Genomic DNA, 142,093 nt, shown 5'->3' with positions numbered 1-142,093 from the left:
GGGTGAAGGAGCCTCTAGAAGAGCCCGGCCACCAGCCATCGTGTCTTCCCATCTTCTCGGCCGAGGCACTGTGGACAGTGGCTTCTGTGGTCATCCCAGTGTGCCCTGACCAAGCTCCAAGCCCCATAACCTGCGAGCATAATGCAATGGTTATTTTATGCCACTGTGTCTTGGGGTCCCTTGTTGCATAGCAATTGTAACTGGAACAACTAGGGTGGACATGGGGTGCAGACAGGAGGGAGGAGGCTGGCACATGAGCAGCTCTGATGGGACTTGGAAGGAGTCAGTGGGGAGGGGCAGAGGGAGAGAGAGAGAAGCGAGGAAGCCGCAATGTCCCCCATGCTGGCTGGGGTGCCTGCGTGGAGAGAGGTGGCAGTGAGTGACTGGGGCGGGGACGGAGCCACCCAGGATTTGGAGCAAAGTCACAGGTCTTTCCTGGCCATCTTCTTCCTCCTGTCTTTCTCCCAGCCCTGAGCAGTCTGCCTCCAGAACATCACTGACATGTTCTCTTTCTTTTCTACATGCGCTGTCATTCTTAGACCAAAGATGCGCTCATGTCACAAATGTTAGGGGATGTTCAGAACCAGGACGTTGGAGCAGGTGCTGGAAACATAACAGTGGATCAAATAAATTCAGAGTCCGCCCTCCAGAAGCAACTAGTTTGAGGACCAATTTAATGATCAGTCACATAGGTAGCACGTGCTACGTGCCAGCTGCTGTCATTAAGAGCGTCAGTGTATGAACTCATTTAGTCCTCTAACAATACTATGAGATAGGTGTTAGTCTTCTAGCTAATACAATGATTGTCAGAATTATCATCATTTTACAGTATGGGAAAAATGAATCATGGAGGGATTGAATATACTCCCAAACTCCCATAGCCAGTACATGGCACACCTGGGATTTGAACCTAGAGAGTTTCCAGCTTTAGCGTCTGCTCTTAGCCCCTCAATTACGCCGCCCACCTCCTGGAGAAGAGAGACTTAGGCCATTGCAATAGAAACGGTATCGGGCCTCAAGATGGGGGACACACAGAGAACTGTGGGAACACAGAGAAGGGGGCTCCAAATCCAGCATGGGGCATCAGGGAAGGCTTCCTGGAGGAGGTATACCTAAACTGGGATCTGGAAGAAATGTGTTGGTGTGAACCAGGTAGAGTTTTTGGAGCCAGGGGAAGCAGGCCTGGAGAATGGAGGAACGGAGTGGGGGCGGGTTGCAGAGATGAGGCCCAAGAGAGGGTCTGGGGATACATTCAGAGCGTATTCATAAGTTTGGGCCTTCTCAGAAAGGGTCGCAGGCGGGTGATGGCATCTGATTTGTGTTTCGGAAGGCTCACGGTAACTGTTATGGGACCAGTAGAAGGGGGCAGAAGAGAGGCAGAAGGTCTTAGTTATCCAAGGAGAAAAGGTCCAGCCTGGACAAGAGTCAAGGAGAGAAGTGGGTGGACCGGAGGTGGTGTGAAGGCAGGGTAGACAGGGTGAGGAAGCCCCAGGACAGGACCAGTGTGGCTGATGAGGACAACCCAGGAGAAGCTGGTCTGAGGCCCATGAACTTGGTTTTGGAGGTGCCGAGTTGGGTGTGTCTGTGGGTCACAGAAGGGACAGGGGGACGTGTGTGCCGGGCACGCAGGACGGAGGGTGCCCGGGGTCTCCACAGCTAGAAGTGGGCAGTCGTCAAGCTGAGGCGGGGATGGAGTGCTGTGCGGGAGCCACAGGGGCTGAGCGTGGTGTAAAGAGCAAGCTGGGAGCCGGAGCTTCAGGAACCGGTTGGGAGCCCCTGAGAGAAGCAGGGGAGGAGCAAGGAGCTTGCAGGGTCAGAACCTGCAGGGGAGGCAAGGACTGAGAAGGGGCCACACTCAGCTCCCTGGCGTTCAAAGATCCCCTCTTCAGCGGCTTTCCCTTTCAGCCACCCCTAGCGGGCCTGGGGCGGGGCTTGGGGCTGGGGGCTTTGGTGCCCCCTGCTGGACGCACAGAGTGGCTGCTTGGATCCCAAGACTGGCATTAGCAGGTGTTAACACACTGGGTCGGCTGCTTGCCAGACACTGCTCTAAGTGTGGGCTGTAAGCTGGGTCCACGTTTATCTCTGTGACCTTGGGAGAGCTCCTTACATGTCTCCTTGCCTCGTCTGTAAACTGTGGGTAACAGATTCTACCTCCCGAGGGTGGTTGTGAGGTTTGAGAAGCTAAGGTAAAGTGCTTAGAAGGCTGCCTGGAGCACGGTGAGGGCCGTGGATGCATTTGGGACATTCAGTTAATGGGGAGGCCACAGCCACCTCTTGGTGACACCACCGATCAGGAAAGGACATCATGTTTAAGGCAGTCTCTGCCTTCATTTGGGCCTATAGGAAAAGGTCAGCAACCCAAATCAGAGGGGAGGCTTGCATGGCTGCAGTATTTGGAGCAGCTGGGAGCAGGGGGAAGTGCGTGGAGATTCCCGAGAGCCAGGCCCCCAGCGACCTGCTGCCTGGGGCAGCCTGTCGTGAAAGTGCGGGCCTTTCCAGCGTGAAGGAGCACAGGGCTGTGGGGTGTGGGGCAGAGCTCTCGTGTGGGAGCCAAGAGAGTGACATTCTCCTTTGTCACTCCTTTGTTCTGCATGGCTTCAAGGGAGTCGCTACATGTCACCTCCTCAGAGCCACCTGCCCAGGCCACTCAACCTCAAGTGGCCTCCTCACCAGCCTCCTTCTATCCCTTTGCCCGTCCGGCTCCTTCACAACGCTCGCTGCTGCAGGGGCCCTGCCTTCCATTCTGGGCCTCTTTTGTTTCTTCCTCATCCATGTCACCTGTACGTGAGCAGGGAGGGCAGTGACAGTCCCATGTGGGTTTTCCAAGCAAGCGAGCCTCCATTAGTTTGTGGCTGCCCGGCACCTGGCCCCCTTGGGACTGACACAGCAGTCTCCGCTGGGGGAGCCCCCGCTGTGGGTCAGACCGGTGGGTGTGGTGCAGCCCCTCCCATGGAAGCTCTTCCTCCCTCTTCTCCTGTCTCAGGGCTGTGGATTCCCCCCCAGGTCCTCTCTCCCAGGACGGGAGCACATGGGACGAGAAGGGGGCCTGCAGGCCACACTCCCAGGGCTGGGAGCGGCAGCAACAGAGATGGGCCATCTGGTACAAAAAGGAGCCGCCCCTCCCTCAGAGCTAGGCCAGCACGGTTTACTGAGCCTCCGCTATGTGCCAGGCCCTCCCAGTGGACGCTTTCTGTGTCTTTGCCCCCTGGAAGCACTCTTCTCCCAGATAGTTTATCAGTGGTCACTCCATCCAGCTAGTCCCCAAGCATCCATCCTGCCCCTCACGGCACTTTCTAGACACCTCTTATCCTGGCTTTGTTTCTCTTCCTAGCATTCATTGTCACCACCCCCAACTTTACATGGTATGTTTATCTGTTGACTTATTTGTGTCTGTTTTCCCCTGCACTACTGGCCCTGTGAGGTAGGCATATTTGTCACTTCACTGCTGCATTTTCCAGAACGATGGCTGGCACGTGGTCAGACCTCAGTGGAGGATCACTGGAAAATTAGTAATTGAGAGGGTCTCATTTACTCCTTATAACACCCTCATTTTCCAGAAGAGAAAACTGAGCTGCTGAGTGGCTAAGTCCCTTGCCCAGCACCTAGCTGGGTGCCCGGCACACAGTCAGTGCTTAATAGCTAACTGTCAATTCCCTTTCTGTCTCCCCCTCCCCATCTCCCCACCCCTACCAGAAATGGGGGCCTCCACGCTGTTTTCATCCACATCCCAGCCCTCCCACTCTCCGGTGAGTGATTCAGTGCTGAACACAGGGGGCCAGGACGGTAGGGCAGAAGCATCCTGACCAGGAGGAGTTGGAACGTGGGCATCAGGCCTGGAAAAGCAGCGCCTCACTCCTGCTGCCAAAGTCCTGTTGACTGCCCACCTAGGCAGAAAACCCAAAAGGCCTGTTTGCAGATTTGGGACAGAGATCGTGGAGCACAAAGGATGCAAGAGACTGTCCATTCCATACTTGAGGAGACTGAATACTGAAGCCGCTACAGGAGGCTCCGAAGACACACGGCCAGCTTGAGGCAGGGTCAGATGTGAAACGCTGCTGAGGGCGTTGGGGCAGCAGGTCCAGCCTTGAGTCCTGGCTCAGCCACTTGCTGTGTGACCTTAGCAAAGTGATTAACCTCCCTCAGCCTCGGCTTCCTCCTCCGTAAACTGGGATGATTATAATAAGGCTACCTGATGAATTCCATGCTGTCGTATGTGTGAAGCATTTAGCAGAGTGTCTGTTATATACCATGCATGAGACATATGATAGCTACTTGATGATGATGATGGTGATAACAGTGCGGGTGAAGAAGGTGATGAGGATTTTGGTGGTAACATGTATATTGGAATCCAGCCCTAAGGACCTTCAGGAATCTTAAAGGTCATCTAAGTCAGTATTTCTCAAGCTTCCGTGGCAACAGGATAAATTAGTTACAAAAATAAAAAGATGCCCAGGTCCCCCTCCTGGACTTCCTAAAGGAGGTTGTCACCTCTCTGGTTATAACCAGCTCCCCAGGTGCCGGCCACGTCGGGGGAGCTAGGCCTTCGGGGAACCCTGCTGCGCCCAGTCCTAACGCAGCGCCCATCCTCCCTCAGTGCCATCCCTGCTGAGTGGTGGCCACTGTGCGCAGACCTCTCGCAGGGAGCGCAGCTTACTTTACTTCAGGTGAGGCCCTGGCATTCGAGGACAGCAGCGGCAGGTTCACAGTTCTTCGTCAAACCAACGGGAAAGCAGCTGATGGGGGTCAGAGGGATCAGAGAAGGGAAGAGTGGGTCCCCACCTTCTCTGGGCCTTGATTTCTCCAGCTCAGACATGGGGCCAGGCGTGGCTGCCCTAAGTCTGCATCTCCCCAAAAGGGACTTCTGCAGACCCTTAGTTTTCCAGAGGCAGGCTCAAGGCTCCAAGAGTGAGAATTTTTAAATTGTCGTTTCAATTCAATGGGAATCTAACATCCACGTACCTTGGACTATCGGGATGACAGCTTTCTGACTGAGGGCCACCCTCCGCTGAGTTCCCTGCTTGAGTTTGTCTCTGTGTTGATTGTAGTTGTCTATATTTAATCTGGAACTTGCTGATTTTAGAAGAGCCTGTACTTAGTTTTATGATAGTGTATATTAAACAATGGAATACAGGTAGACTTCTGAGTTACTGTGGGTTCGGTTCCAGACCACTGAAAATCCAGACAGTAACGCAAATATCACAGTAAAGCGAGTCACAAGAATTTTTTTGTTTCCCAGCGCATATAAAAGCTACGTTTACACTATACTATAGTCTGTTAAGTGTGCAATAGCATTAGGTCTAAAAAAAGTACACACCTTAATTTAAAAATACTTTGCTGCCGAAAAATGCTAACCATTAACCGACACTTCAGTGAGTCATGATCTTTTTGCAACCATAACACCGATGATCACGCACCGCAGATTACCTTAACAAATATAATAATAAAGTTGAAATATTTCGAGAATTACCAAAATGTAGCACAGAGACACAAAGTGAGCAAATGTTGTTGGAAAATTGGCACTGACAGATTTGCTCAATGCATGGTTGCCACAGACCTTCAATTTGTAAAATCAAAACAAAAACAATATCTGCAAAGCATAATAAAACGAGGTATGCCTGTAATAAAAATTGGTCAAACCACCATTTGGTGCAGGGGAGGAGCACACAGACAGCTTTCTCAAATTCGAGAAACACTGTCCCTGTTGGTTTCCAAGGACCGTCATGGTTTATGAGCTCGTAGATGAGCCACCACATGGGATTTTCCACTGAACTTTGGGCTTAGAGTCATTACGAGCCATTTTACACTAACTATAGTGTGGGTGGGGGAATGGGGAGCTTGGAGTTCAGTGGCATCAAAATCCCCTTTGCCCCCTCTGGACTCCACCCTTCCCATTTGGACATCAAGGGGTTTGGACAAGTCTAGTGCCTCTTCTAGAAGCAAGCATAAGACTCGAGGCCTGGTTTGCCATGAGGAGTCGAGAGCCTGTGGTTTTATTTGTGAGACTTCACATCCAGGCTGGGAGCGGCGGGAACAGGAGGGCAGGAGCTCCCTGCTTTGGGAGGAGCTGGCGGCAACAGATAGGCAGACTCCCACTTCAGATCCCACCTCTGCCCGTGTGACCTTGAACGAGTGACTTATCCCCAAGTCTCTGTTTTTTTTTTCCCTCATCTCGAACGTGGAGGTGTTCATCCTCATGACGTAAGGTCACCAAAAAGCCTCTTCTGGAAAGCACCTGGAACTATTCTTAGACACAGCTGAGTGCTCGAGCCACACGTGGCCTCACTGATCACTGACGTGGGCTCTGGTCACCTTGGGAGGAGGGTGCTTATCACAATTCCACCCCCAAGGTCTTCCTCAGGATAATCTGTCCCTGGTGATTCATCTCGTGGGCTGGGCCCTTCCTCTCAGGCCTGAAATATCTCCCTCCCTCCACCGTTCCTGGGTCAGGCCTGTGACCCCCACCACGTGACTTCCTCCGGGGACTGGCCCTGGGCCCCTGCCCGCCTGCCAGCCCTCCAGTCCCTCGCTAGGGACCCGTTCTGGGCCTGACATATCAGGCAGGGCTCAGCTGGGGAGGAGGAAACCCACAGCTTGTTGTGCTGGGGAAAAAGTCCATCCCCACGTCCTGCCCCGACCTGGGCCCAACCACACCTCTGCCTTCAGCGGGCTGGGCTTCCGCTGCACATCCTGGCCTGGCCCGGCCCTTTATCACCCGGCTGCCACGTGGTGCCCTGCCCCTCGGGCACACACATTCCCAGGGAGGTTTCTGGGCTGGCTGGGGCAGAGGGGTTGGCCAGTGTACCCCCCAACTTTATGGAAGCGATCTTCTTCTGGAGCAAAGGACAGCTCTTTGGAGAAGGTAAAGAGATGTGGACACACATCCCAGTTCCACTGTGAACTTGCTGTGTGACTTTGGGCAAGTGAGTCTACCTCTCTGGATCTTAGTTTCCCCAATTTTAAACAGAGAGAAAAATACCATCTCCAGTTGCTGTGAGGGCTAAATAAGGTAATACAAGTACACAGATGCCCAGGCTCTACCCCTCCAACCAATTAAGTCAGCATTTCTGAGGGGCAGGTCCCAGGCACTGGGCACAGCAAGGAGTGGAAAAATTGTAAAGAGTCGAAGTTTTAAAGTAAACCAACATGGGTTTGATTTCTGACTCTCTTATATAAGCCTTGAATAGATCGTTAGCTTCTCAGAGACTCCGTTTACTTGTCCATAAGATGGGGAAAATAGTGCTTACTTCCCAGTGCTGTTGGGAGAATTAAAGGGAGGAATCACTATCAGGTGCTCGGCACATAGCCCCCAAGTGACCCGTGTGAGGACAGACCCTTGTCTAGTCACCACTATATACCCAACAGCTGGCTCTGTGCCTGACCCACGGCTGGTACTTCAAACAAACATCTGTGAGTGAATAAATGCAGCTGTTGTCGTCACTGTATATTAAAAAGTGATGATGAAATATCAGTTACCATGAAGATAAAGCTTCTGTCTTTTGACCTAAAAACGTACATTTCCCAGCATCCTCTGCAGGCCTCTGCTCTGGCCAATGAGACTCAGGTGCAAGTCTCGGGGCTCCTAGTCCCTGGGGTTCCCCCTTCCTCCCCGACCTCTGGCCACCATCTTGAGAAGGAGGCCAGAATGAGAAACAAGGAGGATCTGGGGACATGGCCGAGCTGCCACAGCAGCCCAGACTGCCCACCTCTGGGCTTTATTTCCCCCCCCCCAAGTGAAAGAAACTTGTCATTGTTTAGACCCCTGGTTGGGAATTTTTGTTTCTAGTAGAAGGAAAACAGATGCTTTGAACTTCCTCATTGTCCTACTTTCTGTCCACAGTCCTCAGCCTCCAGATAAATATAGGACGAGAAGATCAGCAGCCGGTGTCACTAATTCCCTCCTCAGACCCCTGGGGCTGGGTTAGGAAACCTGCCCTGCCTCAAATCTGACCTCTTGGGCAGAGTTAGCCCTGTGTCCTGTCCAGACTCCTCCGGCCTCCCAGAAGGTTCAGGAAGAGAGAGTGACTGTCTCATTCCCCAGAGGCCAACCTCATACCAAAAGCTCCCATCTCCTGAGCAGTCTCTGGAGTCAGGAAAATCTAGCTCAGACTCTTGAATCCTGCACTGGATTGACTCCTGCACTGATCTGCATGGGCAAAGTGTCTTTGAACAAATCGCGATGTTCACATTTGTCAACTGAGGCTATGGCCACCAAGAGATAAATCTAAACACGGAACTCAGAGAGGGAAAAGCCAAGGTAACAGGGATAGAGGTGAGTAATGCTTCCAAAGAAACCCAGAACTAGGACTAAACATCCCAGGGAAGGGAGGTGGCAGAGTAAATGTAGATATTGAAGACCTTGGCATTATGAAAACAATAGCCCGACGGCAGAATGTTGGGCGTGGGCACGGAAGAGAGTGTGAGGGACTTACTTTTCTCATCCTCCACAGTAGGGAAAAATCGAGCCAAGAGTGAAACATGTAATTTAAGAAAATAAATGACCCCCAACCTCTTAATGTTCTTCATAATCTTGGGGGAGTCTTGTAGGAAATAACATGTCATGGTAACAATAAGTAAAATTAGCAACTGCTTTTAGTTCATTTAAATTTTTTTATTTTGTTAAATTCAAGTATAAATAAGCTCCATGTATTTTAAAATTTAGCAAATAGAGTGTGATCCCACTTTATAGAATTCTTTCTTTTCCTTGCTTCCTTTTACCCTCCCTCCCTTCCTTCCACACAACCTTCCTCCTTTCTTCTCTCCTCCTTGCCTCCTGTCATATACATGCCTAGAAAGATGTCTGGAATGATGCTGCTAATATTAATACTGGATATTTGGGGCACTAATATTCACAGTGATTCTCCACCCCCCATTTTTGCAGTATTTTCCTGTAAAGCTTGAAAGCATTTAGCAATTTTATAGAGAAAATAAAATCATTTCCCCCAAAATTAATAGCATCTATTTTTGTGGGGTTTTGTGAGCACTGAACAAGAGGGCCAGGAAAGCATCTGGCGTAGTGTGGCAAGCAGAATTCTGCGATGGCCCCAAGATCCCTGCCCTCTCATGGACATGCCCTGGACCTGCTTCTCCTACCTGGAACGCCTTCCCTCTCCCTTTGGCAAATTTCTATTATCCTTCAAAAGCTACTCCAGTGTGAAGAATTTCCTGACACCACATTAATCAGATCCTCTCTCTGGACACATAGTCTGAGCAGTGGCAGCCCAGTGTCCAGGGGTGACTGTTCAGAGGTTTTGGGTACTGAGACCACCTGGGGCAGCCCAGCTGCTGCCTTGTTGACTCTTGTCTTCAGGCCTCCCTTAATTCCTTATCTCTTGACTATCCGTTCAACAATTGTTTTCATGTAAATTCCTAAGGTCAGCTTCTGCAGCTTGCAATTCAAGTACCCAACTGTGGCCCTGTCTCCCCAATATTGAGTTCCAGGCTATTAAAGGTTTGTGGGTGAACCTCAGTCACAATGAAGTCATTGTAAGAGGCTGTCCTTCCCTCAACCCAACCTTCTGAAGGATGACGAATGGGATTGACACCTGTGCAGCCTCATTCTGCGATGTCTGGGGCTGGAGGCAGGGCGCGCACAGATAGTTTTTACTTGCCCAGGAGTTAGGCCTTTACTGAGAAGAAACTGGGCTCGGTGCGTCTGAGCAACGTGCTCGAAGCCACACAGCTATGGACAGGCAGAGAGGGCCAGGTGTCCGTGCGCCTCTCCGCATTCAGGGCCAGGCCTCTCGCTCTCTTGTCCCAGGCTCTCCCCTGCGTCCACCCTCGGCCTGGTGCACCGACAGCGCGCAACACGCATTCACTGCTCCCCAGCCCCGCCACGAGCCCCGCCACGAGCCCCGCCACGAGCCCCGCCACGAGCCCCAGGAGAGCGGGGTTATCAGCAGCTTCAGTTTGCATAAGGAGAGACGGAGATTCAGAGGCCCCAGGGTCATCCAGTTGCCATGTGGGTCGAGTCCGCGATGCTCCAGAACCCAGGGCCACCCCTCAGCCCGCGCGGCCTCAGCGACGATGGAAACCCGGGGGAACCCTGCGGGTCGTGTGCGACAGGCTCCCCCAGAGCGGCCGGGTCGGTGACTGGTGGGAAGGTGCCGGGGGTCTTCTCAGGTGACTGGAGAAGGGGGCGAGGCTGCGGGTGGAAGCGGCTGTGCAGGACACAACCCGAGGGGGGCCGAAGAGAGCCGAGCCGGACCCAGCCACGACCGTAAGGCCCAACGCGGCAAGCGTGCCATTCGAATTTGTTCTACAGTTGGAGAGCAGCAGAGCACGTGGGCCGAGCACGTGGGCCGAGCACGGCCGAGCACGTGGACGGAGCCTGTCGGGCGGAGCCGAGCAGGGCCGAGTGGAGCCGAGCGGAGGCGAGCGGGGCCGAGCGGGGCCGAGTCCCGCGGAGCAGCGCTGGTGACCTCCAGGAGGCTGAGAGAGTCCCGCCTAGCGGAGGCGGTGGGAGTTGGTAGAGGTGAGGCAGCTCTGGAAGTCCTGTGATCCTTCGCATTTAGACCCCGTCTTTTCAGGCTAAACAGGGAAAGCAGGGCACTTCGTTCACCAAGCCCGCGAGGTAACGTCAGAGGAGTCTTTTCCTGTGGAGGCCCTTGTTTCCCCGTTTGCACACCTGAGGCCGTGGAGGGGGGCGGAAGCCGCTGGAGGCTCAGCCTGACTCCGACTCAGGGGATGTCGTAGACCTTTCGCATTTTCTGGTCGGACTGGCTGTCACCTCGGTGGGGTCCCTCGGGTCCAGTTAACCTGGGAAGGGTTCTGGGGGATGTCGCTTAAAAGACTCTGCTTCTCTGGGGCAGAAATTCTCCGTCACGTTGTTCGGAGAGCGTGTCCTCGCCTCGTCGTGCGGTGGGTACTGTCCCCGGTCCGGAGCGGGGAGTGGGACACAGCCGACACCAGCTGAGCCTGGGCTGCGCCCAAAGGCCGGCGTTTTGACGTGAAGCAGGAGGCGCTCCCTGGGATCTGGGCGGTGAAAGAGTCCCAGGTGTGGGCAACCGCCCCGAGCCTCAGTTTTCGCCTGCAAGGTGGGGAGACACCCCTGCCTCTCAGGCTGGTGTGCAGCCCGGAGCTAACTTCGGAATTTTCAGAAAGCAGATTTGGGGATGGTTGGGGTAGGGGATCAGGATTTTGACAGTATTATCCTGTGGTCTTTTATATAGTAAAATACCACCCCTTTTGATTTTTAATAAAAACTCATATGTACCAGGCACTGTTCTAAGCAGTGAGGACACAGACGCGAACAAACAAGTCAGTAATCCCTGCTTGTATCCTGGTAGGAGGCAACTATTCCTGTGGTCTGGCCCCCAAATTCAGGCGGAAGCATAGTCTTGGATACGCTGTCCCCGTAGGCATCTGATCCCTTCTCGCAGTCCCAGCCTGTATTCCTACAGCTGAATTGTTCTGAAACACACATCTGATCATGTCACTTAGGTACTAAGAGCCCTTCAGTGCTATGAGATAAAGGCCTCCCTCAGGGCTCCCCCAGCCTACCTCTCCGGTGGCACCTCCTTTCTCTCCCCGAAATTTCAGGAACGCTTCGCTACATCCCTTTGCTCTGGGTTGGTTGGTTGGTTGTTTTTTCTTGTTTAGAAGTGCTGAGCTCAATACTGACACGAGATGGCGCCAGAACTGTACTCAAGGCTTTCTCTAGTGGCCGTTGAGCGTGGGCTTCCTGGAAACTGGCTTGGTTGTTGGACCTTTTAGGAAGCCACTTAAAACTTGTTTTATTAGCAGCTTATATATTTTTAGCACAGCTGTCAATGAATTTTATGTATCTAATTAATTTTCCAGAGGTAAACAGAGATGGGAGTATTATACAGCTTACCTGCCCGCACTGTTTCAGTACCATCACAAAGCCCTCGGAGAGCGAGCCATGTAATTGTACTCAGAACCTGGCCCAAAGTCCGAACTCACAGCCTCTTCCCGCAACTTCCGTCGCCAGGATGATTTAGGGAACTTGGGCCAAGGTTGGGGACGTTCCCTTCTCTTTGTCCGGCTCTGTTTTTCATAAGCCAGGAAACAGTTCAATCAGAAGGATTCCCCTCCATCCCCCGATCGCATTTACCTTCCACCCACGCTAGGATTAGGTCAAAAGCAGATATTACTTGCGCTGCTTTCTCACCAAAATTTCTTTCATTTCAAATGTGTGAACATGCAGGCCCCTCCCTATCTTAGGAGGGACCACAAAATGGAATTTCATCCGAAATTCAGAAGTGGTCCTGACCTAGCCTCTGCTGCCAGCTCATGAGGAAACATGCCATCCTTTTTTAGGTGGTTTTTCTCCAAAGAGAAATTGTCCTGTGGAAGGAAGATTGAGGGGGACATTTTAGGGGCCAGGCTGGAGGCAGTTGACGCCACTTCCTTCCCCAGATTCCAGCAGCCTGAGCTCAGTCCTATGGTCTAAAGTAATAGCAAGAGAGACTGGGAATGAAATCTGGGCGGAGGGGGGGATTTGTGAGCATCCAGCAGATCTCGCCAGAAGAGTCCCGGGTATCAATAGAATACATATTGTATTCTGTGACGGCATGACTAGCTGAGAGAAGAATGAGAGTGGTTGGATCTGGGATACAGATTATTTTGGCTCTAGATTAGGCAGGGTTTGCTGAGAGATGGATGTGACCAATAAGGGATAAGAGAAACTAAAGTTGATTCCTGAGTTTTTGGTTTGGGCAACACAGGTGGTTCATGCCACCTGATACTGGACAGAGAGGGGAGGAGACTTGGGGCAGGAAAAGTATTATTGGTTTTTCCTGGGGTTGGAGAGTTCTGTGTTTGCACTGTTAAGTTTGAGATACTATTAGATATCCATGCGGCGAGGACTGCAGGTCAGCGGGGTGGCAGGAAGTCACGGGCATCGGATAGTATTTACAGTTGACCCTTGAACAACACAGGTTTGAACCGTATGGGTCCACTTCTACTTGGATTGTTTTCATGGTAAATTCTGCAGTACTGCATGATCCCTGGTTGGTTGAATCCCCAGAGGCTGAATGTCGAATAGGGAGGAACCACTTATAGGGAGGGCCGACTATTAAATTACATGTGGATTTTCGACTATGTGGATGGTCGGTACCCCTAACTCCCTGCATTGTTCAAGGGTCAAGACAGGGTGACCAATTAGAGAAGCTTGGGGAGCCTCGCCCTGAGTCCTGGGGCACAGGACACTTAGAGACAGAGAAGTCTCTGAAAGAGACAGAGAACAGACGTTCGGTCAGTAGATGGCACACCAGGTAAGCGTAATGACATGGATTTCAGAGGAGATGATTTCAGGAATACAGGTGGGGCCACCTCAAGCCAAGCACCACTGGGAGCGAGCAGAGGGAGATCGAGAGGAGACCAATAGATTTGGCACCAACGAGGTTACGGATGCTCTCGATGGAACCAGTGTCCTTCAGGTGTTGGGAGCAGAAGCCAGTTGGGTGAGTTGATGGCAGAATGTGGGTAGAGGACATGAAGGCAACACGTGATATTTTTCTGATTAAGGAGAATGAGATAAAAGGATACCTTCCCAGGCTGTTAACATTGTTGATCTTGGAGCTGTGGAATTCGTGTAATTTTGTAAAATCTGCATTTTTTTTCTCATTTGTGGCCACTGAAATCTCTGCTGTGTTAGCATATTGGTCAGCTCATAACCGGAGAGAGATTTGCTTAAAAACACGGAGCTAATACGTCTTGTAGTTTAGACGCACTCTGTGTGTTGGGACATGCCTTCAACGTGGTGAGGCAGTTTATAACTTGTAGTCTTTGCTTCCTGCTTGTGCAAAATGCCTTTTCTAGCATACCTACAGCCCTGAGTACGCTCACTACCGTATGTGTGCTTGTGGGCTTTTATATCCCCCAGGAATTCAAAGCCCCCTAGGGACACCTCATTCTCCAGATTTTACTTTTTAAAGGTTTTTGGTTAGCTTGTTTTTTACCCTGTTATCATCATCTCAGCTAGCTCAATTGCTGCTGATTTTTTTTGACAGATGCACCTGGAGAAAATGCTTTTCACAGTGGGTGATTCTGAGTAAGGTAAAATAAGAGAAGGCCCTTGAGTGGGGTTATCTCGGGAACTTCCAGACAGGTGAAATAATAACAGTTCTCTTGGAACGGGGCTTTGAATGTGTTCCAGCCCAGTCCTTCCCCTTCAGTGGCTGCTGGACTGTAGATTTTCACCCTGATTGCTGGCTCTTGATTTTCAAAGATACCCACAGGTGGAGTAAAGGGAGTATAAATAGAGCTATTTATTTATTTATTTGTTTTTATTTTTGGCTGTGTTGGGTCTTCGTTGCTGTGTGCGGGCTTTCTCTAGTTGCGGCGAGTGGGGGCTACTCTGTTGCGGTGCACGGGCTTCTCATTGCGGTGGCTTCTCTTGTTGCAAAGCACAGGCTCTAGGCGTGTGGGCTTCAGTAGTTGTGGCACACAAGCTCAGTAGTTGTGGCTCGCGGGCTCTGGAGCGCAGGCTCAGTAGTTGTGGCTCACGGGCTTAGTTGCTCCGTGACGTGTGGGATCTTCCCAGACCAGGGCTCGAACCCATGTCTCCTGCATTGGCAGGTGTATTCTTAACCACTGCGCCATCAGGGAAGCCCTAGAGCAATTTAAATGCCACAGAGCTGGCTGTTCTTACCTTCCTTGAATAAATGCTCTCCTGATTGTTACAAGCCTTGTTAATGTCAAGAGTTCTGAAAGAGTTGATTTTGACTATTTTTGCTGGTGTTGTCATCACTTTTATGAAGCAGGGTATGTTGGGGGCACTTACTATGTCATCCCCCTGATGTCTTCCTAGCTCCTTAGTTTCTAGTAACTCTCCAATCTGTGCATTTTCTCTTTTGCTCTTTTCGGCTTACTTCTTGTGTGTACTTTATGGGTTTTCTGCATAATATAAGTTCATATGTGAAGTAATTCATATGTTCTCCTCCCCAAATTGTCCAAAAATTTTTTGTACCGATTGTCTTTTGTCAGGTATTTTTTCAGATAGGGAAGGGAGTATTTACACTTGAGCTTTCTTTGGTTCTGGAAAAGTAGACATGAAACCAGACTGTCATACACACAACAGGACACTTCTGACCAAGGATACATCTAGGTAGATTATAAGAATATTCACAAAGAATAGTTATTTGTGTTATTTATTTAAAAAGGAGATGTCAACCAGTTACATTCATTTTCAGTAAAGCATTGACTGTGGTGGAGGAAGGAAACGAATGTAGTAAAATTGGAAGCCAATTTCATGTAAGCTCAGAGTTTATTCCTCTAAGAAAAATATCCCATAGTTGTTTGAGGGCATTTCTAATGTAGTTTAGGCAAAGTTGAGAGAAACTGTGCTAGCGTGAACTCCCATGGACATAATGAGTGAGGGAAAGTATTCTACAATAGCTGAACCTGTGCAGCAGGAAAACTTTTGGGATGTAATCAGTGTGGGGAAACCTTCAGTCATAACAAACCTCGTAAGACCTCAAGAGATTAATAGTGGAAAGAATCCTATAAGTGTAATAAATGTAGGGAGGCCTTCACCCATTTTTGCCCGCCCCCTTGCTTCAGGTAATCACCAATCTGTTCTCTGTATCTGTAAGCTGAGGTCTTGGTTTCTGTTTGTTTGTTTTGTTGTTCTTTTTTTTTTAGATTCCACATACAAGTGAGATCATATAGAAATTTTTTAAATTAATTAATTTTTTATTTTTGGCTGCATTGGGTCTTCATTGCTGCGCACGGGCTTTCTCTAGTTGCAGCGAGCGGAGGCTACTCTTCGTTGCAGTGTGCAGGCTTCTCATTGCCGTGGCTTCTCTTGTTGCGGAGCATGGGCTCTAGGCGCGCAAGCTTCAGTAGTTGTGGGATGCGGGCTCAGTAGTTGTGGCTCGCGAGCTCTAGAGCGCAGGCTCAGTAGTTGTAGTGTGTGGGCTTAGTTGCTCCACGGCATGTGGGATCTTCCTGGACCAGGGCTCGAACCCGTGTCCCCTGCATTGGCAGGAGGATTCTCAACCACTGCGCCACCAGGGAAGCCCAAGATCATATAGTATTTTTATAGTCCTTCTCTGTCTTATTTCACTTAGCGTAATGCTGTTAAGGTCCATCCATGTCACAAATTACAAGACTTCGTTCCTTTTTATGGCTGAATAATATTTCATTATATATATATTTCATATATATATATATATCACATTTTAAAAATCCATTCATCCATCGATGAATACAGGTTTTTTCCATATCTTGGCTATTATAAATAATGCTGCAGTTGACATAGGGGTACAGATGTCTTTTCAAATTAGTGTTTTTGTTTTCTTTGGATGAATACCCAGAAGTGGAATTGCTGGATCATCTGGTAGTTCTATTTTTAATTTTTTGAGGAACCTCCATACTGTTTTCCATAGTGGCTGCACCAATTTACACTGCTCTTACTAATGTAATAAATTCATCAGAATGTGTGAAAGTTCCTGAGTTCCTTACCATGCAAGAACTCATACATGGGAATAAAAAATACGTGAGACATATGTAGGTGGAAAACCAATCTGGGAAGATCATCTGGAAATGAAACCTCTTTGTACATCACTAAATTTTTCTTGAAAGCAAACCCAATTGTTTTATTAATTTGGAAAATGTGAAACTCATATAAACATATTCAAAAATTGATATTATTTGATACCAAACTAAAGATAAAAACTTATAAGACCATAAGTCTTCAGTATAAGTTTGTAATTTTTTCCGTGTTAAATAATTCAGGTAGCAGAGTAAAAATTCCATACATTCGAATGGAATAGGAATATAATAGGATATAACTAACAGTTACTATTTTCTTAATATCTCACTTTTCTTTTAAACAACAAATTAAGAAAGACATTTTTATGAGGGTCATGCACCACATATTATCAAATCAGAATTGCTACAAATTATAAAATGTAACACTATTTTATGTACCACTAAGACTTTTAAAAAAAATTCCCAATTAAACTATGTCATTTCAATGATTATAAAATGTATCATGATACAGAGATGTTGAGATATGGGTCATAAGTGCATTGTAGAGTCTCCCACCTACATGGTAATTCAGTAATATTTCATTAGGTATAGAGAGAAAGAGCATTGAATTTGAGCCCTAATTCAACAAAATGAAGTCTTTCTCCCTCTACCAAAAATCTTGTGCTAAGATCGTGAATTGGACTTCTTTCTGTGATTTTGTGCTTTTCATTAAATCCATTTTTGAAGTCTGACCTGATAACAAATGTCTAATATTTTCAACATCTGCATGGTATAGGTTTGGTATCTGTTGATGATGTTTATCCCTTAAAATTGGTCACATTTTCCTGATTCTTTATATATTGAGTTATTCTTAATTATATTTAAACTTTTTGAATGTTATGTTCTCAGTCCTGTTCCCTACCTCTTGAGGTTTTGTTTTGCTGTAGAAGGCAATCAGCCTGGTTTGGTTCAGCCTGTGTGTCTAGTTCAGCTTCTGTGTGTTGGATCAAACAGCTCTGTTGCTTCGGGTGTGAGCCATATGTGTTCAGAGATTAGGCTGAGACACCTGCAGGGACATAGATGGATTAGGACCCCTTTGCAGGTTTTCCCCTCTGGAATTCCCTCCCACACTCTCTGGCCCTCAAAGGCACCTCTTCTGTATCCTCCGGCCAGGCGGATATGGTTTCTGTTACTACTGCCAGGCCAATTCATGGGTGAAAAAAATCCATGAGAGAAAAGAAATGGAAACCTTGTCCTCATACATATATATCTGGTTTATTATTAAAGTCTTTAGATCTTTGCTTATGTTTTAATTCCCATATTTATTTCTTTAATGTTTTTCACGCTTATCTTACATATGTGGTAATTACAGGATCTGGACTTTTGGAGTTCTTTCCTCTTTAATTTCAATGGAAATTTGATTTTTCAATGTATTGAAAGTTTAGATTTTTCACTCATATATAGCTGACTTTACTCCAGAGAATATTTTACGAATGGATTGTTATTTGCTTCTTTCTTGCTCTTGAGGACTAACAACTAGAGAACATATATTCTTTATCACACACATTTGTTAATTTGAAGTCCAAACTAACAAGAAGGAAAACTTTCCTCACTATCAGATCCATATGAAAATTCTAGAAGTAAAATGAAAAATTAAAAAATTGAAATGAAAATACAATGGAAAAGTTTCAATTCTGCTATGGTAAAACCCATTGCTCTTGCCAATTACACATAAAATCTTTGGGCAAAATATAAAAGACAGCTATCTGAGGGCTCTGAAAAGTAAACAAAAGCAGGCCAGCTGTGGAGGGAGCCCATTGGAGATGCATCCTGCATGAGGGTGGGTTTCCCGTTTCTTTTCTCTCGTGAAGTAATAACAGAAACCATGTTGTTCTGGCAAAGAGGGAAAAAGAGAAGGGGCCTCTGAGAGTCAGAAGGGAATTCTGAATCATGAGGATAAGCCTTGAGGACAGTGTGCTCAGTGAAATCAGCCAGTCACAAAATGACAAATACTGAATGATTCCTCTTATATGAGGTCCTAATGTAGTGAGATTCATAGAGACAGAAGGTAGGTGGTGGTTGCCAGGGGCTGGAGGAGAGGATTGGGGAGCTGTGTTTAACGGGGACAGAGCTTCAGTTATTTAAAGTGCAAAGAGTTCTGGAGCTGCATGGTGCTTATGGTTGCACAACAGTGTGAATGTACTTAATGCCTCTATACTGTACATTTTAAAATGGTGAAGATGCTAAATTATTTTTATGTATTGTATCCCAGTCTTTAAAAAGTAAATGCTTTGACTCTATGTCTATATTACCTGACATTAAAAAGAGACTTCTTGTGCTCATTCTTTACATGGCATCTCTCTCACTTTGTATGTAAAGTGTTGTGGGACTTCCCTAGCAGTCCAGTGGTTGGGACGTCCCCTTCCAGTGTAGGGGGTGCAGGTTCGATCTCTGGTCGGGACGCTGAGATCCCACATGCCTCACGGCAAAAAAAACAAGACATAAAACATAAGCAATATTGTAACAAATTCAATAAAGACTTTAAAATTTGTCCACATAAAAAAAAACCCTTTAAATAAAATAATAAAATAAACTTCCTATTTTAGCATACATATAATATGGACTTTCAAAAATCATTCTCCACCTTTGCATGAATTTGGATTCTTTAGATTATTAACATTTTATATACTTATGGATACAGTTGGATTGAGATCTATCATTTTCTTATGTGTTTTCTATTTGTCTCCTCTGTTTTTTGTTTGTTTGTTTTTGTTTTGTTTTGTTTGCGGTACGCAGGCCCCTCACTGTTGTGGCCTCTCCCGTTGCGGAGCACAGGCTTCGGACGCGCAGGCCCAGCGGCCATGGCTCACGGGCCCGGCTCACGGGCCCAGCCGCCCCGCGGCATGTGGGATCCTACCAGACCGGGGCATGAACCCGCGTCCCCTGCATCGGCAGGCGGACTCTCAACCACTGCGCCACCAGGGAAGCCCCATGCATTCACTTCTTAAAGGACATTTGTGTTGTTTCAATTGTTGTCTACCCATGAATGCACAAGTCTTTTTTGTGGTTGTGTTTCCATTTTTCTGGGGTAGATACATATGTGGAATTGCTGAGCAAAAGGGTAGCTGTATGTTTGACTCAATAAGAAACTGCCACAACCTTCCAAAGTCATTGCATCATTTTACACTCCCACCAGCGATATGTAAGACTTCTAGCTGATTAACATCCTTGCCACATTTTTGTTGTTTGCTCTGTAATTTTCTATATTCTACTGGATGTATAATAGGGTATTATTATCTTACCTTGTTTCTGATCTTAGGAGGAAGACATCTACTTTCTCACCTTTAAGTATGATGTTAGAGGTGCATGTTTTGTAGCTCTTCTTTACCACGGTGAGGAAGTCCCCCTGTAGTGTTAGTTTGTTTTTTGTTTTTATGATGAATGGGTGTTGAGTTTTGTCAAATGATTTTTCTGCATCTATTGATATAATTATATGATGTTTTCTTTTTCCCTGTTGATATGATGGGTTATGTTCATTGATTTTCAAATGTTGAGCCACCTTTACACACCTGGAACGAATCCCACTTGGTCCTGCTGTTTATATCTTTTTATGCATTGTTGGATTTGATTTGCTAATATTTTGTTGAGGATTTTTGCATCTATATTCATAAGAGATATTGTTCTGTAGTTTTCCTTTCTTGTAATGTCTTCATCTGGTTTTGATAATAGGGTAATTCTGCCTCTTAGAATGAGTTAGAAAGTTTTCCCTCTGCTTTTATTTTCTGGAAGATATTGTAAAGAATTGGTATAATTTCTTTCTTAAATGTTTAGTAGAATTCACCAGTGAAACCATCTGGGCTTGTTGCTTCTTTTTTGTGAAACATTTTAATTATTGATTTAATGTCTTTAATAGATGTAGGCCCATTCAGATTATCTGTTTCTCTTTGTGTGAGTATTGATAGTTTGTGTCTTTTAAGGAATTAGTCCATTTTATGTACGTTATCAAATTTATGGATTTAGGGTTATTCATAATCTTCTTTTATTATGCTTTGCATGTCCGTAGGATCAGTAGTGTTTACTTCTCTTTCATTTCTGGTAAGAGTTTTATCAATTCGAAGAACCAGACTTCGGTTTTATTAATTTTCTCTATTGATTTTGTGTTTCATTGATTTAAGTTTTTATTTTTATTATTTTTTTATTTCTGCTTACTTTAGATTTAATTTGATCTTTGTTTTCTAATTTCCTAAAGTGGAAGCTTAGATTATCTATTTTAGATATTTCTTCTTTTTCAATATATGCACTGAATGTTGTAAATTTCCCTGTAGGCCCTGATTTCAGTACATACCACAATTTTTGACAAGTTGTATTTTCATTTTTAGTTAGTTCTAAATAGTTATAATTTCCCTGAGATTTATGTTTGACCCATGTGTTATTTAGGGGTATATTGTTAATCTCCAAGTATTTGGGAATTTTCTAACTTTTTGCTGTTGGAAAAAGTTTAATTCCATTGGCGCTCTGGAGCATATATTGTATGATTTCTCTTGTTGAAAATTCGTTGAGATGTGTTACTTGGCCCAGGATGTGGTCTATTTTGGTAAATGTTCCATGTGAACTTGAGAAGAATATAATTCTGCCCTTGTTGGATAAAGTAGTCTATAGATATCAATTAGATCTAGATGAATGGCTGGTGAGTTCAGCTATGTTCTGACTCATTTTCTACCTGCTGGATTTGCACATTAGTGATTGAGGGGGATTGAAGTCTCCAATTATAATGGTGGATGGATCAGTTTCTCCTTGCAGTTCCGTCAGTTTTGGATCATGTATGTTGATGCTCCGTTACTAGGCACATATATATTAAAGATCTTTATGTCTTCTTGGAATGTTTTATAACTCTCAGTCAAGTCAAGGTGATTAATGTGTCTTTCAAAACTTTGCTCTCTTTACTGTTTTTTGCTTGTTTGTTTGCTCATTCTATCATTTGGGGACTTTTAAAATCTATGATTGTGGATTTGTCAATTTCTTCCCTTTATATTGTCATTTTCTTCCCTTTGAATTGTCATTTTTTCTATATGTGTTCTAAAGTTCTGTAAGTAGTTGTACACACAGTTAGTATTACTATGTCCTCTTGAATAATTTTAACCCTTTTGTTATTATGAAATACCCCCATTTTATCTGTTATCAGAATAGACATCCCAGATGTATTATGCTTACTATTTGTAAAGTGTTTCTTTTCTATCTTGCAACTAATTTTTAAAGGACTACCACTCATTGCATTTTGATGCAGTTTCAAAAGCAATGTACACTATAATGAAAAGGCTGTGAAAATACTCCTCCATTTCCCAATTACATATCCATGTGAGATCAGATTTTCTCCATATGCTTTAGCCATGATACTATTTCACAAATATTGCATAGAGTAATATATATAGGAATCCAGCTCTTTTCTCTTAAGTCAGACATTAAAGAGCATTTTAAAAATGTGAAGCATTAAAATAAAGACTATTAGAAGAGACAAAGAAGGACACTACATAATGATCAAGGGATCAATCCAAGAAGAAGATATAACAATTGTAAATATTTCTGCACCCAACATAGGAGCACCTCAATACATAAGGCAAATACTAACAGCCATAAAAGGGGAAATCGACAGTAACACATTCATAGTAGGGGACTTTAACACCCCACTTTCACCAATGGACAGATCATCCAAAATGAAAATAAATAAGGAAACACAAGCTTTAAATGATACATTAAACAAGAAGGACTTAATTGATATTTATAGGCCATTCCATCCAAAAACAACAGAATACACATTTTTCTCAAGTGCTTATGGAACATTCTCTGGGATAGATCATATCTTGGGTCACAAATCAAGCCTTGGTAAATTTCAGAAAATTGAAATTATATCAAGTATCTTTTCCAAGCACAGCGCTATGAGACTAGATATCAGTTACAGGAAAAGATTTGTAAAAAATACAAATACATGGAGGCTAAACAATACACTACTTAATAACGAAGTGATCACTGAAGAAATCAAAGAGGAAAACAAAAAATACCTAGAAACAAATGACAGTGGAGACACGATGACCCAAAACCTATGGGATGCAGCAAAAGCAGTTCTAAGAGGGAAGTTTATAGCAATACAATCCTACCTTAAGAACAGGAAACATCTCCAATAAACAACCTAACCTTGCACCTAAAGCAATTAGAGAAAGAAGAACAAAAAAACCCTAAAGTTAGCAGAAGGAAAGAAATCATAAAGATCAGATCAGAAATAAATGAAAAAGAAATGAAGGAAACGACAGCAAAGATCAATAAAACTAAAAGCTGGTTCTTTGAGAAGGTAAACAAAATTGATAAACCATTAGCCAGACTCATCAAGAAAAAAAGGGAGAAGACTCAAATCAATAGAATTAGAAATGAAAAAGGAGAAGTAACAACTGACACTGGAGAAATACAAAAGATCATGAGAGATTACTATAAGCAACTCTATACCAATAAAATGGACAACCTGGAAGAAATGGACAAATTCTTAGAAATGTACAACCTGCCAAGACTGAATCAGGAAGAAAGAGAAAATATGAACAGACCAATCACAAGTAATGAAATTGAAACTGTGATTAAAAACCTTCCAACAAACAAAAGCTCAGTACCAGATGGCTTCACAGGCGAATTCTATCAAACATTTAGAGAAGAGCTAACACCTATCCTTCTCAAACTCTTCCAAAATATACCAGAGGGAGGAACACTCCCAAACTCATTCTACGAGGCCACCATCACCCTGATACCAAAACCACACAAGGATATCACAAAGAAAGAAAACTACAGGTCAATATCACTGATGAACATAGATGCAAAAATCCTCAACAAAATACTGGCAAACAGAATCCAACAGCACATTAAAAGGATCATACACCATGATCAAGTGGGATTTATTCCAGGAATGCAAGGATTCTTCAGTATACGCAAATCAATCAATGTGATACACCATATTAACAAACTGAAAAAGAAAAACCATACGATCATATCTCAATAGATGCAGAGAAAGCTTTCGACAAAATTCAACACCCATTTATGATAAAAACCCTGCAGAAAGTAGGCATAGAGGGAACTTTCCTCAACATAATAAAGGCCATATATGACAAACCCACAGCCAACATCGTCCTCAATGGTGAAAAACTGAAAGCATTTCCACTAAGATCAGGAACAAGACAAGGTTGCCCACTCTCACCACTCCTATTCAACATAGTTTTGGAAGTTTTAGCCACAGCAGTCAGAGAAGAAAAGGAAATAAAAGGAATCCAAATTGGGAAAGAAGAAGTAAAGCTGTCACTGTTTGCAGATGACATGATACTCTACATAGAGAATCCTAAAGAGGCTACCAGAAAACTACTAGAGCTAATCAATGAATTTGGTAAAGTAGCAGGATACAAAATTAATGCACAGAAATCTCTGGCATTCCTATACACTAATGATGAAAAATCTGAAAGTGAAATCAAGAAAGCATTTCCATTTACCATTGCAACAAAAAGAATAAAATATCTAGGAATAAACCTACCGAAGGAGACAAAAGACCTGTATGCAGAAAATTATAAGACACTGATGAAAGAAATTAAAGATGATACAAATAGATGGAGAGATATACCATGTTCTTGGATTGGAAGAATCAACATTGTGAAAATGACTCTACTACCCAAAGCAATCTACAGATTCAATGCAATCCCTATCAAACTACCACTGGCATTTTTCACAGAACTAGAACAAAAAATTTCACAATTTGTATGGAAACACAAAAGACCCCGAATAGCCAAAGCAATCTTGAGAATGAAAAACGGAGCTGGAGGAATCAGGCTCCCTGACTTCAGACTATACTACAAAGCTACAGTAATCAAGACAGTATGGTACTGGCACAAAAACAGAAATATAGATCAATGGAACAGGATAGAAAGCCCAGAGATAAACCCACACACATATGGTCACCTTATCTTTGATAAAGGAGGCAGGAATGTACAGTGGAGAAAGGACAGCCTCTTCAATAAGTGGTGCTGGGAAAACTGGACAGCTACATGTAAAAGTATGAGATTAGATCACTCCCTAACACCATACACAAAAATACGCTCAAAATGGATTAAAGACCTAAATGTAAGGCCAGAAACTATCAAACTCTTAGAAGAAAACATAGGCAGAACCCTCTATGACATAAATCACAGCAAGATCCTTTTTGACCCACCTCCTAGAGAAATGGAAATAAAAACAAACAAATGGGACCTAATGAAACTTAAAAGCTTTTGCACAGCAAAGGAAACCGTAAACAAGACCAAAAGACAACCCTCAGGGGATTCCCTGGTGGCACAGTGGTTGAGAGTCCGCCTGCCGATGCAGGGGACACAGGTTTGTGCCCCGGTCCGGGCAGATCCCACATGCCGCGGAGCGGCTAGGTCCGTGAGCCATGGCCACTGAGCCTGCGCATCCGGAGCCTGTGCTCTGCAACGGGAGAGGCCACAACAGTGAGAGGCCCGCATACCGCAAAAAAAAAAAAAAAAAAAAAGACAACCCTCAGAATGGGAGAAAATATTTGCAAATGAAGCAACTGACAGAGGATTAATCTCCAAAATTTACAAGCAGCTCATGCAGCTCAATAACAAAAAAACAAACAACCCAATCCAAAAATGGGCAGAAGACCTAAATAGACATTTCTCCAAAGAAGATATACAGAGTGCCAACAAACACATGAAAGAATGCTCAACATCATTAATCATTAGAGAAATGCAAATCAAAACTACAATGAGATATCATCTCACACCAGTCAGAATGGCCATCATCAAGAAATCTAGAAACAATAAATGCTGGAGAGGGTGTGGAGAAAAGGGAACCCTCTTACACTGTTGGTGGGAATGTAAATTGATACAGCCACTGTGGAGAACAGTATGGAGGTTCCTTAAAAAACTACAAATAGAACTACGATATGACCCAGCAATCCCACTACTGGGCATATACCCTGAGAAAACCATAATTCAAAAAGAGTCATGTACCAAAATGTTCATTGCAGCTCTATTTACAATAGCCAGGAGATGGAAACAACCTAAGTGTCCATCATCGGATGAATGGATAAAGAAGATGTGGCACATATATATAATGGAATATTACTCAGCCATAAAAAGAAACGAAATTGAGCTATTTGTAATGAGGTGGATGGACCTAGAGTCTGTCATACAGAGTGAAGTAAGTCAGAAAGAGAAAGACAAATACCGTATGCTAACACATATATATGGAATCTAAGAAAAAAAGTGTCATGAAGAACCTAGGGGTAAGACAGGAATAAAGACACAGACCTAGTAGAGAATGGACTTGAGGATATGGGGAGGGGGAAGGGTAAGCTGTGACAAAGCGAGGGAGTGGCATGGACATATGTACACTACCAAACGGAAAATAGATAGCTAGTGGGAAGCAGCCGCATAGCACAGGGAGATCAGCTCGGTGCTTTGTGACCACCTAGAGGGGTGGGATAGGGAGGGTGGGAGGGAGGGAGATGCAAGAGGGAAGAGATATAGGAACATATGTATATGTATAACCGATTCACTTTGTTATAAAGCAGAAACTAACACACCATTGAAAAGCAATTATACTCCAATAAAGATGTAAGAAAAAAAAATTACTCAGGAAAGACAGAACCAGGAAAATGTGACCAATACTAAGGTATAATAAATACATAGAAGCCAAACCTAGACTCAAAGAAGCTGTTATAAGTTATAAATATAACATATGTTATATATTTATTTGTTAATATTTATATATTTCTAATATAGAATATAAATGTGATCCATAAGTCAAGAAAAATACTCTAGAAATGAATGAAAAGATAGGATATCTCAGTAGAGAAATAGAAATTATAGAAAAAAACCCAATGGAAAATTTAGAACTGAAATATTTTACAACCAAATTGAAATCTTCCTTGATAGTCTCAATAGTGAATGGAGATGACAGAGAAAATCATCAACAAACTTGATGAAAGACCAATAGAGAATAAGAGAAAATGGACTGAAAGAAGTGGACAGAGCTTCGAGGTCCTAGCAGACAATATCTAAAGGTCTAAGGTGTATGTAATTGGTGTTATGATAATAGAGAAGGAAAAGGGAAAAATATTTGAAAAAAAAGAATAGCCAGAAAACTACCCAAATGTGACACGTGACATAGATTTATCAACCTGGAAGCTCAGCAAACCCCAAACAGGGTAAATTCAAAGAAAACCAAGCCTAGATCGATCGTAATAAAACTGCTAACACCCAAAGATGTAAATATCTTGGAAGCAGCCAGAGGTAGAGGATACATTGAAAGTGGGAAAACAATGATTGGAATGACCATGGGTTTTTCATCAGTAACAATGGATGTCAGAATGCAGTGAAAATATCTTTAAAGTGCTATAAGGAAACAAAACAAAACAAAAAAACCTGTTAACCCAGAACATTATATGCAGCAAAAGTATCCTCAACTGAAGTAGAACTTAAAGAAGTATTTACAAGCATATCTGCTCTACAAGATATGCTAAATAAAGTACTTCATTCTGAAGGACGAGGGAAACTTGGATCTTTAGGACTTAAAGGATAGCACAGAAATGGTAAATGTATGGGTAACAAGAAAACACTACTTTTATTCCTTCTTAGATTTTCTTTAAAATACACATGACTGTTTAAAGCAAAATTTCTAACACTTGGACTGGGGATTTTCTGTGTGCAAATGTACTACCTATAAACAATGATGGTGGTGTAAATGAACCTATATGATACTAAAAATTTGGTGGTTTATATGCATTGGTACTATTATTAATTCTAGGTAGATCATGAAAAGTTAGATATATACATTAATTTTCCTAGGGTAATAATGAAGTAAATAATTCAAAGATATACCACAAAAATTCCAATTGATAAATTAGAATACTGATATTATTCAAATAATTCAAAAGCAAGCAGGAAGAGGAGGAGAAGAAGAACTGCAGCAGAAGCAGCAAAAACACGCATAGGGGACAAACAGAAACGAAGAAAAATGATAGATCTCAGTCCACCCATGCTAATAATTACATAAAATGTTGATAATCTAAACTGTCAGATTAAAAGGCAAAGATGGACACGGTGGATAAAAAACAAGTCCCTATTATATGTTTTCTAAAATAGGAATATTAAATATGGAGTAAAAGAGATGCACCATTTAAAGAGTAAGCATAAGAAATCTCAAGTTGCTTTTTTTTTTTTTTTTTTTTTTTTTGCGGTACGCAGGCCTCTCGCTGTTGTGGCCTCTCCCGTTGCGGAGCACAGGCCCCGGACGCACAGGCTCGGTGGCCATAGCTCACGAGCCCAGCCGCTCCGCAGCATGTGGGACCCTCCAGGACCGGGGCACAAACCCGTGTCCCCTGCATGAGCAGGCGGACTCCCAACCACTGCACCACCAGGGAAGCCCTCAAGTTGCTATTTTAATACTAGATAAAGTAAACATAAAGATGAAGCATTTACGATAACAAGAGAGATATTTCCCAGTGATAAAGGCAAAACTTTATCAGGAAGGCATAACAAATGTAAACATGTCTTCACCTATGCATATGACCTCAGATACATGATGCAAAAATTGATAGAAATCAAGAGAGAGAAATATAGTCATGGTGGGAGATTTTAACACCCCTCTGTCAGAAATTAATAGTAGAAAAATTCAGAAAAGACATAGTAGTTTGAACAACACTATCAATGACCTTGCTCTAATTATCGAATACGGAGACCTACATCCCAAAACTATAGAATATTTTTTTCATGCTCATGGTACACCAAGATAAGTCATATGCTGGGATATAAAACAAGCCTCAGTAAATTTAAGAGAAACAAAACTATACAGAGTTGTTTTCTCTTACCACAAGCAACTTGACTAGAAATCCATAAAAACAATATACCTAGGAAGGAAAGAAAAATAATCTGACAATTATAGAAAAAATTAATGAACCTAAAAGCTGTTTTCCAAGATCAGAAATTACAAATTCTTAGCTACGTTGATCCAACAAAAAAGAAAAAACAAATCACCGGTATTAGGATTTTAAAAAGGTTTAACAAAATGAATGGATAAACAAGATGTGGTATATATACAGAATGGAATACCACTCAGCCATTAAAAAAACACTGAAAATTTTGCCATTTGCAACAACATGGATGGACTTGGAGAGTATTATGATAATTGAAATAAATCAGAGAAAGAGAAATACTGTATGATATCACTTATATGTGGAACCTAAAAACATACGACAAACTAGTGAATGTAACAAAAAAGAAGCAGACTAACAGATATTGAGAACAAACTAGTGGTTACCAGTGGGGAGAGGGAAGGGGGTAGAAGCCATATAGGGGTAGGGGACTTAGAGGTACAAACTTATGTATAAAATAAGCTACAAGGATATATTGTACAACACAGGTAATATAGCCAATATGTTACAGTAACTATAAATGGTGTATAACCTTTAAAAATTGTGAATCACTATATTGTACACCTGAAACATATAATATTGTACATCAACTATACTTCTTTTAAAACAAATGGGTTAACGCGACTTCCAGTTTCTGGTTCTGCATGTAAGGAGCTTGGAAGTCGCCGCTCCATTCTAACAAATAAATGGCTCAACAGATTGAAAAACCATTAACTCATCTTGGATCCAATTGAGAAGGGAAGACATAGGGTAAACCACAGCCCCCAAGGTTGGAGAGACAGGCAAATACAGGAAGACGTGGATTAATAAAACAGAGGCTCACAAGTGGAAATTGCTGCAAGAACCAGTGCCAGGGTAGGAAGACCTGAACTGTAATTAAAGGATTGCTGGAGATTCAGTGTGGACAACTCAGAGAGTTAAAAACTCCAGGGGGACTCAGTCCTTGGTGGTGGTGGTGGAGAGACACTATATTGGGAGATTTACCTTCAGGAGCTCCACTGTATTCCCACAGTTAATATCAAAGAAAAATCCCCTCTGGCTTCCTGGAGGGGGAGAGGGAAAGGAACCATTTAAAAATAAACTAGAGCCCTCTGTTCTTCTTTACAAACCCTGCCCTCAGAGGAACCTGGTTAACCGGTGGCTAAACTGGGGTATTATCAGAGCCTAACTGACCCAGGTAAGGGGAATACCCAACTGCAGCTCTCTCTAGCCATTCTGTCCCACCTTAACGGGCAGAAAAAAACTGAGAAACAGTTGTGAAGTTCACAGCCCAGAGGCATGGGCTCGCTGAAAGATTGCGGCCTAATCATAGAAATAGAGAATGCTTCCCCTCCTCTCATACCTCGCAACCACATTTCTAGTGGAGTCACACATTTGATGACTATAATACAATATTGTTGTCTATATTCACTGTACTGCGCATTAGATCACTAGAGTTTATTTACTACTCATTCTAACTTTGTACCCTTAAACATCTGTCCTGTCCACCCACCCCCATCTCCTGTTAACCATCATTTTACTGTTTTTATGAGTCTGGCTTTCTTAGATTTCATATATAAGTGATATCATTCAGTACTCTACTTTCTGACTTATCTCGCTTAGCATAATGTGCTTAACACATTATGCTAAGCGAGATAAGTCAGACAGAAACAAATTATAAACAAATTTATATAAATAAAAATAAAATAAATTTTTAAAGAATATTGGAAAGATCTATCTTATTTGTGTTCAAGGAAATAGAAGGGAATTTGGAAATCTTACTCTGAGAAATATTTGGTACAGAGTGCTTGATTACAAGATCAGGGAAAGGAAATGTAACAATAGATGGAAACTGACAATAGAAATTCTTTATTAGGAAGGAAAAGAAAGTGAAATGAACACCTTGAACAAAAAAGCAGGTGAAATGAAAACGAGGAAACAATAAAGTAAAGCAAGTAATAAACATGAAGGAAATGAAAAAATTAAACAAATACGTTGTCACAAATGGCAGGATGTCCTCCTTTCTCATGTCTGAATAAAAAATGCTGCAAGAACATGGGGGTGCCTATAGCTCTTTGAAATCCTGTTTTCATTTCCTTTGGGTATTTAGAAGTGGAATTGCTAGATCATGTAGTAGCTCTATTTTGAACTTTCTGAGGAAACTCTATATTGTTTTCCATAGTGGTTGAACCAATTTGCATTCCTACCAACTTTGTACAATCTTCCACATCCTTGTCAGCACTTGTTATCTCTTTTCTCCTTGATGATAGCCATTCTAACAGCTGTAAGGTGATATCTCATTGTGATTTTAATTTGCATTTCCCTGATTAGTGATGTTGAGCGTCTTTTCAAGTACTTGTTGGCTGTTTGGATGTCTTTAGAAAAAAAGTCTATTTATTTAGTTCTGTGCATTTTTCAATTGGATTTGTCGTTGTTGTTGTTATGCATTCTTTATATATTTTAAATATTCACTCCTTATCTGATATAGTCTTCCCTCAGTATCAATGAAAGATTGGTTCCAGGACCCCCCCATGGATACCAAAATCCACAGATGTTCAAGTCCCTTATATAAAATGGTGTAGTATTGGGCTTCCCTGGTGGCGCAGTGGTTGAGAGTCCGCCTGCCAATGCAGGGGACACGGGTTCGTGCCCCGGTCCAGGAAGATCCCACATGCCGTGGAGCAGCTGGGCCCTTGAGCCATGGCCGCTGAGCCTGCGTGTCCAGAGCCTGTGCTCCGCAATGGGAGAGGCCGCAACAGTGAGAGGCCCACGTACTGCAAAAAAAAAAAAAAAAAAAAAAGGTGTAGTATTTGTGTATAACCTACACACATATTCCCATATACTTTAAATCATCTCTAGATTACTTATAATACATCATACAATGTAAATGCCATGTAAGTAGTTGCCAGCATGTGACAAATTCAAGTTTTGTTTTTTGGAACTCTCTGGAATTTTTTCCAAAGATTTTTGATCTGAGGTTGGTTGAATCTGAAGATGCAGAACACACAGATATGGAGGACTGTGTATGGTGTGCAAACATTTTCTCCCATTCTGTAGGCTGCCTTTTCATTTTATTAATTTCATTAATTTTTTTTCTTTCCCTGTGAGGAAGCTTTTAAGTTGAACATAATCCCATTTTTAAAATTTTGCTTCTATTGTTTGTGCTTTTGGTGTCATTTCCAAAAAATTGCCAAGACCAATATCGAGGAGTTTCTTCCCTATGTTTTCTTCTAGACGTTTTACAGTATCAGTCTTATATTTCAGTCTCTGTCCATTTCAAGATAATTTTTGTGAGTGCTGTAAAATAAGGGTCCAATTTCATTGTTCTGCATGTGTTTATCCAGTTTTCCCAAAATCATTTTTTGGAGAGACTATCCTTTCCCCATTGAATGTTCTTGGTTCCCTTGTTGAATATTAGTTGACTGTATTAGCAGGAATTTAATTTAGTTCTGGGCTCTCTATTCTAGGCAATTGATCTGTGTCTTTTTTCCCCAGTACCGAACAATTTTAATTACTATAGCTTTGAAGTATAGCTTGAAATCAGGAGTGTGTGTGATACCTCTGGCTTTGTTTTTTTTCCCCTCAGGATTGCTTTGGATATTTGAGGTCTTTTGTAGTTCAGTACAAATTTTAGGATTGTTTTTTCTGTGAAGAATGCCATTAAAATTTTGATGGAAATTGCATTGAATCTACGGATGCTTTTCAATGTTATGGTCATTTCAACAATATTAATTCTTCTGACCCATGAACACAGGATGTCTTTCCATTTGTATCTTCTATTTCTTTCAACAAAGTAGTGAAAAAAAATGTAGTTTTCAATGTACAGACATTTCACTCCCTTGGTTAAATTCATTCATAAGTATTTTATTGTTTTTCATGCTATTGTGAATGGGATAATTTTCTTTACTTCTTTTTCAGATATTTCATAATTAGTGTACAGAAATGCAGCTCATTTCTATATGTTAATTTTATATCCTGCAACTTTATTGAAATCATTGATTAGTTCCAACAGTTTTTGGTGGAGTCTTGGGATTTTCCATATACAAAATTATATTATCTGCAAATAGCAACAATTTTACTTCTTCCCTTCAGCTTTTGATGCCTTTTATTTCTTTGTCTTGCCTAATTGCTCTAGCTAGGACTTCTAGTAGGACATTGAATAAGAGTGGTGAGAGTGGGTATCCTTGTCTTGTTCCTAATTTTAGAGGGAAAGCTTTCAATTTTTCTCCTTTGAGTATAGTTAGTTGTGAGTTTGTCATAAATGGTCTTTATTATGTTGAGGTATGTTCCTTCTGTATCCAATCTTTGAGGGTTTTTTAAAATTTATTTATTTATTTAAGGCTGAGTTGGGTCTTTGTTGCTGTGCGCAGGCTTTCTCTAGTTGCGGCGAGCGGGGGCTACTCTTCATTGCAGTGTGCGGGCTTCTCATTGTGGTGGCTTCTCTTGTTGCAGAGCGTGGGCTCTAGGTGTGCAGGCTTCAGTAGTAGTGGCTCTTGGGCTCTAGAGCGCAGGCTCAGTAGTTGTGGCACACAGGCTTAGTTGCTCCGCAGCATGTGGGATCTTCCCAGACCAGGGCTCGAACCCATGTCCCCTGCATTGGTAGGCAGATTCTTAACCACTGTGCCACCAGGGAAGCCCTCTTTGAGGGTTTTTAATCATGAAAGAAGTTGTATTTTGTCAGGTGCCTTATCTGCATCTATCAAGATGATTATGTGATTTTTATCTTTCATGTTATTAATGTGATATACTACATTTATTAATTTTCATATGTTGAAACATTCTTGCATCCCAGGGCTAAATTCCATTTGGTCATGGTGTGTAACACTTTCAATGTAGTCTTCAATTCAGTTTGCTAATATTTTCTGAGAATTTTCGCATCTATATTCATCAGGGATATTGGTTTATAGTTTTTTATCTTTTGTGTTATTATCTGGCTTTGATATCAGGATATTGCTGGTCTTGTAGAATGAGTTTGAAATTGTTCCCTCCCCCTCAATTTTTCAGAAGTTTTTGAAAAGAATTGGTGTTAATTCCTCTTTAAATGTTTTGTAGAATTAGCCAGTGAAGCCATCTGGTCCTGGGGTTCTTTGTGGGGAGGTTTTTGATTACTGAGTCAATGTCTTTACTCATTATAGATCTGTTCAGATTTTCTATTTCTTCCTGATTCAGACTTGGTAGGTTGTGTGTTTCTAGAAATTTATCCATTTCCTCTAGGTTATCTAATTTATTGGCATATAATTGTTCATAGTAGTCTCTTATGACCCTATGTATTTCTACAGTATCAGTTGTAATGTCTCCTCTTTCATTTTTGATTTTATTTATTTGAGTCTTCTTTTTTACTTGGTGAGTCTAACTAAAGGTTTTCCAATTTTGTTTATCTTTTCAAAAAACCCACTCTTAGTTTCATTGGTCTTGTCTTTTTTTCCTGGTCTCTATTTCATTTATTTCCTTTATGATCTTTATTATTTCCTTCCTTCTGCTAACTTTGGGCTTAATTTGTTCTTCTTTTTCTATTGTTATAAGATGTGACGTTAAGTTGTTTATTTGAGGTCTTTCGAATATATCAGTATATGCATTTATCTCTATAAACTTTCATCTCTAAACTGCTTTTGCTGCATCTTGTAAGTTTTGATATGTTGTGTTTCCATTTTCATTTGTTTCAAGATATTTTATTTTTCTTTTGATTTCTTTATTGACCCATTATTTGTTCAGAAGCGTGTTATTCATTTCCACATATTTGTAGATTTTCCAGCTTTTCTCTTATTGTTGATTTCTAGTTTCATACCCATTGTGGTCAGAAAAGATAGTTGGTATGATTTCAGTCTTAAGTTTGCTAAGATTTATTTTGTGTCCTATCATATGCTCTATCCTGGAGAATGTTTCATGTGTACTTGAAAGGAATGTGTATGCTGCTGCTGTTGAATGGAATACTCTATATAGATATCTGTGAAGTCCAGTTGGTCTAAAACATGGTTCAATTCCAAGGTTTCCTTGTTGATTTTTTGTATGGATGATTCATCCATTGCTGACAGTAGGATATTGAAGTCCTCTACTGTTATTGTATTGTTGTTTATTTCTCCATCAAATCTGTTAGTATTTGCTTAATATATCTTGGTACTCTAATGTTGGGTGCATATATATTTATGGTTGATATATGTTCTTGACCCTTTTATCATTATGTAATGACCTTCTTTGTCTCTTGTTACTACTATCAGTTTGAAGTCTATTTTGTCTGATATTACTATGGCTGTCCCCACTTTCTTTTGGTTCCCACTGGCTAGGATGTCTTCTTTCATTCTCTCACTTTGAGCCTATGTACGTCTTGACAGCTGTAATGAGTCTCCCGTAGACATCATATGGTGGGTTCTTATTTTTCTTATTCATTCAGCCACTCCATGGCTTTTGATTGGTAAATTCAATCCATTTACACTTAAAGTGATTATTGGTATGTAAGGACTGACTTTTGCCATCTTATCATTTGACTTCTGGTTGTTTTGTGTCTCCACCATTTCTTTTCTCCTCTGTTTCTGCCTACCTTTGTAATTGGTGGTGTTTTGTGGTGATAGGCTCAGTCTCCCCTTTTTCTATGTTTTGTGAATCCACTCTAGATTTTTGCTTTGTGGTTACCATGAGGCTTACATTAAACTTTCCATTGATAAAACAGTCCCTTTTTTACTGATAGCAGCTTATCTTCATTCACCTATAAAGACTCCACCTTTTTACTCCTCTCCTTTTATTTTCGATGTCACAATTTACCGCTTTTTATGCTGTGAATTTTTAAAATTATCATAACTGTAATTATTTTCAGTGTTCTTTCTCTTTAAACTTTATACTATAATTAAGTGGTTAACACAGTATTCTAATAGAGTTACTTTTTCTAATACTAAGTGTCTATTTTTCACCGTAACCAGCATGTTGTTTACGTTCATATGTTTTGTGTCACTAGTTAACGTCTTTTCACATTGTTTTGAAGAGCTCCTTTTAGCATTTCTTGCAAGGCAGGTGTAGAGGTGGTGAACTCCCACAGCTTTTGTTTGTCTGCAAACCCTTTACTTATCCTTCATATCTGAAGGATAACTTTGTGAGATGAAGAATTACTGATGGCAATTTTTATCTTTCGACATTTTGAATTTGTCATTGCATTCTCTCGTGAACTGCAGAGCTTCTGCTGGGAAATTTGCTGATAGCCTCATGAGGGTTCCCTTGTAGGTTACTTTCTTTTTTCCCCTGGCTGCCTTTAAGATTCTTTAGTTACCATTGATTTTTGACAGTTATGCTATGTTATATTATGTCTTGGAGAAGATCTTTCTACATTGAAGTAATAGGGTGTTCTGTTGGTTTTGTGGACTTGTATGTACCAGGTTGGGAAGTTCTCAGCTATCATTTCTTATATAAATATAAATATATATATTTATTTATTTTTAAAATTTTCTTTAGGTAAACTCTCTGCCTCCTTCTCCCTGTCTTCTCCTTTGGTACACCAATTATTCTTATGTTTTCTTTTCTGATAAAAACTGATAGTGCTCATAAAATTTCTTCACTTTTTAAAAATCTTAGTTCTCTCTCCTCTTCCAACCAAATCATTTCTAAATTCCTATAAGTCACTTATTTTTTCTTCCATCTGTTCTGCATTACCTATGGTCTCTAATGTATGCATCGTCTCGATCACTGAATTCTTCAGCTCCAGAATTTCTGCTTGGTTCCTTTTTTAAAATTTCAATCTCTTTAGTAGAGAACTCCTCTGCTCATTGATTTTATTCCTGAGTTTATTGAATTCCTTTCTGAGTTTGCTTGTAGCTCAGTGAATTTCTTCATAATAGCTATTTTGAATTCTTTATCAGTTTCATTGCAGTACTCCTTGCCTTTGAATTCAATGGTTGGAGAATTATCATTTTCTTTTCGATGACATATTACCCTGATTCTTCATAGTGTTTGAGGATATGCACCTCTGCTTTCACATTCGAAGTAGCAAACACTCTCCTTAGGCAAGGATTTGGGCTTTTTAGCTGTTACAGTTCAACAGGCTGGCAATTAGAAACCTTTCTTTTGTATTTCAGAAGGTGGCACTATAGCTCAAGTTTTTGGTTTCTCTTACTGGCTCTGGCTTTCAGAGCAGTCCTACTGACCATGCAAGAAGAGGTGGCAGCAGAGTGAAAGGAGGTGTGGCCTTAGCACCTGGGGCTGTGGGTGCCCTGGCTCTGTTGGGGGATCGAATGGGAGACTCTAGAGGTTCATAGGCAGACCTCCTGCTGAAATCCTGGAGCAGGCAGCAGGAAATGCATTCCTTCAATGCGCTTTGATATTCTTGTCTGCCTCCTTCCCTCTCCTCTCACTCCCCAACCCCTATCCCCGTCACAGAAGTCTCTCCTCAGCAATCCAGGTGCTGCTGTAGAGAAACGGGTCCCTTCAGCTGCAGTGTGTTCAGTCGGGCAGTGAGTCACTCACCGCTTTTGCATCCCACTCCTCTGCCAGGGAGGTCACGGCTGTCCCCGTTACCAGCAAAAAGCGCAGTACCTCACAGTGGCACCCTGGGGAGGGGGACCTGCTTGGTGAGTTCCTCTGTCTTCTCTTCCTCCAGACTCATCTCTATCCTGCTCTGATGGCACACCACTTTCTCCCATCGGGTTGGATGGACCTCCACAGATTCTCTGTCTCCCATGAATGGCGCCCTGTGTTACACTCTCCACGTTTCCCTTTTCCTGGTGTGAAAAGTGGGTGTGGGGCAGGCTCACCAACTCCCGTGGACCCACAGCTCCACTGAAGGCCTGTCTGCCGTGCTGGATGCACAGGTGGTAGAAACTCCTGGATGTTCTGGCGTAATGTGCAGAGGCACTTTGGTTTGGTTATGGACATCCAGTTAGTTGTAAATCGGGGGGGAGAGAAAAAAAGGAAAAACTCACACTGCCAAAGATGCTGTTTTTCCTCCACAGCAGTTCCTTTTACCAGGTGCATCTAGTTCAGCTATCAGAGAAAAATTACATGGCATATCAAAACATAATTTGAAGGGACAAATCAAGCATCAGAAGCATACATGGCAGAGATGTTGGAATTAGATTGGGAATTTAAAACAACTACGACTAATATGCTAAGGGCTCTAGTGGATAAAATAGACAATATGTAAGAACAGATGGGCAATGGAAGCAATAGATGTCAATTATATCCTGTTGATTGAATATTGATGGGTTTAACTGTGTCCTAACTGATTTTCTGCCTTCTGGATCTGTCTACTTCTGATAAGGGGGTGTTGAAGTCTCCAACTATTATGCAGGATTCATCTGTTTCTCCTTGCAGCCCTACCAGTTTTTGCTGCATGTAACTTGATGCTCCATTTTTAGGTATATGGCATTAAGAATTGTTGAGACTTCTTGGAGAAATGATCCCTTTATCATCATGTAATGCCTTCTTTATCCCTGATAACTTTCCTTGCTTTGAAGTCTGCTCTATCTGAAATTAATATAGCTACTCCTGCTTTCTTTTGATTAGTGTTAGCATGGTATGTTTTTCTCCATCCATTTACTTTTTTTTTTAATAAGTTTATTTATTTATTTATTTTCGGCTGTGTTGGGTCTTTGTTGCTGTGCGTGGGCCTTCTCTAGTTGCGGTGAGCAGAGGCTACTCTTCATTGCGGTGTGCGGGCGTCTCATGGTGGCTTCTCTTGTGGAGCACGGGCTCTAGGCGCACGGGCTTAGTTGCTCCGCGGCATGTGGGATTTTCCCGGACCAGGGCTCGAACCCATGTCCCCTGCATTGGCAGGAGGATTCTCAACCACTGCGCCACCAGGGAAGTCCCCATCCATTTACTTTTTTTTTTTTTTTTTTTGCGTTACGCGGGCCTCTCACTGTTGTGGCCTCTCCTGTTGTGGAGCACAGCCTCCAGACGCGCAGGCCCAGCGGCCATGGCTCATGAGCCCAGCCGCTCTGCGGCATGTGGGATCTTCCTGGACCGGGCGGGGCACGAACCTGTGTCCCCTGCATCGGCAGGCGGACTCTCAACCACTGCGCCACCAGGGAAGCCCCCATTTACTTTTAATCTATATGTGTCTCTGTAATTATAGTAGGTTTCTTGTCAACAACATGTAATTAATTGGGTTTTGTTTTTTGATCCAATCACTATCGTTTAACTGGTGTATTCAGACTATTAACATTCAAAGTGATTATTGATACTGTTGGATTAATATCTCCTGTATTTGTTACTGTTTTATATTTGTTGCCCTTGTTCTTTGTTTCTATTTTTGTCTTCCACACTTCTTCTGCCTGTTTTTGGTTTTCATTGAGCATTTTATATGATTCTGTTTTCTCTCCTTTTTTAGCATATCAGTTACACTTCTTTACTTTTTTAGTGGTTGCCCTAGAGTTTGCAATATACATTTACAACTAATCCAAGTCTACCTTTTTTTATTGAGGTATAAGTGCCATATAACATTATATTAGTTTCAGGTATACAACTAAATGATTTGATATTTGTATCTATTGTTAAATGATTACCACAATAAGTCCAGCTAACATCCATCACCACACATAGTTATAAAAGTTTTTTCTTGTGATGAGAACTTCTAAGACCTACTGTCTTAGCAGCTTTCAAATATGCAGCACAGTATTATTAGCTAGAGTCACCATGCTGTACCTCACATCCCCAGGACCTGTTTACCTTAAAACTGAAAGTCTGTCCCTCTTGACCCCTTGAAGCATTTTGCCCCCACTCCACCCCCTGCCTCTGGCAACCACCAATCTGTTTGCCTTATCTATGTGCTTATGTTTGTTTTTGTTTTTGTTTTAGATTCCACATATAATTGACATCATACAGTGTTTGTCTTTCTCTGTCTGACTTATTTCACTTAGCATAATGCCCTCAAAGTCCATCCATGTAGTCAAAAATGGCAGCATTTCCTTCTTTTTTATGGATGAATTATATATATATATATAATACATATAATATATATAGATTATAGATATATATGACATTTATTTATCCATTCATCCGTGACTGGACACTTAGGTTGTTTCCATGTCTTGGCTATTGTAAACAATGCTGCAATGAACATGGAGATGCAAATATCTTTTTAAAGTTAGTGTTTTCATTTCCTTCAGATAAATACCCAGAAGAGTAATTGCTAGATCATCCAGTAGTTCTACTTTTAATTTTTTGAGGAACCTCTATACTGTTTCCATAGTGGCTGTACCAATTTACCTTCCCACCAACAGTGCACAAAGGTTCCCTTTACTCCACATCCTTGCCAAGGTTAGTTATTTCTTGTCCTTTTGATAATAGCCATTCTAGTAAGTGTGAGATGATATCCCATGGTGGTTTTTTTTTTTAATATCTTTATTGGGGTATAATTGCTTTACAATGGTGTGTTAGTTTCTGCTTTATAACAAAGTGAATCAGTTATACATATACATATGTTCCCATATCTCTTCCCTCTTGCGTCTCCCTCCCTCCCACCCTCCCTATCCCACCCCTCCAGGCAGTCACAAAGCACTGAGCTGATCTCCCTGTGCTATGCGGCTGCTTCCCACTAGCTATCTACCTTACGTTTGGTAGTGTACATATGTCCATGCCTCTCTCTCGCTTTCTCACAGCTTACCCTTCCCCCTCCCCATATCCTCAAGTCCGTTCTCTAGTAGGTCTGTGTCTTTATTCCTGTCTTACCCCTAGGTTCTTCATGACATATTATTTCTTAAATTCCATATATATGTGTTAGCATACGGTATTTGTCTTTCTCTTTCTGACTTACTTCACTCTGTATGACAGACTCTAGGTCTATTCACCTCATTACAAATAGCTCAATTTCGTTTCTTTTTATGGCTGAGTAATATTCCATTATATATATGTGCCACATCTTCTTTATCCATTCATCTGATGATGGACACTTAGGTTGTTTCCATCTCCTGGCTATTGTAAATAGAGCTGCAATGAACATTTTGGTACATGGCTCTTTTTGAATTATGGTTTTCTCAGGGTATATGCCCAGTAGTGGGATTGCTGGGTCATATCGTAGTTCTATTTGTAGTTTTTTAAGGAATCTCCATACTGTTCTCCATAGTGGCTGTACCAATTCACATTCCCACCAGCAGTGCAAGAGTGTTCCCTTTTCCCCACACCCTCTCCAGCATTTATTGTTCCTAGATTTTTTGATGATGGCCATTCTGACTGGTGTGAGATGATATCTCATTGTAGTTTTGATTTGCCTTTCTCTAATGATTAATGATGTTGAGCATTCTTTCATGTGTTTGTTGGCAGTCTGTATATCTTCTTTGGAGAAATGTCTGTTTAGGTCTTCTGCCCATTTTTGGGTTGGGTTGTTTGTTTTTTTGTTATTGAGCTGCATGAGCTGCTTGTAAATTTTGGAGATTAATCCTTTGTCAGTTGCTTCATTTGCAAATACTTTCTCCCATTCTGAGGGTTGTCTTTTGGTCTTGTTTATGGTTTCCTTTGCTGTGCAAAAGCTTTGAAGTTTCATTAGGTCCCATTTGTTTGTTTTTATTTCCATTTCTCTAGGAGGTGGGTCAAAAAGGATCTTGCTGTGATTTATGTCATAGAGTGTTCTGCCTATGTTTTCTTCTAAGAGTTTGATAGTTTCTGGCCTTACATTTAGGTCTTTAATCCATTTTGAGCCTATTTTTATGTATGGTGTCAGGGAGTGATCTAATCTCATACTTTTACATGTAGCTGTCCAGTTTTCCCAGCACCACTTACTGAAGAGGCTGTCCTTTCTCCACTGTACATTCCTGCCTCCTTTTTCAAAGATAAGGTGACCATATGTGTGTGGGTTTATCTCTGGGCTTTCTATCCTGTTCCAATGATCTATCTTTCTGTTTTTGTGCCAGTACCATACTGTCTTGATTACTGTAGCTTTGTAGTATAGTCTGAAGTCAGGGAGCCTGATTCCTCCAGCTCCGTTTTTCGTTCTCAAGATTGCTTTGGCTATTCGGGGTCTTTTGTGTTTCCATACAAATTGTGAAATTTTTTGTTCTAGTTCTGTGAAAAATGCCAGTGGTAGTTTGATAGGGATTGCATTGAATCTGTAGATTGCTTTGGGTAGTAGAGTCATTTTCACAATGTTGATTCTTCCAATCCAAGAACATGGTATATCTCTCCATCTATTTGTATCATCTTTAATTTCTTTCATCAGTGTCTCATAATTTTCTGCATACAGGTCTTTTGTCTCCTTCGGTAGGTTTATTCCTAGATAGTTTATTTTTTTGTTGCAGTGGTAAATGGAAATGCTTTCTTGATTTCACTTTCAGATTTTTCATCATTAGTGTATAGGAATGCCAGAGATTTCTGTGCATTAATTTTGTATCCTGCTACTTTACCAAATTCATTGATTAGCTCTAGTAGTTTTCTGGTAGCATCTTTAGGATTCTCTATGTAGAGTATCATGTCATCTGCAAACAGTGACAGCTTTACTTCTTCTTTTCCAATTTGGATTTCTTTTTCTTCTATTTCCTTTTCTTCTTTGACTGCTGTGGCTAAAACTTCCAAAACTATGTTGAATAGGAGTGGTGAGAGTGGGCAACCTTGTCTTGTTCCTGATCTTAGTGGAAATGCTTTCAGTTTTTCACCATTGAGGACGATGTTGGCTGTGGGTTTGTCATATATGGCCTTTATTATGTTGAGGAAAGTTCCCTCTATGCCTACTTTCTGCAGGGTTTTTATCATAAATGGGTGTTGAATTTTGTCGAAAGCTTTCTCTGCATCTATTGAGATGATCATATGGTTTTTCTCCTTCAATTTGTTAATATGGTGTATCACGTTGATTGATTTGCATATACTGAAGAATCCTTGCATTCCTGGAATAAATCCCACTTGATCATGGTGTATGATCCTTTTAATGTGCTGTTGGATTCTGTTTGCTAGTATTTTGTTGAGGATTTTTGCATCTGTGTTCATCAGTGATATTGGCCTGCAGTTTTCTTTCTTTGTGACATCCTTGTCTGGTTTTGGTATCAAGGTGATGGTGGACTCGTAGAATGAGTTTGGGAGTGTTCCTCCCTCTGGTATATTTTGGAAGAGTTTGAGAAGGATAGGTGATAGCTCTTCTCTAAATGTTTGATAGAATTCGCCTGTGAAGCCATCTGGTACTGAGCTTTTGTTTGTTGGAAGGTTTTTAATCACAGTTTCAATTTCATTACTTGTGATTGGTCTGTTCATATTTTCTCTTTCTTCCTGATTCAATCTTGGCAGGTTGTGCATTTCTAAGAATTTGTCCATTTCTTCCAGGTTGTCCATTTTATTGGCATAGAGTTGCTTATAGTAATCTCTCATGATCTTTTGTATTTCTGCAGTGTCAGTTGTTACTTCTCCTTTTTCATTTCTAATTCTATTGATTTGAGTCTTCTCCCTTTTTTTCTTGATGAGTCTGGCTAATGGTTTATCAATTTTGTTTATCTTCTCAAAAAACCAGCTTTTAGTTTTATTGATCTTTGCTATCGTTTCCTTCATTTCTTTTTCATTTATTTCTGATCTGATCTTTATGATTTCTTTCCTTCTGCTAACTTTGGGGGTTTTTGTTCTTCTTTCTCTAATTGCTTTAGGTGCAAGGTTAGGTTGTTTATTCGAAATGTTTCCTGTTTCTTAAGGTGGGCTTGTATTGCTATAAACTTCCCTCTTAGAACTGCTTTTGCTGCATCCCATAGGTTTTGGGTCATCATGTCTCCATTGTCATTTGTTTCTAGGTATTTTTTGATTTCCTCTTTGATTTCTTCAGGGATCACTTCGTTATTAAGTAGTGTATTGTTTAGCCTCCATGTGTTTATATTTTTTACAGATCTTTTCCTGTAATTGATATCTAGTCTTATAGTGTTGTGGTCGGAAAAGATACTTGATACAATTTCAATTTTCTTAAATTTACCAAGGCTTGATTTGTGACCCAAGATATGATCTATCCTGGAGAATGTTCCATGAGCACTTGAGAAAAATGTGTATTCTGTTGTTTTTGGATGGAATGTCCTATAAATATCAATTAAGTCCTTCTTGTTTAATGTATCATTTAAAGCTTGTGTTTCCTTATTTATTTTCATTTTGGATGATCTGTCCATTGGTGAAAGTGGGGTGTTAAAGTCCCCTACTATGAATGTGTTACTGTCGATTTCCCCTTTTATGGCTGTTAGTATTTGCCTTATGTATTGAGGTGCTCCTATGTTGGGTGCATAAATATTTACAATTGTTATAATTGGATTCCTCATTATGTAGTGTCCTTCTTTGTGTCTTGTAACAGTCTTTATTTTAAAGTCTATTTGTCTGATATGAGTATTGCTACTCCTGCTTTCTCTTGATTTTCATTCGCATGGAATACATTTTTTTTTTTTTTTGTGGTACACGGGCTTCCCACTGCTGCGGCTTCCCCTGTTGTGGAGCACAGTCCCCGGACGCACACGCTCAGTGGCCATGGCTCAGCACGTGGAATCTTCCTGGACCAGGGCATGAACCCGCGTCCCCTGCATCAGCAGGTGGACTCCCAACCACTGCACCACCAGGGAAGCCCTGGAATACATTTCTCCACGCCCTCACTTCCAGTCTGTATGTGTCCCTAGATCTGAAGTGGGTCTCTTGTGAACAACATATATATGGGTCTTGTTTTTGTATCCATTCAGCCATTCTATGTCTTTTGGTTGGAGCATTTCATCCATTTACATTTGAGCTAATTACCAATATGTGTATTCTTACTGCCATTTTGTTAACTGTTTTGGATTTGTTTTTGTAGATCTTTTTTCTTCCCTTCCTCTTTTGTTTTCTTCTCTGTGATTTGATGACTATCTTTAGTGTTGTGTTTGGATTCCTTTTTCTTTTTTGTCTATCTATTGTAGACTTTTGGTTTGCAGTTATCATGAGGTTTTGATATAGCAGTCTCTATATATTCAAGATTAAGTTGCTGGTCTCTTCATTTCAAATGCATTTCCAATATCTTAACATTTGTACTCTCCTGCTGGTTTTGATATCATATTTGTGTGTGGATGATTTCCTACCTTTACTGTATGTTTGCCTTTACCAGTGAGCTTTCCCATTCGTAATTTTCTTGTTTCTAGTTGTAGGCTTTTCTTTTCTGCCTATAGAAGTTCCTTTAGCATTTGTTGTAAAGCTGATTTGGTGATGCTGAGTTCTCTTAGCTTTTCCTTGTCTGTAAAGCTTTTGATTTATTCATCAAATTTGAATGAGAGCCTTGCTGGGTAAAGTATTCTTGGTTGTAGGTTTTTCCCTTTCATCACTTTAAATATATTGTGCCACTCCCTTCTGGCCTGCAGAGTTTCTGCTGAAAAATCAGCTGATAACAATATGGGGATTCCCTTGTATGTTATTTGTTGCATTTCCCTTCTTGCTTATAATATTTTGTTTGTCTTTAAATTTTGTCCGTTTGATTAATATGTGCCTCAGCATGTTCTTCTGTGGGTTTATCTTGTATGGGTCTCTGTGCTTCCTGGATTTGGGTGACTGTTTCCTTTCCAGGTTAGGTAAGTTTACAGCTATTATCTCTTCAAATATTTTCTCAGGCCCTTTCTCTCTCTATTCTCCTTCTGGGACCCTTATAATGTGAATGTTGGTGTATTTAATGTTGTCCCAGAGGTCTCTTAAACAGTCCCCATTTCTTTTCATTCTTTCTTTATTCTCTTTCGTGGCAGTGATTTCCACCATTCTGTCTTCCAGCTCACTTCCATTCTTCTGCTTCATTTATTCTGCTATCGATTCCTTCTAGTGTATTTTTTCATTTCAGTTATTTTATTGTTCAACTGTTTGTTTTTTATATCTTCTAGCTCTTTGTTAAACGTTTCTTCTATCTTCTCAGTCTGTGCCTCCATTCTTTTTCCATGATTTTGGATCATCTTTACTATCATTACTCTGAATTCTTTCTTGCGTAGGTTGCCTATCTCCACTTCACTTAGTTGTTCTTCTGGGGGGTTATCTTGTTATTTCCTCTGGAACAATATTCCTCTGCTGCCTCTTTTTGTCTCACTTTCTGTGTTTGCGGTCCCACAGGCTTCAGGATTGTAGTTCCTCTTGCTTCTGGTGTCTATCCCCTGGTGGGTGATGCTGGTCTTTGAGGCTTGTGCAGGATCCCTGGTGGGAGGGACTGGTGCCTGCCCACTGGTGGGTGGAGCTGGGTCTTTTGCCTCTGGTCGGCAGGGCCATATCAAGGGGTGTGTTTAGAGGTGGCTACAGGCTCAGGAAGGCTTTAAGCAGCCTGGCTGCTGATGGGTGGGGCTATGCTCCCGCCCTGTTGGTTGTTTGGCCTGAGGCATCCCAGCACTGGAGCCAAAGGGCTGATGGTTGGGGCCAGGTCTCAGTGCCAAAATGGTGACCTCCAGGACAGCTCACGACAATGAGTACACCCCAGAACCTCCGCCACCAGTGTCCTTGTCCCCAAGTGAGTTACAGTGAGCTACAGCTGCCTCCCACCTCCCCAAGAGACCCTCCAAGACCAGCAGGTAGGTCTGGTCCAGGATCCTATGAAGTCACTGCTTTTTCCCCTGGGTCCTGGTGCACACAAGACCTTGTATCCTCTAAGAGTGGCATTTCTGTTACCCCCAGTCCTGTGGAGTTCCTGCGATCAAGCCCCGCTGGCCTTCAAAGCCAAATGCTCTGGGGTCTCCCCCTCCTGATGCCAGACCCCCAGACTGGGGAGCCCGACTTGGGGCTCAGAACTCTCACTCCTGTGGGAGAACCTCTGCAAAATAATTATTTTCCAACTTGTGGGTTGCCTACCTGGCGGGTATGGGGTTTGATTTTATCACGAATGCGCCCCTCCTACCCTCTCGTTGTGGCTTCTTCTTTGAAAGTAGAATATCTTTTTTAGTAGGTTCTAGTCCTTTTTTGTCTATGATTGTTCAGCAGTTAGTTGTGATTTTGGCATTTTCATGAGAGGAGGTGAGCTCAGGTCCTTCTACTCTGCCATCCTGTCCTTGCACCTGGGATCTGCTTTTCTGATTCTTCTTGCTTTCTAGTAAATGCTGACCCCTGGCTGGACTGTAGCTTCATACAAGCAGAGGCCAGATAAGTCACCTCCCTGTGTCCCTAGGACATGGATGGTAGAGGTTCCCTGAATGTATCAAATGAATGGGATCCAGGACTAGTCACAGGTCAGTGACATCTTGATCAAAACGTTTCCTGAAAAAGTATGTTTGTTAAACATGCAAGGCTCTGCCTGCAGCTCAAAGAAGTCCCAAAGCTCCTCCAGACTGCACGGCTTCCAAAGCTGGTGGCTCCCGCTTCCTGACGCCAGACTCAGAACCACACTCCTCACCCTGAGCCGGGCCTCCAGGCTTCAGAGAGCCAACAGCTCACTCTCTGGGGTGGAAGGCAGCCTCCTGTGCTCATGCTTCATGTCCCCTGGGCAGTGTGGGCTGGGACTCATTTCTAACAAATACAACACGTTAATGTTGACAGCGACGCCTGTGTGAAGGCATCTGCTCACAGAATCAGTGAGCTCCGTATGGACGCAACACAGAAAAGTTTAACAGATTCAAAGTGATCTACCAGTGTCTTCAAAGGAGAATTTCAATTGAATTTTTCATAATTTATATTTCCTTATATCACAACATTTTTAATTAGGAAAAGCAAATTAAAACCCACTCAAAAATCACGTTTTCCTTTTAATTGACACTGTTTCCTCTCTCAGGTGCTACTTTGGTAATGATTAGGTCCCCACCTCTCAAGAACATTGCATCTGAACAGGCTGAGACAGAGCCAGTGTGAACACAGACCCCAAAGCAGGGCTTTTGGGATAACAAAAAGAGAAAAAAACAGCCTTTCTCTTCATTTACAAAGGCAGTCACTCAGAGGGTCCAAAGCTCTGTTTTCCAAACGTAGAAAACATGGAGCTCAATGCAAACTAGAACCCAAAATATATCAGAAATGAAGCATAGTGCTTCGTCACATCCTCCAGGCCTGATCGTCCCGCCTCTTCTATAAGGAATGCCCCCCTCCAGCATTTTTAAAGGAAGATGTTTGTTTCTATTTCACTTTCCAACTGGGTATAAAATCTACTAAAAGGGATACAATGAATCAGAATAGATCAGCTCACTCACAAGACACTCCCAGATAAAGATTTTTGGTTGCTGAGATTATTCAGCACATTATTTCAAAATGGCCAAATTCAGGACAATCTGAGAATTCAAAAGTGGCGGCTACATTCGCTGACAGGTTATGTGAGACACACATACATACAACCCATGTTTCAGTGTACATGTCAAGGGGCCAAGACCCCTGATCACTCAATAAGTTATTTTGTACATTACAGTGCACAGAACAACAGAGGGAGAGACACTTTCTTGGAGAGGTTCATCCTCTCTGAAGGAGGCTGGAGACCAGGACCCTCATTAGCTAGACCCCTCCTCTTCTTTGGTTGTGGCAGCCTCAGAGACAGCCGTTTCCTCTAATCGATCCTCCTCCTCCTGGGGATAGAGGTCCGGGTACTTCTGCATGCACTCCTGCATGGCCCGGAACTGGTCTATACAGTCCGACCCCTTGACATCCTCTGTGCTGTAGTGGAAGCAGGAAAAGGCCGCCTTGAACTGTTCCCCACACGGGCCGCTGGCCATGCCCCCCAGGCACGGGCAGTTCCAGTTGATGTCTCCGTTGGGCAGGATCAGTCCTGGGACAGGAAGATGAGCAAGGAAGTGTGAGAGGTGCTACCTGAGGTTTCAGAAAAAGCAAAACCAAGACCAGCCCTCATAGGCATAACGGTAACATGAACCACTGCCTGGCCGGCACTCACCGGTGGACCTGCTGCTCCCTCGGGATGGGGTTCAAATGCCCGGCACAAACCCAGCATTCCCGGCTCTGTCGGAAAGGTCACCATCAGCGACTCTCTCCGTGTGCAGCACTGCTCTGTGTCCTAAGCCGCCTCCCAGTGCTGTGGCCGTGCCTGTGCTCCAAGAACTACACAGGGAAACCGTTTAATCCAAAGCGGAAGTAACCGCTCGGATGGTTACTGAGAAGCTTTGAAAGCCCAAACACTGGAAGGAGTCAAGGTGCTGGTCTCCTCCTTTCACACAGATGGTCAGGAACCCCTGCGCCCCGGACCTTCTCCTCAAGCCCCTCCCGCTCCTCAGCTGCTCTCAGCTCAGCACAGTGTCAGGACTGGTAAAAGCGAGGCTGGAAGATGTCCAAGGCATGATGGGCAGGAAAAAGCGAGTGACGTGCCAGAGCACTGCGCTCCATTCTTATAAAAATGGAAAACCATTCAAAAAATCAGAAGAAAGAGAGGCGGAAGAAAGAAGAAACTCCTAGGTTCAGCCTGATGGCCAGGGAAGCACGTGGGGACGAGGGCTGGAAAGCACACAGCCCCTCACACCTGATGGAGACGCACTCAGTGTCCCAGGAGCAGTGGTGGCCAAGGTAGACACCTGGAAACCCAGCCGCGGCCAGGGATGTTGGACTCCCACCCCCGCCCAGCACTCACCGTGCTCCTCGTAAGGATCGTTGGGGTCGTCGGCCACCAGCTCCGCGTTGCTTGGAGTTTCATGGTCTTCTTTGGTCACAAATATGATTCGATCCTTTCCTAGTGTTTGGAGAACAGAGGGAGAAATGTTTCACCCAGGAGCTGTGAATCAGCCCTAAACCCAAGCAGCCAGGAAAACCTTGTTTGAAGACTGTCCCATTTGAAACCCCGAAGTGAGTTCAGTGGTGCTCCCCAGGCTGGGGACTCGCTTACTGCTGACTCTGGGGGAAGGTCTAGCAGCCGCTCCTGCATCACGTGCCTGTGACCAGACTGGGGAGGAGGAAGATGGCTCCTGCTGGCGCCATGTGCATCCTCGAGTGGGAGACGAGACGCCCCAAGCCATCAAATGCAGCTGTTTTCAGTCCCCAAGTTTGCTGACATCTAACAAACGGGTCTTCTTCCTCTGCTCAGAACTCCCATGAGCTCTGACGGCTCTGTCACTTCCCGTCCCTGTGAGCACCTGGTCCACTTGCTCCAGGCCCCTCAGGACCTGCCAGCAGGCGCCCTCAGATAACATTTTACCAATCGGGCTCCTCCGGAAGAGGCTTGGGGAAAGCACGAGGTTGACAGTAAACACCAGAGAGACGTGCCAGTGAGGACAGCAGAGGGGACAGAGGGAAGGTACTTGGTGTTTACACCCTCCCCACACCTGTACAGCGTCTCCCAGGAGGGGTGACAGTAATGGCAGCTGACCCTCGGCACGCTCAGGACCACGGCCTGCTCAGAACACCTGAGGGTTCTCTCCAACACCTCCCATTCTATCTCAGAGAAGGTGGCTTGTCCCAAGTGGCCTGGGAAAGGATTGGGGCCGGGCAGCCAGGGCATGTTGAAGAACCTGAAGACCTTGGTAATTCTGGCCAGTGTTCAGAACACTTAAAAGCAGCCTGCAAAAGTGCTGCGTGCTAAGCAAAATAAATAAGCTGACACAATTGCTCAGCTCAGCTCTGACAGTTTTGTTTACCAAGGTCTCAGCCGGGCCCAGCCGAATGGGGAGGCTGGTCTCAGGCCAAGGCAAGGCGTCCAAGCCTGCTCGGTACGGGAGGCACCTGTGGGGCTTATGAGGCCCAGCCTCACAGAACAGAAGCTGAATCAAGCTCTCTGCACGTCCACACCACTGATGGGCTCCCAAGTGACTGATGCACAACCCCACCCAGAATGTTCCAGGTCCCTCCCACAGGCTGAGTCCTCCCAGGCACCTTTCTGGACATCCCCCAGAGAGATCGGTTATACTGGATCGAAGGATGTGATACTGTCATTTAGAATAAGAAGTATATATTTCACCTTTGACCCCATTCTTAGCACAGAGCTCCTAAAATTTTGGTTTCCCAAGTGATGAGAGCATAAAGATCTTTTTGTTATGTTAATAGGATGACTTGGGGGAGCCTGAGGATGGGGGCTGGTTGCCAGGAGAAACGGCCCTGGGATTAGAGGGTTGGAGCTTTCAGTCCCAACGTGCCCCCCCCCCACCCCCGCATCCCACCCTGGGGAAGGGAGAGGAGCTGGAGGCTGAATCAGCTGCCAGCGGCCGATGATTTAATCAATCATGCCTATGTAATGAAGCCTCCGCAAAAGCCCAAGCGGACAGGTGAACACGTGGAGGTTCGGGAAGAGAGGGCATGGAGGCTCCGCCCCTTCCCCACACCTTGCCTTGGGCGTCTCTTCCATCCAGCTGTTCCTGAGTTATATCTGTTAATATAATATTCTATCCTTTTATAATAATCCAGCGATCTAGTAAGTAAACTGTTTCTCTGAGTTCTGTGAGCTGCTCTAGCAAATTAATCCAACGCTAGGAGGAGGTCGTGGGAACCTCTGATCTACAGCCAGTGGTTAAGAAGAACAGATGACAACCTGGACTTGTGACTGGCACCTGCAGTTGGGGCAGGGGAGAGGGGTGTTGCAGGCCTGAGCCCTTAAACTGTGGGATCTGACACCATCTCCAGGTAAACAGTGACAGACTGAGCTGAATTGGAGGACATACTGCTGGTGTCAGAGAATTGCTTGATGTGGGGAAAATACCCACACACTGGAATTGGAATCAGAATCGTTAACGGCAGAACATAACTGCATCTTTTACACACTTGGGCCCTACTCAATGAGTTTCCCCACCCGTCGGCTCATTTAATCCTTACACCAACACTGTGAGGTGGGTATTACTAATCTCCTTTTTACAGAGAGAGGAAACGGAGGCCCAGAGAAGGTAGGAAACCAGCCCGAAGGCACATAGTATGTGAAGGCAGAGCAGGAACACAAACTCTGGTCTGAAAGATTGCGAGTGTGTCACCCTGTCCACTGCACGCCTGTCCCAGCAGGAATGTCTGAGAGTGCACACAGGACTGACAAAAGGACAGTGCTCAGCGATCCCCGAGTCCCAACTGTGAAAAGAGAACTCATCATGACTGCCAACTAGTGGGGTAACCAGCTAGACTGGAAGTCTCATTACATTTCTCTGGAGAAAATATAAAAATGCTTGTTTTCACTTCCAAGATAACCTTAAAAAGTTGATACAAGCATATTCAGAAGGACGTGGATAACCACCTTATGCCCTCTTAGAGTTCCAAGTCAAGATTTTCATGATCACGGCCGATGGGAGAAAAGGCCTGGGGTGGACTTAACTCCCAGCCAAGGAGGGCCAGCGACTTCCTGGTCTCCACAGCAAAGGCTCCTCGGTCAGAGATTGGCCTTGGATGACCTCGGTCATCAGACGGTGGCACAGGGACAGTAACCTCAAGGACCCACCACTGGCACAGAAGCACATTCTCCACGCAAGGGGCAATTCAGTGAAATATCATCTACGAGACTGAATTAATGTTGTAAACTGAATGCTGTGAGAATTCAATCCACTCATCTGTCCAGTTTTAGAGTCACTGAAGCCCACGGGCACATGTTTATTAGAGCAGGTTCCTTAGACATTTACATGACAATAATAAAAGAAAAATTTAAAAATCAACACAAAAATATATTTCTCAAATTCAGGAAGCAGGGATTCCCTGATGCTGTACTCACTATAGGAGAATCAACCTTTTTAAACAACCTAATAAGGACTTCACCCTCATGACTTAAGCTCCTCTCAAAGGCCCCACCTACTAATACCATTCACCCTTGGGGTTTGGATTTCAGCATATGAATTTTGGGGGGACACATTCATATCGTAGCAATGGGAAAATAAGGAGCACATTCAGATACCCTCACAGCCTCCCTCTCCCTGACTTCATAGCTCCTGCTCAGATGCCATCTTCCTTCATCACTCCCCATCACCCTTAACCTGCTTTTTCTCACCTAACAATTATGTATTTGTTTTTGTTTTTTTTTGCGGTACACGGGCCTCTCACTGTTGTGGCCTCTCCCGTTGCGGAGCACAGGCTCCGGACGCGCAGGCTCAGCGGCCATGGCTCACGGGCCCAGCCGCTCCGCGGCATGTGGGATCTTCCCGGACCGGGGCACGAACCCGTGTCCCCTGTGTCGGCAGGCGGACTCTCAACCACTGCGCCACCAGGGAAGCCCCAATTACGTATTTGTTTACCACCTGTCTCCCCCACTGAAATGTCAGCTCCTCAGGGGCAAGGATTTGTCTATTCCATTCACTGCAGTATCCTCGGAGCCTAGAACAGTGCCCAAGACATAGTGGGTAATCAGTATTTGTTGAAAAAGTGAATGGAGGAATGAACTCTGAATTCAGACATGAAGACCCCCAGACCCAGCAGAGGGCAGAAGACAGAACGGCTATCACTATGAAGTAGGTTAGAGAAAAAAAAAACCTTGGATGGGTGGTCTCATTCCCCCTAGAACATGCGTGGGTCTTTACACAGCAGAATCTCTTGGTACATCCAACCCAGAAGGGGCGCCCGCCACCTCCACCGTGCCACGAAGGCAGACCGCCCACCTGTGCCCACTGCCATGTGATCAGTGGCTGGCACATCACAGGTACTCAATAAACGTTTGTTGACACAACAGGAGAGAACACGGTCAGCATTAGAAAAGGAAGAACAATGACAGGAACAGTGTGGCCCTGGGCCAGGGAGCGAGGCTGAGTCCACGCTGCCCAACACCTTGAACGCCCTGCTAAGGCCTTTAACCCCAAGGCTTGGGGGTGGACCCCTGAAGTAAATGTGCACAGGCAAGTGACTGACTCAGAACAGAGGGCAGCCGTGTGTATGGGTTCACTGGGTAAAGGTGCCGGGGATATGGCCCATCTAATGCTCTCGGCTTGCTGCAAGAACATAAGAAGGAAGATGACAAAAATAAACCAGGTAATTTCAAAGAGTTTAGGATGTGAAAGACACAAAGACCCAGAGAAGACCTCACTGAGGCGACATATGAGCTGAATCTTAGAGGATGAGGAGGTAGCCATGGGAAGAGCTGGAAGAAGGGTGCACCAGGCAAAGGGAAGGGCCAGAGGCCAGTGTGGCTGGTCAGTGATGGCAGGAGCCGGATCAGGCAAGGGGCTCGCTCACATCAGCCTTAATCTGGAAGGAGTGTGGGATCGTTTCTTTAAGTCCCATGGGAAGCATAAAGAATCGGTGGGTAGAAAAACAAGAAGTTGGGGACTTAGGGGACAGTGGCATGGATAAGATAAAAACTAGGGAAGGCCTAAAGTGAGTGCTTTTAATTCTCATCCCCAAACTAAGAGAGCTTTGATCCAGGAAAAGATAGGGATCTAAACACCTGCCTCTGCTTCCCAGAGAAACTGCAACCCCTAGAAACCCTCAAGAATGAGGATTATACCTTCATTATACCCAAAAGGTTAAAAAAAATTTGCTAAATGAAGAAGTAAATTTGACTTAGAAGGAAATTAAAAACAAAAGACTTGCTGTCTAACAAAGTGGTGAGGGCAGAGGACTTTTGCTCATGGCAAAGTTAAATATCAATCAATGGAAACTACTCATTAGAGACATCAGTGAGTTTTACGGCTTTATGACCCAGGGAAGGAGGATTCCAGAAGCAGAATGGGGTACTGGGAAAAGGCTTAGCATTTTAGACTGAGCTGTTCTAACTGAAGCATGACCTTGGGTGGGTCACTTCCATCTCTGGGCTTAAGATTCCCTTAATTAACTGAGGGAGCTGGACTATTCGCTAAAGGATTTCTGGGTGAGTTCCAACTCTCTCTGGAACTTTATAGTCTCAGGTGTCCACCAATCCCCTCACCTGGCACCGAGAAGGTGCTTCATGAATATGCATGGAATAAATGAAGATCAACTTCTCATTTTACAAGACTGGACACTAGGCCCTGGAGGAGTTGGGTGGCCGCTCAGGGACAGAGCCGGTTAGTGGTTGTGCAGGAAGACCCTTGGACCCGGCTTGGAGACTTCTGAGGTCCCGGGTAGAGGTAACAAGCAGACAGACAGTAGGCGGGGACCAACTTTGTTTTATTTTGTTTTGTTTTCTGCACAGGGTGTCTTCTGAGCGGAAGGCTCCCTGGAGTCCACTGGGCACCAGACTGGGCAGTTCTGGAATCAGACCGCGGGCCTCCAACCCCAGCTTTGCGACTTGCCGGCCGTGTGGCTTACCCAAGTCACTTCTGGGTCTTGGTTTACTCTCCGGATAAAAGCAGGGCCTGACTTAGGAAGGTCGTCGCGAGATAGGCCACTCAAAATTCCTGGACCAGGGTCTGACCCGTCGCAGCGGGCGGCACTCCCACCCGCAGCGCAGCGCCCACCGAGGGGCAACTTTCCGGGACAGTTGAAAGCAGTGCAAACGGGAACACGTGGTGTGTGGTGAGCGCCATAGTAACATTATAATTAGAATCAATAAATTCCCAGTTACCAGCCACAGGCAGGGCGCTCGCACAGCCCTGACCCCCGGGCCTAGGTTACGAGCGCCCCCATGTGCTGTTCCCTCCGAGGTCCGGGTTCGAGCCTCACAGTGACCTCGGCCGGCCTCGCTCCTACTCGGGCCTCGGTTTTCTCATCTGAAAACCGGGGATGGCGACTCCGCCGCCGGGCCCAACCCGAGAGTCCCGAGGACTGTCCTCCGCGTCTGCAGTGGGGGCGCGGGGGTCCGGCGCGCTGCACAGACCGCGTGTCCCCTGCAGGCCCTCGTAGGCCGTCTCCACGCAGTCCCATCTCCTACCTTCCTGCCGGCAGTAGGCCATGGTGCAGCCCGGCGCTCCGACCTCGCGGCGACTGTGGCGGCGGCCTTACGCCGTGACCTCTCCGCTGCAGGGCTGGCGGCTTGGAGGCCCGCGCGGACCCGCCCCCTCCAGGCCTGCCCGCCGCGCGCCTGCCTCGGCGCGTCTAGCCAGGCCCTTTCAGCCGGGAACTACATTTCCCGGCAGGCCGCACGCAGCCCGGCTGCCCTTCCAGGCAATAGGAACTACATCTCCCAGAATTGCTTGCAGTGCGCAGGCGCATCAGTGAGGTACCGGTAGGTTGCAACTTTTGGAGCGTGCACCCGACCCTGGACTACATTTCCCAGGAGGCGGCGCGGCGAGCGAGAGCCGAAAAGCTCGTGCCCGCGGGGCGGTAACTGTGGCGCGTCCCGGGCTCTGGGATTCGGTTGGTTGGTTGCCGCTCTCCGGTAGGCGAGAGGCCGCGGGACTCCGCGCTGCGGCCGTAAGCACTTCTCGGAGCTGAGCCGAGCGAGGCGGGCGGCGACCCAGCCGCGGCATGGCCGCGAACGTGAGTGTCTTCTGGTTCGCCGGCCACACCCAGGCCTCCCCGTGTCCCGGTCCCCTCTCCCCGCGGGCGGGCCGCGGCCGCCTGCCCGGTGAACCCCTTCCTCTCCCGTATCCGGGCCTTCTGGCAGCCGAGCCGTCTGTCCGTTTCTCCTAGCTCGGCCGGACTCCTTGGGGCGCGCGGTGGCGAGGACCGGGCCTCGGGACGTGTGGCTTCGGCTCCCCGCAGCTTCTCCTTTCGTTCCCAGTTCTCGCCTGGGTTCTCGGATTTCTCCCATGTAAGGACCTTGAGGGCTGGACTGGGCCGCAGAGAAGGCCAGTCCACTGGGGCGGTGGCGAAGCCGATCCGCGACGCACTGTCCGGGCGGGCGGTGAGCTCCCCGCCCCAGGGGGGTATGTAAACCCCAGCTGATGCTGCTGCAAAGGGGCGTGGGCTGGTTTGGGAGCGGAGGAGTTAGGACGACGGGGAGAAGGGGGCATTTCCCTACGGCCGGCCGTCTGCCTCCTAGCATGGATTTGGTTGCAGACGCCCTGGCCGAAGGTGGTGCCCCTGGAACGGCTGCTGGCTGCTTTTTCCTGCAGCCAGCCGTATTTCAGGAATCTTTCTATTTAAGCCCAACATTCATTCAACAAACAGAGGGGCACCTCCCGCCAGGGTGCAGGGCATGGGAGGAGCTGGTGATTCACACTCGCCTTCTCTCTGAAAGTGTGTGTGGAGCCAGCTCACAGCCCTGCCAGCCCAGGCACTCCCTCCCTCCTGCTGTGGTGGAGTGTCCAGCCACTCTCCCCTGGTCTGTTACCTGCTCTTTTCAGGCCCCTCCTCTGTCCCCAAGCGCCCTCTCTGCCTCCCACACCCCCTGAGAAGCCAGGGCTGTGTCTTCCACAGCCTGGATTAGAGTTGTCTGGGAGTCCGAGAAACCTTAAATGGCGCACCTAGAGGTGGTCCGTGAGACGCAGGGTCCGCTGCCGGGAGAGACCCAAGCTGGCAGGACACGGGCCTGCCCCCATACCGCCACCACCATATCTTACAGATGAGGAACTTCCCCGGCAGGGGAAGGCACTTGCCCAGGGTCTCACAGCCAGTTTGGCAGGTCGTGGGAAGGTGTGGGGCAGGTTTTGGAGTCAGGCTGACCTGGGGGAAAATGCAGATTTTTCCTCAGTAGCTGTGTGGCCTTAATCTCTTGGGATTTTTGTTTCCTCATGGGAGCAGTTACTGTGAAGTTTAAGGGAGACTGTGTTTAGCATAGTGTCTGGGGCATAGTAGGTACTTAATACGTAAAAAAGAAAACGGTTTGTCTTCAGTTTTGGTGGGCAGAGACCTTGGATACATTGGGTCCTGACCTTTGCCAAAGAATGTAGATGAATTAGGGTTCCCTCTGCTGCCAAACCTTTGTTGATTCACCCAGCAGTGGGGTGCACATTTACAGGGGCCACGAGGCCCCGTGAGGAAGAAAGATCTGAAGATGATGGGGCGGAGCAAGGAGGCCACAGGATTATTAATCACTGTAAAATCTGTCCAGTGATGGAGTTACTGTTACCATCTCCACTTTATAAATGAGTAAACAGGATCAGAGAGGTAGAGCAGCTTACTCAGTGTTACACAGCAAGTGATTTTCAGGGCCTGTATGTCGATCCTTGTTCCTACCACTCACTGCTCATTGATTCGAAGCTTGGAGTAGGGGAGTGGGCAGGGAGGAAATCTCCACGAACATCCATGTTTACTGGGCATTTGGTCCAGAATGTGGGCTGGGTGTGTCAAGCCACTCTGCACGCTCGCCAGCCTGAGGGGCACCTTCTTCTCCTAAGGCCATCTTTGAGCCCCTTATGTTGATGTTGGCTCCTAGCTGTGTGCTGAGGGGAGGCCCAGGAGGAAGCCAGGCCTTCCAGCCATCGACTTGGGGACTGCACTGGCTGTAGCGGGACTGGCTTCTTTTCCTGTCTTGCCTGCCTGCCTGCAGCGAGCTCCCAAGGAGTGAGGAACGCAGTCCAGAGCAGAGTGGTAGGAGAGTGGCCTCCAGTCTGCCCATATTTGAATCCTAAGTTCATCTCTTAGAGGCTGTGTGATCTGGACTGGTGGTATAAGTGCTGAGCCTCTGTGTTCCTGCCTGCGAAATGGGGTCGTGATAGCACCCCCTTCCTTGGGCTTGTCCGTGTCTGGCCTGTGATAGACTGGAGTGTTTGCCATTGTCATCATGATGATGGTTGATGGTCACCTACCTGCCTGCAGCAAATTGCTCCACTAATGTTTCCAAATGGCCTGGAAAGTCAAGACCATTTCTGAACGCAATGGACATCTGGGCCCTGGCAGGCCTGGGCTGGTGGCATTCAGCGACAGTCAGAGAACATGGCACCAGCTTCGTTTAAGCAGAGACTGCCTTGATTCTCCTCTGACTCCCCAGTGCCAGGATGGGCTAGCTTACCCTGCATGCTCATCCGGGAACCGCTTACATCTTTGTGGCTTTTGTCAGCTCAGCCCGGCCCAGCCTTGGTATCAGTGATAGAGAAAGCTGACTGCATTCCCACCAGCCAGCACCGGCATGGGGCTCCCTGTGCCCTGGGCACTGAGCATCCAATAATTATGTCCTCTGGTTCTTACCACAACCCTATGTACTGGATTATTAGCCCCATTTTACCCATGAGGAAGTGCCGGGCACAGCGGGGTTCAATCGCTTGCCCAAGGTCTCATAGCTGCTGTGTAGCAGAGCCTGCATTCAAACCCAGCCTTCTGGCTCCAGAGTCCTGCTTCGGATGATGACGCTCTGGGTCAGCAGCGGACACGCTGAACTGTGCTTTGTTACTGGCTGGACAATCCTGACCCACTGACTCTGGAGTTTGCAGCCTACCATGACCCACCTAGAGCCGCCTAGCTGCCCTCCTCTCCTCCCCATGCCCTCCACAACCCAGCCAGAGCAGAGAGGCCGCTGTTCCCCCTGCTAGGGATGCCCTCACCCCAGGGTCCGCCTCCGAGAGCCCACTCAAAATGCCCCCTCCTTCAGGGGGCCTGCGTTGACCCTCTCAGCTGGAAGGGGCCACTCCTTTAACACTGGCTCTGTGCCTCTCACCAGGCACTCAGCAAGGCCTGGCACTGTTTGTCACCCTGACTCAATGGCCCTAAAGCCTCTCACCCCTACATTCTTACCCCTGTGAGGCCTGGCACTGCCCTAAGGAAACTCAGCCACTATTCGTTGAACTGAATTAGAAATATATCTCTAATAACCTGTTTGTAAAACAATTTGCTAATTTCTTAAAAAACATGCATCTTCCCTATGATCCATCAGTTCCACTCCTAGGTATGTACCTAATGCTCAGGGGAAATGAAAACACATGTTTTCCTGAAGACTCTGACAAAAATTCAATTAACAGTCAAGTTAAGAGGAAAAAAAGTTAATTCTGTTGGAGCCAAACAGGATTATAACCCGGGAGATAGACTCTCAGAAGCTCTTGAGAACTGTTCCACATGTTAGAAGTCAAAGGCACACACCGCAATGAGAAGCCCATGCATTGCAACGAAGAGTAGCCCCCGCTCGCCGCAACTAGAGAAAGCCCGCACGTCGCAATGAAGACCCATCGCAGCCAAAAAAAAAAAAAAAAAAAAGTCAACCTCCTCCCAAGGCTGTGTATACTGACTGAAGGCTCAAGAGCCATCCCCAGTCCACTCCACTTTCCACCCCCGCCATTTTATCCCATTATCCTGTAGTATGTTCTTCGTTGCACTTATCATTATATAAATGTATCTTACATATTTAAAAAAAAAAGAAGTCAAAGGCACAGTCGTGTACATTTTCAAATCAAAGGATCAAACATCAAAATGACATACTGATATTTTCTATGAAGTTCATCAAAGACACATTGTCCAGTAGGCACGTACAAAGGAGCAGTAAATCACCATGACTGCCTGCAGAGCTGGGAAAGAACGCTATTCTTTTGAGAAGTTGCATTGCTTGCATCAGAAGAAAGGGAAAAAAATAATCTTTACTGTCGAGCAGGTGCTTCTGTCTTTGAGAAGGTCTGGTCAGTGTAATGCAGATGCAGACTGCACGTTAGGGAGGGAGAGAAGAGGCCCAAATGCACACAGAATTTTAGGCTTAAATTTTCATGTCCTGCCTTAAAATATAAATTTCATTTCATCTTTTTCCCTCTTTTGGTAGAATACATTAGGTGATCAAATATTTGATCCCTCCATGGGGTTGGTGGTTGCTTACCTGCCCTGCATCCTCTCCCTTGATGACAGATCTTAATAGCCTGGTTCTTTCTTTCCTTTTAGCGGGTTAGGCTAGTAAACTGCTTGGCAAGGACTGATGGTCAATTGTCCAATAGGACTTATGCCAGTTTTACCCTGCATATGCGTTGTGCATACCTATTATCTTATATAGAACTACAGGTATGATCAATAGTGTCAAATCGTTAGACATCGTTATTTTAGTTGGAGTTTTTTTTTTTTTTTTTGGCTGTGTTGGGTCTTCGTTGCTGCGCGCGGGCTTTCTCTAGTTGCGGCGAGTGGGGGCTACTCTTGGTTGCGGTGGGCGGGCTTCACATTGTGGTGGCTTCTCATTGCGGAGCACGGGCTCTAGGCGTGCGGGCTTCAGTAGTTGCAGCACGCAGGCTCAGCAGTTGTGGCGCATGGGCTTAGTTGCTCCTTGGCATGTGGGATCTTCCCAGACCAGGGATTGAACCTGTGTCCCCTGCATTGGCAGGCGGATTCTCAACCACTGCGCCACCAGGGAAGTCCTTGGAGTTTTGAGTATACAAGAGGCACAAGAGATTATTACTCTGTAAATGAAATCAATAAAGCCAACGACAATAACAAAGTCACAAGCAGAGCTTTAAGCCATGAATCCACAGAGTTGAGCCATTTCCCTGAGATTTCACCTGGACTAGGAAGGGGATCCTTCAGTACGGAAATTGTACTTGGTATGTGAGCTGTTAAATGAGTTGTATTAGAGGACTCGTCCTATATGGAAACGCAGCATTTAGTCTGGGTTATAGCACAAGCTTCTCCTTGCAAGGTGGTGTTAAAAATCAAGAGCTATTCGATTTTGCAACATCACTTTCCCATCGTAGAAACTTCAGAATTGAGTAAATTAATCCTATAGAGTAAACAAACATAGAGGTGTATGCTGATGGGGAAACAGTTTATAGATTATACGTTTTCTAAGGCAGCACTGTTAGCTAATACTACATGAGCTAAGGAACTTAGGGATGTCTGTTGGGCTGCAGTGCTGCTTGCAGTCTCTTTGGCTGTTTGACCAATGGTGCCTGATAGATTTCTGAGCATATCTCTGTTTACATATATTCCTGCCCTAGGACTCAAGATTCCCAAAAGACTTTGCCACCAGATATCTTGATATCCTGCTAACATGGATCTCTTGACTGTCATGGAGAGAGAAAGGAGGTTCATCTGCCTCATTGTATAGACAGTGGGGTAACATAATGCCCAACAAACAAAAAGCCTTTTACCTGCCAGCTGTTAAGACATTTATGTGCCCATCCTTGGGTAGGTGTGTCAGTTCCAATACCATATAAGAAGATAAAACCTAGGGATGCAAGTGTTCCCTCCCAGAGAGCTCTCATGGATAGCCGCATCGATTGGAAGTTTTGCTAACACGGTATTAAACCATGGTCGTTCTTGCAGGCTTTCCAAAAGCTGTCTGTATGGTATTTGACATGGGGGAGTTGTGGGCACAAGTTCCTTGTGTTTTTCTCTTCAAGACATTTGTAAGTTAAGTAAGAGATGGAGCTCGGGGCGGGGCGGGGCTGGGGTGTGGGTACTAGCGTAAGTTGTGTCTGGTCCCTAAGGACTGAGGGTAGTGTAGTGTCAGACAAGGCATGGACACATTAGCACTTTAGAAAATTTGAACCTGAAAGGTTAGGCCAGAGGGAGGTTGATCTAAGTAAGTGGTAACATTGGGAACATATGAAAAGTCAATGACAGGAGTTATGAGGGCCTGTGTCGGCCTTGTATTGTCTGAAGAGTTGGATGACAGATCCAGCGATCGATTAAATTTGCCTCCGGTAGCTATACTTTGCAACAGCTGTACTAAGGAATTTTCCTTCCATCTTAAACCCTGGGGCAAAAGCATAGCTAGAAGTAAAACAGTAGCTGTCAGTTTTGACAGACATTTGGTAAATAGTACAATTGAACGGGTAGGATGGGTCTTGCAGGCCTGGTCTGGACTCTTGGGGCAGTTGTCTGCTGCTGTTGTCCCCTCATCCTAGCTTGGTGGTACTTGTCTTAGTTGAAACAGGGTGTTAGAAACGGGTCGAAGTCCATTTAGGTGGAGGGGCCTTTTTAAAATGAGAGACGTGAATCCATGAATTAATGTCTTTCGGTTTGGCTGAGCATGGATTAGTTAACAATAACAGATAAGGTTCTTACCCTTGTGGCTGCAAAGAATCATTTATTTGATGTCCTTTCCAATAAACAAAATCACTAGGTTATAATCCATGATCTGTAGGGTTTTCTGGGAGCTCGCTGTAAAAAGAGTTAGTTACTGATTGTTTTCTAAGTGCCTCAGTGAGACCCTGACAATAATGTAATGTTTCCCTCGAACCACCGTGGAGGCAAGTTTCCAAGAATACTGTTTTCCCCAGAAACCGTTTTCTCAGGCGCACAGTGAGTTAAAGGGGGTGCGTGCTGGAGCGATGGCAGTTGTGCTCCAGACACTAGGTGGCTTTTTTTCAATCAGGTCTAAACCATATATCTGTGGTGGGATCAGAATTCCCTTTTTTGTGGCCATATTTGTTTCTCTTCTTTAGTGGCAATTTCTTGAGCCTGTAGAAGGAAATCTTTTACTGGGTTAGCAGGGTTAACTGAGAGCAGTGGCCGTTCTGGAGGCTGGATAGGATGAGTGTTTAAAGCTGCCTCATGGGCGGGAGCGTCACCGAGCTGATTTCCTCTAGTTTACATACTATCAGATTTGGAATGCCTGGCGTAGGTGAAAACTGAAAATTATTGAAAATTCCGGTTTCAATAATTGCTCACTGTATTGGCAGTCGTATAACAACAACTCTGCAACCTGTTTTCCATTTCTTTATTAGGTTGTCCTGAAGAGCTTAAAAACCTCATTGTTTCCATAACATTCCAAAGTCATGTGTCACTCCAGAGGCATGGTGACTGTCAGTATAAATATGTATTAACTGGTCTTTAGCTAGAGTTAAGGCAGTTAATTCAGCTTGTGCTGACTTTGTTCCTGGTAAGTAAAAGTTTTCATTATGTCTACTGTGGGCGTTACTGCATATCCAGCTCGGTAATGTCCTAATGCCCTGCTCATCCCTTAAGTAGGACCATCTATAAATTAAATTAGATCAGCATTACCGATATGGGCTTCCTGGAAGCAAGAAGATAATTGGTTAACAAAACGCAGTCATGGTTGTTTTCTTCCTGTGGTGCTGGAAGCAGAGTTGCAGGGTTAAGGTTATTACATGGAACCAAGGTAGCATAAAGCAACGATACTTCATACGAAGCTAGCTGGCTTATAGAATAGTGCTGAGGGTGGTGAGAGTTTAGAAGAAACTCACCCGAGTGTGGGACATAAATAGTTAAAGGAGACCCCATTACTATTTCTTCAGTGGCTTTATGTGAGAGCCGTGGCTGAAACAGCCCTCGTACAAGGAGGAGGTCCTTTTGCTACCGAGTCTAATTTAATTTGGGAGCATAACAGCAAGTCATCTACAAACATTTTTGTAAAAGCATCAGTTATTGTATAGGCATAACTGTGTATAAATGACAAAAGACTTAAAAGCATGGTTAAAGACCTGATTACAGTGTAGTTATCAAGGAAATTTGGCTATTTCTGTGGCATACAACATTTTAAGATACTGTAAATCATGACTGACAACATACCAGGACATTTCAAATTTTAGGAACTTCATATAATTTCTAGAATGTTTATAGTAATATATTTAGCCATATAATATAACCTAACAAGATTTATCATTACTCATTTGACAATGTTTCCCATGTAATTTAACATACCAAATGAGCCTAATTAGTTTAAATATTTCTCTTTGAGCTGTTTAGGGGCCTTCTGAAGCTTCCCAAAGGTAGCTGGAGGCCAAAAGAACATTTAGAATTTGATTTGAGGAAGTTTGTGAACGATATCAAGAGGTTTTAAATGTTTGGCTAAGTAGAATCATAAGTCACTGTGAAACAATATTTATTCACTTAACCAAAGTGCTAGTAAAAGATTTCGAAAGCAAATACAGAAAGTTACAGAAGATTACTTAAGAGTTAAAGAAACTTTACAGTCTGTTATCAAAAGCAGATCAATATTTCAAGAGAACTTTGTCCTCTTAACAGAAAAAAACAAACTCTAGTTTTCACCATTTCACCTTTAATATTAAATTTCATTCATTTAATTAAATTCGGTCTGATCTTAGTAAGTCCTGGCCATGCATAAAACTCTTTTCTCAGGGTTCCCTTTTTAAAATTAGTTTTTAGAAATGTATGCCACTTTTCCAACAAAGCACAGAATATATTTACTAATAGTCTCAAACATGTTTAATCTCTCTGTAATAAGAGATCAAAGTAGGTAAACATAGACTTCTTTAGCAATTAATGTTTCAGTATTTCTTATTAAGAAAATGATCTAGACATTCAGTGAATTCCATCATTTGACTTAATTTAGCAGAACGCTGAAGTTTCAAGTCACCAAAAATCTGGAGAAACTGTTTTTAGGCAGACATACCATAAAACAAAATTATTCTTAAAGAGTTCACCCCAAAACTTATTTATTACTTATGAAAATATTATCATACCAAGTTAATTTTCTTGTTGACAAATTTTATAACAGAGATAACATGAGCTTATTAACTTTTGGTAAACCTAGGTACAGTTAAAGTATTACACTTAACGTTTGACTCTAAAGACATGTCTATTAATTAAACCATCAATTCTGACTCATTTTCATTCATTAAAGATTAAGCCTAGATTATGTGATCCTTTAAAAATTCGGGCTAGTGTAATTACATTTAGAAATATTTGATTTGTATGCATTTACTTTTAAGTCAATTAAGTAAACCTCTTTTACCAATTAATGTTGATAATACCATTTGGAGTTAGAGACGGATCGTACATACATGCAGACATGCACATATCCAGCCAGACACGGACAGAAGTCTCCTGGTTTTCCTGCTTGAGTTTCACAACGGCCTCCTCTTTGCACACACTGTGCGCCCCCCACCCCCGCGCCCCCCGTTTTTTTCCCCCGTTTTAGAGTCTGTTAAGCCAAGGTTGTAGACTCAGGCGATGTGGGCTGTGTTTACATTTCAGGGACATGAGAAGAGTTGTAACTTCAGGCTTTCTCCTAGGAATACTTTTGTTCTCTCAGGGTCAGAGTTTTGAAAAGATGTTTTATCAAGCCAGCTTTCTCTACAGTGTTGGAATGTTAGAAGAGCTCCATCCTGGCCATTTAAGAGCTAAGATAAGTGTTTGCAAAAGCATCGGTTTCTTCATGAAGCCAGCCAGAGTGGCTGCCCATCAGGGGGCTGTTTGGCCTTTGAGCACGGTTTCCCATTATTAATTTGGCAGCCCAATTCAGATAGGATCCGAACAACTTTCTGAGGGCGGTGTGATGGATCGAATGTGTGTCTGTCTCCCTAAGGGCTTCCCCTTGGGTCAGCTTGACTCTCACGCGTCTTGGCTTCTCCCTCCGACAGTCTGAAACCACCATGGATGCTCAGAGCGCAGGGTGATCAGCCTTTATGATGCGAACCTGGCGAGCAGAACTTAACTCAGTGGTTGTGGTGGGACTCCCTGGGCGACCGATGCGTGTTAAGAGACTTGATCCTCAGACACTTCCCCCAGGTTCTCAGTCGCCTGAGAACGGCTGGTGGCTGGAAGGAGCAAGTGTCCCTTTACTTCGGAGCTGAACATGCTCAGTCTCTCATTTCACTAGCAGTTTGTTCAGACCGTATATACATAATCTTTCCAATTTAAGTCAGTTTTTAAAAGAGACCAGTGAACCCCGTTCACTCCAAAGCTCCTCCGAGGTCCCTGCCTAGGATATGTTCCAGTACCCCCTTAGGACTCCAAGTCCCAAGAAAAACAGCTCAAGTAAAACTCAGGATGTCATTTAAAGCAGTGCTGTCCAGGTACCAGGAGAACCCACCAAAGTGCCTGAGGAATACGGAGGAGTGGGGCTCCAAGGGCCTATGCTGGTACCAAGCACCCGTTTGGGGTGGACTCCAGGTGTCCTCTGCTGTCTGTCTCTGATATCCCGCCACCTACGCCAAGCAAATGTCCACGAAAATTCAACTAACAATCAAGTGACAAAGAAAAAAGGGCATTTTATTTGAGCCAAACAGGATTATGCCCCAGGAGTTCTGAGACCCAGACTCTCAGAAGCTCTGAGAACTGTTTCGCCTGCTAGAGGTCGAAGGCATAGTCATGTACATTTTTGGGACAAAGGATCGTAAATGAAAATGACATACTGATCTACATAAAGTTCACCAAGGATACATCGTCCAAGTGGTAAATGTACAAAGCGAGCAGCAAGTCATCATGACCCCCTGCAGGGCTGGGAAAGAACGCTGTTGTTTTAAGAAGTTACATTGCTAGCATCAGAAGAAAGGGAAAAAAAAATGGGCTTTATGGTCGAGCAGGCGCTCCTGTCTTTGAGAAGTCTGGTGAGTGTAATGCAGATGCAGACTGCATGTTAGGGAGGGAGAGAAGAGGCCCAAGTGGACACAGAATTTTATGTTTAAATTTTCGTGTCCTGCCTTAAAATATAAACGTTATTTCACCAACTTGTACATGAGTGTTCACAGAAGCATTGTTCATAATAGCTAGGAACTGGAAACAACCAGGGTATCCATCTACTGGTGAGTGAATCAACAGAAGTGATATGCTCGTGGGTAGAATTCTACTTGGCCATAAAAAGAAACAAATTACTGATACCGTGACATAGATGACCCTCAAAAGCGTTACTCTGAGTTAAAGAATCTGGACAGAAGGAGTTGATGCTGTGTGGTGATTCCATTCATACCAGGTTCTAGAAGATGCAAAACTAATCCGTAGTGATATGGATTCAAATCGTTGTTACCTCTGGGCGGTGGGGAGAGGGAGTAGTGTCAGGAAAGGGGCACAAGGAGCCTTCTGGGTGATAGACATGTTCTGTGTCTTGACACATGGGGTATGCACTTGTCAAAACCAAACACTTGGAATGTGCATTTTTTTTTTTTTTTTTTTTTTTTTTTTTTGCGGTACGCGGGCCTCTCACTGCCGTGGCCTCTCCCGTTGCGGAGCGCAGGCTCCGGACGCACAGGCTCCGCTGCCATGGCTCACGGGCCCAGCTGCTCCGCGGCATGTGGGATCTTCCCGGACTGGGGCACGAACCCGTGTCCCCTGCATCGGCAGGCGGACTCTCAACCTCTGTGCCACCAGGGAAGCCTGGTCTGTGCATTTTTAACATACAGAATTAAAACTCAATAAAAACAGTATAAATAGGACTTCCTGGTGGCCCAGTGGTTAAGAATCTAGCTGCCAATGTAGGGGACACGGGTTCGAGTCCTGGTCCAGGAAGATCCCACATGCCGTGGAGCAACTAAGCCGGTGCGCCACAACTAGTGAGCCTGTGCTCTACAGCCCGCAAGCCACAACTACTGAGACCACGAGCCACAACTACTGAAGCCTGCACGCCTAGAGCCCATGCTCCGCAACAAGAGAAGCCACTGCAATGAGAAGCCTGCGCACCACAACAAAGAGTAGCCCCCACTTGCCACAACTAGAGAAAGCCCGCACACAGTAACGAAGACCCAACGCAGCCAAAAAAAAAAAGTATAAATAAATAGCAAAATTCAATTTATTTTTTGAAAACCAATTTTCTTTCTTTTTTTTTTTTTATGTCTTTTTTCAGTATTCCAGTACGAGTAACAGGAAAGAACATGTCAGAATTACAACCAAGTCCCAGCCAGGCTTCCTGGAGCGGCTGAGTGAGACCTCGGGTGGAATGTTTGTGGGGCTCATGACCTTCCTGCTCTCCTTCTACTTAATTTTTACCAATGAGGTACGATGTTCGGAGTCCCTCTGTGCAGATTGAGGGTCCCTGCAGTATCAGGGAGCAAAGGCTGTGAATTCGGAGGCTGGATATGGTAATAAGGGTCTAGATTTTATGGGGGCAGGAGCTGAATTAATCAGAGTTCTTTCTTTTGTGACCCACCTCACGGCTGATGTAAGCAGGAGGGGGAATGGATCTGTTCGCACACCTGCAATCCTGGGTAGCATCAGTTTCAGGCACGGTTGCATCCAGGCGTTCATGCTGGGTCACTAGGAATCTCCATTTCTCCATCTCTTGCCCATTTTTCTCTGTTGTGGATGTTTCTTTGGCAGGCTCTTCCTTTGTGGTGGCAAAGGTGGCCCCGTAACTCCAGGGTCACATCCAAGCAGCTTAGCAACCCCAGGGAAAAGAGGAACCATCTCTTTCTAAATCAGTTTAGCAAAAGTCGCAGGGAGATCCCTCAGTGGCCTCAGTCCTCTCTCTGAACCGCTGCCTGTGGCCAGTGGACACAGGATGTGATTGCCGAGGCCTGGGTCACATGATTTGAACAGGTGTGCGATCGCCCCAAGTGAAGCAGGAGGGAAGGGGCGGAGAAGGCAGAGGAAAATGGGGGAGGGGTGCAGGGCAGAAGAAGCAGCAGCTCTTCCTGGCACAGGCGGTGCTGAGATGGGTGCCGGGTGGCCTTCCTGGGAGAGCGCACGTCCTGGGTTCCTCTTGCCCAAGGCAGAGGGCACAGCTGTGTCCAGTGGTTGAAATCCTCACTCCCCGCTGTGCACAGGGCCGCACAGTGAAGACGGCGACCTTGCTGGCTGAGGGACTCTCGCTGGTGGTGACCCCCGACAGCATCCACAGTGTGGCTCCAGAGAATGAGGGGAGGCTGGTGCACATCCCTGGGGCCCTGCGGACGTCTAAGGTAGGCTTGGCGGTGGTTGCTGACCCGCGGAGGCCGGGACACATCGCAGGATATTGTCTGATGGAGGATTTGAAAGCGTGGGCCTTGGAGACGGGGACACTTGGTGTGACTCCCGCTGTATCTCTCAGCAGCCGTGTGGACCCATCTTTCCTGAGTCTCAGTGTCTTCCTCTGTCAAATGGGGAGAATAATTGTAACAGACCAGGGCCCGGTTCTGAAGATTGGGTGGGATTCAGTAGCTACCCTCCCGGCACAGTCTCTGGCCCGAAGCAAGAGCCTCACAAAGAGGCGCTTTAACAGTGATGATGGATTTGCGTGTCTGGTGCCAGGTGTTCTGTCTGAACACCCGACACGCTGCGTGGGTACCGCACACTTGGGCCGAGCAGCCTGAGCTGTGCACGCGGCTCGTGTCACAGTCTTGCAGGTTCAGCACTCGGGACGGGCAGCTTCCCTCGTCTCCCCATGCGAGCAGCCGTGGAGTTCTCTGTGCTGTTCTGCCCTCTGGACCTGTTCCTCCTCCAGCCCGGCTTCCCCCGAGCTGGGCATTCTTGTCCTTTATTTTTCTTGTTTGATTCTATCTGAAGCTCTTGTCTGATCCAAACTACGGGGTCTACCTCCCGGCTGTGAAGCTGCGGCGGCACGTGGAGATGTACCAATGGGTGGAAACCGAGGAGTCCAGGTGAGGGGCCGGCGGGTGAAGAGTTGGCTGGGGCTGAAGGAGGCGTGGGGATTAGGGTGACGTGCAGGTGGCGCTCACTTTGACACTTCGGAAATTTAAAATATAAAATCTTCCCATCAGAGAAATGTCGAGTTATCCCCCAATTACTGGCTGATGGTCTTGTTTGGAGGGGGCAGGAATCTCCTGCAGAGGGGCTAGGAGGAGAAAGCGGGGTTGGTTAACTCCCTTCCGGGGAAGTTGTCTAGGGCTGCCCCAGCTTAGGCTCAGACGGACCTGTGCCAAGTTGTGTCCCATCTTCTCTTCCATGGGGGGCGGGGGCGTCCTGGGTCATGTGCTATCGGATCTAACAGGAGCTCCAGGCAGGCTCTCATGGACCACAGGTACTAAGAGTGAGGGTGGAGAGGGGACTCGGGGAGCCCAGGTGGCTCAGTTTGGGGCAGGGCAGCCTCAGGGGCCTCCACAGGGCTGTCGCAGAGCAGAGGGTGCAGGCAGATCGCTGAGCCCACAGGGCAGGGCTGGGACACAAGCTAGGGGAGGCCGGTTTCAGCTCAGGATGAGAAAGCTCTTTTCTCTAGTGAGCGCCTTTGAGGCCTGGAGCTGCCTGTTTGCCAGGGAGCACCCTGTTTCTGGGCTGGTGTGGACCAAGCCTGCTCCATCTGGGGAGTCTGACCTGGGAGCCCCGAGGTTGCTTCCAGCTGGAGATGCTTAGAGATGGGGATGCCTCGGGAGTGATGGGCTGACTCTGGTGCTGCCTGTGCTTTCCCTGCAGGGAATACACCGAGGACGGGCAGGTGAAGACAGAGAGGAGGTACTCCTACAGTGAGTACCGGGCCCCGGGCCTGCGGGCGGACAGAGCACCTCCCTGCACACCTGTGGGCTCTGTCCTCACCAAGCATCAGGCTCCTTGGGTGCTGGTCCTCAGAGCCCTGCTCTCCCATCCATCCAGCGAGGCTCCAGTAGCCGCCCCTTTGGCTCCCGAGTGGTCGCAGGCTTGGATAAGAGGACGTGCGGCCAGTGGGCCTCAAACCTGAGGTTTACCGTGGTTTCTGCATTTTTCCCTCTGCCTGAAACAGACACTGAATGGAGATCGGAAATCGTCAACAGCAGAAACTTTGACCGAGAGATTGGCCACAAAAACCCCAGGTGAGAGCTAGGTCCCCAGGCCTGAGCGTAGCCCTGTCAGCCACTAGCAGGTGCCCAGCCTCAGCCTCCTCATCTGAGTAATGGAATTGAGTTGCTTCTGTCTCGTGAGCTGATGAAAATGTGGGACAGGTTTCCGAGGCCAGGTCCTGTGCTGGGCACCAGGAACAGAGGTGAGACCTGACACCCCTGGCCCCAGGCGACCTCCCCTCAAACAGGTCACGGGTGTAAGGCTGGACTGAGTGCCTGGAGGGGTCACCAGCGGTTGGCGTGGGTGGGAGGACAGTCAGCAGGGGCTTTCAGGAGGCAGCAGCGTTTGACCCGGCCCTGCGGGGGTTCCGGCAGAGGAAGGTTAGCTCAGGGGCAGGATGGGGGTGGCGAGACAGGCGTGACACTGGGCTGGGCCAGGGAGGGCCTTGAATGTGCACAGTAGGGTTTGGGTGTTAGCCCGGCTGGGAAGGGTCAGGAGGGTGTGAAGTCTGTGGAAGGGCCGTCTGAAGGCTGGGGGACAGGATGGGACATGCTGGTAGGGGTCCAGGCAAGAGGGTAGGAAGCTCTGGGGGACAGGAGGCCGGAGGAGCCTGCTCCTCCCGGGCAGAGGCTGAGGCAGGGGGGGAAAGACCAGACTGTGGGGCTGGGCTGGACATGCAGGAGCCCTCTGGGTTGGGACCCTGCCCAGCACAACCCACAGGGACCCAAGCAGTGCCTGCCCAGCGCCCTCCTTCACCAGAAGCTCCCCCTCTCCCACAGTGCGATGGCCGTGGAGTCATTCACCGCAACAGCCCCCTTCGTCCAAATCGGCAGGTTTTTCCTCTCGGCGGGTGAGTCTCAGGCCCCTTTAGGTGAGCCAGCATCGACCCGGGTCCCTGCACTTTCACCTGGCCGCTTCCCAGGAGCCGGGGCCCTAGCACTCAGCCCTCAGATGCTTAAAGGGGTCCCCTGCTGTCCTGGGCATGGGGTCAGCCGGAGCTTTTCCAGCATTGTACTCTGGGCCGAGGCCAGAGGGCAGGTGTGTCCCCAGGAGGTGGGGAACCATGTAGAAGCCCTCCTGAAACCCATACCAGGGAGCAGCTGCTAGGTGCTGCGTTCTTATCGGGCTGACGAGGCAGAGCTGAGAGCCCTTGCTTGGCAGCCCTGGAGCCGGCAGCGCAGAGAAGGCCCCAGGACTCCACTTCTGAGCCCCACTGGCACCCAGCCCTGTGCCCGGGGTCGTCCGGTTCATCACAGGCCCCGAAGGGACTCTAAAGAGAGGCTTGCAAGGGACAGGGTGGCACCACTGGCCGCAGAAACTCCTGGGGCTCTGTCCCTGGGTCTCAGTCCCTGGGCCTGACCCAGGAAGGAGGGAGAGAAGACACTTAGGTGGCAGATAGCCAGGGGGACGGGGGAGAGACTGTGTGAGCCGGGGCCTGGCTTGTCTGCTGTCTGCTCTGGCGCTCAGCTGGTGCCAGCCATGCCAGCCAGCCCCAGCCTCGTGCTGTTGCTGCAGCAGGGAAGCCAGGCCTGGACACAGATGACCAGACCCACGGTGGAGTGGCTGCCAGGCTAAGGCCCTTGCGGAGCTGAGGGGAAGAGGGGACAGGGAAGGCTTCCTGGAGGAGCTGAAGACTGAAGGGGGCTGGCATTGCGGAAGAACGGAATCGGAGGGGGACTCCGGGTGGGAGACGGCATGTGTGGACGCCCAGGGGGCGAGCCAGGAGGTGGCTGCATGGCTGGGCTTGTGAGGGTGCTTGGAAAGGCCGTCAGGCCGAGGGTCTGCAGCCAGGAGCTGCAGTGGACTCAGCACTGTTTCTAACTGCCCGCCTCTCTCAGGCCTCATCGACAAAGTGGACAACTTTAAGCCACTGAGTCTGTCCAAGCTGGAGGACCCACACGTGGACATCATTCGCCGGGGGGACTATTTCTACCACAGTGAAAACCCCAAGTACCCCGAGGTACCCAGCGGGCTTGGGCGCTCAGATGGCAGAGGTCAGGGCCCCAGAGTCCCACCCCCGACAGCGCGTGGGACTCAGAGCGCAGCTTCAGACTCTGGTCCGGTTCCGGTGAATCACAGCTACACTCGGCCAGGGAAATTGGAGGGGAGAGACTTTCCGGGTGATGGGGCCACCTGGGAAAGGGCAGAGGTCATGGGAGTGGGGCACGCCGTGGGCCCAGCTGACAGCTCCCGCCTCCCTCACTTGCTTCTCTTCCACCCCAGGTCGGAGACCTGCGCGTCTCATTTTCCTACGCAGGGCTGAGCGGCGATGACCCCAACCTGGGCCCAGCTCACGTGGTAATCAGCTCCCCGGGCCGACTCAGGGGGGCCTTCCTGGGCGCAGATGCTGGGGCCCAAGCAAAGGCTATGGGCGCTCCCCCCCCCCACCGTGTGCACACGTGCCCTGTGCACGTCCATGGGCCCCAGGCTGAGGGCGCGGTGCTGGGGGTCTCGCAGCTGGGCCCGATGAGGTTCTTTCAATCACGTGCAGTCCCTCTGCCCCCAACCCCGGCTTCTGCTCTGTAGAGACTCGGTCCCACGTTCCTGACCCCGTCACCCCGGCCCCAGCCCCTGCTGAGCCCTGAAACGCGCTTCTGCCCAGGGTCCTCCCTGGAGCTTTGGACGGAGCAGCAAAACAGGAGCCACCATCCCCTGGGCCGACGTGGAGGCGGAGGCTCGGGGTGGCGTGGGTGTTCCCGCTCGCTGCCTCGTTGGCACATGGTGAGGAGGGGAGCTGGGCCCCCGGGTGGTTGCCCCGCAGCTCTAAGCCTGAATTCCCTGACCAGGTCACCGTGATTGCCCGGCAGCGGGGCGACCAGCTGGTCCCGTACTCCACCAAGTCCGGGGACACCTTGCTGCTTCTGCACCACGGGGACATCTCAGCAGAGGTGAGTGGCCACTGTGCACCTGTGCTCTGCCCTCCAGTGGCATGTCACAGACTGCCACCACGGAGGCAGACCCAGGCCCCGAGGCCAGAGAAAGCTGTAGAAGGGGTTAGGTCTCCCTGTGTGTGCAGCCCACGTCCCCAAAGTGGGGAGCAGTGGGCAGGGCCCCTGCAGCCTGGTGTGAGGGGCAGACGCTGAGCTCACAGACATGGAGACAGCAACCTCCTGTGGCAGTGGGCAGCAGGGGATGTTTTTGCTGAGTCCCAAGTGAAGAGAAGGGGCCAGCCAGTCGCGCTAGCAGGCCAGGGCCCTCCTTGTCGGGGCCAGGACGCCGGGTGGCCCTACCCAGGGAGGGGCGGGCAGAGGCCCGTGAAGGCTGTGTGAGCTGGGGTGAAGGGGTTGAGCTACGTGGCCCCAGGACCAGGCGAGTGAGGGCGGGTGCCTCCAGAGAGACCAGGGCACCCACCCCATCCGTAAAACGGGGTCACGCCTCACCCAAGCCCCGAGGAGAAGGGGTGCAAAGACGTGCCATTAGTTCAGTGCCTGCCTTAGAAGTTAGCCTCTCCTGTCCAGGCACGAGATCCTTCTCTGTAGCAGAAAATGCGCTTGTATGTTGTTGATGAGCACAGCATGTCCGTGGAGAGCTGTCCTAAACCTGCCCTCTCAACCCATAAGGGTTTGGAAGGTTAAGGTAGTGGGCAGGCGGCAGGGCTTAGCTGTGACCTTTTGACCCGCTTATTGGGCCTTCAGCTGTCGTCCTCTCCCTTCGGCCCCCAGTCCAGGAGGCGCTGGGCTGTGCCTTCTTCTTGAGCTTGGGACGAGGGTGTGGTCAGGCTGCGGCCCAGTAGCCAGTTACCAACCTCAAGGCAGGGCTGGCCCCTCCCAGCCTGGTGACTGTGAGTCACCCTTTCTCAGGCAGCTTTCAGGGCCCCAGGGAGTTTCTAGAATTAGGAGGCCCAGCCCAGGCCTCTGTCCCGGGGCTCCAGCCTCCCGCAGGTGGGGCCCCGGTCTCAGAGCTGCCCCCCAGAGAGGAGTGCTGGGGCTCGTGGCTTGACGCCGCGTGAGGACAGATGACCCCTGGAAGGCGCTGCTGCGGCAGGAGGGTCAGGTTTATTCGGTGAGACGGTGGGCTGGTGGCTCTTGGAGGAGGCGGGCTGTGATCTGAGGGCCCAAGCCTGCCTGCTCTGTGCTGCCAGGTGGGCGAGGCACGTAGGCCTGGGTAGTGCCCTTTCCTCCTTCTGGTCTGTCCAGAAACGCAGTGGCTCCTGGGTCAGCCCGGGCCCCTCGGCTCTGGCCCTGCCGACTGGGTAGGCTGGTGACCCCCGGAGCTGAGACGTGACGGCCCCTCCCCGCTTGTCCTCCAGGAGGTGTTTCGTCGGGAACAGAAGAGCAACTCCATGAAGACGTGGGGCCTGCGGGCGGCCGGCTGGGTAGCCATGTTTGTGGGCCTCAACCTCATGACGCGGATCCTCTACACTCTGGGTAGGTGGGGAGAGACAGGGCCTCCTTGGCTTCTCCCGCCGCCGCTCTCCCTTCCAGCCTGGTGGGGGGCACTCAGCCCATCCTGTGCCCCCAAGGCTTTGGGACGAGAGAGCAGGGGAAGCAGGATGTGGGTCAGGATGCTTCCAGCATAAGACCGGGCGGATGCTGACCCCCGAGGCTGCGGGTTTCCCCGCTCCGTCCACCCGCCCATCCCCTCAGCCCTTCACCCCTTCACCCCTTCATCGCACAACCAAATAGCCGTGCTGAGGAGGCTGGCCGGCCCATGCCAGGCCTGAACAGAGCTCTGGATTCCTTTCCTGGCCTGGCTTCGGTTTCCTCACACCTAATTTGCAGAGTTCTGTGAAATGTTTGGCAAATAGGAAGCACTCAGGAACTGTTATGCTTCACCCCGACCCCAAATCCTGGGCTAGACTTGGCACAGCCGCTGGCAAGTCTGGAGCGCAAGGGAGAGCGTGCCGGGCTGCCCAGGGCCCGGGGTTGGCCCGCTTGAGCCCCAGAGCTGCCCAAGCAGCCCAGCCTGGCTCAGGAGGACCAAGTGCCTGGGGTGACTGAGTGCTGGGCCTTGGCCGCTCTCCGGGAGGATGGGGCTTCTCGGGGGACGCCCTGTCCAGTGAGATGGTTCTGTCCACCGTCTCTGGGCCCGGAAACCCGTCCCCCGCTTACCCTCTCCAGCTGGGGAGAGTCTGGCTGCAGACTGTCAGATCATTTTATAGCTGGGAAAACTGAGGTGAAGGGAAAGGAAGGCTGCTTCCCTTGGACAGCTGAACTGTACTCAGAAAGGCAACCGCGTCTTGGGCACAATCGCTAAGTCCATCGTGGCTGTGACCTTGGACAGGCTGTTTTCCTCTCAGAGCCCAGTTCCACCATCAAGTTTGTCTCATAGGGCCCTCCTTTGACTCTCCGACTGGTTCTCTCCACACTGGAAGGCTGATCCTCCAGAGTCAGAACAGACATGAGAGCACAGAGGGACAGTGCAGGGGAGGGACTCAGGAATCTGCAGCGCAGGGCGCCCGTTCACACCTCCACTCCTGTGATGAGCACTTTCCGAGTGCCTGCTGTGCGGAGGACGCTGCTCCGGGCCCCGGAGGCCACGCAGCCAACAGTACGGACTCGCTGTCCTCTCTGGGCTTAGCACAGAGACTAAGACCTGAGGCTCTGCACTCAGACAGTCTTTTTTTTTAATTTATTTTTGGCTGCATTGGGTCTTCGTTGCTGTGCACAGGCTTTCTCTAGTTGCTGCAAGCGGGGGCTACTCTTCAGTGCAATGCATGGGCTTCTCATTGCGGTGTTTTCTCTTGTTGCAGAGCACAGGCTCTAGGTGCACAGGCTTCAGTAGTTGTGGCACGTGAGCTCAGTAGTTGTGGCTCACGGACTCTAGAGCGCAGGCTCAGTAGTTGTGGCGCATGGGCTTAGTTGCTCCACGGCAAGTGGGATCTTCCCGGACCAGGGCTCGAACCCTTGTCCCCTGCATTGGCAGGCGGATTCTTAACCACTGCGCCACTAGAGAAGTCCCACTCAGACAGTCTTAAGTTTAAATCCTGGTTATGCCACCTTCTAGCTGTAAGTTTAACTCCCAGGCCTCAGTGATCTTGTGGGTGAACTGAGGTTGAGAGCAGTACCGGCCTATGCTGCGGAGCAACTAAGCCCGTGCGCCACAGCTACTGAGCCTGCGCTCTAGAGCCCATGTGCCACAGCTGCTGAGCCCGCGTGCCACAGCTGTTGAAGCCTGTGTGCCTAGAGCCTGTGCTCTGCAACAAGAGCAGCCACCACAGTGAGAAGCCCATGAAGCCCGCGCACTGCAACGAAGAGTAGCCCCCGCTTGCCGCAACTAGAGAAAGCCTGTGCGCAGCAACGAAGGCCCAACGCAGCTAAAAATTAATTAATTAAAAAAAAAAAAAGATCAGTACCGGCCTTACAGGGTGGGCATGGTGTGGTGCAACACATGGTCCCATGGTCAGTGCTCAAATGTGACGTGGGCTTGTGGGGGCCCTGCCGTCGTGGCAGACACCCAGGCCGGCCGTGCAGACCCAGCGGCACCAGGCCCCTGGCCCATGGGAACTGAGTGCAGATCCCCCCAGTGGATGATGGCTATGGAACGCCTGCCTGCAGAGGCCAGGAGGCCAAGGACGGCTAATTCCACAAGGGGTGACGGATCCGAGACTGTATCACGTTGGGCGGTAGACTGCAGGGTCCTCGAGGTGGGTGGCTGGGGCCTGTTGAGTCCCCTCAGCCCCTCCATGGAGCTGGGTGCACAGGTAACTGGTAACGGCTTGGGTGACCGAATAGGTCCCTCCAGGAAGGGCTGAGGGGCCCAAATAAGCCCCCCAGGGGGTTTGGCCCAGCCTGCTTTGTGAGGGGCAGCAGCCAGGTGCTTGCCACCATCCCCGGAGAGTCTCCGTTCTGCCCTCAGCGCACAAGGTCTCAGAGCACGACCACGCGCCCTCCCTGGGGCTGGGACGGGCTGCAGTCAGGAGCAGGGCTCCTCCTCGTGTGACCTCCCAGCTCCCTCAGGCCACATGCCCCGCCACCACTTCCTCTTCCTCCCCACCTGGTCCAGAGACAGTGGCTGGCGGGGCGGGGAGAACAGCAGAGCACGGGGGCCTGGGAAGCCTCACTACCTCTCTCTTCCCCACAGTGGACTGGTTCCCCATCTTCCGAGACCTGGTCAACATTGGCCTGAAGGCCTTTGCCTTATGCGTGGCCACCTCGCTGACCTTGCTGACCGTGGCCGCTGGCTGGCTTTTCCACCGGCCCCTGTGGGCGCTTGTCATCAGCTGCCTGGCCCTGGTGCCCATCATCATTGCTCGGACACGGGTACCGGCCAAAAAGCTGGAGTGAGCCGGGGCTCCGGCACCCACTGGACACTGCCTGTGCCTCGGGACCCAGGTCATCCCCTCCCCCAAACCCACGTCGGTCTTGGATTCCGCACGCGCCCCACTCAGGTGGCAGCCTTGGCAGTGTGCATGGGTGTCGGGTTGGCGTCCATCACTTAGCACTTCGCACCCCTTCTTGCCAGCGGGCAGCTTTGGTGGCAGGAGGCGGCTCCTGTCTGGCAGCGTGACACGCGCCCTCCTGCTTGTTTCCTTTCCTTCTCTTGGGGCCGTGCGGCCACTTGCGTGTTTCACTTAGCTGATGTCTGCCGCGGTGGTGACACTCAGCCCTGGGGACGGTGTCAGGCTCCACCACAGCCACCGCCGTGCCCGCCTCCCAGGACAAGGCAGCAGGGGCGCCACAAACCCACTCTGCGCATGGAGCTTGATTCGGTACTTAAGAGAACCGGGGGGTGTGGTGATGAGGAAGGTGGACGTTTGTTGGGCTTTGCACGCACATTACCATTTGGCAGAATCTTTGTGGCGTGTAGGACCCCCACAGGCCTGGTTGTTTCTTGCCACTTCGTTTCTCTGCACATAGCTCCCCGACCTGCCCTAAGAGGGGGCAGTTTCAAGTCAGATGTAGAAAACAAACACCTCTGGAATGATGTACGTCTCAGACTGTTACAGAAAAAAACCCTTTCATCTGTCAGTTGAAGGTAGTTCAGAGCACAGAAAGTTCAGTGGGGCTGTTACTTACCTGGTTGAGAAAGTTACCTGTCGGTGTTCTGGGTCCCTGAGAAGCTTTTCAAAGCTTCAGGTGCTTTGAAACCAGTGTTAGCAAAAGGCTCGTTTTCCCTCTGGGAGGAGATGGGCGTCTCTATCCGGGAGAGAAAGGCATTTCCTTCCATCCTCTGGCATCAAAACCCAGATTTTCTTGAAGATGATTTTGAGTTTTTAGTCAGTTATCCTAAGTGGGCTCCTTCGTGGTGACACCCCACCCACCAACCAAAATCAGGCGTCAGAGGCTGCAGATTGGAAAGCTCTCTGGCCTGGCTCTGTTCATCACAGGTGTGCTTTTGACATTAGCATCTGGGTCTCAAGTGGCTGCTTCTGGGTGATTTATGTGTTCAGTATCCACAGCTTTATTCCTAAATCATATCTACCCATGCTTATTTAATTCACAGAGTTTAAGTTTCCCAACTACTCTCAACACCCTTTGAAAGATTAAGTATGTTGTAACACTGATGTCTTAAAAGACTTGTGTGTCCTTTACCTTTTAACTATTTGGAAACTGTTGTGTTTTGCTGGGAGTGGCTGCTTTAGTGGAATAAGTATCTGGCAGCTGAATAGGGCTTAGAACTTCGGAAACTCAAGAGCTAATAACCTCTCTCGTTGTCCTGGGGCATTTGTGGTACAAACTGAGATTTTTCATGTTCAAAACAGCCAGCCCCAGCGATGAGTTATCTGGGTTTAAGGACTGAAATAGTGTTGTTCACTGTTGCTTGTTAAATGAACAGTTTCTTCGATCTCTCAACTCTTAAAGATGCTTTTGGAAAGCACAGTGACGAGATGATGGCTAAATACAAAATCCTTGATATTTGGTTTGTGTAATATTTTTCTGGCACAGATTTTAAATTACTGCCAATTTCAAGTGTTCTTAAAGACCAAAATCATGTTAAGAAATATATCAGGCCTTTGGGAAATCATGACGAAACTTGTATTATCTTTGTATTTTTGATAAAAGTTCAAAATAAATTTCGAAATATCTTTTGATACAGGAACTCGCCATTATCCCTTTTATTTTTTGCTTTCTGTCTGAAATTTCTGTCTGAAAGAATTCAGCCATAGAATTTATTAAGAACCCTATGAATTTTTGGAACTTAGGTTCTAAATTGCTTTCAGTGGTTAAAATTGGTTTCAATTTTTGAGAAGGCACCTCAGTATTTCTAGCACTTAGAAACCTGCTCTGGTTTGTGTGGACTTACGCGGCTCCCACCTTTGCCGGTCTTCAGATCGTTCTCAGAGGTGGGAGGGAGCCGGCGGGACCCGGCACAAAAGGCATCCCGCATCTGCCGCTGACGAGCTGTGTGACGCTAGGCATGGCAGTGACCTGAGCCTCAGCTTCCTCATCTGTGACACGGGGACAGTGCCTCTCTATGGAGTGAGATAAAGCCCACGAGCGCCTGAAGAAGTGGGCGGCCGCGAAGTGTCCGCCCTGCAATTTGAACTTCTTTCCCCTTGTTACAGGATTTGAAGCAGGTGAGTGGTAACTTTCCAAAACCTGAGGTTTCACTCCATTTCCAAGATGCATCCTAGGAGCTGCCATCTGCCTGAAGAACTAGTTATTCCTGCAGAGACAGGGCAGTGCTCTTGACTCAACTCCCAGAAAACACGGTGCTCACTTCCAGGAGGGTGAGAGCCAGCTCTGGTGCACACAGTGCCAGACCAGGCGGTTTCCATGGCAACCCCCATGTGTTTCACAACAGGAGCCTGCCTGCCAGTTCTTGCTGCATGAGTCACACCCCAAGTATTTTGCTTGTTTCCCTTGGATAAAACTGACTCAAAATTTTAATGGCTCCTGTCAAAGATTAAATCATATCTCCTGGATTAAACATAGAAATAAAAAAATTCCATGTGTGTAATGGTAAGTTCCCAGCCTGTGGGAAAACAAGATCTGATCTTTAATGTAGTCACGACCTGTATACAGTCACTGTCATCCAAGTGTTCTTATCTGATGTAAAATCTGAAAGAAAACGTAGTCACGTCTTTCTAGAGAAATGCTTTATTTTTTTCCTCAAAATGTTATAAAAGTTATTTCTCCTAAATATCTACAGTGCATAAGGCTTTATAAATGTATCCAGTAATGAATAAAATCTCGTTTAACACTGATCCACTCTTCCTGACATTTCTCTAATTCTCATCGTTTGTCCTTTCCTTTCCTGACTTTAGCTCTTTGTTCTGGTCTTCTGCCACCACGAAGTGTTACCTGGGAATGTAGGTCCAGCCATGTCACCCTGAGACGGCCTGCGCTGACCTGCTCTCCCCCCACAGCGTCAGGCGGCTTCAGGGACCTGACTGAGGGCAACGAGGGGCCTGCAGAGAAGGGGCCCGAGTCTGCAACAGCACGCATGTCAGACGCAGGAGGGATCTATCCGGGAGCAAGGTCTGGGGCACGGCTGAGCCACTGAGGAGGTGACCACTCACATCACAGCTTCTCAAATGGGAACAGGTGGGAAGCTGCCTCCTTCTCCTCCCTCCTGCTCTTCCGGGGGCACTTCCGCTTCTCCTCTACCTCTCGGTTTTGGGGCCAGGAGGCTGCCAGGATCCTGGCCACTTCCGCTGGAGAGCTGGTCCCCTCCTCCTCGTCTGAAGAGAGTCCTCCTCCTGCGTCTGCGTGGGGAGCGGCTTCCTCACTCTGGGGGGGACAGTGGAGGAAGCCCCGTCAAGAGGCAGTGACGCCCCAGCAGCGCTGAGCCGTGACCCGGAGGACAGGGCTCAGCCCAGCAGGTCCCAGAGCGCTTGCTGTGCACACAGGGCTAGGGCCACAAAACTGCCCTTGGGGAGCTACGAGCAATCCAGGAGGTAACTGCGTTTTCTTCGTTTCTAAACAGAACAAGTGCACGAATGCACAGCATCAGCGCTCAGTGCCCGCTGCTGCGAGGACGGGCTGGGGAGGGAAGGGGGAGCCGTGCGTGGGGTCGCAGCTGCCCCCAGAGCGTGTCTGTGCGTCTCTGACCACTCCACGTGACTGTGTCCGGGGGGCCTCTGTGCCCCCATGGGAGCCCGCAGGGGCTGTGAGAGGGGCCTGAATGAGCACCTGTGGGCCTGAAGGGTGGTCACAGCCCCAGGGGCAGCACAAGGCCAGGAGATGCAGACACCTGTCCCCCGCCCCGAGTGGGCTCAGCACCAGATCCAGCCCATAGCAGGCACCCTCTTGTGCAGACAGGGCGGGGCTGGCGGAGCAGCCGAAGCCTGACTCCAGGACACCTTGGACACCTCCTCAACGTGGACAGGACGCAGGGCCTGGGAGACACAGGTCTGTGGCACCGGAACAGAGCTGACTTGATCTCTGAGCAGAATCGGCCCCTGGTTCCCTAACTCCGCCCCCCTCCAAACCTGGCGTGTCCTCCAAGGACCACCCTGACCTGAGCCCCGTAGCGAAGCCTCAGCCGCTCCCGGATGAGCAGCCCTTTGACCAGCAGCTTCCAGTTCCCCAGAGCCCGCTTCTCCCTTTTCTGCAAAAGCAAACAGAATGGAAAACACTGTGCACTGCCGTTTCAGGAACATAAAGATACAGGTAATGCTTCAGGTTAAAATAGTTTCTCAACCATACCAGGTGTGATTCATAAAGTGCTACACATGAAAGGCACCAAAACCAAAAACCTCTTAATTGTTACCAACTCTAAAGTGTTTAGTGGAGGAGGGGGTCCGGGACCTGGACCACGGGCAGCTCCCTTTAACAGAGGTGGGTGTCGGCAGCAGGGGTAGCGGGCCCCAGAGCCCGGATCCAGGCAGACAGTGGACAGAGACAGGGTTCTGAGGGGCAGGCAGGTCGTTGCTCAATGCTGCCTCCCAGGAAGAAAGAGCCAGAAAGAGGGCTGAACCCGGGCTCTCCCCTTCTCTTACACGTGGAGTGAGGGAGGCTGGAGGGAACACCAGCTCCGCTGTGTGCGCTTCCCCACCTTTCTGCTCCCCCCTCCTGGCCCCTCCCAGGCCCTGCCTGCTCACCTCCTTCTCCTTCTTCTCAATGAGCGCCTGCTCGTTCTCCCAGGCGGCCAGGAGCACATCTTTATATTCTTCACAGATTATGTAGCCATCGGTTCTGTGGGGATCAACACAGATGGTCTCTCGAGTCTGGGCCTGCTCTGGCCTCTCCACTCCCCTCCGTGGGGGACAGTGGGCTGCTCCTAAGCACTTGGGGCCCTGAAGTACTTCCAGGGTCAGCAGTCCACAATCCCGGCCACAGCTGCTGGCTGACACCACCCATGCAGGAGGCAGGCCCGTGGACCCCAGGCTATGTCCTCTTCCCCAGCCCCTCCCCACCCCCACTGCAGGGCAGGACAGAGGTCACCAACCAGGAAGGATGCTGACCCTATTCAGTCACCCTGACCACCCCCAGAACACTGTTAATCCACATCGTTAGGATGCTGGTTTCGCAGCTTTCACTGGTTTTGCAGCCTCTGGTTGGAAGCCAGAGTAAAAGTATAAAACATCGAGGGTTAAGGCTGATTTTGCAAATCCAGAGTAAAACCTTAGGGCTTCCCTGGTGGCGCAGTGGTTGAGAGTCCGCCTGCTGATGCAGGGGACACGGGTTCGTGCCCCGGTCTGGGAAGATCCCACGTGCTGCGGAGCGGCTGGGCCCGTGAGCCATGGCCGCTGAGCCTGTGCGTCCGGAGCCTGTGCTCCGCAACAGGAGAGACCACAACAGTGAGAGGCCCGCGTACCGCAAAAAAAAAAAAAAAAAAAAAATAAGAGCCACTGGGCCTCAACCCCTGCCAGCCCCACACCAACCTCCCGCCCCTTCTCCATAACTTCCCCCCACCCCTTCTGGCCTCCATGGGAGGCCCCTCACGCACATGGGATGGGAGTAGCCTTTGTGGAAATCGAAGCCCGTAACAGCCTGGGCACAGTCAATGTTCAGCTTTCGGGCCACGCGGTGCAAGTTGGGCAGGTTCAGCTGGACGCAGCCGACAGGCATCATGCCGGGCAGGAAGAGGTACACGTTGCCAAATTCGTTCCGGGGGACCTGCGGAGGGTGGCACACTGGGTCCGGCGGCCACAGAGGGAGGTGGCCTGGTACCGACTGAGCGTGGCCCTTACCTACCAGGTGGCCTGGTACCACTGAGCGCGGCCCTTACCTTCCCGTCCACAGCCACTGGCGGCTGGTACTCCTCGGTCTGCCACTTGCCAAACAGGCCCAGGTCATTGTAGTCCTGCAGTTGCGGCTCAGCCAGGCGGGCTCTCCGGGCCCGGTTGGAATAGCCTTTTACAACCTACACCCGAGGGGACAGCCACAGTTAATAACAAAGGCAACCACTTCCTGAGCATTCACTGTACACCGGGCACTGTTCTCAGTGCTTCTGTGTATTGATTAATCTTTTCAACAAACCCAGGAAGTAGAGCCCATTATCGCCTCCATCTTACAGCAGCCTAGGAGGTGTAAACAGTTCACCTACAGTCACACAGCTTGTAGAGCGTGTGTCTTGAACAGCTATGCTGTGCTTGGTGTCCATCACTGAAGGGGAAATTGGGACTCAGAGATGTTCCTGTGGCCGGTGAGTGACGGGGCCTGCTTTTGGCAGTGACCGGCTCCCCGTGCCTCAGCCCCTTCCCACCAACCAGAGGCCCCTGCACCCTGGCCCAGCTCCCTGGGTCTCACAATGCGAAGGGCTCCTCCGAGGGATCTGACAAAGAAAAGCGACTGTGTCTCATGACTGGCCACCGTCCTCCGCCGGCTGAAGCGGGCCCTATGTCCCGTGACAGCCTGTGTGGTCTGCACTGAATTCATGCGTCTGTGGGCAGCTGACCGGCTAGAGAGGGAATGAGGCATTGGGGCTGCACGCTGCCATCTCACTAGCTCTGGCCTTGGACAGGTTTCCCTTTCTGAGCTCCTGTTTTTTCATCTGTACAACGGGCATCCTGATGCTAACTCCTGTGAGACTCAGCAAAGATCACATACATGCAAAATGAAGGGACAGTGAGGGCGGGTGGGCCTGTCCACGCCAGGCAGGGCTCCGGCCTCCCAGAACAAATGGGTGACATGGTTCTGACCCACAAGGCCAAGGTTCTGACCCACAACACCGGGGCTTGGAGGGCTGCTTGCTGGCCTAGATTTCCTGTGTGCTCGGGAAGGCCCATCTCTTACAAGGTCCTCAGTAAAGATGCTCTTCTCCTCTGATCCTCTCAAGCCAGAACAGTCTGTCCCCACGCGTGCGCGGCAGCCCACAGTCCCGTGGCTGTTACCTTGTAGGGCACTTCTCCAAGCCTCACCACTCGGGCCTGTTTCAGCCACGTGTCCTTGGAGTGCAGGGTGTGCACGCAGTCCCTAAGGAGCCAACGGGAGACAAGACAGGGTTCACGCCCACTGAAGCACCCCGTGCCCAGTAGCCCGCAGGGCCCAGCTGCCTCCTCTGGCCCCCCAGGAGAAGGGGGAGCTCGGCCCTGGAGCGTCTCCCGGGGCACCAGGGGCCTGCGTCAGGCCCACGGTTAACAGGCACCTGCTGTCTCGCAGGGGGATGCATCCACTCACAAATCCCAAACTAAATGGCTTCCCGTGGTGCCTTCCTCCTCCTCCCGCCAAAGGGCCCAGCAGCCGGGGGCGGGGGGGGAAAAGCCAAGCAGCACAGGTGCAAGCCCCCCAGGGTCTGGTCTGCTCCTGAATACCAGAGACGGGGAGGGAGGGGCGAGTGTCCAGAGAAGGGGTGGGGAAGCCAGAAGACAACAACACGGAGACTACAGTAAGCTGACAAAGTACACAGGTTAGGATGAATGCACACAGAGCAATCGGTTCCACCTGGCTCTGGCTTCGCTCTCCTTCCAGAGCTTAGAGCCACACCCTGCCTCACATTCCAGCTGCTTCCTGCTGAGCCTTCAGCAAGGCCCGCCCTTCAGTAGGGCTCCAAGGAGCAGGGGCACTAAGCTCCCTGTGGTGCGGACATCCGGCCCTTTGCCTACCCCCGGGCTGAGGCTGACGTCCAGCACAGTGCACCGGACAGGGTCACACCTCCTCTGTGCCCCTTCCTAGCGGGGTGACCCCCGATCCATCAGGAACGGTGAGTGCTGCCTCCCTGCCTCACAAGCTGCTGGCGGGACCAGAGCCAAGGGCTCCACACGCGTACCCACCGCAGGGGCACATCTCTGCCTGAAAGAGTGACTGTCACAGTCGTGGTCTTCCGGGAGGAGCGGAGAAGGGGCAAGCAGGTGGGCATCGTCTGGACATTCATAAGGATAGCAGAGGGAAGTGGGCACAGACAGCCCGTTCAGAATAAATCTCAGCTTCTAACCACTTTACATCTATTAGGACACTACTCAAGAAACAAAACAAGAACTGGCGAGAATGTAGAGACAGTGCGACCTTCATGCTCTGCTGGGGGACATAAAATGATGCAGCCACTGCAGAAAACAGTGCGGAGGTTCTTTACAAAGTTAAACAATCATCATGTGATGCAGAAATCCTACTTCTGGGCATATACATCCAAAAGGACTGAAAGCAGGGTCTCAAGAGATGTCTGTGCACCCATGTTCATAGCAGCACTAAAAGCAACAGCCAGAAGGGGAAGCAACACAAGTGTCCATCAATGCATGCCATGGATGCCAGTCAGAAAAGGACAAATGCTGTAGGATCCACTTCTATGAGGTGCCTGGAGGAGTCAGATTCATAGAGACAAAGTAGAGGGTGGTTACCAGGGCCTGGGTGGGGGGAGGGGGGTTAGTGTTGATGGGGACAGTTTGGGAAGACAGAAAAGTTCTGCAGATGGTGGTGATGGCTGCACAACAATGTGAATGTACTTAGTACTACTGGACTCTTAAAGCGGTTACATGGTAAATTTCGTTCTGTATATTTTATTACATTAAAAACAGGAAAAGTCTGCCTCGAAAGCTTTCTCCAGGCAGGGACCCCCTTGCCACCAGATGTCCCCTGCACGTGAGGACACCTGTGCTGTATCCTCCATTGAGGTCGCCAGGCCCTGGACGCTGACTGTCGGCAGCTGGGCCCCTGACCAGCCAGGGGACAGAAAGCTCCCACAGTGACCCTAACCGGAGGGTCAGGGATGACTCCCTTCGGGGCTGAGCTGCAGGAAGTAGCTCTCAGGCAGAGGACTTGAGCCACCTACTCCTGTGAGTTTCCCTAAGTTTCCTTTTCTGTCTTCCTTTTCTCATTTATTAAGAACATCCTCTATTTTGTGGTCTTGCATCTTGGTCTTGGTCTTTTTAGAGTTTCTAAAAATCACTTATTTTCTTTCTATTAACATTTCTTCCATTTCTTCCATTGTTAATGCTGACTCACCTTAAGTTTATTACATTTTTTTCTCAGTTTTAACTTTGTATATATTTTGTTTTCTATGCTGTTCCCTTCCCCCCCTTCTTTGGCAATGTTTTTACTGTGGGGAAAAAACACACATAAGATAAAATTTACCCTCTGAACCATCTTCCGAGTCTACAGCTCAGTGGCATCTAGTACATTCATACTGTTATGTAACCGTCACCACCATCATCTCCAGAACTTTCTCCTCTTCCCAAACTGAAACTCTGTCCCCATTAAAATATCTGCTCATTTTAAGTTTCATTATCAAATCCTTTATTCCTTCCTTTTGCATGTTTTTTGACTTCTGTTTTGGGGGGTGTTTTCTTATTACCCCATATAATCCTTATCTGTCCTACGTATCTTTCCCCCCATAGCTTTTCTCCCCCTGCTGATCTTTTTTTTTTTTTTTTCTATTTATTTATTTATTTTTTGCGGTACGCGGGCCTCTCACTGTTGTGGCCTCTCCCGTTGTGGAGCACAGGCTCCGGACGCGCAGGCTCAGTGGCCATGGCTCACGGGCCCAGCCGCTCCGCGGCATGTGGGATCTTCCCGGACCAGGGCACGAAGCCGTGTCCCCTGCATCGGCAGGCGGACTCTCAACCTCTGCGCCACCAGGGAAGCCCCCTGCTGATCTTGTAATCCCCGTGGTTTTCATTTCCAGGCCGCAACCTCTCTGCCATGCCCCCCGCCCACAAACGGCATGCGCACACCGTGAAGCTCGAACCCCAGCCCGGAGAAGGCTGCTAATCCCAGGCCGCCGGGCGACTCCTCACCTGGAGTAGACAGCCTCTCCGCGGCAGTACCCGAGGATGGCAGCCGTCTCGGGGTAGATGGCCTCGTACTTGAGGAGGTGCCTCTTGAGGGCGTACAGAGGGTGGTTCTTGTACATGCCTATGACGGTGGGCAGAGGCTGGTCCAGGTGCCTCGCCTGAAACTGCAGAGGCCGAGAGACGACGTTGGGCGTGGTGCTCGGAGAGGGAGGGAGGTTGGCGGCGACCCCCGAACTTGCCCAGGTAACTGACGGTGCCGTGGGGCTTTCGGGGCCCCAGGGCCGCCGCACCACGCTGTGACCTGGCGTTCTGTCCCACGGGTTTAGGTGCCTCGGAAGCTCCGCAGGGGCCGGTAATCCTGCAGCTCGCAGCAACAGAAAAGTCAGCCCTACCCTCTGACACCTCGGCCGGCCCGAGCAGAGCCTTCCTCGGGAGGAGGCCTCACCTCAAGTGACACCACAATTCTGTGACACGGGTTCAGCGGCTCGGCTCCCCCGGAAACCAGAATGAGCACTCACACCTTCTCCGTCCACTACGATCAACACATGTTCTCCCCGCCGCCTCAAGGAGCCTAGCTCCTCGCAGGCAAGCCCACTGCTCTCACCTGCATCCCACTCACCAGGTCTCCTGCATTTCCCCGCAGCATCTCTTCAAACCCCGACAGACAAGGGAGGAGCGGCAAGTGGGGAGCAGGAGGGACCCCGCTTGGCCAGCTTGCATGACAAGCCCTTGAACCAGGTCAGTCACAACACGCTCTGCACGACTCCCACGACCCTGTCACCTCTGAGCCACACCCTGAGCGATGCAGTGCAGAGGGACGACTCCCTGCCCCGGGGAAGTGGGAATAATTCTCTAGCAAGTCTGCCCACCCTGCGCTGTGGGCAGCCCTGCACAAGCCCCCGGCCCTCTTCCGGGCCCACGGCTGTCCCACGACTCAGGGACGCGCTACTGCTCCAGAAGCCGCCCCCCAGGGTGCCCCTCAACAGACAAGCCATCTCCTCAGCCCTCCTCCTGGGAGCTGAGTGTGCCGGGTCAGGGCAGGGGTGCTGGCGTGCACACCTCTGCGCGTGTGCACGCTGAGAAGGGGGACCAATTATGTTACTGCGTGTTTTCCTCTTTCACTCAGGACTACTTACCTGACGTAAAGCTCCAAATTTATAACTGGGCAACAACTGAAAGTACACAGGCTTTGAAGCCAGAGCAACCTGGGTTCAAATACAGGTTGGCTCATCTCTCAGACTCTAAACGTTTAGCTGGTAAAATTAAGGCTACGATAACCCCAGCTTTGTACTGTTGCTGTGACAATTAATTGAGGTAAAAACACAACACGGGGCTGGGCATCCAGCAGGTGCACGTGCGCAAGGCCTCACCTCCTGGTCCTCCTTCTGCTCCCTCTCCACCAGCGGGCTCCGGTAGGGTCGCAGGGTCTCGGCCCACCACGCGGCATCAACCCGGCACTTTCGGGTCACCGTCATCCAGGCAGGGTCGTACCTCTGTGTGACATCGCGCAAGCAGCCGTCGCTGTCGATGCCCACGATGTAGGTCACAGGCTTGGTGGCATACTGGTAGCAGGTCAGGGGCTGGCCCACTACACCGTGCACACAGTCCACGCACACCCACTTCTCCTCCTGCTCAGAGAACACCTCCAGCCACTGGTCCACACCAGCTGCTCTCCGGCCGTCTGCTTCCTCACCATCCACGGGCATCTTACGCTTGCCTCTCTTACGCTTACTGCTGGAAGCGCTTACAGACGCTTCTGGAAAGCCAGGGGGCTGACCGTCGCTTCCACGCTGGGACCTGGACTCCCTCTTGGACCCCACCTTCATCCTCTGAGGGGCGGCGGCCCTCCTCTGCCTTGGAAGGCCTGGCTCAGAATCCTCGTCGGATGGGCGATGGCTGTCCGAGCTGGAGAGCTCAAAGTCAGAGCTGCTGCTGGCCTTGTCACTCCCGCTCTCCTCTTTGTAAGACACCCTGGCGGCCGCCTGCCGCTCCCGGCCCCGCGAACGCCTCTGGGTCCCCTCCGTCTGCCCCCCGGCCTTGCCCTCTTCTTTCCTGCTGGAGGAGGGCTCTCTCCGTTTCTTCCTGGTGGCAGCCGCCTTGCTCCCCTTCGCTTTGTCAGGTGCACTGCCAGTGCCCTCAGAAGACATGTCCTCTCGTCTGCTTCCTCTGCTGGTCTCTGGTTTGCTTGGCTTTCCAGGAACTTGGCTAGAAGTTTCTGAGGAGCCTCCAGGACCCTCTGTGGATCTCTCCTTGGAAGGTTTCTTTCCCTTAAACAGAATAGGAAATTTTTGTGTTTTCTTTTTTTGCTAGTGATGCAATAAAGACTCTGGCATCTAATGGGGCTAAGTCACACTGGAACACCAGCGTACACAAGACATTCCCGGCTCAGACAGTGACAGACTGGCTACCCTCCAGGATTGTAAGAAAGCAGTCACTAAATTCTGCAGCTCCTTAAATAAGGCCACACTCTAATTCTTTTCAATACAAAGTGTAGCACAGGGAAAAGAGCACAGGATGTGGAAACAAACCCGGGTTCAAACTCCACTTCTGCTTTCTCATTTTTTATGTGATTCAGATAAATTATGTAACCTCTGAGTCTCAGTTTCCTCAGCAATAGTACTCACCTTGCACATAAGGCATTTTGCAAACAAAGTCACAGCATTAAGAATTCAGAAATTATTAAACTTGACTCCTGGACCGAATTTCGGACAATGCCAGCACCCCAAGGAGCACAGTGTTCAGCCTCCTTGGATGACGGCAGAGCTCTGAGTCCTCACCGTCCTCTCTCCGCACTGCTGAGGATGACCAGTACCTTTTTATTCTACCATTTACAGAACAGAAACCAGAGCACGAAGGAGCCCAGGCTCTCGCAGGCCCCTCTACGCACGCAAAGCCCGGCTGCTAGATACCCACCCAGGCGCCCAGTCTTCCCAGCACAGGGCCTGTGCCAGGCAGGCTCAGAGGAACCCTGGTCCACGAAGACTGATTTTTAAAAATCGTCTAATGAGCAGATCTGTTTGCTCTAAGTCTCATAATTTCTCACTCCTCCCTGACCAACTACTCTTTTCTCTGAAAGCCCCGGGAACCTCACCTTTGCTGCTGATAACTTCAGAGGAATTGGCTGTAGAGACAGTACAAGTCGGGTAGGGAGATGTAGGGCCCGGAGAATCAGTAAAAATATCTATGATGAAAAAGAACAACATGCTTATCCTCAGGGAAGAATGAAGCATTTGCATAATTCCAAGCTGTTTGTTGTGGTGCCTATTTATAAAAGGGAAACAACCAACTTGTCTAACAGTAGAAGCCTGGAACCCTCAACACTATTAAAATGATGCTGTAGAGATTTATCTTTGTAGAAAAATGGGGAAAGGTAACCATATATTAAAGGAAAATAAATGTTTGCTTTTTAATGAGTTATGTTAATTTTTGTAAGAAAAAATCGTGTCCAGACATAAACATGTATGTGTATTTGGAAAAGCACCCATATTGGGTTATGGGTGTTTATAGGTGTTTGGTTTTTTTCCAGCTTACCTATCTTCTGATTGTTCTGTTTTCAACATGTGTTGTGTTTGTGATAAAACAGTAAAGCAAAATACCACTTCGAGAGAAAAGGCATCATCATCATCAGGCCCGAGAACCCCTCCCGTGCACTCAACCTCCCCAGAGCGAATATTTCAACCAGAGGCTGCAGCTCTAAAAATTCTGTGAACTTGGAAGGATGGGAGCCTCCTCATGGGAATTAACCTCCAAAACAACAACAGTGGGACAGCACGTGAGCAAGATCTTCCCACACAGACCTCAGGGTCCTGGCGTCCTCATGAATCACTACAGTCACCTTCCCTCCTCGGAAAGCAAGAGCAAAAGTCAGAAACAGGAAGGCAGGTTTTCTGTGAAAAGCCAGTTATATTGAAAAAAATAACTACTTTTGCCTTGTTTCTTCTGGAGTTAAAAATGGCGGATGAGAAAACATCAAAGAAACCCAAATTGAGGAACTCTACAAAATTCCTAAAAAGCACTCCTCAGGGGCGCTGGGGTGACAAGATCACTAATGCCTGGACTGCATCCTGGGACAGGAAAAGGGCATCAGTGGGAAAACGTGGAAAACAGAACTCACCCCTACAGTGTGGCTGACCACACGCTCTTAACTGGCACAGTGCACACCATACGAGTGTTGGTTGGCTCCTCACTTTCTCTGTGTGTGGGTGGTGCAGGGGCATGGGTGTAAAAGGCAGGGAAACCGAGCACCAGCAGGCGGCTGAATGATGGTTTAAACCTAGAACCTCCATCCGGAACATCCCCACCTCGTCCTCCTCACAAGACCACAGGGAAGACTGAATAAGGTCAGGTACACGACAGCACTCTGGAAGCGATCTTGTGCCTCACAGAGACGCGTGGTCACCACCTTTCACAAGTACGTCACTGAAGAAAAAATTTAAGTTACAAAACTGTATGACCCCTACACTAAATACAAGGTGAGCCAAGTGAAAAGGACGAATCCTAGAAACATACAAATTACCAAAACTAACTCAAGAGAAAACAGAGACTCTGAGAGACTGAGTCAAAAATCAAGCCCTCCCAATAGAGGGGGATCAAGACAGCAGAGTATGAGGACGTGGAGCTCACCTCCCCCCACAAACACACCAAAAACACATCTACACGAGCAATAACTCCCACAGAAAACTAACTGGAAACTCACAGAAGATCTCCCATAACCAAAGCTGCAAGAAAGATCTCCATGTAATCGGGTAGGATGCAAAAAAGAAAGGTACCAGGTTGGGACCGGCACTCCTGGGAGGGATCTGTCAGGAAGAGAAGGTGTCCGCTTGCCCTGGGGAGTCCCCTTCCTGCTGGGAAGCCCACTGAGACAGACAGGAGGGCTGGAGAAGCCTAGACTCTACTCAAGAGGAGCATGCGGGCTGGCTTGCTAACAACCAGGACAGAGAGACCTGCCCTGGTGGTGGCCGCCTCCCCGCACTTCCCAATTCAAAGGGGCGAATGCCCTGGCCCTGCTCACTCCACACCGCGGCCTGGCGTGAGATCAGTGCAGAGACTGGGTCTAGCCGCGCAGAGGCAGACGGGGTGCCTAGGATGTGATCCAGGTGGGACTGTGAAGACTCCCGTCAGTGCACACACAGGGGCGACGGGGCACGCTGGGAAGACAGTGTCAGCGCATGCCACACGTGGCACCTCAACAAGGTGCAGCAGCTAAGCAGTGAATTTCACGTAGAACCTACAAGATGCTGCCACGAGAAACTCGCTTCATGGCAAAAGACGCACACAGACTGAAAGCGAAGTATGAAAAATATTTCATGCAAATGGAAACAACAAGCAAGCGGGCACAGCAATACTTAACAAAAGACAAAGCAGACTTCAAAACAAAGACCATACAGAAAGACAAAGAAGGACATTACATAACAATAAAGGCATCAATACAACAGCGTATTACACTTGTTAACATATACGTTTCCAATACAGGAGCACCTAATTATATAAAACAAATATTAACAGACGTAAAAGGAGAAATTCACAGGAATACAATAACAATAGAGGACTATAACATCCCACCTACATCAATGAACAGATCATCCAGACAGAAAATCAGTATGGCAACAGAGGTCCTAAATGACACAATGGACCAACTGTACTTAATAGATATCTACAGGACACTAAATAAGAAAAACACCAAATATACATTCTTTTCAAGCCAGCAAGGAACATTCTCACCGATAGACACATACTTGGTCACAAAACAAGCCTCAACAAGTTTAAGAGGACAGAAATATTTTCAAGCATCTTTTCTCACCACAACGGTAAGAAACTAGAAATCAACCATAGAAAGGAAAACAGGAAAAGAACAAACACATGGAGACTAAACAACATGTTACTAAAAAGCAAGTGGGTTGATGATGAAATCAAAGAGGAAATCAGAAATATCTTGAGACAAATGAAAATAGAAACACAATCTTACAAAATCTATGGGATGCAGCAAAAGCAGTTCTAAGAGGGAAGCGCATAGCAATACAGGCCTTCCACAAAAACAAGAAAAATCTCAAACAAGATAACCTACCACCTAAAAGAATGAGAAAAAGAAGGACAAACAAAACCCAAAGTCAGCAGAAGGAAGAAATAATAAAGATCAGAGAGGAAATAAAAGACATCAAAAAAGCAATAGAAAAGATCAATAAAACCAAGAGCTGTTTTTGTTTTTAAGATAAACCAAATTGATAAACCTCTAGCGAGGCTCACCAACAAGGAGAGAGGACCCAAATAAACAAAATAAGAAATAAAAGAGAAACAACTGAAACCACAGAAAAACAAAAAATCATGAAAGAATACAAACAGTTGTATGCCAACAAATTGGACAACCTAGAACAAGTGAACAAGTTTCTAGAAACATACAGCCTGTCAAAACTGAGTCAAGAAGAAACAATTTGAACAGACCATTCACTGGAAGTGAAATACAACCTATAATTTAAAAAACTCCCTGCAAACAAAAGTCCAGTACCAGAGAGCTTCACTAGGGAATTCTACCAAACATACAAAAAGACAAAAACAAAAACTTAAATCTATCCTTCTCAAACTATTCCAAAAAAATGAAGAGGAGGGAACACTCCGAAATTCATACTATGAAACCACCATTACCCTGATACCAAAACCAGACAAAGACACTTACAACCCCAAATCTTTGATGAATATAGATGCAAAAATTCTCAACAAAGTATTAGCAAACTGAATCCAACAATACATACTAAGGATACCACACTCAAGTTGGATTCACTCCAGGGTTGCAAGGATGGTTCAAAATATGTAAATCAATCAATGTGATACACCACATTAACAAAAAAATAGATAAAAATCACATGATCATCTCAATAAATGCAGAAAAAGCATTTGACAAAATTCAACAACGATTCATGATAAAAATTCTCACCAAAGTGGGTACAGAGGGGACATAACTCAACATGATAAAAGCCGACCATGTCAAATCCACAGCCAACATAATATGCAACAGTGAAAAACTGAAGGCTTTCCCAATAAATTCAGGAACTAGACAGGGATGTCCACCCTTGCTGCTTCGATTTAACATAATATTGTAAGTCCTAGCTACAAGAAAAAGAAATAAAAGGCATCCAAATTGGAAGGGAAAAGGTAAAACTATCACTATTTGCAGATGACATTATATTCTATATAGAGAACTCTAAAGTTTCCACATAAAAACTATTAGAACTAATAAATGAATTCAGCAAGGCAGCAGGATGTAAGATTAATATACGGAAATGTACTGTGTTTCTATACACTAACAATGAAATAATCAGACAGAGAAAGTAAAAAAAGCAATCCTGTTTATTAAAATTGCATCCCCCCCCCAAAAAAAAACCCAAAAAAACACAAAACACAAAACCTAGGAATAAACTTAACCAAGGAAGTAAAAAGATCTATTTGCTAAAACCATAAAACACTGATTAAGGGAACTGAAGATGATTCAAAGAAATGGAAAGATATCCCATGCTCTTGGATTGGAAGAATTAATATTGTTAACATGAACATACTACCCAAAGCAACCTACAGATTTAATGCAATCCCTATCAAAATACCCATGACATTTTTCACAGAACTAGAATAAATAATCCTAAAACTTATATGGAACCACAAAAGACCCAGAACTGCCAAAGCAATCCTGAGGAAAAAGAACAAAGCTGGAGGCATAACCTTTCCAGACTTTATACTATACTACTATACTACAAAGCTATAGTAAACAAAACAGTGTGGTGTTGGCATAGAAACAGACATATAAATCAAAGGAACAGAATAAAGAGCCCAGAAATAAACCCACACACGTATGGTCAACTAATCTATGACATAGGAGGCAAGAATATACAATGGAGAAAAGATAGTTTCTTCAACAAGTGTTGCTGGGAAAATTGGACAGCTACATGTAAAACAATGAGATTAGAACATTCCCTCACACCACATATAAGAATAAATTCAAAATGGCTTAAAGACCTAAATGTAAGATCTGAAACCATAAAACTCCTAGAAGAGGGCTTCCCTGGTGGTGCAGTGGTTGAGAATCTGCCTGCCAATGCAGGGGACACAGGTTCGAGCCCTGGTCTGGGAAGATCCCACATGCCGCGGAGCAACTAGGCCCGTGAGCCACAACTACTGAGCCTGCGCGTCTGGAGCTTGTGCTCCGCAACAAGAGAGGCCGCGACAGTGAGAGGCCCGCGCACCGCGATGAAGAGCGGCCCCCACTCGCCGCAACTAGAGAAAGCCCACGCACAGAAACGAAGACCCAACACAGACATAAATAAATAAATAAATAAATAAAAATTTAAAAAAACCCCACAACTCCTAGAAGAGAACATAGGCGGAACACTCTGACATAAATTGTAGCAATATTTTCTTGAATCAGTCTTCTAAGGCAAAATAAATAAAAGCAAAAATAAACAAATGGGACCTAATTAAACTTAAAAGGCTTTACACAACAAAGGAAACCATTAACAAAATGAAAAGACAACCTACTGAATGGGAGAAAATGTTTGCAAATGATGAGACTGACAAGGGTTAATATCCAAAATATACAAACAGCTCACACAGCTCAATAACAAAAAAAACCAAACAACCTGGGCTTCCCTGGTGGCGCAGTGGTTGAGAGTCCGCCTGCCGATGCAGGGGACACAGTTTCGTGCCCCGGTCCAGGAAGATCCCACATGCCGCGGAACGGCTGGGCCCGTGAGCCATGGTCACTGAGCCTGCGCGTCCAGAGCCTGTGCTCCGCAACGGGAGAGGCCACAACAGTGAGAGGCCCGCGTACCGCAAAACAAAAACAAACAAACAACCCAATCAAACAATGGGCAGAAGACATACGGATGGCTAACAGGCACATGAAAAGATACTCTACATTGCTAATTATTAGAGAAATGCAAATCAAAACCACAATCAGCTATCACCTCACACCTGTCAGAATGGCTATCATCAAAAAGCCTACAAATAACAAATGTTGGAGAGGATGTGGAGAAAAGGGAATCCCCGAACACTGGTGGTAAGAATTTAAATTGGTGCAGCCATTATGGAAAACAGTATGAAAGTTCCTTAAAAAACTAAAAATAGAACTATCATATGACCCAGCAATTCCACTCCCGGGTATATCTGGAAAAAAAACCTCTAATCCAAAAAGATAACATGCACCCCAGTGAACATAGCAGCACTATTTACAATACTCAAGACATGGAAGGAACCCCAGTACCCATCAACAGATGACTGGATTAAAAAGATGTGGTATATACATACAATGGAATATTACTCAACCACAAAAAACAATAAAATGCTTTGCAGCAACATGGATGAACCTAGAGAATATTATGCTTCGTGAAATAAGTCAGACAGAGAAAGACAAATATGGTAATGATATTACTTATACGTAGAACCAAAAAAAAAAAAAATACAAATGACAGTATATGCAAAGCAGAAACAGAGTCACAGATATAGAAAACAAACTTGTGGTTACCAAGGGGGAGTGAGAAGAGGAAAGGGACAAATTAGGGTATGGAATTAACAGATACAAACTACTATACATAAAATAGATAAGCAACAAGGATTTGCTGTATAGCACAGGGAATTATACCCATTATCTTGTAATAAGCTATAATGGAATATAATCTGCAAAAAACACTAAATCACTATGCTGTAATCTGAAATTAACACAATATTGTAAATCAACTATACTTCAATCAATCAATCAACAGAAAATCCATGAATGCAATGCACTACGTTAGTAGAATGAAGGGGAGAAAAATCACAAAATCATCTCATTTGACACAGAAAAAGCATCTGACAGAATCCAAAGCACTTTCATGATTAAAACACATTCAGAAAACTAGAAATACGGAACTTCTTCAACATGATAAAGAATGTATATGAAAATCCACAACTACCAAGATACTCAGTCATGAAAGAGTGAAAAGCTTTCCCTCCCAATATCAAGAACCAGACAGGATGCCTGCTTTTGTCACTGCTATTGTACACTGTGCTGGAAGTTCTAGCCAGAGCAACTGGACAAGAACAAGAAACAAAAGGCATCCAAACTGGAAAAGAAGAAGTAAAACTAACTCTATTCACAGAGGTCAAGATCTTATATATAGAAAATCCCAAAGAATGCACAAGAAACCGTTAAATGAACTCAGCAAAGCTGCAAGGTATAAGATCAACACAATCAGCCGTTTTTTTAATACACCGTCACTGAACAATCTGAGAAGGAAATTAAGAAAACAATACCATTTACAACAGCATCGAAAAGAATAACATACCTAGAAAAAACCAAGGATATGAAAGACAGGTACACTGAAAACTACAAAATACAACTAAAAGAAATTTAAAAAGCAAATAAAAGGAAAAAGCCATGTTTACAGACTTAATATTGACTAGATAGCAATGCTGCCCTAATCAATGTACAGAATCAATGCAAACCCTATCAATACTCCAATGGCCTTTTTTTTTTTTTTTTTTTCGCGGTACGCGGGCCTCTCACTGTTGTGGCCTCTCCCATTGCAGAGCACAGGCTCCGGACGCGCAGGCTCAGCGGCCCAGCCGCTCCACGGCATGTGGGATCTTCCTGGACCGGGGCATGAACCCATGTCCCCTGCATTGGCAGGCGGACTCTCAACCACTTGTGCCACCAGGGAAGCCCCTCCAATGGCCTTTTTTGCAGAAATGGAAAAGCAGACCATCAATTTCACATGAAACTGCACAGGGCCCCACATAGCCAAAATGGCATTATGAGGTTGTACTCATACTTCTGATTTCAAAACTTACTACAGATTCACAGTAATCAAAACAGTGTGGCACTGGCATAAGGACAGACATGTAGACCAATGGAATAGAACAGACAGCCCAGAAATTAACCCAAGTGTCTATGGCCAATTGATTTCTGATAAGTGTGCCAAGACCATTCATCCCCATTGAAAAACTTCCAATAAATAGTGAAAATAATACAACAAATACAATGAATAGTTGAAAGACTAGTCTCTTCAAGAAACGGTGCTGGGACCACTGGATATCCATGTGCAAAAATAATGAAGTTGAACACCTACCTTACATCATATAAAAACATTAACTCAAAATGGATGAAAGACCTAAATGTAAGAGCTAAAACTGTAAAACTCTTAGAAGGAAATACAGGAGGAAATCTTCATGATCTGGGATTTGGCAATGAATTCTTGATATGACACCAAAAGTACAAGAAACAAAAGAGGACTTCCCTGGTGGCACAGTGGTTAAGAATCTGCCTGCCAGTGCAGGGGACACGGGTTCGAGCCCAGGTCTGGGAAGATCCCACATGCCGCGGAGCAACTAAGTATGTGTGCCACAACTACTGAAGCCCGCACACCTACAGCCCGTGCTCCGCAACAAGAGAAGCCACCGCATTAAGAAACCCGCGCACCGCAACGAAGAGTAGCCCCCACTCGCCGCAACTAGAGAAAGCTCACGCACAGCAACCAAGACCCAATGCAGCCAAAAATAAAATAATTTAAAAAAAAAAGAAAAATAGAAAATTGGACTTTGTCAGAATTAAAACTTTTGTGCATCAAAGGACTTCATGAAGAAAGTAAAAAGACAACCTACAGAATGGGAGAAAATATTTGCAAAGCATATATCTGATAGGCGTCTGGTAACCGAAATATATAAAGAACTCTTACAACTCAATAACAAAGACAAAGAACCCAATTTTAAATGGGCAAAGGACCTGAACAGACATTTCTCCGAAGAAGATAAACAAATGGCCGATATGCATATGAAAAGACATTAACCCATCATTAATCATCGGGAAAATGCAGACCAAAGCCACAGTGAGTACCACTTCACACCTGTAAGGATGACTATAATCCAAAAAATGGAAAATAACAAGTGTTCGTGATGATCTGGAGAAACTGGAATCCTTGTACTTTGCTGGTGAGAAGGTAAGATGGTGCAGCTGCTATGTAAAACAGTTTGGCATACAATTACCATATGACCCAGCAACTCTACTTCTAGGTATATACCCGAAAGAACTGAAAACAAGTACCCAAATAAATATATGTACACACAATGTTTATAGCAGTACTCTTCACAACAGCCAAAAGATGGAAAACAACCTAAACGCCCATCAATTGATGAATGGATAAGTGAAATGTGGTCTGTCCATACAATGGAATATTATTCACCATAAAAAGGAATGAAGTTGATACATGTTACAAACGTGAATGAACCTGGAAAGCATGCTAAGTCAAAGAAGCCAGACACAAAAGGTCATATGTAGTTGTCCCTCGGTTATCTTTGGGGATTGGTTCCAGGACCCCGCCGGACACCAAAATCCGCAGATGCTTAAGTCCCTTATACAAAGTGGCAGAGTACAGCTGGCGCTCCCTCTATCCTTGGGTTCTGCATCTGCGGATTCAACCAACTGCAGATATAAATCTGGTTGGCAGTCGGCTGAATCCGTCAATGTGGAACCTGCAGATAAGGAATGCTGACTGTACTGTGATTTCTTTTATATGGAATATCCAAAATATGTAAATCCATAGAGAGAGAATGCAAATGGGTGGCTGCCAGATACTTGGGGAGGTGGGAAAAGGAGCAAGAATGGGAGTGACTGTGTAATAGGTACAGGGTCTCCTCCTGGGATAGTAAGAGTGTTTTGGAAATAGATAGAGGTGGTGGATGCACAACACTGAAAATGCACCGAGTATCACTGAATTGTTTACTTCTTTAAAAAAAACTATTTCTTTGCTTAATAAAACTACACAAACAAAACAGTATATGCACAGATATACGTGGGAACAAAGTCTGGGAGGATGACACTGAAATACGAGTGTTTTTCTCTGGGTGGTGATATCACCACACAATTACTGTCCAGATACCCACACTTTTTCAAGCCAAATTGGAAGAGACGTAAGATGCCAGTCATTTGGTCTCTAAAGATACAAAAAGTCTCTTTCCCTAAACGGAATCTGAAGTTCAGACACAAGTATATGCATCAACAGAAATCTTCCAGGGATAAAACCACATTTCTACCTATTTTTGTTTTATTGAGACAGAGCCTTACCTAAGGGTATTTTAAGCATGCGACAAAGCCTGTCTACACACAAACTCTTCGCCAAGACTCCTTTTGGACAGAACCCTACTCACTGCACGGCCACCTGCCAGCATCTTCACCCAGCTTGGAAGGTAAGGAAACACTTTCTTAAGGATTTCAGCAGCCAATTTGAAAAAACATTTCCTTGGGACTTTTAAACACGATTTTTGACTACTGTAAACAATTCGAGGGCAGCTGACCAAAAATTAAGTGCTTTAATACACCAGGACACCAAGTAAGAGACAGGAGAGAGGGCAGCTTTCAACTCACACGTGGGCCCAATCCTGTCTCCAATGCTCACCAACCGAATGACCCTAAGAAAGTGATTTAGCCTCTCTGAGCTTCAGTACCTGTTTTTATTTTATGAGAACTGAGCAAGGAAATATATGTAAAACAGCTGGAATGGTATGTGGCACATGACTGCCATATTCCCCAGCTAACAGACCTAATGAAAACAGTGCTGCCAGGAGTCACTCACGTGGACCAACTCTTCACTGTCTCTCGCAGAGTAAATAGCAAACCTTCTCTCCAGCGTCGTCTGCAGGCCATCCTGCTCATTGGTTGAAAGGTCTGCATTAACTGTAAATGTTCCAATGAACCTGGAGAGAAATCAGGCATTCCTCTGCGTCAGATGTCAGGGCAAAGAGGAACTCTGTTCTTCTACAGCCAAAACACAGAGCGGGGTGTCTTGGGAGCCCCGCCTGCCAGTGCCCCTCTTCCCAGCCTGTCTGGCCAACTCCTGAAGACCCAACTCACACCCTCCCCCTGGGGAGCCTTCCCAGCCCCTCAAGGAGGGTCTGTGGAACTGACCTGCACCCAGCCTCTGAGACACAAATCCTACACTACGCTCTGCAGCACAGGCCTGAAGGCCCTACCATTTCGCCAGGTTTGACAGGTAGCTGACGTCCACGTCTTGAGGTGGCACTTTGGTAAAGCGAGTTGGGACGATGGAGAGGCCGATGGCACGCAGATCTGGCTGGTTGCAGATGCTATTTCGATAGAAGCCATTTGCAAGCAGACACAGAAGGTGAACCTGGGGAGAGGGAAAAGGGAAGGCTGAAAACCAGTGGGATTTTTGCTGCCAAATTCAAAGACGTTTTGCGGACAGGAAATATTTGTTGTCATTTCTACATACAAGAAAGTAAAAATACTAACGCTGCCATCTCCCAAGACTCTGTCTTTCATCCCCTCTTCTCTCTAGGTACTCCTTCCCTCAAAGAAACAATCACATCTCAAAGCTGCAAAATACAAACTTCCTTTTTCTCAAGAGGTCTTATCTTTTAGAGGTACTGATACAGCCTGAAGGATTTGTGGATGAAATGTTACAAAGTCTGGTGTTTGCTCCAAAAAGGAGGAAACGGAATGGGGGAGAGCCGCTGTCGCAGCTGGGATGGGATAGGCCGTGTGCACCTCAACCCCACCCCGGTGTGTGTAATGCCTCCGCCGCAGACCCACACGTGTCCCCACGCCTGCGCGCCACCCCAGCCTACCCCAGCCTTCCCCAGCCTCCGGAAACAACCACGAGGCTGTCTGCTCCTCCTCCCACTCAGCTTTGCATCATTTCCCCTCAAGGCAGTCCCCCTTCTTCCTGCCTACAGCCGGCCTGCTGCAGCCCATGCTCCGCCCTTCTCCCCTCACTTAAGCTTCACATCTTGGAGTCATAGTCATCCTCGCCTTTCTTTCACCTCCAACACCAAGGGGTAAAAGAAACCCAGCCACCCGGCTTGGCGCCCAGGCCTGTGAGGGCGCCAGGCCAGCTCTCCCCTCGTCTCTCCACCCTGACTCTGTGCTCTTTGCACCCCTCGGCTTCTGCAGCTGCTGCAGGCAGTGCCCCTTCCACCCTCCGCATCACTACACTCTCCCTAGCTGCCTGCTGCCGGTCAGAGGAAAACCAAAGTCTGCCCTTGCCTCACTCTCCATGGGCCTCCAGCGCATGCTGCCTCCTAGACGCAGGCCCCCGGCTGTCCCACCAGCCCGGCCACCACTCGGCCTTTCTGCGTCTCCCTGTGCCATCCTTCCTCCTGACCCGCCCCATCCTCTCTCCTAAATGAGGCCTTCCTCGGCTACTGAGGCCCACATTGATCTCTTTCCTTGTGCTATGTCTCGAGTCTCCCTGTTTTGATGTCTTTCCTGTTCCCTGTGTGAGATCAGAAACTCCTGAACGGTAGGAAACAAGCTTCATGCAAGTCTCTCTCCCCACAATGCCAAGCACCTTGCTAAGGCCCCGGTGTATGTTCAGGAAGTACCAGCTGAAGCCAGAAGCCACAGCAACTTTAGCTGAGATCAGAACCAACGTTATTAAACAGCTGAGAGAAGGGATGGGAGGACAGTGCCTGGTATTAGCCCCTGCTGCCCGCCCGGCACTGAGCTACGTGCTTTACATGTGCTATCTGCTTACTCCTCACGCCCATCCCCCCAGGCAGACACTGTTATCACCCCCACTTCAGGACCGAGTCAGAAACTCACCAGGTCACACAGTGAGTGGAAGCCCAGAGGCAGGGCTGACGGAAAGCCCAGTTCCCCTGCGTACCGCCCTCCTCCTTCCCTGCCGTACCTTGTGTGTGTCCTCACGGACTTCCTTATTGAAACGTTTCATCATCCTCCGAAGATACGTCTCAAACTCCGTTTTTATCTTTTCACTGCAATGCACATTGAAAACTCGGAGGATGAAGGGTCAACGCCTTTCAGCTGCAATGACTGAGGCTGTGCTACTCAGCAGACCTGCAGGCTGGCTGTTCCCACTCCTCCTTACCCGCGAGCCCTGGCCCAGGACGTTCCCTCCCCTTGCTCGACCTGCGCCCACCCGCCATCCAAGCATGCTTCAGAGCCCGCCCTCCAGGACGTCCCCTCTGACTATTCCGCCCCCAAGACTGACCGGCTCCTCAGCACACACTGCCTTACGTCAAGTTAGCGCACGCTTGTTTGTGCGATGCTGTTCTGCTGTAAAATCTCTCTCATGTCTGTGTCCCAAGCATCCTGAGGAAAACCTGAGGCTTCCTGACTGCTATTGTCTCCCTCCTTCAGGCCTAATAACGTGCCCATCACACGGGGGCCTCAGGAACCAATTAACTACCAGGAGACGCACTCCATATGGCCGGGCTGCCAGGGGCTGCCGAGGGCCTGGGGACCCTGGAGAGGAGTGGGGGCCCCTAGCTGCAGCAGGCACTGCCGCAGGCCCTGCAGTGACATGGGGAGACGAACAGCAATGCCGGGTCAGCCTGAGGGACGCAGATCGTGGCGCATCCACTCACAGCAGAAATGTTACTTAACCTCTCTGAGTCTCCGGCTCCTCATTCGCACACTGTCCTAAAGACGGAGTAAGATGACGGGCAACCTGCAGAGCCCCTGGCACACCTCCTGCCCTAGCCAGGACACAAAGGTGTCTCCTTCAGTCCTAAAGGTGAGCCCAGGGCTCTCTCCCCTAACGCTCCTGACAGCTCTGACACTCAGCCCGGGTCTCCTATGTGTTTTTCATTGAGGAGCAGCTGCCAGTGATGATACGTGACAGAAACTAGAAGCAAGTGCTTAATCGTACCTTCTTTCTCTTGCCTTCACCTGCTCCGGTGTTTCAATTTCTATCTCCACGGGCTTCACGGGCAGAGCGGATGTAGAGAAGGCTGCGCTTTCCCCCACGTCACCCGGCACGGGCTCACTAACTTCTATAAACAGTAATTTTTAAAATCAATGATAATAATTATCGTTATAATAGATACTGTACCAAACAAAATCGAGGTTCTGCTGGGACGGAGCAAGTGAGGAATGGGTGTGAGGTAGGAAACCGTAGAGACCATGTTCTGAGTTCCTAGGAAATGCCAGGCCCTGTGCTCTTACAATCTAACTGTCTCATTAACCTGCACAAGAACCCAGAGAAACAACCCTCAGAAGAAGAACCTTAGGCACAGAGATAGTGAGGTGAATTAGATACAGACCCCTGGTATCATGGAGCTAATGCTCATCTGTGTGTGATTTAGAAGAGACTTAGGGAGCAATTTCCTATTCTCTGTATCACTATGGTAACGCTCACAAAAATTTGCTTTGTAGAGAGGCATGACTTCCCCATTCAACTGTAAACTTGTACTGAATACACAGCAAGGCATGCATCTTCATCTTTCTCCGCTACACTGCTTATAAACACCAGCTGAAATAAATTAAATTTGCTGAACTGTGAACTTCATTAGCAAAGTTCCTTTCAAAGCAGCTCTGGGCCTAGAAGCAATGACACCCCACTGGCAATGACAATACCCAGTGCCAAGACCTTGGTTTCTATGTACCTGTTCCTACTAAAATGAACCAGGGCTTCTTAGAGAAAAAAAAGGCCAATTCCAGGTGTGCAGCAAGGGAGTATAGAGAGATCCTGGAACATCTTATTGTGCCAAAGAACAAAAACATTCTCAGAAACTAATGAAGTCATGTCAAAAGGACTCTGTAAGGTAGCTAGCTCAAAGGGGCTCCTGCTCGCCAAATGTGGGACAATCCAAAGATCAGAAAATGTAATGATGATAACTGATAACATTGAATTTTTAAGTCCATAGTGATACCCAAAATAAATAAATACAATTCTTAAAAGGCAGAGCTCTTCTTTACAGATCAAAGTCAGCTAATAAATATACATGAGATGACAGAATCAAAATATTTGCAGTGCTCAATATAATAATCTTTGATTCAGTCAAGATCATTGACGCTTGCTAAAACCATTAAGTAGAAAGTGACTGGGGAACAGGATATTCACACAGAATCAGAGTCCCACTAGAGATGGTAAATTACAAAAGGAAAATGTACCTTTACATTGGCACAATCAGGCAGTACCACAGACATGATCAAACTTAGCATCGGCAGCGGTACAACCTGACATTAGATGCCTCTGAATGGATGCACTGTGAAGTACAAAGCTCTGAAGTGTTCCTGCCAAAAAATGTTTAATCTAAATATAACTAAGTCTTTGGTCTCCTTACAGTTTGTAAGGAATCCAGGGGGCATTCAAACAAGGTTCCCACCATCACAAACCACAATATGAGACATTCTACAAAACAGGAGGCCAGGACTCCACCAACACAAAACAAAACGAAACAAAAACCCAGTGCTATGAAAAGCAAAAAAAAAAAAAAAGAGAGAGGAAAAACAGTTATAAAGGATAGTTTTATAACAATTAGGGACTTAATTTAGGTATGATAATGGTATTTCACCATGCAGGAGAATGTCTTACTCTTAGGAAATGCATGCTGAAGCATTTACAAGTGAAGAGTCAGGATGTCTGTGACTTACTTTCACGTGGTTCCACAATGCAGATTTACAGAAGGAAAGATGCTGGTACATTCAAATGGCACAATGGTAAAGTTAATGAGTCTAGGTGAACAGTGTATGGACTACATGTTCAATTTTTTTGTAGGTTTGAACACTTTCAAAATAAAAATCTGGGAAAGAAAAGTCACGCTAGGGATGGTGACATTAGGGGCTATGTATTGTGAGTATGTGATGCACCAGGCCCAGCACATTTTCCCACAACAACCTGGAGCCTAGACTGTGCCCAGCTCACGGTAAGCGTTCGGTGTTTACCAACTGTCACCAGTGGAAAAACTCAGCTCGGACAGCTGGAGTTACTCACTCACCCAGCTGCACAAGTGGCAAAGCTGGCCTCTGAGCCAGGTATGAGCACCCGCAAAGCCCGGGCTCTATGAGATGATGCGGCTTCTCTATCTCACGATCCCCTCCATGGAGCACCACCAGAGGAAGAGAATATACAACGTTCTTTGCTAACCTGGTCATGACTTTTTCCTTACATCAAAAGCAAGTCCCCTACTGCAACTTTGTTTTTATTAGTTTCAAAAGGACAGGATTGCAGTGACATGACTCCAAACAGAATCAAACAGAAAAACAGCATCAAACAGTTCTGAGAACAGAGGAAGACACTTTACCTTCTACCTCTTCCCAGTCCTCCTCACTCTCTTCCTCGTCGCCCCCTTCACCCCCACCTTTGTCCGCAGCAGCCTCTTTCTCTGGACGGTGCACCTTCTTGAGGGCACTCGGGAAGTCCCTGTGTAGAGATCACAGGAGGGAAGATGAAGAAAAGCTCAGACACCCTAGGGCTATGTTTAAACTAAACTCAACTGTAAGGACTCCTTCTATTTACTGAGAAACTGTTGCAATTAGTTGATGATTTGTGAGCTCTGAGCCTCACTTCCTCCATTAGCCCGGGTCTCAAGTTCCCATCAAGATGTGCTCTGATCACAGGTCGCACACTAGATGTGCTGTCAAAACAGGAGGAACATGATGAACCTACAATCTAGAGCTGTGTGAAGGGAAACAGCTGTGTCTGTAAATGATACAGGGCAAGTTAGAAAAAAACCACAAAAATAATGTGAGTCCCAGAAGTAAAAGCTGCGATGTCTGTGTGCACACACGTGCAGCCAGACGCCAGAAAGAAGAGGAGAGAAGTCACATTTGCGGATCCTACCATGAGCCAACTCAGAAGATTGTTTCCCCACCTCTGGGAAATAAGACGAAAGGAGACCGAGGTTGGTACAATTTTAACTTCTAAGTAAGTGGGGATGTAACTGAACACAGGTGTGTCATAAGGAACACGGACAACTGGAAGGGTAAGGAGAGAACTACGTAGATACGGAGCTGGCTAAATACTGGCTCAAGAGTCAACGGTTGCTAATATGCAATAAAATTGTGCAAATTCACACATCAAATATGTTCAGGGAATTGAGTTACTTACAGCTTTTGTAAGACTGGACACATGGTATCCAGTGAGAATATGACCCAAGATTTTAGCACAGACGTTTAAAATAACAAGCCTCAGGCTTCAGCTCTAAAAAGACAAACACTCCCTTTTTACCCTGCCACTTCCTCTCAACACCACAGCAACAAAAATGTCCCCTTAGAGTAAAAGTGGCAGAAATGGCAACTCTTAACTGAGAGGGAAAGGGGGACCAGAGCTTTCCCTGGCAACATCCTGGTCTATCTGTTTGTGAATTTCTATGCAGAAAGAATTCAACAAGTGCGGAGCGGCAACTGGGAAGCAGTAAGCTCAGAGGCATTCGCAGGAAAAGTCTAAGAGATGAACGATGGTGGAAAATCCACACGCTTCCTTGCGCTCCTTCCCACAGCTGCCCTGTCCTGGCCTACTTTCTGAGCCAGGACTGGAGGTTGCTGGAAAAGCTGACACTAAGAGTGAGGGTTTATTTCTGAAACAAAGAAGAAACGACTGCCTCTCTGTTTGTCCTCTTCCTCCCCCCTCCCCAATTTCCCCAGGAGGCAGATGATCAAGTGTTGATTGTTCACCACATATTAATATGTTCATTCACTGTCAAAGGCCCTGCCCTAGACACCACGGGGCATAAACAAATGAACCAGTGTGGGTTCAGCCGTCTGAGCTCACAGTGGTATATGGCACGGAAACAAGTAAGTGTAACACAAGGCGGATCAGTTACACTCTTACGAGATGCAGCAAGAAGTCCGAGGAGGAAAAGGGGGAGGAATCAATTAAGACTGTGGAGGGGATGACTTCTGCTCTGCATCTTGAAGGTGGAAGAAACCGTTCCAGGCAGAAGGAAGAGCGTGAGCACGTGTCAAGTGAAGGAGGGAAGTCCAGCTGGGCAGGGGCGGAGTGCACCTGAGGAGAGCAGGACAGGACATGGCCAGACGTCAGGGAAATGCCTCGTGTATGAAACGTCTTCGTGTGGTATAAAGAGTACTGGACCAGGAGTCAGAAGACTGAGGTCTCATCCTGGTTTTGGCCACCATCTAGCTGTGTAACCACGAACAAATCACTTTCTGAAAGCTGTCATCCTCATCTGAAAAGTTTGGGAGGTAAACTATATAATTGCCAAGACTCTTCCCAGCTCTTACTAGTGGTCTGAGCTCTACCTAGAAGAGTTTAAAGATCCCACCTTTTCCACAGATCCCAGTGACAAGCAAAAGGAGTAGGTTTTCTTAGTCACACTTCCCTGATGGGAACAATCAAGACCTGCTCAAGAGGTTTTCAGCCATCTCACCTGGAATCTTCCCCATCACTGAGGGCTTCATCCTTAATAACCGGAGGGTTTTCGGATTTAACAGTCACTTTGGCCGCTTTCTTTCTTGCTGGACCATCTGCTGGGCCCCCAGAATCACCGAAGCCTCTCTTCCTCTTTCCTCGTGAAACTTTTGAGCGAACACTCTTCTTTGGAGGTTTCTCATCTTCGAAGACATCTAGATGACCACACAGAACATGAGATAAGGGACAAAAGGAAAGGTGGAGACACTGTAGCTTCATGGGCAGGGTCATGAGAAGTCCTCTCTGGTAACCTCCCTCTAAACCTCCGTCACCATCCCATGTTGGGTCAGCAACCAGCTTTCAGCCTCTTCCCACCTCCAGCCGGTCTACACTCTACACTCCTCCTTTATCAGCACTGTATTCTACTCCTCCTAAGACTACAGACACACCACCACATGACTCATACAACCTAAACTGCAAACCTTAAATTTCAGCTAATATCCAGCAAGGAAAATTCACAATCCATTAATTAACACCTTGCTTATTTACTACCTGCCAAGACTAATTATTTATTTTAGGGATAATCCACTCCTATTAAGTGAAATGATTCAAGTTCATAAACATGTCCGAGTGTCCAGTTTTAGCACAACTGATTTCTCCTAATCTAAGTTCCTGTCATCTTTCAAACCCAAACACTACTCAAAACACATACATTATGAAATCTTTCCAGTCTCACCTCAGTGCCACTCTCAGTAAACTTAGGGTTGGAATGAGTTAGCAGTAACTCAAAAATAACTTTATTTTCTCAAAATAATTATTGTTTCCTTTTTTTGTTAAAGGGAAATATAAAAAATGCATAAACTGTTGGTTTTAGTTCAACTAGGGTATCTAAAAGCATGGTCTGCTTATTAACATATATTACTGTTATATATATTTATAATATGTATTAATATGACAGGGAAATATTTTCTATTTTATTATAAATATATTCCTGCAAATTATCTTAAATCATCTTCTTTTGCTGCTGCAGAACTCTGCTTCAATTAACTATGGAAAATAAAAATACCCTAGCCTTCACTGAGGTTCCAAAAGGAGCTGCAATATTAACCTAAAATATCAAATTAATTCATTCCTTTCATCTATGGTTTGTCCTGCTGACTCTCTGGATAGGTATTTATATTCCCCAAGAATACAATTTTGCATGGGGAAAAAAGACTCTCCCTTTTGATCTAAACAAAATCATAACTTAATTTTAATAAATTTCACCTTATAACAGCATTTGTTTTAATGCTGGTTAAAATCACTGATTCAGTTCTGTTTCTTTAAAATGTTCTCTAAAAGGAGAAATTTATGCATTCCCAGGTTTTAAACATTTTAATGGAAACAAAATATTTCAAAATTAGTTATTTATAATCTGGAAACAGATTTCTTATTTCAAGGCCAGAATTTGCTTAAAAGTTTATTTATGACTTGACAGTTTCGTAGGGCACCCTTAAAAACAGGATTTCTAGATCTTACAGTGGTTTTTAGCCCTTTGTTAATAAGCAAAGATGTTAAATACTCCACTTTACTAATCTAAAGATGCAGGTGGGAGGTTGCTCCAGAAGCACTATTTCTTCCTCACCAAAATCACTTGGTTGGTTAAAAGGCACAGCTGTGTATTTTTGTGTTTTGAAGAGAGAGGTTGAGGAGTTAAAAGTGAGAACAAGGGAAATAAACTGTGAATCAAAAAACTGTTCATAGTATCATTATTCATAATATCCAAAATTTTTAAAATCTGAATGTCTGTCCATTAGACAAGCATCAGGTATGGTACAGTCACACAATGATATGTAATTCAGCCATCTTTTAAGACAAAGGAAAATGATATATGATAAAATGCTAAAAATGCAAAATTATTTTAATAGTATACTTTCTACTTCACACAAAAAAATACACAGACTAGAAGGAAATACACTATTATTTAGTGGTGGCTGTTTCTGCATGGCAGACATACGGATGACATTTTTTTCTTTATTCTTTACTGTTTTTTTTTTTGTTTTTGGTGCCACAGTATCAAGAGGCTATTATCCAGATATTCCATGCAAATGGAAACAAAAAGATAGCTGGGGTAGCAAGACTTGTATCAGACAAGACAGACTATAAAACAAAGTCTATACTAAAAGACAAAGGACGTTATACAATGATAAAGAGGTCAATACAAGAAGATATCATTCATAAATATATATGAACCTAACATAGGAGCACCTCAATATATACAGCAAATATTAACAGAAATAAAGGGAGAAATTGACAGCAGTACAATAGTGGGGGACCTTAACACCCCCACTTACATCAATGGACAGATGGTTCAGACAGAAAATCAATAAGGAAACAGTGACCCTGCGACTTCCCTGGTGGCACAGTGGTTAAGAATCTGCCTGCCAATGCAGGGGACACAGGTTTGAGCCCTGTTCTGGGAAGATCCCACATGCCACGGAGCAACTAAGCCTGTGTACTACAACTACTGAGCCTGCGCTCTAGAGCCCGTGTGCCACAACTACTGAAGCCCGCACGCCTAGAGCCCGTGCTCCGCAACAAGAGAAGCCACTGCGATGAGAAGCCCACACACTGCAATGAAGAGTAGCCCCCCACTCGCCACAACTAGAGAAAGCCCGTGCACAGCAGCGAAGACTCAACACAGCCATAAATAAATAAATAAATGGGGGAAAAAAGGAAACACTGACCTTAAATGACGCATTAGACCAGATGGACTTAATAGATATCTGCAGGACATTCTGTCCCAAAACAGTACAATACACATTCTTTTCAAGTGCACGTGGAACATTCTCCAGGATAGATCACATGCTAGCCCCAAAACAAGTCCCAACAAATTCAAGAAGACTGAAAATGTATCAAGCATCTTTTCCAATGACAACAGTATGAAACTAGAAATCAGTGACGGGAAGAAAAAAGAAAAAAATACAAACACATGGAGACTAAACAAGATGCTACTAAAGAACAAAAAAAACCAATGGATGAATCATGAAATCAAAGAGGAAATCAGAAAATACCTTAAGACAGTGAAAATAAAAACACAATTTTACAAAATCCACAGGATGCAGCAAAAGCTTCCTTCTAAGAGGCAAGCTTACAGCAATACAGGCCCACCTCAAGAAACAGGAAAAAATCTCAAACCACCTAACCTACCATCTAAAGGAATTAGAAATATTACTCAGCCATAGAAAGAATGCAATTTTGCCATTTGCAACAACATGGAGGGTATTATGCTCGGTGAAATAAGAGAGAGAAAGACAAATACTGTGTTTTCGCTTATATGTGGAATCTAAAAAATAAAACAAATGAACAAATATAACAAAACAGAAACAGACTCAGATACAGAGAACAAATTAGTGGCTACCAGTGGGGAAAGGGGTGGGGGGAGAGGCAAGATAGGGGAAGAGGATTAAGAGGTACAGAGGACTAGGTATAAAAGCAGTAAGTTACAAGGATGCAATGTATAGCACAGGGAATATAGCCAATGTTTTATAATAACTTTATATGGAGTAGAGTCCAATATCAGATCACTATTGTACATCTGAACTAATATTGTAAGCCAACTATAATAAAAAAAAAAAAAAAGAGGCCATTTTCCAGGACTCTCCAAGATCTAGAGCTGTCTACTACAGTCAGCCCTCCATATCCCCCTGGTTCTGAATCCACAGATTCAACCAACCTCGGACTGAACTTTGGTTGAATCTGCAGATGTGGAACCCGAGGATACGGAGGGCTGACTGTACTACACTGTTACGTAAAGGATTTGAGCATCCGCACATCTTAGTATACATGGAGGTTCTGAAACCAATTCTCTGCAGATACCGAGGGACAACTGTCTAAGCAGCCTCCTTGACCTTAACCAAGTAATTTCAGCAGGGCATGAATTAACCACTGGGGCTTGATTGGCCAGCCACTGATTTACTAAAAAAAAAAAAAACACCTGCTTAGAACTGCCAGCAGCACCTCATAGCACTAAGAATAAAATGCAAACTCCTTAGTTTGGTCTCCAACCTAAGGGTCCTACTCACGTCTCTCACCTCAATTCCAAAACATTCCCTCCTATGGGTCTTCAAACTTACTGATTCCTCTGTCCAGAGCTCTCTTCCCCCACAATGTCCTACAAAAGGCTCCTTCATTACAGTCAGTAATTGGCTCAAAGTGTCAAGTCTTCACACAGGAGTTCCTTGACCACTAATTCTGACAGCCGCTTCTTCCCTGTCCCCATGTCAGCTTTATTACAGCAACCTGTCCTACCTTCTTCATAGCTCTTATCACCATGTGAATTTATTTTTTAACTTACTTGTCCTACCTACCCTTCCCCAAAGATTACAGGCATCATGAGAGCAGGAACCTTGCCTATCCTGTTCACCGCTATAATTCCAGTGCCTAGCACAGGGCCTGAAAATAGCAAGTGCTCAGTAAGTAGCTGTTGAAGGAGTTAATGAACTACATCGATGAAGGATTTAACATTGAGATTAAATATGGAGAAACCAGAAGTGCCCTAATGGAAACAAAGATATAACGTGGAAGACTATTTTCTTTGTCCCCAGCTGTTAGAAGCAGCCAAGTGTCACGTTCATGTGCATGCACTGAGGTTCTGGTAAAACCCACACTATGGTGCTGTTAGTACACTGGAGAGTCACCAAATCAGTGTCACCTGCGGCCAAAACCACAAGCAAATTGCTCCTCTACCCAACCACATCAAAGCTGATAACTCTTCCCGGAAGCTACATTGGAAACTTACTGCAGCTCCACTGGCTCGCAGAGCGTGAGCGAAGCTTAAGTGCATCCTTGCCTACGTGTAGGCTGAATTGATATGAGCTACCCCATCTGATTACTTCACCTGGACCATACCAGGAGCCTTACCGGCTGAAAATTCACAGCCACCCAGCAGGTTAGAATTAAGTTTCACAGACGAGGTCCAGTGAGGCTAAATTATTTGCCTCTCATATATAACCCAAACACATATAACTACTAAATGTTGGAGCTATACCAACCTGGTGCCAAGGTGAAGTGTTTAGCTGGGAGGAATGCTACCCAGGCTGGTGGCATTTCCAATACCTTTTGATTTCAAAAAAATTTTTTAATTGCCACGTATTCAGAATACATTCCCTCTGACTAGAATGACAACCCCTTTTCACAGCCGTTTGCTGAAATATTACCTATTCTTCAAGTTGCAGACCAAACATAACTTCTTCAGAGAGCATTTCCCAATTTCTCCCGATTATTCCTTTAGAAGTCAGAAAGCCTTATACCTTATCCCATGAAACCACACGCTGTCTTGGATATTTTTTTGGTAAATGTGAACACTACCCTACTCTGATCTCCAAGAAACCTCTATCTCCCATGTCACCTAGCTCGTGTGCAGCAGACATTAGGTACTCATAAAATGTTATAGGAATGAGTCAACGAATAAAATGGAACTTGTAGTATTAACTGTGAGGTAAATCACCTTTTAAGTTTAGAAATGGTTACCATTTGACTATTTCCTAATGAATGATGGCCTTAAAATATGTACAGAATCACAGAATTACTGAATCTATGTCACAGGAGCCCTTGATGGTGACCTAGGCTAATCGTCTACCCAGTTATATCAGGTACCCCAGAAATCCGTTCTACAGCATGCATTATGCAATTATTTATAATATTTATTGAGTACTTAGTATACGCAGAGAAGGGGGGAGGACAAGATAGGATACAGCAAAAAAATAAGACATGTTTACATAAGCTTAAATTCTGGTAAGACAGGTCAAAAAGGAAGCAAATAAATGAACAAGATCATTACAGATGTGGCACAGGCTGTCAGAGCCTCTGTCACGAGGGGTACCTGGGAGAGACCACCTTAGGCAGGATACTTGAGGAGTGCCTGGGTTGAGACCTGGAGGAACAGAAGTGAGCCACGGCAAAAGCCACGGAAGAACGTTCTAGGGAGAAGGAACATCAAAGGCAAAGGCTCAAGTGAAAAATAACAGCGTATCTGAGGAACCAAACGGAGGCCAACAAGGAGGGTATCTGGCAAAGAAGACAGTGGTAGCAGACAACAGAAGAAGCAGGAGCCATATCACGTAGGATCTTGTAGGCCATGGTGAGGAATCTGGATTTTATGCCAAGAGCAATGGGAAGCCACAGAGGATCTGAAGCAGGAGCATGGCAAGATCTGATTTTTTTTTTAAGATCACTTGCGCCGCTGCATAGAGAACTCTTGCCGTGGTGAGGGATGAAAAGAAGTAAGGAGGCCAGTGAAGAGGCAATCGCTAGTCGCTCAACTGAAAAGTGAGGGTGGCTTGGGCAGGGGGTGCGGCCACGGGAATAAAGAGAAGTGGAGAGATTGGAGATATGGTTCTGAGGTTGAACTAACAGGACTTGCTGAAGGACTGGAGGTGTGCGTGTAAGGAAGAGGAGGAGTCTGCTTAAAGAAGTGAAGGGATCAATTCCTGAGAAGGGGAAAAGTGGGGAAGGGGCAGGTTTAACTGGGGAAAATCAAGAGTTTTACTTTGCCCAGGGCAAATATAAGAAGCCTATTCGATATGCACGTGAAGAAGTCAGGTGGGATCCGAAGCTGGGGCTCTGAGGTGAGATTTGGCTGAAGGTACTATTCAGGAGATCAGCACACTCCAGCACTCCAAGTCCTGGTCCGTTCGTCTGGTGGGGACACAAAACAATCGCAGTGCCTCTTGCCTATGCACCCTCTGCATCTACCAGGAGGCCGGACTTGATCCTGCGGGTGACGCGGAGCAGGAAGAGGCTGAGCAGGGGAGCTCGCGGTCCGGCCGGGCTCCGCGGAACCGCTCAGGGCGCATCGCTCCCGGCACGGAGGGCAAAGGCGCAGCGACGTCGGGGAGGCCCGGGGCAGCCGCATGACGCCTGCCTCCCGCGGTCACCGGAACGCCGTCTCGCTGGCCCAGGTGGGCGCGGGGCTGCCTCGCCCGCACCTGCAGGAGGCCGGCCTCGCCCTCCCCCACCCGGCCTACCTCCCGCCCTCCTCCAGCCTCTCCCCCTAAGCCCGGCTCGGCCTCGCTCTCACCCGCCTCCTTCTCCTCGCGCCTGGCTTTGCTCTCGCCCTTGGCCGTCTGGCTGCGTGACTCACGTCCCCGCGGCCCCCTGCCCGCGGCCACCTGGCCGCGCAACTCGCTTCCCCGCGGCTCCCTGCCCGCCGTGCGCTTCCGAGCCATCTTTGCCTGGGCAGGACTGGCGGACGCTGGACGTACCTCGCCGCCAAGGGACGCAGCCCGCGCGCTGGCTCCGCCCCCAGGCGGGGCGAGGCGCGGCCACGCCCCCTCACTGAGACGCCAGGTACCCAATTCCCCCCGCCCCAACGTCGGCGCCCCTGATAAAGCTCCGCCCCAGCCCCAAAGGACCAATGCCAACTGCAGGAAGCAAGAAGCAGCAAAACCGATTATTTCTACTTCCGGTGCATTGCGTCCTCGCCTTTCCAGAGACCGGAGGGGGTTCTCGTGCTCTCGCGAGAGGCGGGAAAGAGCGCAGGGTTTGAAAGATGGCGGATGACGTGGACCAGGTGAGTGTCTTCTGAAGAACTCGCTTCGGCGCGGCTTTCCCACGCTCAGGCCTGGCTCTGCCCCACTTTGCCTGTCAGGGTTGCTTTCTCCAAGCTGACGGCAAGGTGGCCAATTACGCCGCCTCTTTCTGGGTCTTCACGGCCTTAATCTGCCTCTTGGTTAACCGCGCCTCCTCCCAATTTTGCCTGAGGCCCTGAGATTTTTTTTCTGTTCGAAGTCCGCTGGAAACTAGTTATTCCTCGCTCTCGTCGCTTCCTTTCTCTTGAGTCTCACCTTTTTCCGTAGGGTGGGGAATAATTATCCTTGCCTGCCTCACGGACCTGTCGGGATTCTGATAGAAAGCCTGATAGTACAGTTAAGGAGTTGTTATCGTTACTGAGCGCAGCAGTTGTTGCAGTCAACAAACACCTAGTGAGCATCATCTTTGTGCGGTTGGACACCGTTCTGAGCACCAGGGACACTGGCATTGACGTACGTGGTCCCTGGCCCCACTTGAAGTTTATATTCGGGGAAGGACGGGTAAAAAGTAAACATAAGTGTGCGCGATATGCGGGGCTGTGATGTGGTATGAAGGTAACAAGCAAGGAACTGGTATTCAGAATAACTGATGGTCCTGCAGGCTTTCTCACCCGCTCTCCTTTCTTTCCAAAATGCTCTTCCTCAGATATCTTTGTGGATCAGGTTACAGCTTGTTCAGCTTTCTACTGAAATCTCATCTCCTCAAAGAGGACTTCTCTGGCCACCTGGCATCAAACGGCACTCTCCAGTCTGCTTTATTTTTCTTCCTAGCATGTTATTGGTTCATATTAAGTATATGCTTCTTTATTTAATGCCTGTATCCCCCAACTGGAATGTGAGTGCCTTAAGAGCAAGAGTTTTGTTCACTGTTCTGTCCTCGGGGTTTAGAACGGTGCTGGAAACACTCAACAGATACTTATTGAGTGAATAAATCGAATGATCAGGGAGTCCGCTTTGAAAAGGCAGTGTTTAAAACTACGGGATGAAAAGGGTGGACAGTGGGTAGTAGGGCACAGTCACGTATATATCCTTACAGTGTTATGATTACTTATTTATATGCCTCTCCCCACTAGAATGAACTTGAGGGCAGGGACTGACTTCTGTATCATTGTAATCTAGTATTTGGTTAGCTGGTCCTTAACAAACACCTCTTGAACTGGGGATGGGGACTACGTGAGTCAGTATTTTTTCTTCTTTTTTTTTTCCCCCCTTTTACTCTATGTTAGGGCTGTAGAGCCTGTAACATTAAGTCACCTTCCTCCACTGGCCTTATGTACTTACTGAAGCAGCTCTCCTTGAATAATCTTATCAGCTCTCCTGGCTTCAAGCATCCCTTCCGTATGCACCCCGGTCATCCTAGCCTTGGTCTCTTTGAGACTTGTTTCCAACAGTTCTTTAATAGTAATAAAAAGAACCGTTTATAAGTACTTTTCTGTTTGCCAGATACTATTTAAAATATATCAGATACTTCAGTTAAATACATTAGCTCTAATCCTCACAAGAATTATGAAGGGAAGATTGTGGATTCCTCATTTTGTAAACAAGGAAACTGAGAATTAGAGATGGCATGATTTTTTAATCCCAATTCGTAAGTGTCAGAGTCAGGAATTGAACCCACACTGCCTGACTCCAAAGCCAATGCTTTCAACCAGTATTCTATACTGCCTGCTAAATATATTCATCTTACTGACCAAATGGCACCCTAAACTCAACTTGCCCTGTACTGAACTCATAATCCTCCCTCAAACATTCATCTCTGCTTAGCATTCTGACTAGTATGTGGTAGTCATTAAATGTAAGTTCTTCAAATTACTAAATGATATTTGAGATAAAACTGAAGTCTCTGAGAGAGTGACTCCCTACACACTGAAATGGGGTCAGACAGTTTGGATTTTGAGGGAACAGAGTGCCGTCATGATTATTTTGTCATGTAACTCCTTTCTGTGTACGTATGTTTCAACCCTCATTGATCTAGCACTTACTCTGTGTCAGGCACTGTTCGATGCCTTCAAATATGTCATTTAAGCCTCACAACAACAGTGTTAGGTAGGCACTGCCGTTATACACATTTTGCAGATTAGGAGACTGAGGCATAGAGGGGTTAAGTAATTTGCCCACAGTCATGCAGGGCACGGATGGTTCATACACTTTACTCTCTAGTACTGTATTACTAAACCTGTTTCTTTTATCAGCAACAAACTACCAACACTGTAGAAGAGCCTCTGGATCTCATCAGGCTCAGTCTTGATGAACGAATCTATGTGAAAATGAGAAATGACAGAGAGCTTCGAGGCAGGTTACATGTGAGTAAATTTACTAAATCACCTTGAAATCAGATTATTTCCTTACCGTTGCTCCCTTGTCCCACCCCTTTGAAATGTAAAAACTGTCCACTGTGGAAGAGTGTTTGAATGTAGACAAGGAGGAGGTGGAAAGTCAGCCATATTTCCAAAAGCCAAATGCAACTGTGTTTTATTCATATTGTTAACATTTATTTCTCTTAACGGAAATGGTGTGCTTATTAAAGAATATTTTCATTTCTTTCATTTTATCCTGTTTATTTGTAAATAACATTTATTTGTCCTCCATTCTCATTTAAGTGTTCTTTAAATTACTGACATATATATAAATTTGTGTTTTGTTGTGAAAAATTTTAGACAGCACAGACATACATAGAGTAAAAGGGAAAGTGCCATTTCTTTTGAGTCTATAGTCTTTCAGGTCTTTTCTATATATCTACACATATATACAAGAATGTGTGTCCGTATGTATATATTTGCACTATATACACCACCTCTAAAAAAAATAAATGGGATCTTGCTATACATTTTGGGGATACCTTTCTTTGTCACTTAATTGTTCTTGGAAATTATTGATCATGAGTGCATATCAATCTCCTTTATTTTTTTAAATGACTGTAGAATTCTGTATGTGGTAGCAGTGATATTAGGATTGTTTTCCATTTCTTACTACTATAAGCATGTTTATACATCGACCTTTGTGTATATCTGCAAATATTTCTATGGGATTGGTCCCTTGAGGTGGTCCCATTTATTCATGAAGAAAGTATACTGAAGGTTTTGCCTCCTCTTGATAACTCGTTACTTTCCTGAGTAAGTTGTTTTTATAACTACCATTCTACCCTAAAGTGATTAAAAATAGCTACTTTTTATTGAGCATTATTTATATGCCAGGTACTGTTACTCTAAGTGTTTTGCATGTAATATCTTATTTAATCTCTGTAACAATTCTATGAGGGTAGATACTCATTATCCCGTTTTACGTTTGAAGAAGCTCAGGCTCAGAAAGATGAAGTTACTTTGCTTAAGGTGACACAGCCAGTAAAAAGAGGGCCAGGCTAGGAACCTAGGCAGTCTGACTTCAACCCCCTCTTAAGTACTATGACTCTACCTAACATGAAACCTAAAGGTAGAGAACCTCCTGTGCTTGGAAAGGAAGTGGGGACCTAGTAGTCTTAAATTACAGAAAGGAAGAAGAATCCCGGGTAATGGAATAGTGGCAACTTCGCAGAGAAAAATAGAATTGAACTTAATCTCTTGGGCCAGTGGCAAGTAGACAAACACCCCAGGACAGACGTGTTGCCTTAACTCTTGGAGGCTTCTTCAGTTCCCTGCCTACACTCAATTGTCTCTGTACTGAATGACCCTCAACCTTTTGTTTTCTGGCCCTTATCTGTAGATCTTTGCCCCCGTTTGTTGCTTTGCCTAGCAGTTCCCCGTGTTGCTAATTGGCTATTTTTATTTTGATGTGAGCTGGTGAACCATTTAACACTTGGCTAGAAGTAAGCATAAGTGGGTTCTAAACAAGCCACTCCCTCCCTCCCACCCCCTGGAGCTTCACATTTTAGTACAATGCATGAGCCTTAGAGCTTGGATTGAGGACATCCCTGAATATCTGAGTTGCAATATTTGTCGATCGAGCCCACAGGTGCCGAAAAGCTGGTGTTCTGGTGAGTTTTGGTGAGGCTATAATGTGCAGGGTGTTCCTCTACTTACTTTACTTTGTGGTGTTTATTTTAGGACAAGGTGTGTTGAGTGACAGGGTCTTGTGCTGTTAGGAGACTGCATTGCTGTCATCTTAGCAGTTAAAGAATTTTATTTCCTTTACTGTATCTTTCTTGTCACGCTATTACAGATGGAATTGAAAGAAGTATACTGAGAGGTATATGAACTGGCTTTTTTTCATAATTAAATATTGTAAATACTTATGTGACTGCCTTAGATAACAAATAGGGTGGGCACTTTAAAAATAATTTCAAATTATTTTGAGTAATTCAGTTTTGACCATAACAGTTTTATATTTGTATCAGGTCAATTAAGTTAACATGGAGATGATTGGCAGAGAAACAGTATATTAGCACAGCAGGATTATTTTTTATTTGCATGTAAAACTTTGTGGTGTAAGTATTATGTGTTACTTGTAATTGAGTGATTTGCATATTATAAGCCCTGTTTATTATTTCCTAATTTGCTTATTACATTTCTTGGTCCCTCACCTTCCCACTTCAGGCCTATGATCAGCATTTAAATATGATATTGGGAGATGTGGAAGAAACTGTGACGACGATAGAAATTGATGAAGAAACATATGAAGAGATATATAAAGTAAGTCTTGCAGTTCCATTCATCGCTTTTAAAATGTCAGTTCTTCTCAGAATCCAACAGTTATTTATGGAAAGCCTGTCGTGTTTTGATACCTATTCATGGACTCAGTAGAGTGTAGCAATTAAAAAAACCAAAGGCATTGGGGTTGGACAGACCTGGTTTCCAGTGCTGGCTTGGCCACTTCCTATCTGGGGTACGTTGGACAAGGGAAGTACCTTTGCAGATGTAACTTCCTCACTGGTAAGCAGGAATACAGTCACTTCTGTCGTAGGGTTGCCAAGATTCGTTGAGATATGGCTGTGTAAGATGCCTCTGTGTGCTGGTGTATAACAGTAATACTGGACAGTGTTTTGTTTGATGTGGACTTACGTATCAATACTTACTAGAAACTAAAACTGAGAAATTTTTAAGATATTTAACTAATTAAAAATAATAAATCGATTACATTTTGACATAAGTAACATTTTTATGAATAATAGCTATATTTTCTAAAACAAAATATTCAGTGAGAAGTGTCTTTGTTTTATGTTTTGCAAATGCTTGGCTTAATAGACAACAGCTAGTTACTCACATCTTTGTTTCTGCATTTAATCTGTTGCACTATATTGTGAATGTCACACAGATAGGTAGTTGGAAAGGGAGGAGTATTTCTTGTGGATACTTGCCTTTGATACTATACCCAAACTCAGCAAGCGGTAGTTTCTTAAAGGCTAGTTGTAGTGTAGAATCTGAAACTATATCAGTGAACTTTTCATTTTCTTGTTATATGCAAATTCATTGGTCTACCTTGCGCTTGGAATGGATTTTTTATACATGTGTGATTTTGTAACATCAAGCTCTGGTCGTTTGGAAAATATTGGTTCACTGCATTATGCAGATCTTCCAGATATTGGCACATTTTGTTGTTCAGTCTTTTAAGTATTGAGAAGCCACTCTGGCCCTCAGGACCGCCTGGATTCACATCTTGACTCCCTTGCTTACCAGCTATATAATTGTACCAGTTACCCAACTTGTCTGTGACTAAGTTTCTGTATCTGTAAAATGGGGATGGTAATACGACTCACTTCATACAGCTATTGAGGATTCATTGAGAGATTCCGTGAAAAGCCTTCAGGTGGCAACAGGCACATAGTAAGTGTTCACATGTCAGCCTTTTTTGGGTTTTGTGGTTCTGCTTTATCCCGGCTTTCCTCCTCTTTTCAACCACTCCCGACTCCGTGGCTAGTTTTCTTTCTCCTTCTGAACGTGGGATTTTTTTTTAATCTGCTTTTTTTCCCCCCTCAGATGTCAATTAGTAATTACTGTTTGTTATAAGCCATCAATCTGTAATAATAGTACAGCATGAAAGCTTGAGCTCTGGCTTAACAGATCTCGGTTCAAATCCTGGCTGCTGGTGATTAGTTATGTGACCTTGGGCAAGTTCTAGAAATTTTTTAAGCCTCAGGGACCTCCTCTGTAAAATGCCAATACAATAATTGTGCCTTCCTCCCAGGATTACAGGTTGCAGTGAATTTCGTGCTTGTAAAGCTGGTGGCAAGTGGTGATTGGTGGCCATTATGATTATGGATAAATCTGTGTCTCCAGCTTTTTTCTTTTCTGAGCTTCACTCTCTCATTTCCAATATTCTTATTGAAACTATGTCCACGTTGGATGTTATCTCAAACTCAGTACATATAAAACTAAACTTCTGGTGTTCTTCACCTTCAAAATGAGCTCATTCTCAATTCCCTGTTTCTGTTCATGATTTTCTCAGTTATTTGGACGTTATATCTCAGAATTTTATATAACAAGTCAGCCGAAAACTTAGTGGCTTAAAAGTACACACGTTTATTAGCTCACAGTTTGTGTGGGTCAGGTGTCCAGGCTCAGCTGGGTCCTCTGCTTCAGGGTTTCTCACAAGGCTGCACAAGGGCTGGGTTCTCATCTGAAGGCTAAAGTGGGGAAGGTTCTGCTTCTAAGCTCACTTTCGTGGTTGTTGAGAGGATTCATTTGCTCGAGGGTTTTGGACTGAGAGCACCTCAGTTCCTTGCTGCAGGGCCTCTACCACTGGCAGCTTGCTTCATCAAACCCAGCAAGAGAGCTGGCTAGCAAGGTGGAAGTGACTATCTTATGTAACCTAATCATGATAGTGACACCCACTAACTTTGTAGATTCTACTAGTTAGAAGCAAGGCACAAATTTTACGCACACTCAGAAGGAGTGGGTTACACAAGTGGGCGAACACCAGGAGGCAGGGATCCTTGGGGGCGATCATAGAAGCTGCTTACTTGTATCTCCAGAAAACTATAACTGAATTAATAGAGAATCATTTCAGATGAAGTGGTTTCCATATGAAGGTAAGGTTGGAACTTTTTAGTTCAGAAGTATGACCACTGAGTGAGGGATTTGAGTAAAATGTATCAGTTATTTTGATGAGCGCTGACTCCTTCACTGAACTGGCTATGGTAAGACTAGGTTGCCTTTTGCAACTAGAAGGAAACCAGAAGGCAGTGCTGCTTCCTAGTAGCAGACAGCAGACATGATCCTTGTTTCTCTGAGAGTGATTCTCAGAGTGTGTTCCTCGAACCAGGAGTATGTGCACACCTGGAGTGTGTTAGAAATGCAGGTTCATGGGCCACACCCTGGCCTACTGAGTGAGGATCTCTGGGCATGGAGCCAGGAAACAGCCCTAAAGGTGATCTTATGCACATTGAAACTTGAGAACCACTGCCCTGAGAGTGTATTATCTGGGAAAGAGTTAGATACATTCATGGATGACACATAAGTGTACTTGATTTAGCATACTACATTTATAGGTACTACTTGAATTTACTGTTGGGGCTTCTCCTTTTATGTTAGTTCCAGTACCCAAGAAGCTCGTAAAACATGGTTCTTACATTTTTAAAAAGTTCTGAAGACATAGCTATTACCAATATTTTCTGCCTGGTGGAGAGAGAGTTCTTTGTCGGACCTACATGTGGTCAGTTGTGGTACAGATTCGTGTAAGCTAAAAAGGATAAATTAATTGTCATTGCCCCACCCACCTCCACTGTAGCACAGCAGGGACAAGGATATCTGCTGCCATAAAAACTCCCTTTCAGAAAAGGAAAGAACAGGAACGTAGAGCAGTTACTGGTCCTTCGCACTGACGGATCCCCTGGGGAGGCAGTAGTAGAAGAAATCCCTTGGTTAGGTCATGTATGTCCTGTGTGATATTTGGGACATCCTAAAAAAAATTCTTTTTCATTTATCTATAATTCAAATTTAATTGGGCGACCTGTATTTTTATTTGCTAAATCTGGAGGCTGCAGAACGTTCACAGAAACGTCTCACTTATGCTGGAAGACTCAAATTGTCAAAGGCTTTTTTCAGCCAGGCTATGTATGGGTTCTTTGGCAATACCATTTCTTTAAAAACTTATGACTTCATATATTTCTGATCTGTTTATTTCCAATCAATTCTTTGGGCCAGTCACCTCAAAGTCTTTTTCTGTACAGAACTTGTAGACACCTTTATTTCTTTAGTTCCTCACCTCTAATTTGTGTAACTACCTCTCCCACAAATTAACGTTGACTACCTTGGGTCATTTGCTAAAGTAAATTTGGGTGGGAAAGGGACACCCTTAATCTGATCTTCCCCTCAGGGCTGAGCTTGTTTACCTGAGAAAATTTACAGGGCCGCTTTGTTCCTTAACGCATTTTTCCTGCTTATTGTCCACAGTTGGGAGTCTAAAAACAGTTGGCTTTTATGACATCATGAATGCTGTTTCTTGTAATCTCTACTTGAAAACCAGCTAGTTCTCACCTAAGCTCATCTCTTCCTTACACTGCCCTGCCCAGTGCATCAGGTTAACAGCAACACTACTAACGTTTGGCCTTTTCCAACCTCTTCCCCAGAACCTGTAGGTTTGGGACATCTTTTGGGCTTTTTCCAGCCTCTTCCCCAGAACCTGTAGGTTTGGGACATCTTTTGGGCTACCTTTGGAGTCAACGTTTACTTAATGTTTTGCCGAGGCATGAGAAAATTTCAGACCTTCCATATCTGTTTCCTTACAGCCTAAGGCTTGTTCCCTAGGCTAATGCAAAAGGTATCCATTCTGTATATGAGTGCAGTAGCACATAGAAGCAACACAGGAGGGCTTAGCACAGTAGGATTTTATTTGTACCCACACAACGGTCTTTAGTGAGGTTTTAGGTCAGTACGGTAGCTTTCTTCCAGGTGCTCAGTCAGGGACCCAGGCTTCCTGGCTCTGCCGTCCCCAGGGTTCTCCATAATCTGAGTCCATGGTCGCGGGAGAACACAGAGGCGCCTTTGTGGGAGGTTGCTCATCACTTCTGTTCACTTTCCATTGGTTAAAACCCAGTCAGTGGCACCATCTGGTTGGCAGGGAGCATGAGAAATGTGGTCTAGCTGTGTGCCAAGAAGAGGGGCAGAAAGGGCTGGGTGGATAGCGGACGCCTCTGCCCCAGTTGTGTTCCAGGAAAAGAAACAGTTAGTAGATGGTTCTTTGTGCCACAAAGGTAAGTGAACAGGTTTTTTAAGCAATTTGTTTGTGTTATGGTGAATCTGTGGTTTTTTGTTTTCAAATTTCTTTCTCGAAAAATAAATAATACTACTACAAATTTGTATAAATGTGTTCTGTGTTTTTTTTCCTCTTCCAGTCAACAAAACGGAATATTCCGATGCTCTTTGTCCGGGGAGACGGTGTTGTGCTAGTTGCCCCACCATTGAGAGTTGGTTGAAACAAAGAATTTATCCTGTGTGGAAAATAGGAGATTTTGTATGATTGCCTCTTTAAATGTAGAAGATACTCAAAAGAGAAACCGGCGTACGTTTTGATTTTAAGAAATAACCAAGAATTCTTCCACTTCTGAAATAAGTTGATTTGCAGATAACTCACAAATTCTTAAGCTAAATGGCATTTTTATTTTTGTCCAACCCTTCCAATAAATGTGATCACCAAGATGCAGAACTTTTTCAGGAGGTGATTTGCTCCATTGTTTTTTCGGACAATTTCTGGGTTTCTTTCTTTAAATTAAATTTGATGTCTCCTTTTTTGATTTTTAATGCAGTCTCCTGTCTTGTGAATTCTTTCAAATAAGCACATGTGTTCCATTCACTTTATTTGTACACTTTTGTGTTGCATCTACTGTGTTTGCGGCACCAAGTTGAGTCCTGGGAACGACAGTTTTGTCCATTTGCTTCCCTTCCTGGAGTCTTCTGGAAAGGCAGTTGTTGAAGCCAGTAACTGCAGGACAGTGAGGTCAGGGCTGATGGCATCATGCAGGTATGGGATGCCGTGAGAGCACAGAGAAGAGCACCATGGGTGGGCAGTCGTCGTGGTGGGGCTCTCGTTGTAAACACTGGCACTGCAGTGAAACATGGGAGGCTGGTTCTCTTTTCTCTGGCCGGGTTATTTCTAAGGCCAGGCTTCAGTGGTTGTTAATCCATTATCTAGCACAATATGCTTAACATATGCACAATATTTTAAGCCACGTGCAAGAAAGATGCTTTCTTTAAGGCGTTGTGTAATAAAGTTTCATTTTATTTCTTGTGCCTGTTCCTGCAAGTTAGTGGAGAAGAAAAAAACAAGTGTGGGCAAGCTGACAGATGCCTTACCTTACGTGAGTAGACAGGAGAGAACCACTCACTTCTGCCAGCCGCACTTTGTCCACAGGCTTCAGTAGTCCCAGGACGCAACCTGTTTATAGCAGCCTGTTCACTGTTGAAGGAATGGGACTGTGGTTCTGATGGTAGCAAGTGGTTGATCCTTTAGATCACCCTGTCTGAGTAGAATGCTTGCCTAAGTGCTGATGATGGTGATACATGTAATAATTGCCACCTTTTGTCGAACAGAGTACACCAGGCAAAGGCATTTTGTGTACATCTTCCTATTTAATCCCTGCAGCAGCTCTCCTGCAGGATGTTACGAGAAACTGAAGCTCCATGAGCTTTCGTTGCTTGTCTGTGGGTCTGAGGAAGTACCTGTGTGAGTGAGTGGGCCAGGCATGTGGTGCAGCTCTGGCTCCTAATGTCCACCACAGCCATGACGGCCACTCTGCGGTTCTCTCCACGCTGCATTTATTTTTAGTGGCATCTGATATCTGTGCCTAATTCCTGAATACTTCTTCTACTCCGTTCTTGGTCATCTTTCTCTTTTTTCTCCTAAAATTGATAGGTTACAGCAGAACTTTTTTTGGCTGTGAGGACTTGTGTACATGCACACGTTTCTGAAAACCATGAACCTTACAGTCAGACACAGTTGCCATCGCGTGCACATAAAACTCAGCAGCCCCGTACAAATGTCCACTTACTCCTGTCTGCTAAGATACAGGGAGGGGGCAACAAAAGATTTAACTGCAGGATAACCATCTGCGTGTTACCAGATGGGGGTTTTGTGAGCCCTTTTGGAGCTCACGCTACCTGCCTGGAGGGTTGGAGCTGGGACCCAGTCCACAGCAGGGGCCGCTCAAGCAGCGTCCTGCCACAGATCCCCATCAAGGCTTTCTCTCCAGGTCTGCAGGGGCGCTGCCCTCTGATAGGGCCCCCGGTGCCATACCTTGGACTTCTGGTGCCACATAGCACACCGAGCTCTGGCCAGCTGGACGGCCCGTTGTCGTTGGAGCCGGTGACTGGTGGTTTCTGCAACGCGGTGTCAACGTAACTCAAGGGGAGCCTTCTACCCATTTTTCCTTTGGAAACCTCTCAAGCAGATGCCATACCTGGATCCCCGCGTTGGTGGATTCCTGAAAGAGATTGTCGTGAATTGTCACGGCTTCCCACAAAGAAAGATGGACAGACAGAACGTGGAACTACACACTCAGCTTTGAGATGAAATGTGCCCAAATTGAAATCTGAGTAACTTGAGTATCGCAAGTAAGACTAAAAGCATTAGCTACAAGTGGGCAATTTTCACACATTTTAAATAGTGGTTTTTGTAGATCTGCCCAAACTAGGCTGTTTTCACACTTCCTTTTATTACATATACAGGCGGACCGCGGGGCTATTGCAGGTTTGGTTCCAGACCACTGCAGTAAAGCGAGTCACGGGTTTTTTGTTTTCCCAGGGCATGTAAAAGTTATGTTTACACTATACTGTAGTCTATTAAGTGTGGAATAGCATTAGGTCTAAACAATGTACATGCCTTAATTAAAAAATACTTCATTGCTAAAACATGCTAACCATCCTCTGAGCCTTCAGCCAGTCTAAATCTTTTTGCAACAGTAACATCAAAGATCACTGATCACAGATCACCATAGCAAATATAACAATGAAAAAGTTGGAAATATTGCAGGAATTACTAAAATGTGACACAGAGACATGAACTGAGCAAATGCTGTTGGAAAAAATGGCGCCAATAAACTTAATGCAGGGTTGCCACAAACAATTTGTTAAAAAAAAACGCAATAAAGTGAAGCACAATAAACAAGAAATGCCTGTAATATATACCTACATTGATATTAGCCTGTAGTCAGAGGGGAGGAATGTTCCATTGTGTGAGCAGTTGCCAGCTGTGAGCAATGCTCACCTGCACTGGACAGGGAGAGTCACTGAAAATTCCAGGAGTCATCCTGGCAGGAACCAGAGGCTCATTGATGTTTTTGTCCCTCAGCTCTGCTGAGCTATGTGGATTTCATTCTTGGGCAAGCCCTGCCTGGTAGCAGATCCAGGCTTACAGCCTACCTGCTTGCCAGCTGCAGTGATCTCATTCTCGATTGGCTCACGTGCTGGTCCATGACTAGTCATCGTGGCCAAGAGAATACAGGGTTCTGATTGGAACTAAGAGTCAGATTATCCCTGCCTGGGCCATGTGGTCTGAGGGTGGAGAGGGGTAACTTCTCTAAAGGGAACCAGGGAAAAGAGTGGATGGGAGCTGCAGACAAAGAATGCCTGCTACGTAAGAATAACTTGTAGTCTCCTCTAACTTCTACAAAAATAAGCCATTTTGATACTTGATTATTAGTAACAAATTTCTTGGAACACACCTCATAGCAGACATTATGATTTGAAGCCATCACTCTGGAATCTAGTAGGAGGCCTTCGAGCACCCTGAGCGGGGTCGGTCAGTGTGTAAGGAGCTTAGATGTGTTCCATGACTGGGCCTGATAGTAACGAGTCCTCTTGGGGGGCCAAGGTGGGGACCTGCAACGCAAGAGGGTATTTGGCTGAGAGTAGGTATTGGAGTTCTCAGAGCTCTGAGGAGGGTGGGATACTTGCATGATATGAGTGAGAAACAGCGAGCCCCACCCAACAAGTGGCTTTTTGTGAGCAGGGACCATTGTCACAACCGCAGCCCAGGGCTTGGCCAAGAGTGTGTCCCCAATAAATGCTGAATAGCTGAGTAAACCATAAGAAAGCCAGTGACAATACTATGGGTGGAAAGGCTAAATGGTACTCTTTTTTTCAGCTTTATTGAGGCATAATTGACAAAATTGTAAGGTATTTAAAGTGGACATTGTGGTGACTTGATATAAGTATACATTGTCAAAGGATTCCCACCATCTGGTTAATACATCCATCACCTCATATTCATCTTTTGTGTGTATGTCTGTGTGATGAGAACTTTAAGTTCTCCTCTCAGCAAATTTAGATTATGTAATACAGTGCTGTCAACTTAGTCACCATGGTTTACATTAAATTGTCAGATATTACTCATACCTGAAAGTCTGTATGTTTATACCAACCTCTCCCTGTTTCTCCCACCCTCCAGCCTTTGAAAACAATTTTTCTATGAGTTTGACTTTTTCCTTTTTTTTTTAAATTCCACATATGATACATGCAGTGTTTGTCTTTGTTTGGCTTATTTCACTTAGCATAATGCCCTCAAGGTCTATCTACATTGTTGTAAATGGCAGGATTTCTTCTTTTCTCGTGGCTGAATAATATTCCATCATTTAAATATATATGTGTGTGTGTGTGTATATATATATATATATATGTATATTGCAACTTCTTTATCCATTCAGGGCAAATGGTACTTTCAAAGTACCGTTGCACATTGTTTTCCAGATACTTGTGATGTCCTGCCCACAACTGGACACTTTTTGCCCTTCTAGCCATCTTGCCCCCATTACCATTTACCTGAGAATAGCAGTATATGCCAACGGTAGATACCTAACTATTTATCAATTTACATGGAAAACTAACACCAGAAAACAAGAAAGCCAAGCGTTTTATTTTTTTTAATTAATTAATTTATTTTTGGCTGAGTTGGATCTTCATTGCTGCATGTGGGCTTTCTCTAGTTGTGGCGAGCAGGGGCTACTCTTCATTGCAGTGTGCAGGCTTCTTATTGTGGTGGCTTCTCTTTGCGGAGCATGGGCTCTAGGCGCACGGGCTCAGTAGTTGTGGCACTCGGGCTCTAGAGCGCGGGCTCAGTATTTGTGCTGCATGGGCTTAGTTGCTCCGCGGTATATGGGATTTTCCCGGACCAGGGCTCAAACCCGTGTCCCCTGCCTTGGCAGGCGGATTCTTAACCACTGAGCCACGAGGGAAGTCCGCCAAGTGTTTTAATTCCTTTTAGATCCATTGCTCAATTTTAATACCTGGAGCACGTAGGTTCTTATTTTCTTGCCTGCTTCTAGAAGTTTCCTGGATGTAGAAGTAGCATGCCCCAGCGCAGGTTCTGATATTGATTACAACAGAGGAATTTTTTCTTGGCAGTCATCCTACCCACCTACAGTGCTATGGGGATCTGGGCTCTAGGTGTTGACAGGACTCCCGGAGTTGCCCTTGGTGGGTTGGAAGACTGACCACAGAGTCTGGAGATGTGGTCAAGTCAGATAAACCTGGCTACAAATCGCAGCTGTGCCACGGGCCAGCTGGGCAAATTACTTATGCCCTAAGGTCAGCCTGTAAGGGTTGGAAAGCTTTTCTGTAAGAAGCCCAGGACGGAGCCAGGAACGTTGCAGACACATCACAGACCCCCGGTTCAGAAGTCACAGAGAAGGAGGCAGTACTGGGAGGCCTGTTCAGTTTGCTCTGGTCACTTACTCATCTTACTTCAACTCTCCCCACACTTTCTCCCCAGATAGATTCCAGGAGGACCATGAATGTGAAATAATTCAATTCAGTCAATTAAAATTTATTCTCAAATGTCTTCTCTGTGCCAGGCTCTGTCCATGGAGGACTGAAAACACAAACAGTGCACAGTGCTAGTGCTGTGAGGCACGTGGAGGGTCAGGTGTTGAGCACACAGCGCGACTCAGTGGAAGGTGGTCTAAGTAGGTAATGTTTGAACAGACATCTGAGCAGCAGGAAGGAGCATTAGTCCAGGCCCCTGGGAGCCGTGCAGAAGCTCTGAGGCGAGGGCAGTGTTGCCTGGTCAGGGGTCTGCAGGGAGACCAGCAGCAGGAGGGGGAAGACCTGAGGGCCCACACACAGCCCCTGGCGTTGTGTGATGTGTAGTCTGCACGGTCCCTCCTGATCACACACTAACACTTCACTTCCTTTTCCTTCCTCCCTCCCTCCCTCCCTTTCTGTCTGTCTGTCTGTCTCTCTCTCTTTTTTTTTAATTCAAAACTTGTTTATTGGTATGGTTTCCCACTCAACTTGGTTCAGAGTGCTTTTAGTGCTGTCTGTGTCTGTAAGCTCTGCTTTTCCTCCTGTGGCCTGGTGAGGACAGTGGAGCAGCCAACGTGCAAAGCTGCCATGTGCGTGGCTCCAGTGGTGATTTCGTGGCTCACTGGGCATCTCACACCCATGAAGCAGGACCTGGGGCTGTGCACCAGGCACTTCTCCTTGTGTTTCCTCTTCTCTTCTGGAGAGAGATGGAGGGCCTGAGCCAGAGGCATGTTCCCTCTCGTGGGAGGTGTTACCCCCAGTAAGGGCCTTCCCTTCTCAAAGGGAGGGATCTTCCTCCTTGAGGCAGGGGACGGCTGGGAGTCTGTTCCCTTGAGGGGAAATGACTGCTCTCCCCTCAGGTGGCCTGGTGGGAAAAACAAAGGTGGAAATAGCTCTCTCATCCGTGTTTTGTGAATTTTGGCAAGACTCGCACCCTTTCTGGCCTCACATGAGGGAAATGCAGGGAGAATTTGACCACCCGGCCATGGGCTTGTGCTCCTAATGCAGCGCCCAGCTCAGGGCGTGCCTCCACTGCCATCTCAGATGTCAGCAGCAGGTGGCGCTGTGCTCTCTGCTTCTCTGCCTCCACGTTTCTTGGTTTGCAGTCAGCGCTGATTCGTGCTGGCCAGCAAAGCCTGCGCCACTTATTTCCTTAAATAAGTGGAGCTCTAACCCAACAATATCTGTTGCTGCCAGGATCAAAGAAGGAAAGAAAACAGCGTGCTGTTAGGCCCCAGGGACTAAGTTGTAGGGTGAAATGTCCCTCGTGCCCACATCTTACTGAATTAAAATGAGATTGTTGACAAGACCACATCCCAAACAACATGCCTTTTGTCAGCACTCTGTCCTGTGTGTGCATGTGGTCGACAGGTGGTCGGAGAGAGCTCTTATCAGGGTTTGAGTCCAGATGCTGCTGCTGTTGAGCAGATCCTCTTACCTGCTCACAGCCTCAGTGCCTTCATCTGTGCAGTGTCCCTTCAGCTTAAGCATTGTGTGTTGGGGGGCAGGCTGCGATCATTCTGTTACTGATGAAAAGAGCCTCAGTTTGGAGTTCTTGAAAAACTCTTGGTTATAGTATTCGAAAGCCAACAATTGTGTGCTAGGTGAACGGTACAGATCTGGAGTCAAGAAGCCTTGCATTCATTTCCCCATACCACTGCTTACTAGGTGAACAACAGGTCTGGCCTCTGCTCTTCAGTTTCTTCCTCCATAAAGCGAGGATGGTAGCCGTGCCCACCTCATGAAGAGGCTAAGCATTCACTGGCATCCACCCAGGGTCTGGCTCAGGGCCTGCATGCAGTAGCAGCCCAGAATATCTTTGTTTTCCTTAATTAAGCCAGCGGCTCCAAGTACCGTTCTTGTCTCCTCCTGTCTGCATTTCAGGCCTCTGTGGTTGGTCCATAGTACAAAAGACCAGTCGTAAATATTTCTCTGTCTTATAATAAGGATCAAAGCTGTTCTTTATGAGTTCATAGTTTCTGCCTGGCTGAGTCTCCTACAGCATTAAAAAAATAATAATCTCATTGATCTCTTTTTGCATTGTTTTTCCTTAAAGGCTTTTCCAGGCTGAGGACTGCTAGAAAGTGGGTCGGATAAAAGCTAATCATGAAAAGGATTTGGAAATCAGATGAGAGGTCAAGGGGTCTTCCCTTGTGCAGAGTCTTGACCCTCTCCCTCCTTGATTCTCAGCAGTGTTTTTCTCAGTTCAATATTAGGGTACAAGAGAAATGAGTGGAACCAGGTCTATGAACAAGGTCACCCAGCAGCATCACGAGACGATGACATCACTGTCAGCTCTTGCCCAGGAAAAACCCAGGGCTCAAATAACCGAGGGAAAGGACAGGTCATCTTCATGGCAGGTTGACAGAGCTGGTTGCAGGCTGCCATCAACTATCAGGCCCTGGAGTGTTGCTAAAAATTACCCAGGGCCACACCCACCTCTGCTCAATTTGCGCTGGGCAGCCTCCCTGCCCTCGCATGCTCAGGACATGAATATCACCAACAGGTGTTTTTTTTGTTGTTGTTGTTCCATTTCCTAGAAGAAAGGTTACCAACTGCCAGAATCAAAATAGAATGTGAATTGTGTCCCAGGAATCCTGTCCGATCCAAGCACACTCATATTGTGCAATGACCTTGAGGGGATAGAGCAGATAAGCGAAATCTCAAAGTTATTTTCACTTTGTTGGAATTGACATCACAGAAGGCCTCTCATCAGCTTCTGTCTCCAGGCTGGTTATGTTTCCGCAGCTGCTGCATGTCAAGTGAATCCTGTTTTTAGTGCCCTGGAGGGACACTGTTGCTTAGGTGAACCTGAGGCAAAATCCCTCACATGAAGAATCCTTTTGTTAAAGTGAGTGGTTGCTCTCAACTTTATCCATTTCCCAAATTCATGGTTTTATACATTTTTTTTTCTTGGCTTAAATTCTTCATTATTCTTAATGGTATGATAGAGTTTTCCATATGGTAGTGAAATACCTATGGTAACTTTCCTGAAGAACAAAAAAAAAGTTAAATTAGAGAATTCAGAGCTTTGTAGATTTGTCTTTCACATATATGATGAATATTATCTTTTTTTAATTGTAAAAAACTATAAAATTTATCATCTTAACCACTTTTAAGTGTACAGTTCAGTAACACTAAGTATGTTGACATTGTGCCACACACATTGTGTTTTCTTAAAGCAAAGCGCTCCTGGGTGTGTTTATCAACAATTAGAGATGGCCCCTATCTGCCAAGTGTTTCTTCCATGAGGTAATACCTTATTACTACGCCTACACTTACTTTTTCAGGATTTCAAAGCTCTGGAAAGTAATTCTGAACAAAATCCATGGGCAGTACTTAAAACATAGGGAACCCTAAGAGAAGGCTGTGAAGATAATTCATCCTTTATTTGTCACAGTTCTAACTCATTTGGATAGAAAGCCTGTGGACCTGCATAAGGAGGGCTGGCCTCGGGACTGTCAGATGAGGGTCATGGTTAAGGCATTCACGTCATGTCGTCTGTGCTTAAAGTCTCCAGTGGCTTCCCATCTCACCAGAGTGACCTCTGCATACCTGACCCATCTCATCCCGCCCTGATCCTACCCCTGCCCACCTTTCTCACCTCACTTCCTCTGGCATTCACACTGGCCTCCTTGCTGACCCTTGAAAATGTCAAGCTCATTCCCTCTCAAAGGCCTTTGTATTTACTCTTACCTCCTTCTAGAACAATCTTCTCAACTTGTGCTGAGCAATAGAAACACTTACGCAAGTCATAGCATTCTCAGTGCCCAGGCCGCATCCTATACCAATTAAATCATCATCTCTGGGGCCTTAATGATCAGTATTTTTAAAAAACAAACTCACCAGGGGACTTCCCTGGCTGTCCAGTGGTTAGGACTCTACGCTTCCGCTGTAGGGGGCACAGGTTTCATCCCTGTCAGGGAACTAAGATCCCGCATGCCACGCAGCCAAAAAAGAACAACACGAAACAAAACAAAACTCAGCAGGAATTCCAATACAGCCACGTTTGAGAGCCAATGTCCTGGATCAGTGGTTCTCAAAGTGTGGTCCCAGATCAGAAATAGTAGCATCACCTGGGAACCCCACTCTAAACTTACTGAATCAGAAACGTTAAAAGTAGAGCCTGGGAGTATGTATTTGAACAAACCCTGCAGGTTCTGTCACGTGCCTAAGTTTGAGAACCATTGTCCTATATCCTCGGTGCTCACGAGGTGGCTTGTGGGCCAGCAGCGTCAGCATCACTTGGAAGCTTGTTAGAAAAGCAGAACCTGACACCAGCTGGTAAATGCAACCAACTGAATCAGAATCTGCACTTTAACAATATCCCAGTGCCTCCTGCACATTAACATTTTAGAAGCTTTCTAGCTCTGTCCCCTGCGAGAGCCTAAGAGCAATAATGCACTGGTAGCAGGAGCCTACCTGGCACCTGGAGCTTGGACTCTAAGTGTCTTTTAATACCAAAAGGCTTGTTGGAGAAAAGGCTTATTCCATGGCTCGTGCAGGGAAAATGCAAGATGAGTCTTAAACATCTTGTGCCAGAAAGCAAGGAAATGCTTAAAGAATGATGGGGACACGTCAGAAAAACACAGGGGCTGGGATAAAGGGGCTCTTGTTGGCCAAATAGGAGACAAATCTGGCAGTAGTGGATTATAACCTGTTGAATAAAGTAAAAGCCAATGGGTTTGTAGTGCTATAAGGAAATAAATTATTGTGTAAATAAATGAAAGAGAAGGAAAAACTCTTCCTTGCAGTAGAATGCCAACTAATAAGCATAGAAGGAAAGATGGAGTAAGAAAATCAGCCACGAATGCTAAAACTGATGGGTGAAAGTTTGAGGAACAGAATATTTATATTCTAAAAGTACCTCCCCACAATGATTTATTAATTACAAAGGGGACAATAGTAACTTTATAGTGGAGAAACCTGGCAGAGACCACCTTCACCCAGCAGTCAAAGTTAGCATCACCCACCCTGGGACAGACCAGCACCACGTGCCTCCCGCTGTGCAGTGCTGAGGAGGGCAGAGTGTACGTTCAGTGGCGTTCCTGCCAAAAAGGCATAACTGAATCTGCTCCTCAGGAAGCATCAGGAAACCCAAATAGAGCAACAGGTCACAAAGTAACTGACCTGCATGCTTAAAAAATGTCAAGGTCGAGAAAGACAAAGAATGGCTAGGGAAGTGTTCCGCATTAAAGGAGACTAAAGAGATGTAAGTACTAAATGCTGTATGAGATCCTGGACCCAGAAAAATATATGTCATTTTAAAAGGTCATTGTAGGAGCAATTGACAAAATTTAAATACGGACTGTGGTTGTGTAAGAGGATGTTCTTTTTTTTTAAGATTTATTTTTTTCTTTTGATGTGGACCATTTTTAAAGTCTTTATTGAGTTTGTTACAATATTGCTTCTGTTTTATGTTTTGGTCTTTTGGCGGCGAGGCATGTGGGATCTTAGCTCCCTAACTAGGGATCGAACCCACACCCCCTGCATTGGAAGGTGAAATCCTAACCACTGGACCTCCAGGGAAGTCCCGAGAATGTTCTTATTTTAGGAAATACACACTGAAGTATAGGGTAATGGGGCATTATGTTTGCAATATGTACTCTCAAATGGTCTGAAAAAAGTATGCGTGTGTGAGTGTGTATGTATATGTGTATAACATGTAATATGTTTAGAGAGAGAGAGAGTAAAGAGGGCAAAACATTAACAGTTGGTGAATCTAGAAGATGAGAGTTTCTTATTCTATTTCAGAACTTTTCTATAATTTAAAATTATATCAGAATAAGAGTCATATCCCCTCCCCTTGAAAAAAGACCTATGAGAACAAACACCAAAATAAACCAAGCAAGCAGCAGTGATCCAGAGCACTCTGGGTTCCGAGTTAAGTCTGACTGTCTCCTGGTCATTCAGGTCTGTACTCCTCTGTCACCTCCTCAGAGAGGCCCCAGCTGGTCACCCCATCTAATGCAGCCCCCAGCCACCACTGTCAGACCCTCTCTGTCATGTCACCTGCTTTCTTATTCTCATAGCACTTGGTTGGCATGTAAAAGTATTCTTGTTTATACACCTGTCTGCTCATTTACTGTCTCTTCCCACTCGGACATGAGCTTCATCATCATAAGAGATTTTATCTGTCTTGGTATACCCCCAGTATGGTGCCTGACAGCTAGGAGGCACCTCACGTGTGTGTGTTAAATGAATGAACAGACAGACCTCAGTTTCCTCATCCGCAGGACAAGGGGCTGCTCTACGATGCACCACCAGACTCCTTCCAGCCTAGACACTGATGGAAGGAGTCTGGCAATGTAAGAACTACTGTTTAAAGAGCATCTAAAATGTCCTAGGCTTTTACTTACAATCTCTCATTTAATCTTCACAATGACCCTTTTCCATTCATTCATTTAGCAGACACTTAGCAAGTGCCTGTTATCCACTAGGCACTAAGAAAACACTGATTAACACAACAGACACAGCCCTTACCCCCACAGAGCTTCCCAGGTTAGCCAGAGCTGGCTGAGAAAACTGAGACTCAGAGAGGTTGCCCAGCTTGCTGAAGTCACACAGCAGGTGCAATGCAGAGCTGGGAAGGTAACCATCATCTCAGTCCTACTGCTGGGGACCTGCTGCCTCTAAGGAGCTGCTGCTGTGAGTGGGTCCACTCTTCAGGGGGCTCCCTCAGAGCTGTCACAGCTCCTATGTCCCATGACCTCAACACTAACCCTCACTATTCCCCTTTCCTCAGCAAATAAACAAAATGTGCTGTATCTCAGCCATTTCTGGTTATGTTTCCATGGCTTCTTGGTCCCGTTTACTTCAGATAAGCAAGGCTCTGTTCTGCTTCACTGGGCAAAGGTTAAGTTCAGTTTAACCTAAGAAATAATCTAAGTGGGAGATGTAATCAAATAACCTTACCAGAAGAATAACTGAAAAAGCAAAAAGCAAGAAACAAAATAAAAACCCACTTCAAAAATGTTTAATGATGAGACCGAGCATGAAGAGTTAAAACAATGCAAGAGAGCAGGGAAACTTCCTAAAAGATGTTTGATTTTTTTTCAGCTCATTGATCCTTTCCCTCCTTGAAAGCTTTCTCTGCCAATTAATCACTCAACTTATTACCAGGCCCTGTTTCCCTGTTTATAATTTTGAGCCTCAAGAATCCCTCTGTAAAGACCACAATAAATTTCCCTAGTTAGCAAGACAAACATTTATCTTAGCGAATCAATTACTATGCCGGGAGGTCTTGGATTCCTGGGATTTAGTTCATACCTTTGCCCTTGATTTGTTGGGCGACCTTCACTTCTCTGCGCCTCGGTTTCTGAAGCTGCACAAGGAAAACAGTGTTGTGTTCTGAAATTGCTCTGGGTTCCCTGTTGGAAAATAGCAGAGGGTATTTGGCCAAGGATATGATTTATCTATGCCCATAAATGCCTCTCCTCCTCCTTCTGGAAGCTGGCTAATTATGTTTAGAGTTGAAATGCATTCTCTCTGGGCATCTAAAGTAGATTCCTTGTGGGAATGTCTAGCGGGTGGGTGAATAAAAGAGACACATTAACAGAGTTTTGTTATTCTAGAGAAAAATGTCATATCTCTATTTTTTGTGGCCACAAAGTTCAGAGTTAGGGAGGGGGGTGGACAAGAAAACAATATTGTTCTTCGGAACTACATTTCACAGGTGACTTACTTGTGAGAGAAGCTTTTCTTTCACTGCTGATCGATGCTTTTTCAAGCAAGCCAGGCAGCTAACTGGCAACCGAGTAGGTGATGAAACGACCACCTTTGTGTTTAGTGACTTCCCCGTCATTGGAGGTAACCAAGGATAGGCTGAAGGACCCCTCAGCAGAGGGTGGAGTAGAGAAAGTTCAAGCACCAGAAGAGGGTTTCAACTAAGTACCATTCATCCCCCTCTAACCCTGAGATTCAGGAATGCTAGTCCCTTTTGGTGTCACGTGCTCTTCTGAACGGACAGTCCCAGGTATACAGCAGAGCATGGGACAAATGGCGGCGATGGGTGAGGTCATGGGAAAATTTGAGATTCAAATCTCTTAAAGAAAGGATGGCTTTATATCCACTACAAAGCATGAACCAGAATTAGGATCCCAGAAGAAGAGGCCGAGTAGGGTATTGTGTATTTGAGGGCACATCATATGTATCTGAGAACACACCTTTCAACAGGAAGTGTTGCATGGACCATGGACTCTGCAGCCTAAAAGGAATTTGTTGCAGCCACTGAGACCCCTCTGCATGTAGCTTTCAGCCATAGAAGCCCCATCACTGATTAGAGGCAGGAGGAACCCCAGCCTCAGAGACCCAGAGAGGGTGTGCATGGTGGTGGAAATTGGGGACGGTATCAGCTTTTAATCAGGCACTTATTTTAGAGCAAATAACAACCACAATAATAATAAGAGCTGCCAATTATTGATCATCTACTATGTGCAAGTATGATGCATAGTTTGCCTCACTTCTGCAATTCTTCAAGGTAGGTGCCATATGCCTATTTTGCAGATGAAGAAACTGAGGCTTCCAGAGAGCAGAAGTGACCTGCCTTGCAAATAGTGACACCAATATTCAAACTCAAGTCTGTCCGATTCAAGATCCATGTTCTCTCCACCGTGTCAACAGTCTTGATTTAGAAGTAGGGATTATTAACCCCATTTTTACAGATAAAAAAACTGAGCTCCGAAAGTGCAAGTAATAATGGAAAAACTGAAGTTTGACTAATTCCAAATCTCTGCCAGGTATCCTGTGAGAGGAACCTTGTAGAACCCCAGAACTGGGAGACATCCGTAGGGCAGTCTGGACAAATCCCTTCAGTCTACAGAGGAGAACCTGACTCAGAGGGGGAAGCTAGCAGCTCAAGGACATGAGGCAAGACGGCGGCAGGCTGGGCAGGATGTGCGGGTGAACGGCCTTCGGGTGGAGTGGGACTGGATCTGTGCTGACCACCTCCTGGATGCCTTTGGGCTGGCAGTGAGGCTGCAGTGAGGCCTGTGACCTCGGAGAGTATCCAAGGGGCTAGAGCAGTGAGGGCTGAACTTCTGTCAGGGAATCTGGTTCGCTGTGTGAGGACGTGGACCAGCAGGCAGGCCCTGGGGTTAAGAGGTCACCAAGCCCAGCAGCTGCTCATGCTGGCAGACCTGGGAAAAGGGAGGGGATCGGTTGAAAGGCAGGGAACACAAGTGGGGCTTCTTTGGGGAGCTGAGACATTATTCCCAGATGCCCCTGCTCATCCTGCACCTTCTTCAAAGACTCTGCCTGCAGTGTGAGGCCTCCCTGGATCTATCTGAACTCCCTTCTCCCCCTCTGGCTGCAAGAGCCATTATCCTGACTGCCCTTTCTAGAAGACATTTAGGTGCCTGGCCCTAGGCTTGACACTCCATGTACAAAATCTGACATATAGCTTTCCCAACAATCCTGTGACCATGCTATAATGAGCTAAGGCTCAGAGATATTAAATGACTTGCCCAAGCTCACACAGCTGATAAGTGACAGAGCCAGGATGGCAACTCTATCAGGATAGGGATTTCTGGCTTCTTTGGTCACTGCTGTATTCCCAGTGCTTGGCACGTAGTGGCCACCCAGTACAGATTCATCGAGTAAATGTCTGACTCTAGTGCCACGCCCGTTGCCCTACACCTAGCTGCCTCTTGAAAACCCCCATGATGGGAGAATTCAGTTTTGAGTGAAAATAGATTTAGAGGACTTCAGTCAAGAATGAATCCATGAAGTCCTTTTCTATGAGTACTTTTTATACTTATCAAAATAAGACAATGAAGAAAGCGCCCTGAATAGAATGTAAATTGCATTGTGCACGTTTTTACAATTAGTAATCAGGGCTGCTACAGAATTAATTTCTTCCCCAGGCAGGTTCAATGAGATGCTCGTTAGCTCATTGTGCTTCTTTGCTTTCCTACAGACAACATGCATGCTAACAGGTAGTTCTTTTTCCTTTCTGAAATGGTGCCTTTTTGAAGTGGTTCAAAGCCATTTTGATTTTACGGCTCAGAGTCTCTAAGTCACTTTCCTCAAGCCATGAATTTGTGACTATATATTCCCAGACTCGGGGAGTACAGAAAGGGTAACCTGTATATCCTCGAATTTCCAAAAGGGAAACTTGTAACGAGGTCAGCTTACAATATAGCTCCTTCTGTTGACTGGCATGGTCCAAGTTCATTGAATATTTGGTTTATTGGATCGTAACCATCCATCCACTCATGGGTTCTCTCATTTTCAGCAACTGGAATTCTATAAATTACAACTGAACTCCATCTAAACTTTACTGACCATAATTATTTTTTTCTTTCATGATTCAGGATGTAGTTTAACACCTCACAGAGCCCTAGGCCAAAATAGTGAATTTTGAATTAAAACTTCTCAGAGCTGAAAGGGATCCTACAGATCCCCTAATCTAACTTTTCCTAAATTCTGTTTCACAGAACAACTCCCCAGTAAGAGAGTGTACCTAGAAAAATTTCCTCTCTCAAGTAAGTTTGGGAACTGCTGTGTGCTCTGCCTTCCTGTCAGAGTCACAATGCATAAGAGCAGACTCAAGTTTCCGAGAAGTCCTGCAGTAAATATGGTGGTGTTTAACTTTGTCCCACCCAGTGTTCCCAAAATTACTGGACCGGGGGATGGGGGGGATTTTTTTTAACTTCTGAAAAATGCCTACTGGAAAACACTTTGGGAAATATCACTCTAGTCAGACCTCACACACACTTGCACACATACCCACCTTCCAATTTTACAGATGTGGAAAGTGATGTTCAGAGAGGGGAAGAAAGTGGCCTGAAGCTGTACATGTCTAATGGCAGAGCTAGGCCTGGAACCCACACATTTCTTAGCTCCTAGGTTCATAATTCATATCACCTACAATGCCCAGGTAAGATTGGTAGATGAGAGATAGCCAGGTAATAAAGTATGGATTGACCCAGCTTTTATTGTACCAAATAAACTGTTTATTTTATTTTATTTTATTGGAGTATAGTTGATTTACAATGTTGTGTTAGTTTCAAGCATACAGCACAGTGATTCAGTTAAGCTATACGTATATATATATTCACTCTTTTTCAGATTCTTTTCTCATATAGGTTATCACAGAATATTGAGTAGAGTTCCCTGTTCCATACAGTAGGTCCTTGTTGGTTCTCTATCTTATATATAGTAGTGTGTTTATGTTAACACCAAGCTCCTGATTTATCCCTCCCCCTGCCACATTTCCCCTTTGGTAACCATAAGTTTGTTTTCAGTATCTTTAAGTCCGTTTCTGTTTTGTAAATAAGTTCATTTGTATAATTTTTAAAAAATTAGATTCCACATATGAGTGATATCATATGGTATTTGTCTTTGTCTGACTTATTTCACTTAGTATGATAATCTCTAGGTCCGTCCATGTTGCTGCAAATAGTATTTTTTCCTTCTTTTTATGGCTGAGTAATATTCCATTGTATATATATACCACATCTTCTTTGTCCATTCCTCTGTTGATGAACATTTAGGTTCTTTCCATGTCTTGGCTATTGTAAATAGTTGAACATTGGGGTGCACGTATCTTTTCAAATTCTGATTTTCTCCAGATATATGCCCAGGAAAACTGGTTTTTTGAAGCTTATTATATTGAAAAAGATAGCTATGGAACAAGGAAACTTTGTGTCTGC

The 142,093-nt window shown here is 46.2% G+C and overlaps 4 protein-coding genes across 5 annotated transcripts; 2 read left to right on the top strand and 2 right to left on the bottom strand.

Annotated features, from left to right (window-relative positions):
• Positions 1-46,032: 46,032 nt before the first annotated feature.
• Positions 46,033-55,122, bottom strand: CHCHD4 (coiled-coil-helix-coiled-coil-helix domain containing 4). Its single transcript, XM_079932848.1, has 3 exons — positions 54,876-55,122; positions 48,771-48,869; positions 46,033-47,960 (listed from the first exon to the last, which is right to left on the bottom strand). Exons 1-3 carry the CDS (start codon positions 54,895-54,897, stop codon positions 47,686-47,688), a joined length of 396 nt encoding a protein of 131 aa, XP_079788974.1. The 5' UTR covers positions 54,898-55,122; the 3' UTR covers positions 46,033-47,685.
• A 137-nt stretch (positions 55,123-55,259) lies between these two features.
• TMEM43 (transmembrane protein 43) lies at positions 55,260-79,099 on the top strand. 2 transcript variants are annotated; one of them, XM_079932846.1, is made up of 12 exons: positions 55,260-55,423; positions 67,275-67,424; positions 68,194-68,328; positions 68,912-69,006; positions 69,776-69,825; positions 70,080-70,149; positions 70,897-70,967; positions 71,956-72,077; positions 72,341-72,415; positions 72,904-73,005; positions 74,367-74,484; positions 77,141-79,099. In XM_079932846.1, exons 1-12 carry the CDS (start codon positions 55,412-55,414, stop codon positions 77,341-77,343), a joined length of 1,203 nt encoding a protein of 400 aa, XP_079788972.1. In that variant the 5' UTR covers positions 55,260-55,411; the 3' UTR covers positions 77,344-79,099. The 2 variants fall into 2 exon arrangements, with proteins under 2 accessions (XP_079788972.1, XP_079788973.1); XM_079932847.1 differs by lacking the exon at positions 55,260-55,423 and adding an exon at positions 55,578-55,697.
• Positions 79,100-79,236: 137 nt separating this feature from the next.
• Positions 79,237-115,411, bottom strand: XPC (XPC complex subunit, DNA damage recognition and repair factor). The gene is made up of 16 exons (XM_079932845.1): positions 115,263-115,411; positions 108,222-108,417; positions 106,137-106,255; positions 103,760-103,883; positions 102,779-102,863; positions 101,100-101,257; positions 100,703-100,823; positions 90,205-90,294; positions 88,484-89,380; positions 87,117-87,277; positions 84,282-84,363; positions 83,177-83,311; positions 82,895-83,064; positions 82,047-82,140; positions 81,464-81,553; positions 79,237-80,733 (listed from the first exon to the last, which is right to left on the bottom strand). The coding sequence occupies exons 1-16, from the start codon at positions 115,408-115,410 to the stop codon at positions 80,524-80,526; spliced, it is 2,880 nt and encodes a 959-aa protein (XP_079788971.1). The 5' UTR covers position 115,411; the 3' UTR covers positions 79,237-80,523.
• A 203-nt stretch (positions 115,412-115,614) lies between these two features.
• Positions 115,615-128,244, top strand: LSM3 (LSM3 homolog, U6 small nuclear RNA and mRNA degradation associated). The gene is made up of 4 exons (XM_079935651.1): positions 115,615-115,754; positions 117,966-118,076; positions 120,303-120,398; positions 125,039-128,244. The coding sequence occupies exons 1-4, from the start codon at positions 115,734-115,736 to the stop codon at positions 125,117-125,119; spliced, it is 309 nt and encodes a 102-aa protein (XP_079791777.1). The 5' UTR covers positions 115,615-115,733; the 3' UTR covers positions 125,120-128,244.
• The last annotated feature ends 13,849 nt before the right edge of the window (positions 128,245-142,093 follow it).

Source organism: Stenella coeruleoalba (genome assembly GCF_951394435.1).
Source record: "Stenella coeruleoalba genome assembly, chromosome: 10".
Taxonomy (NCBI): domain Eukaryota; kingdom Metazoa; phylum Chordata; class Mammalia; order Artiodactyla; family Delphinidae; genus Stenella; species Stenella coeruleoalba.
This window is presented reverse-complemented; position numbering and strand designations above follow the sequence as displayed.

What these genes read in the sequence shown, in the direction of transcription:
- CHCHD4 (XM_079932848.1), bottom strand. Translation starts at nt 54,897, where the DNA reads ATGGCCTACTGCCGGCAGGAAG. An exon ending in GGCCTACTGCCGGCAGGAAG is followed by an intron (nt 48,870 to 54,875) that starts GTAGGAGATGGG and finishes TCCAAACACTAG; the next exon opens with GAAAGGATCGAATCATATTT. An exon ending in CGATCCTTACGAGGAGCACG is followed by an intron (nt 47,961 to 48,770) that starts GTGAGTGCTGGG and finishes TTCCTGTCCCAG; the next exon opens with GACTGATCCTGCCCAACGGA.
- TMEM43 (XM_079932846.1), top strand. An exon ending in GTGGAAACCGAGGAGTCCAG is followed by an intron (nt 69,007 to 69,775) that starts GTGAGGGGCCGG and finishes CTTTCCCTGCAG; the next exon opens with GGAATACACCGAGGACGGGC. An exon ending in AGAGAGGAGGTACTCCTACA is followed by an intron (nt 69,826 to 70,079) that starts GTGAGTACCGGG and finishes TGCCTGAAACAG; the next exon opens with ACACTGAATGGAGATCGGAA.
- XPC (XM_079932845.1), bottom strand. Translation starts at nt 115,410, where the DNA reads ATGGCTCGGAAGCGCACGGCGGGCAGGGAGCCGCGGGGAAGCGAGTTG. An exon ending in ACAGTGAAGAGTTGGTCCAC is followed by an intron (nt 90,295 to 100,702) that starts GTGAGTGACTCC and finishes TTTTCATCATAG; the next exon opens with ATATTTTTACTGATTCTCCG. An exon ending in TTGAGAAGAAGGAGAAGGAG is followed by an intron (nt 81,554 to 82,046) that starts GTGAGCAGGCAG and finishes TTGCTTTTGCAG; the next exon opens with AAAAGGGAGAAGCGGGCTCT.
- LSM3 (XM_079935651.1), top strand. Translation starts at nt 115,734, where the DNA reads ATGGCGGATGACGTGGACCAG. An exon ending in AGCTTCGAGGCAGGTTACAT is followed by an intron (nt 118,077 to 120,302) that starts GTGAGTAAATTT and finishes TTCCCACTTCAG; the next exon opens with GCCTATGATCAGCATTTAAA. An exon ending in CATATGAAGAGATATATAAA is followed by an intron (nt 120,399 to 125,038) that starts GTAAGTCTTGCA and finishes TTCCTCTTCCAG; the next exon opens with TCAACAAAACGGAATATTCC.